General features: G+C 35.0%; 14 protein-coding genes and 1 pseudogene across 33 annotated transcripts in view; 2 read left to right on the forward strand and 13 right to left on the reverse strand.

Annotated features, from left to right (window-relative positions):
* LOC125253176 (gastrula zinc finger protein XlCGF7.1-like) overlaps nt 1–3,329 on the reverse strand; it is a 14,474-nt gene extending 11,145 nt beyond the window's left edge. The window contains exons 1-3 of the mRNA XM_048167002.1: nt 3,216–3,329; nt 1,107–1,267; nt 18–137 (exon numbers count right to left, since the gene is read on the reverse strand). Of these exons, the coding sequence (XP_048022959.1) occupies nt 18–75 (58 nt within the window). The 5' untranslated portion in view covers nt 76–137; nt 1,107–1,267; nt 3,216–3,329. The remainder of the gene's footprint in view (nt 1–17; nt 138–1,106; nt 1,268–3,215) is intronic.
* Nucleotides 3,330–6,197: 2,868 nt separating this feature from the next.
* On the reverse strand, nt 6,198–21,985 carry LOC125253148. 5 transcript variants are annotated; one of them, XM_048166952.1, is made up of 9 exons: nt 21,824–21,984; nt 20,284–20,400; nt 19,958–20,092; nt 16,907–17,026; nt 11,599–11,722; nt 8,942–9,894; nt 7,662–7,820; nt 7,439–7,531; nt 6,198–6,770 (listed from the first exon to the last, which is right to left on the reverse strand). In XM_048166952.1, exons 5-9 carry the CDS (start codon nt 11,603–11,605, stop codon nt 6,594–6,596), a joined length of 1,389 nt encoding a protein of 462 aa, XP_048022909.1. In that variant the 5' UTR covers nt 11,606–11,722; nt 16,907–17,026; nt 19,958–20,092; nt 20,284–20,400; nt 21,824–21,984; the 3' UTR covers nt 6,198–6,593. The 5 variants fall into 5 exon arrangements, with proteins under 5 accessions (XP_048022909.1, XP_048022911.1, XP_048022907.1 ...); XM_048166954.1 differs by lacking the exon at nt 19,958–20,092; XM_048166950.1 differs by lacking the exons at nt 19,958–20,092; nt 20,284–20,400 and having other exon boundaries at nt 21,824–21,981.
* A 2,938-nt stretch (nt 21,986–24,923) lies between these two features.
* On the reverse strand, nt 24,924–69,862 carry LOC125253154 (oocyte zinc finger protein XlCOF26-like). 9 transcript variants are annotated; one of them, XM_048166967.1, is made up of 3 exons: nt 52,344–53,153; nt 51,888–51,995; nt 24,924–26,330 (listed from the first exon to the last, which is right to left on the reverse strand). In XM_048166967.1, the coding sequence occupies exons 2-3, from the start codon at nt 51,943–51,945 to the stop codon at nt 25,282–25,284; spliced, it is 1,107 nt and encodes a 368-aa protein (XP_048022924.1). In that variant the 5' UTR covers nt 51,946–51,995; nt 52,344–53,153; the 3' UTR covers nt 24,924–25,281. The 9 variants fall into 9 exon arrangements, with proteins under 9 accessions (XP_048022924.1, XP_048022923.1, XP_048022919.1 ...); XM_048166966.1 differs by lacking the exons at nt 51,888–51,995; nt 52,344–53,153 and adding exons at nt 27,898–28,017; nt 28,501–28,659 and having other exon boundaries at nt 24,926–26,330; XM_048166962.1 differs by lacking the exons at nt 51,888–51,995; nt 52,344–53,153 and adding exons at nt 27,898–28,065; nt 28,501–28,657 and having other exon boundaries at nt 24,927–26,330.
* LOC125253157 (gastrula zinc finger protein XlCGF8.2DB-like) lies at nt 30,583–33,446 on the reverse strand. Its single transcript, XM_048166976.1, has 3 exons — nt 33,181–33,446; nt 32,309–32,425; nt 30,583–31,648 (listed from the first exon to the last, which is right to left on the reverse strand). Exons 2-3 carry the CDS (start codon nt 32,364–32,366, stop codon nt 30,633–30,635), a joined length of 1,074 nt encoding a protein of 357 aa, XP_048022933.1. The 5' UTR covers nt 32,367–32,425; nt 33,181–33,446; the 3' UTR covers nt 30,583–30,632.
* On the reverse strand, nt 35,616–40,033 carry LOC125253158 (gastrula zinc finger protein XlCGF8.2DB-like). 2 transcript variants are annotated; one of them, XM_048166978.1, is made up of 3 exons: nt 39,889–40,033; nt 37,324–37,443; nt 35,616–36,640 (listed from the first exon to the last, which is right to left on the reverse strand). In XM_048166978.1, exons 2-3 carry the CDS (start codon nt 37,379–37,381, stop codon nt 35,634–35,636), a joined length of 1,065 nt encoding a protein of 354 aa, XP_048022935.1. In that variant the 5' UTR covers nt 37,382–37,443; nt 39,889–40,033; the 3' UTR covers nt 35,616–35,633. The 2 variants fall into 2 exon arrangements, with proteins under 2 accessions (XP_048022935.1, XP_048022934.1); XM_048166977.1 differs by having other exon boundaries at nt 39,765–40,030.
* On the reverse strand, nt 54,759–57,690 carry LOC125253155 (gastrula zinc finger protein XlCGF52.1-like). Of its 3 annotated transcripts, none has more exons than XM_048166974.1 (3): nt 57,300–57,678; nt 57,076–57,195; nt 54,759–56,895 (listed from the first exon to the last, which is right to left on the reverse strand). In XM_048166974.1, the coding sequence occupies exons 2-3, from the start codon at nt 57,131–57,133 to the stop codon at nt 55,859–55,861; spliced, it is 1,095 nt and encodes a 364-aa protein (XP_048022931.1). In that variant the 5' UTR covers nt 57,134–57,195; nt 57,300–57,678; the 3' UTR covers nt 54,759–55,858. The 3 variants fall into 3 exon arrangements, with proteins under 3 accessions (XP_048022931.1, XP_048022930.1, XP_048022929.1); XM_048166972.1 differs by having other exon boundaries at nt 54,760–56,895; nt 57,543–57,690; XM_048166973.1 differs by having other exon boundaries at nt 57,076–57,678.
* On the reverse strand, nt 58,465–62,579 carry LOC125253168 (gastrula zinc finger protein XlCGF7.1-like). The gene is made up of 4 exons (XM_048166991.1): nt 62,475–62,579; nt 60,160–62,280; nt 59,688–59,804; nt 58,465–59,511 (listed from the first exon to the last, which is right to left on the reverse strand). The coding sequence occupies exons 1-2, from the start codon at nt 62,530–62,532 to the stop codon at nt 61,403–61,405; spliced, it is 936 nt and encodes a 311-aa protein (XP_048022948.1). The 5' UTR covers nt 62,533–62,579; the 3' UTR covers nt 58,465–59,511; nt 59,688–59,804; nt 60,160–61,402.
* Nucleotides 69,863–70,573: 711 nt separating the features above from the next.
* Nucleotides 70,574–79,821, reverse strand: LOC125253150 (gastrula zinc finger protein XlCGF52.1-like). Of its 3 annotated transcripts, none has more exons than XM_048166958.1 (3): nt 79,699–79,821; nt 74,038–74,151; nt 70,574–72,762 (listed from the first exon to the last, which is right to left on the reverse strand). In XM_048166958.1, the coding sequence occupies exons 2-3, from the start codon at nt 74,093–74,095 to the stop codon at nt 71,630–71,632; spliced, it is 1,191 nt and encodes a 396-aa protein (XP_048022915.1). In that variant the 5' UTR covers nt 74,096–74,151; nt 79,699–79,821; the 3' UTR covers nt 70,574–71,629. The 3 variants fall into 3 exon arrangements, with proteins under 3 accessions (XP_048022915.1, XP_048022916.1, XP_048022914.1); XM_048166959.1 differs by lacking the exon at nt 79,699–79,821 and adding an exon at nt 74,473–74,703; XM_048166957.1 differs by lacking the exon at nt 79,699–79,821 and adding an exon at nt 74,477–74,654.
* On the reverse strand, nt 75,225–79,821 carry LOC125253165 (gastrula zinc finger protein XlCGF8.2DB-like). Of its 2 annotated transcripts, none has more exons than XM_048166985.1 (2): nt 79,699–79,821; nt 75,225–76,734 (listed from the first exon to the last, which is right to left on the reverse strand). In XM_048166985.1, exons 1-2 carry the CDS (start codon nt 79,760–79,762, stop codon nt 75,836–75,838), a joined length of 963 nt encoding a protein of 320 aa, XP_048022942.1. In that variant the 5' UTR covers nt 79,763–79,821; the 3' UTR covers nt 75,225–75,835. The 2 variants fall into 2 exon arrangements, with proteins under 2 accessions (XP_048022942.1, XP_048022943.1); XM_048166986.1 differs by lacking the exon at nt 75,225–76,734 and adding an exon at nt 76,746–79,505.
* Nucleotides 79,822–80,496: 675 nt separating this feature from the next.
* LOC125253175 (gastrula zinc finger protein XlCGF7.1-like) lies at nt 80,497–82,317 on the forward strand. The gene is made up of 2 exons (XM_048167001.1): nt 80,497–80,886; nt 81,134–82,317. Exons 1-2 carry the CDS (start codon nt 80,829–80,831, stop codon nt 81,883–81,885), a joined length of 810 nt encoding a protein of 269 aa, XP_048022958.1. The 5' UTR covers nt 80,497–80,828; the 3' UTR covers nt 81,886–82,317.
* Nucleotides 82,318–88,262: 5,945 nt separating this feature from the next.
* LOC125253169 (gastrula zinc finger protein XlCGF7.1-like) lies at nt 88,263–92,646 on the forward strand. Of its 2 annotated transcripts, none has more exons than XM_048166992.1 (3): nt 88,263–88,377; nt 89,462–89,575; nt 89,735–92,644. In XM_048166992.1, the coding sequence occupies exons 2-3, from the start codon at nt 89,518–89,520 to the stop codon at nt 90,553–90,555; spliced, it is 879 nt and encodes a 292-aa protein (XP_048022949.1). In that variant the 5' UTR covers nt 88,263–88,377; nt 89,462–89,517; the 3' UTR covers nt 90,556–92,644. The 2 variants fall into 2 exon arrangements, with proteins under 2 accessions (XP_048022949.1, XP_048022950.1); XM_048166993.1 differs by having other exon boundaries at nt 88,270–88,377; nt 89,452–89,575; nt 89,735–92,646.
* Nucleotides 92,647–93,306: 660 nt separating this feature from the next.
* LOC125253151 (gastrula zinc finger protein XlCGF52.1-like) lies at nt 93,307–96,916 on the reverse strand. The gene is made up of 3 exons (XM_048166960.1): nt 96,455–96,916; nt 96,018–96,134; nt 93,307–95,029 (listed from the first exon to the last, which is right to left on the reverse strand). The coding sequence occupies exons 2-3, from the start codon at nt 96,073–96,075 to the stop codon at nt 93,903–93,905; spliced, it is 1,185 nt and encodes a 394-aa protein (XP_048022917.1). The 5' UTR covers nt 96,076–96,134; nt 96,455–96,916; the 3' UTR covers nt 93,307–93,902.
* Nucleotides 96,917–97,333: 417 nt separating this feature from the next.
* LOC125253161 lies at nt 97,334–103,389 on the reverse strand (annotated as a pseudogene).
* On the reverse strand, nt 100,741–103,441 carry LOC125253174 (gastrula zinc finger protein XlCGF7.1-like). The gene is made up of 3 exons (XM_048166999.1): nt 103,316–103,441; nt 102,597–102,667; nt 100,741–101,658 (listed from the first exon to the last, which is right to left on the reverse strand). The coding sequence occupies exons 2-3, from the start codon at nt 102,652–102,654 to the stop codon at nt 100,847–100,849; spliced, it is 870 nt and encodes a 289-aa protein (XP_048022956.1). The 5' UTR covers nt 102,655–102,667; nt 103,316–103,441; the 3' UTR covers nt 100,741–100,846.
* A 1,065-nt stretch (nt 103,442–104,506) lies between these two features.
* Nucleotides 104,507–107,344, reverse strand: LOC125253170 (gastrula zinc finger protein XlCGF7.1-like). The gene is made up of 3 exons (XM_048166994.1): nt 107,199–107,344; nt 105,707–105,826; nt 104,507–105,572 (listed from the first exon to the last, which is right to left on the reverse strand). The coding sequence occupies exons 2-3, from the start codon at nt 105,762–105,764 to the stop codon at nt 104,755–104,757; spliced, it is 876 nt and encodes a 291-aa protein (XP_048022951.1). The 5' UTR covers nt 105,765–105,826; nt 107,199–107,344; the 3' UTR covers nt 104,507–104,754.
* Between the last annotated feature and the right edge of the window lie 14,667 nt (nt 107,345–122,011).

The following is a 122,011-nucleotide window of genomic DNA, read 5'->3' on the forward strand; positions in this document are numbered from 1 at the left end:
TGAAGGAAAACACCAACCTATTTGTTCCTCTGTATCTTCATCTTTTATTCTGCAGGGTTCTTCTTTAATCTCCATCTTTACAATAGTATGTCAGTAGTTTCTCCTGGAGTAATTCCTCCTGCTTGCTTCTTCTTCTCCTGTGGGAAGATGGGAATATTCCCCAGCATTTTAACTCATGAATGGCTGTGGGAGCGGCTTCACTGACTGAAGGTGTGAATTGTGGTCACTTTTGATCATTTAGCAGATGATCATCACACTTACAATCACTCTGAATTATAAGACAATCAGTACTCATCCTCCTGGATCCTGAATGTATATATTGTTGACATGCTGAAAAGGGTGTGAATGTCATTGTTTAAAGCGTTAATGAATTTGTAAAGAGTTTTAAAAGTTTGTCCAATATATCACGCTATTCATGCTAATGATGGAGACCATGCGGCTTTACCACAAAATAGCGTGGTAAAGCTAATAAGTGAAATTATGTGTTTCTCCTAAAATAATATAATTATTATGAGTTGTTACTCATGTCATTGTTCTATAAAAAAGTTTTGTTCATTCAAATGTGCTATCAGTTTCAGAAATGCACAGTATATAAGAAAAACTAATCGTAAGTGATATTTGGGCTATGTGTGCATTTTCAATGTTTATTTGAGTTATTTTATTCTCCCATGAATGTTTTATTTTGGTGCAGCTGTATAGAAGTAATCTATTTTCCTATGCAAAATCTGATTGAGTTGTTAAATCTGTCACTCAAGTTTCACTGACTGTGATTCATCTGACATACAAATGAAATATGTTTGAGCTGTTTCACAGACATTACAGAGACTGATGAAGCAGCAGCATCCAGTGTCCTTTGATTATTTAACACAATTATTTCATCCTCATCGGGCGGTGAGGGTAGCCTACTAAAAAACACAACTCATAAGCATCACAAATTGTTCTGTGAAAAGAAAAAAAACAGTAACGAGTTTACGTTTCTCAGCTGTAATGTACAACATCAGTCGCTTCATTTCCATTAATTTCTGAGTGATTCACTAAATGAACTGACTCGTTTAATTGTTTGGATTTAGATTTCTCCTAATAAATAATAAAATTAATGTACTCACAGTCTAAAACAGCAGATTTGGCGCAGAATGAACGGCTGTGTTCCACTTCACATGTTTATGTTCCCTTCCCTCGCTCACTTCTCTTCTTCTCCTAGACTCGGATGTTTGTCATTGCTTCGGTTTCACGAGCGCCCTCTATTGGCGGAAACTTCATGTCTTACCTTCATTAGATACAAGACAACCAAGATAAGATCTGTTATCTAGTTTGAGATATAGACAAACACTATATCTCATCAAATATGTTTGATTTGAGAAAGATTCAAACTTTAATTATCTGCTAAGGAGTTTGCAATTTTATTTCCCTTCTGGACTATAGAATTTGCCAGGTCTATAGAGGTTGTTCCACATTATTAAGCAATCATCTCATGCAATATGGGGAGGAAGAAAGATCTTACTGAAGATGAAAAGCATTAAATGGTGCACTGTTGTGCAAAATCATGAAAACAACTAGGCCTATTGTGTGAAACTAAATGGAGATTATCGAATTATCTTAAGATTTGTGAGTGATTTAGAGCACAGCAGAACTTAGTCAGATAAAGGCTTATTAATGAAAGTTCCTGTCAAAAAACTTCATTGCATTAAAAGGGCAGCTATAAAAAAAAAAAGCCAGTGTTGAGCAGCAAACAGGTATTTGAAGCTGCTGGTGTCTCTGGATTCTCAAGAAGCTCTCCATGCAGGCTGGCAGTTGTGTGTAAAGATGCATTTCAGCCACTCCAAACCAAATCTCACAAAGAGAAACATATAATACTCTGAAGAATTAATGGTGTGAAGATTTTAGATCATCATACCAGTTTAAACTGAACTGCTGCAATATATTAGGATTGTATAATTTGTAAGAAGTGTATTAAAAATACAAAACGGAATTGTGTGTTCATAATGTTATTCCCTGGAGAAATCATTTGATTTTGTTCATTTAATGCTGCGAACAATGAGTACTGTTATAAATCCTCTGTATATTTTTGTATGCAACAGTCTTGTTCTGCAATAAAAAGATGAATGATGACGATGTTTTTTATATGGTAAAAATGCCATGTACATGAGTCAGTTTTTTTTCAACATTAACAGTCTTCATGTAGAAATAGTATTATATTAAACACAATTTTTATTATTATGCATGTCATATTTATCTAAATAAAACTGAAAAAATAGACTATGATACTTTAAAAGAATAAGTTTATGTTGGTCTTCATTGTACATACAGGCACTGAAATAAGTAGTACATTAAGCATTGAATGATTTTTTTTTTTTTTTTTTTTTACTGCATGTAAATGGTGGAAACATGTATTTATTTCACAAATACTGACAAATACATATAAACAGCTTCATCTGCAGTATTCCACTATGCTGACGGAAGTGAGGATGCACTGCTTCGAGTCCAAACGGAAGCTGTGTAACGTCATGTGAAAAGGGTCTACTGGAAACCTGTGATGTCGAAATCCTATTGGATAAACTAGCAGCACACAGTTTCGCACAGACCAAAACAAAGACAGACATTCCGACACGGAACGCACATTTCAAAGTAGAATATCTGGCTGTAGCATTGTTTTTCTGAGAAACAAGTAGGTAAACTTAGCATGTTTCCTAAATATCTGCAAACATATTGGGGTATTTTTTATGCTTTATTAAAGTAAAAATCTTACATATAGCCCCTTTAAATGAAAATGTAAACATATGACTGAGCACCAGACTCTCTCTTTCTCTCTCTCTCTCACACACACACCCAAATTATGCCTGAAGAGTTAATAGTCTAATCATTATCAACTTTATAAATAAGTTCAAAATGACAATTATTTTTGAGCACACTTTTCAGAGCTTCAAAGCTCTAACAGTGGATGAAAAGAATAGGGTGATCATTTCTGAATGTGAAGCATGCTGATGATTGCACGATTGATTGAGCGCTGGTTTGCCAATTGAGAATTTAAATATTAAAATTGCATTAAAAGTTTTACATAATGGCTACTCCACACTTTTAATGGGGATGGTAAGGGGTTGTGGTTTTACAGAGGGATGCTTTTAAAAAACAATTCTGAGTGATTCACTGAACAAACTCTTTAAGTCTTTTTTAGGATTTAGATTTCTCATAATAAATATTAAAATGAATGTACTTACAGTCTAAAACAGTAGAATGAATGGCTGTGTTCCACTTCATGTTTATGTTCCCTTCCCTCGCTCACTTCTCTTCTTCTCCTAGACTCGGATGTGTGTCGTTGCTTCGGTTGCACGAGCGCCCTCTACTGGCGGAACTCCAGTGATGGGAATTCTTTAATTTTAGATACAGGCAGTGGGTTGCGGTAAAGTCAAAATTACTCATTCAGAGATGCCAAAACCGATTTGAAAAGTTAGGAGGAAGCTATATTATTTAAACTCCGGAATTTAACAGATGTTCTTTAACTGTGTGATTTCTGACGTGAACATTAATGTTTCCTTTATGAAACTTTTTTGCATGAAATTATTTTTAATTCCTTCTTCATTTGCGAGGTTTTTGAAACGGACGCGTTTGTCTTCATTCACTTCAATTGGGTCTCAAATCATTAAATTCCCTTAATTCAATTAAAGAAACGCAAGTTAAAATCAAAACGAAAGCCAACTTTTAGCTTCTTTATGGTATTTTAGTCATTATCTTCTCAAAACTGGTGTTATTATTAGAAATGAGCTCTATATTTCCAGCACTGTTAAACTATCAATCCTTCTGTTCATTTCAGAGAAGCTGAAAAAAATATTGATGAGGGTTGATTGCTGTAATCAGACATCATTAAACGAGTGAATGTGTGTAAATTAGAGACAAAGAGTTTGCAAATCAGAGATATACAGTAAACCTACGTGTCAAAAAGATAGCAAAGTTATATACACACGTTTTAAAAAAGTATCTAAAAAAATAGATACATTGTATACCTGGAACTGTTCTTCTTGTAGTTTATAGTCTAATGCATAAACAATGTCATTAGATTAATGGGTTAATAATGGGTATTAAAGTGATAGTTCACCCAAAAATGAAAATCCTGTCATCACTCTCCCTCTTGTCATTTCAAACCTGTATGACTTTCTTTCTTCTGTGGAACATAAAAGAAGAAAATTTGCTAAATTTCTCAGTATTTTGTTTGTTCATACAATTTAAGTCAATGGTAACCAAACAGTTTGGCTATCAACATTCTAAATGTTTTAAACAACACAAGGGAGAGTAAATAATTACAGATTTTTTTTAATTTTTAATGCATTTTTATTAATATGAAAATATGATTTTTTTCCCCTGTCAAGTCGGACACTTTCTGCTTCCCATAGTGACACTCAGACTGCATTTGTGTACTTTATCAAACAAAGTAGATGAAATGCAATTGTCAAATAAACCGATGTTTCAGACGTTTACATAAAGCAACAGAAAATCTTTTTAATAATCAATAAATCAATAAAGTGGGTCTATATCATTTTTTTTTATCAATTATTTTAATAAATATGACAGCATAACATTGTTACATGAACCAAATTTACTGTTATAAAAACAGATTCGTGAGCATTAGCAGAACTGAAGGTGTCACAATAAACACAAAACACACGTCATTATAGTCGGTGAATCCGGCCAATCATGGAACAGCTGTGTCGTCATGAGAGCTCGTGCAGCCGCTCTGGAGAAGATCTCTTTGGTTCTTCCATTTGATTCACTCGAAATGCAGATTCAACTTTAACTTCTTATTAATTGAACTGTTGTATAAAATCAATATCACATTTGCACTTGTGCTATTTGTGACAGAACAGTACTTGTGTAATATTGCTTATTGTTCAAACCTTTTTTTTCATTACTTTTTTTAATAAACAAATGTGCTCATGACTTAAACTACTCAAAAAGTACAAGTTTTGTTCTTTTTTTTTTCTTGAAACAAAATTTTAATACAAAGTATAGATATAATGAATGACATTAATAGTGCAGCACCTCTTAACAGCTAGACTAACAGAATGAATTTGTACAGAATATTGATGGAGATGATTAGTTTCACTATTTACTCCACAACATAAAATAAACATTTACATCTAAAATTGGATAATTTTGACCTCCCCTCAATTTCAAACAATCCTCAACATGCCTCTGTGTAAATTTTACAAATTTCTTTCTCAGATAATTTCGCTATTTTGTCTTCCCACAGTCAAAGCACATTTAACATATTGGATGTGAAACTCTTTCCACACCGAGTGCATGTGAACGGTATTTCTCCAGTGGAATTCTCATGTCTCTCTTAAGATTTGATTTATCTGTGTAAATCTTTCACACTCAGAGCAGGTAAAAGATCCCTTGACTCCAATTTTTTTTCCAGCTTGTTTTTGTGTAAAAATCTTATTCTTTGAAATGACTCCATCTTCGTTTGTGAAATGATGAGGCTTTTGCTGTTTGTCTTTTTTCACTTCTACCGGGTCTAAAATCAACATTAAATTCACATAATTCAATAAAAGAAGGACAAGTGTTTGACATTCATTAAAGTTGAATTATCTCGTTATATATCAATCACGTTTGTGAAAAGAGTAGGGGAATGCTTGACCAAAATGTCAGCAGATTCAAACTTCACTACTAGTTTTAACAAATTACCCTCTTAGATTAAATCATTCTGTTGTAAGTAATGTATCTGAACATGAAGATATGCTAATTAGACAACTTCGAGCAATGTTTTTTTCTTGTGAGTCTGTAGATGAGATAATCAGGTGAAACTCTTTCACATGAAAAACACTTGTACGGCTTCTCTCCACACTGTAAAAAGTAATAAGTTGACTTTACTTAGAAAAGCTGTGGAAACTGATTGCCTCAAAATTTTCAAGCAAATTAGGTCATAATTTTTGACTTAACACTACTAACTACTACTTTGTAGAGTTAACTTGTATATTTGTAGCAGTTACCATAAAACTTGAGTAAAAGTAACTCAATTTCAAAAGTTCAGTCAACCTACAGATTTAAGTTGGGGTTTGTAAGCAGAACTCAAACAAAACAGTTATTATAACATGTCTGCTTGTTCAGTTTACTAGAAGAATGTGTGGAAACTGATTGCCTTACATTTCTCAAGCAAGCTGTACTCAAGATTCTAAGTTGAGAATACAAAGAAAGACAACAGATTTCGCACAACACTTGAATGTTTATTTGGTCTTTAAAACAATATGAAAGACATTACTTAAGGCATGCTCTTCAACATGGCCCACTGACAACATTGTAGATAAAGAAAAAAATAAAACACATACTGCACTTACAATAAAAGGTGCAATGTTTCTTTGTCTTTTACATGTTTACAAAGTGGTCAAAAGCAAATCTTGCAAACACTTAACAGTCTGTTAAGTACAGGTATAGAGTTTAGTATAGAACAAATTTTCTAATACAGTTCTCTTTAAAAGTTCTCTTCTAATAAAACTATTCTAAAACATTTTTTTGGAAAAACAAGTATCTGTAAAACAGTAGCACTGAACAATTTGAGTTCTTAAAAGGCATAGATCTATTCAAACTCAACTCAGTAATGGTTAACCATGAAAAAACATAACATTTTCAAGGTTATCCACAACCACTGTACCTTCCAAAATGATTGCCGTGGTTGTGGCATCAAGATGCAAGGAGTAGGGCACAGTTGGAGAGTCCTCGGGAATCACTGTCATGATACCGATTGCCGTGTCGAGCATGTCTTCATTGCTATCACAGTCCTAAAAACAGGAATAGCATATAACAAAAAAATAGGTCAATGTAAGCCACAAAACGTCTTTTAAAAGCACATACTTGCATTTAAATGTAAAACTAAATTAACAACACTGTTTTATGTCTAAGGCCTTTTCAAACAGGACACATCAGTGGATGCATGGAGGAATGACATTTGAACCACTGCAAGAAAATTAAATTAAATCAAACTGAAGGCCAGCTATAAAAACCTATATAAAAACCTATAAAAATCTGTAATTAAAACCTATTCTAAATCTGATAATTTGATATTTGAAAAGGTATCAAAATACATCACTGATTGAATTTTTAAAATCAATTAAATATTAGATCTTTTATTCTATCTAACCTCCTTTCTGTCATTTATATTTCTTTTCTTACCTCCTTACTGACTTCATCTGTTGTCTTTCCTTTATTCTTCCTACCCGTCTAAATTTCCAACCTCCCGTCTATTGTCTCTTACAATTGTTTCTCTTTCATCTGTCTTTTTTCTTATGAGTTCTTAATTTATCTTTAATTTTCTTTTCTCTATCCCTTTCTTTGTTTCAGTGACCTGACTGTTTTTTCCCCTTCATAACTCTTCTTGCCAGATCTCAAAACAATTTGAAGAACAGTATGCCTGTTAAAAAGAATCACATCACAGAAAAAAATTACTTACAAAGCATGTCTTGTAAAAATCGGTGGGGTCTTCTCCGAGGAGGAGTGGTAGGCCATGAAGAACGGCTGTTCGTCTCGCATTGACGTTGGATTTCTGCAAAGTTATGAACATTAATATTTATTAGCGCTCATGACACAAACAAAACACAGATCAGACAACAACAGCAAAAGCAACAATTGTTTTTACTATCGAAAATTAATTGTGATGTGTCTGAGGAACTTACATCATTGTCAATCTGGTGCAGAATCTTCTTAAGTTTGGAGCCAATGTCTCCTCCTTTAGCCCTGAACATATCGATGAAACGTTGAGTGAATCGGTCCAGTTCTTGAAAGAATTCGGTTTGCAGGTTTTTGCCAGATATACGATTAAATTCGGCAAGAATCTAAAAAAAAAAAAAAAAAAAAGGGACAAACTGACATTAAGCCATCACTTCTCACTGAAATGTGCAAGAATGAATTAAAGGGATAGTTCACCCAAAAATGAAAATTAGCCCATGAGTTACTCACCCTCAAGTCATCCTAGGTGTACATGACATTCTTCTTTCAGACGAATACAATCTGAGTTATATTAAAAAAGTCCAGGCTAGGGCTGGGCGATATATCGCATGTGATTGTCACGCGCATTTCGTCAGTAAAGCCGGTTCCCTGATTACTGCTAAATCGCCATCACCTGCTTTCAAATGGAGCGGCATTTAATAGACAGAGCCGTAGTTCACTGATAAGCTACGCAATATCACGTTCATTATCGCAGATGAATCGCCTTCGATAATGAACATCAAATAATGCGTAGCTTCCTCAGTGAACTACTGGCTCTGTCTATTAAATGCCGCTCCATTCTGAAAGCGAGGTGATGGCGATTTAGCAGTAAGAAGGGATATCCGGCTTTAAAACTTTACGAAATGCGCGTGACAAGTTCGCATGCCGATATATCGCCTTCAGCCCTAGTCCAGAGCTAATCCAAGCATTCCTTATAGCAGTTCAATAGTTGCGTACTGTTTTTATGTCCATAAACGAGTGCACCTGGTCGCATCAAATAATGTGCTTTCGATCGGCAGAGGCACTTTCAACACTTTTTCCCTAAATTGAATACAGAAGGCGGTCGGCCGAGGCTTTACTTAAGTTTTAAATATGGATATTTTTCTTCCACAAACGCATCGATTCTCTTCAGAAGACCTTTATCAACACCCCAGAGCCGCAAGGAGCACGTTATTTGACAGACAGATGCACTTTTTATAGACTTCAGAAACAGAGCAACTATTACTGCCATTACAATGCATGGATTAGCCTGAACTTTTTTAATATAACTCAGATTGTATTCGTCTGAAAGAAGAATGTCATATACACCTAGGATGACTTGAGGGTGAGTAACTCATGGGCTAATTTTCATTTTTGGGTGAACTATCCCTTTAAACATCAATCTGAAAAGTGGTTAATGATCAATTTGCTTAGAAAATGTTCAAGATGAAATGATATATGTAACCAACAAACAAGAATATTTACTCACCTGACCATTTGTGAAGAGGGCTGGCCACCTTTCCACCGTGTTCTTCACTGCAGGCTCCTTCTCTATCAATTCCTTTCTACGCAAGGCAAAAGTAGAATTCATGTTCTGGGCTATCAGTGCAGAATTAAGACGACGTTTCTTCATCTCTTCCACCATCTCTTTCCTTTTGGATTCCATGCTGGCTTCATCTTCACCATCAGGGAAATTCGGTAGGAAATTTATTTCAAACCTCTTGGGTCTTTTGACGTTTCTCTGAGGCTGCTGTCCTCTTCTTTTTCCACCATTTATGGATACCTCCAAACATCCAGCTCGACGCAGTTTTGAGTGGTAATTACCCATTTTCCATCTAAGGCTATCATACCACCCATTCCACCCCTTAGATGAGCCAGGCTGGGTAAGGCAGGGATGTTTTTTTATCAAAGCAGCAGCAACAGCCTCGAAATCTTCCTTATTTGGGTAAGCTTTGTAACTGTATATTGTCTCAGAGAGTTTTTCAAGAATCTCATGCTTAAGCTCTCCTGACAATTGTAGATATGTTTGATCTCGCATGTACTGTAGATTTCCCTGACGTAATCTGTATTCAACATCAACAGGAAAATTATGGATCTCGAAAGTTTCTGGCCATGCAGTACGTAGACTATGACATGGATCATCAGAAGCCACAGACAGGATTTCAGTGTCAGCTGTGCTAGGGGTTGGTGTCGTCACAAGTGAGACAATCTTCAGTGTGGGTTTATCTGGCAAATCAGCAATGTCGGTAAGATTCACAAGGGAATTGTTGAAGTCTGGATCCTCAAACTGAAGTGTGAACTTGTACTGAAGTCCCAGCTTTTCTTCAAGTTGTTCCAACAGTGAGTCAACTGTCTGTGGTTTCAAAGGAAGTACGATTTTTCTGATGTCGTTGTCACAAACTATAACTCGGAGTATGGTCCTTGTCTCCATATTTGGTCTCTCTACAAAGGTTAAAGAATTGAGTTAGTTTTCTTAAATTAAAGTGACATCTCAATCCAAAAATGCAAATATGATTTGGAAAATTTCACTCATCCTAATTTAAATACACTTTACACAAAGGCATTAACAATTTCATGTGACTTGTGCCATACAGTCTAAGAATTTAAAGCATATGAATGGGTTTGTTGAAAAATAAACTTCAATATCTAATCAATTCTACTGTATATAAATCTTGAATAAAAGCATTTAACTGCTGCTCTCTCAATAGTGCATGCAGGATGTGACAGTTTAAAGAAAATGATGAATTACATTTTAGTTTGTTTCTCAACAAACCCATTAATCTACTATTTGAACACCTGAAGTTGAATGACATATGTTTTTGCGTCCTCCTGAAGCTTGAGAAGCAATACCTATCTTCTGACATAGTAAAGACAAGAGCAGTCAGAAATCTTTTCAAAAATAAGCCTTTTTGTCTTCTGAATAAGAATGAGTAAATGATAATTTTTTGAATTTCTGAAGTCCCTTTAAAACCTGAATTGTCATTCATTTAGCAAATGATGTAATGTTTGAGAGTAACATAGGTCCTGCCCCGAAGTGTATAGGCTGGCAAAGGAAACGGGTCATTCAAATCTGAGGGTTTGATAATTGACAGTGATAGCACATGACTGCACAGTTCAAAAGAACGTAGGTGCTCAATGTACCAACATGTCAAATCGTTACACACAAACAGAAAATCACTGCTGATGACAAGAATTTTGAAAATCTGTTTGAAATCAGGTAGGCCTGAACAAGTACCAACAGATACAACCATATCTGGATTATACTTGATTCCATCAATGCTCACAGATGATGCTGTGAGGACAGTGTTCTGAACTGAATATGTTTGTCTCAGGAATTCCTGAATGTTCTCAGGGAAAGCTGAAATCAAAGTACCCATCACCTTCTCTGTCTCTATGGATGGCTTAAGAAAGGAGGGGGAGTCAATGTAGTAAGCCAGCAGTCTTTGATGGCGAACAGCCAAAGTTTGGGGAACATTTTTGAAATTTTTGGTGTCACGGATTACCTGCTTGAAGAATTTATGTTTTCCCTCAAATCGCATCGTCCACATATGTCTTAGTGGTCCATACATTCTTATGAGCTGCGGATAGTGCTCAATGTAGTGGTGTTTAGGGCGCAATGTGAAATGGGGAAAGACTGTTAGAAGTAAATGCCTGTGTTCTGCGATCTTTGCGTCAAGAAAATCAAGAGAATCCTCAGTGAACTTGAAAGCCAATGCCATTTCTAAAATATCTTTCAGAAGCAACACAATTTCCCATGTTTTATCATTTTCAGGGATATCAAAGCCAACCATGAGGGGCAGAAGCCTGATAAGTGCCCAATTCTCATGGGCATTACCCCCAATTGTACGTTTTGAGGCAAATGTACCTGGGATGATTTGAGGCTGATCAACTTTGTCTGAGAATTTGTAAGGAAACTGCTTGATAGCTTGATTCAGGGATTCAAGAGAGATGAATTTCCTTGAGATCAAATCATTAATGCACAACGACATTTCAGTAGGGATGACACCCTCCATAAGGTCGTGCATTATGTCAGGTGGAAAACCACCAACTGTGTGAAAATGTTCTAACCGTTCAGTTAAAACACAGCCACCTTTCACACCATACTGCTTTACCAAAGTTGCATCGTGTAGCACTTCAGCCACTTGCCTGTCATGCTCCTGCTTGGTTCGCAGTTCAAATGCTCCTGACCGGACCTCCTTCTCCTGGATTTCAGATCTGCTTGCAAAGCAGAACCGACATGGGTGTTCAACAGTGAAACTCTCCTGTAGTCCTGCAAAGGAATGAGCACCTAAATTATCAGAAGACACAAAAAGCACACTTCCTTTCACAGAGTCTCCTAACTGTTCAATGTATACACCATGCTTTTCAAGAGTTTCAAGGTCCTGAACAAATGGGCGCAAGATGTCTGTGTAACCATGTTGTTTAACTGCACTAGCTCTGCATAAAATTGCTAGCTGAATTGACTGAAGTGATGAACGATCTTTTGAGGGTAGGTTGGCTAGAACCCAATAGAGAGCGAACATTTTGTGTTTTTTTCGGGAAGTGCCAAGAGGATTGGCAAGCTCAAATTCATCAACATAAAGACCCAGGACAATCCTGAAGGTCTCAGTGTTGAAAAAGTCATTTTCTTGATAGTGAGTGCCATCTCTGTAAGTCTTGAATTCATTAACGGATCGATCATTGCAAAGGACCCTATTAAGAATGTCAGCCCTATTTAGAAGTTTCTGCAACATTTGCAGAACTGGCACATAAGAGACTGACTGTGAATCAAGCTTGTATTCAATTGGCACGACAATCGGAAATTCACTCTGAAAATATGATGCTCTTCTACTTATTGTGGAAAGAGGCTCACCATCTTTAGTCATAGTCAAGATTGGGTTACTGTCTTTTACGGCATTTACTATTTTTCTCACTAGTGAATCACAGCCACTCAGTCCATGTTCAAGAAGAATTTGCTGAACAGCATGATAGACAAGGGGCTCTGAAAAAAGTAAAATTTGATTTATTTGTTGAATTATTTCTTGCGCAGCCAAATCAGAAACATGCAAAATTGCCTGCATTTTGAGAAAAAGAGAGGCTAAATTATGTTCCAATTGATGATGCAATGCATCAAGGTTTTCACTCTCTATATAACTTTCCTCCACATGTTCATCTACAGGATCAGGGCTCAAAGGCTCTTCTTGTTGCACATTATCTACACTGTGAGTAGAAACGTGCAAGAGAATGCCAGATTTCAACTGCCTTTGATCAAGCGCTCCATGCTCTCTACATTTATGGGAATTAAATGTAGAGTAGACATTGGTCTCAAAATTGCAATTGTTGTACGGACACAGCACAGTTTCATGATTTTTGAGATGCTGCCGCAAATGAGAAAAAAAAAATTGACTCTGTGCAGGGCTCCTCAAAACTGCAAAGTGGGCAGTGAAATATCAAAGGGATGTTATCACATGGACTGGATTGGCTACCATGTGCCTGATGTGAATGATTTTTTGTTAAGTGCACCTTTAGTGCATTAAATGATTTGAATGAGCACAGACAATCAGTGTAGAGACATGGAATCGGAGTACTTCGAGTGTAGCTTCCATGTTTTAATCTGTAATGTTTTAAGAGCTGAGCCCTCTTTTCACACGAAAACAAGCAGAACTTGCACTTCCAATGCATGAATTCAAGTCTACAGACGCAAAATAAAAAGACAAAATAGGGTAATAATTGAGTGTTAATGAAGCTATCTTAATTCATGCATTGTGATTGCATGCGATTTCCATGTGAACGACACGTGAGCATCGAACGTTCTAGAATGTTCGTTTAGTATTGGCTACACGGGTTTTTACTTATCAAAAATGATAAACCACGTACTTACAACCGATTAAAATAACTTACAAACTGTACATGAAACCACTGTTCAGTAAAAACCGATGTTTGCAACCTAGCTAATAAGCAACTGATCTCAAACGGTCTCATTCGACATAAAACTATCCTGCATCAGTGTGCCTTTTTGTCTTTTCCTCTTTGCACACAATGAGCAAATTAAAATCTATTTAAGTTAATTTTTTAACGTTGGTTTATAAATAGGCCATCACCATGAGCATACCTAGTTGTGCCGACACATCCAGAGCACGAGGCGAACTGAAGTTTCGTCGTCGTCGTCGTCGTCGTCTTCAAAATCCTGTGTACCGCAACATTGCGCATGCGTGGGCGCCGCTGCATTGCCTGTAAGTCCCTGTAAAGTCAATTCTGAAAATTCTTTCTAAACACTTTATAAATGTTAGAAATGTATTGCTGAAACATATTACAAATACTGTGAATTGTGTAATGCTTAATTGTGAAGTTAGAGCGTTAAACAGTTTTTCACCAAGTCTCTGCTCAGGATTTTTTGGGCGGAGCTAAAACGGGGGTCTGATGACGCACTTGGACCCCCGAGCATAGCCCCTCCCCTAATAACATTGTCGATGACGCACCGAGCATGGCGCCGCCTCTAACTCTATCCGCTCAATATATCAAGCTCTTTTAATACAAATATGATGGATTGTGAAGCAGCAGCAGCTGATTATGGCCTTGCCAATAAGCTTAAATCATAGTGGTTTCCCAGTTATTTTATTTCCGAGAAGGAATAAAAAGAGATTCACAAAGGAAATATATATTATATATATATATATTAGGGGTGTGACGAGACAGGTATCTCACGAGACGAGACGAGACTCGAGATTGAGTTCACGAGACGAGACGAGACAAGATTTTTACACACTATTTTTAAGAAATCCTCAATCCTTTGCTACAGTATTTATTAATCTTTGTTTATGTTAGTTAATAAAAATAGTCATTCATTGTTAGTTCATGATAGTTCAAAGTGCATTAACTAATGTTAACAAATGAAACCTTATTTTTTGTGCTTAATAAGATTAAGAGAAAACTGTTATTCATTTTTTATGGTAACACTTTACAATAAGTGCAACCAAAGTGCAAATAAGTCCAAATTTTTCTTTGATACAGAGCTAAGAGATGGTTACAACTACACTGCCCAGCCTAAAATAGCTTTCATATTGAGAGATATTTGCATGCATCAGGGAGCCGCTTTCAAAATGCGAGGTACTGAAATCGCGTTTGAATGCGCGCTCGCGTTTACTTTCACTTTTAGCGATCGCGCGTAACTCTGTAAATATGGAGTGGTGGCAACCGTTATAAAACTGAATTAAATGTTTTTTATTTAAATACAAAGCAAAACGACAGTGGAGGCGTAATGTAAACGAATCGGTGGCATATTCTTTCCTAATCATCCTAACACTCTGTCATGGCAACAACATCACGAGACTACTTTTTGCCTCGACGAGAAATCTCGTCACATATTAGTCTCGCGAGATCTCGTGCCACGAGATCTCGTCACACCCCTATATATATATATATATATATATATATATATATATATATATATATATATATATATATATATATATATATATAATTATCAGAACGTATATATATATATATATATATATATATATATATATACACACACACACACACACATTTATACATATATAGGCTACATATATACATATATATAAATAATGGCTATTATCAACTTAACATCTGTTTCTAATTGTGGGTAACATTTGTATTAATTTTATTATCATTATCATACAAATTCTTGCTCCACACATTTTCGACAATGAACATGCATTTAGTACAACACACTCAACATTCTTAAGTACTATGTACTAAATTTGCTTAGTTTAACTATTGCATCCACCTAAAAGTTCACACTACACAGCCTAATCAAGTTAAATCAACACATTTTCCAAAATCAGTTAATTTTACAAGTTTTTCTTAAGTAGATTCAGCAATTACTTTTTACAGTGCAGTATGAACTCTCTGGTGTGATTTTAAGTTGCTTGATATAACAAAGCTCTTCCCACAGTCAGCGCAAACATGAGGTCTCACACCAGTATGAATACTCTCATGCTTTTTTAACTTTTGTAGTCGTGTAAAACTCTTTCCACAAAAAGAACAAACATGAGGCTTCACAGCAGCATGAACTTTAAGGTGTGTTCTTAAGCTTGATTCAAAAACAAAAGTTTTATCACACTGATCACAGCTGAATGATCTCATTCCAGAGTGACAGCGCTGATGATCTTCGAGAACGCTTTTGTAACCAAAACTCTTTCCACACTGAGTGCATGTGAACAGTTTTTCTCCAGTGTGAATTCTCATGTGTCTCTTAAGGTTTCCTTTCTGAATGAAACTCTTTCCACACTGAGTGCATGTGAACAGATTTTCTCCGGCGTGAATTCTAATGTGCACATTTAGGTGTCCTTTATGTCTGAAACTCTTTCCACACTGAGTGCATGTATAAGGCCTTTCTCCAGTGTGAGATCTTGTGTGTTTGTTAAGGTTTGTTTTATCTGTGAAACTCTTTCCACATTCAGAGCAGCTGAACGATTTCTCTCCAGTGTGTTCTCTCATGTGTCTATTAAGGGTTGATTTATATGTGTAACTCTTTCCACACTCAGAGCAGGTTAAAGATCCTTTGACTCCAGATTTTCCAGCTTGTGTTAGTGTGAAATTCTCTTCAGTCTTTGAAACAACCACATTTCCATCTTCATTTTTGAAATAATGATATTTTTGAAACTGATGTTGTTGATCTTCATTTTTATATGTCAGTAGTTTTCCATCTTCGTTTGTGAAATGATGCCGCTTGTCTTCATTCACTTCCATCGGGTCTAAAATGAATATTAGATTCCCCAAGTTTCAATAAAAGAAGGCAAATGAGAAACAAAGAAATAAAGTTCATTCTTACTTGAGCATCGAGTTTACTACTGAGTCCACTAGTATCTAGTTTTAGATGTATTTTTTAGATATATTTGTAACACAGAAATAACGATACTTTGTGGTTGAAAAGACTGTTTTTGAAGCTGTTTCATATCTGACTCTGCGTCAGCAGCAGCGCCAAATGTTCCAGTGTGAGTTTGTTAAAGGTTTAATAGACATGCGAGAATCGTGGTCATTCTACAGAAGACATTTATGAAATCAATGCCCTGTTTTTTAACAGAAAGTCATGTTCTGATTTGAAACCCCATAACCTTTTCCTGAGATGTTTATTTACGACAAATTGAAAACAAATGATAATTACAAAATATTATTTTCCATAAGAGTGCAAAATTTAATCATTCAGTCAATGATAGTTATTTTTAAAGACCAAGTAAAGGAAGTTGTCATGGTGAAACCTCCAAATATTTGTTATCTGAAAAGCCCTCAATGTGCTTTTTATAGGACATCCAGACTGTGACATGTATAGGCCTTACATGTTTGTTATCAGACATATAAATTTACTAAATTTACTTAATATAGTGTCCTCTACAGAGGAAAAAAAGTCTATGCCTGGGTCTTAGGAGTATATGTCAGTTTTCATCATAATGTTCCTCATCAGTCATTAAAGAGAATGAAGGAAAACACCAACCTATTTGTTCCTCTGTTTCTTCATCTTTTATTCCGCAGGGTTCTTCTTTAATCTCCATCTTTACAATAGTTTGTCAATTGATTCTCCTGCAGTAATTCCTCCTGCTTGCTCCTTCTTCTCCTGTGGGAAGATATTCCCAATCATTTAAACTCTCATGAACAGCTGTGTGAGCGGCTTCACTGACTGAAGGTGTGAATTGTGGTCGCTGTTGCTCATTTAGAAGATAATCATCACAATTACAATCACTCTCAATTATCCAGCTTTAAAGGTGGGGTATATTTCAAAAACGCTGTTGGACATTGTTGATATTTGAAATCAACCCAAACAAACCCACCCATCTCTTCATTGCATTTGTATTGTTTTGTTCAATTTTTTACTCTTTACAAATTTTAACACTAGTAACAACGATACAGAGTCAAGGCTGAACGTTTAACTTTTTGTCCTAACCTGCCTACTCAAAAACACAACAGCAACAAACAAGCGTACATATAGCCACTTATAGTACACTTGAACCCATAGTGTGCTACAAGTGGTAACTAAATAAATTTTTTAAATACAGAGATAGTATAAAAAAAACACATTTAGTTCATATTTCATGGTGTCTCAAAATAGCGTAGTTGAGTACACTTAGATGTTCTTAAGATGATCTTAAGAAGTACTAAATAAGATTTTTTAGTATATTAAGTACAAAATTAATGTGCGGAAATAGAGCACTTTAAGTACATTATAGAAATGTACTTTTTTTCACCTGGGTTAGACTTGGATGTCAGTTTGAAATTATACAAACACTATCTATGTCCCCAAATATGTTTGATTTGGGATAAAGATTCAAATTTAAAAAAAAGTTCACATGGTTGAAGTGAAAGCAAATGGCACCATCTACAGGAATATCTGTGGCGCTGCCAAACTATTGCCATATAACCTCATGCAAGTTATTCAGAGGATCGAGACGACACAAAATCAGCTTAAAGCAAGAGTTCCATTTATTAATTTTTTAATCAAACTAATATTTTAAACCAAAATACAAAGTATATCCACAGTGTAACTTAGAACTTAATCTTAAACCTTATTTCAAAACTACTAAACAGCAGCTGTAAAACAAGTATGTACACTGCTGAATTGTCAGATACATTCACTTTTCCTGAGCAATTTCATCTTCTCTCAGTGATGTTTGTCAGAGTTCATATTAGAGTTGTTTGAAATATGTAATATAAATTTAATAGACTATTGTTGTCAGTTTTAAACAAATGCATCATATGCACAATTAATGAAAATAATTGAACTGCACAAAGAAACAAAACAACATCCCTTCAGAAATTGTAGAGTTTTAAGGGAACACACTAGTTTTCTAAACTTTTTTTTACCTTCCTCAAAAGGTTCCCCTTGACAAACAAACTTCATTACTAATTTTAGGTCAGTATGAATTACATATCAGTATGAATTTAAGGTGTGTTTTTAAGTGTGATTTAAAAACAAATGTTTTATCACACTGATCACAGCTGAATGATCTCACTCCAGAGTGACAGCGCAGATGCTTTTTCAGAATGCATTTGGATGTGAATCTCTTTCCACACTTAGCGCATGTGAACGGTCTTTCTCCAGTGTGAATTCTCATGTGCACATTTAATTGTCCCTTCTGAATGAAACTTTCCACACTGAGAGCATGTATAAGGCCTCTCTCCAGAGTGAAGTATCATGTGATTCTTAAGGTGTGATTTCTGTGTGAAACTCTTTCCACACTCAAAGCAGGGAAACGTTTTTTCTCCAGTGTGAATTTTTATGTGTCTCTTTAAGTCTTTATTATCTGTGAAACTATTTCCACACTGAGAGCATGTATAAGGCCTCTCTCCAGAGTGAAGTCTCGTGTGATTCTTAAGGTGCGATTTCTGTGTAAAACTCTTTCCACACTCAAAGCAGGGGAATGGTTTTTCTCCAGTGTGAATTCTCATGTGTCTATTTAAGTCTTTATTAACGGTGAAACACTTTCCACACTCAGAGCAAGGGAACGGTTTTTCTCCAGTGTGAATTCTCATGTGTCTATTTAAGTTTTTATTATTGGTGAAACTCTTTCCACACTCAGAGCAAGTTAAAGATCCTTTGACTCCAGATTTTCCAGCTTGTTTTAGGGTGAAATTCTCTTCAGTCTTTATAACAACTGCATTTCCATCTTCATTTTTTAAATGACGAGAATGATGATTTTGAAACAGATGTTTTTTGTCTTCATTTTTATATGTCAGTTTTCCATAATCATTTGTGAAATGGTGTTTGTCTTCATTCACTTCCATCAGGTCTAAAATCAACATATTAAAAATTCAATTAAAAAGGACAAATGAGAAACAAAGAAATTAAGTTAATTCTTAGTTTAGCACAAATCTAGTTTTAGAGGTATTTTTATATGTCAGTTTTCAGCCATATGAGTTGAGCAGTTTATTCCAAATTTTCTGAAAAGACTTGATCACTTGTTATGATTAACAGATTTAATTTAGGCTTTTACTCACATGTAAACATTAATCAGCAAACATTAGCAGCAGCTCAGCCGAACATGAATAACACACAAGAACAAACCTCTTCTGAAAGCTCAAATGTGCTGTGTAACCAACCAGTGATGTTCATTCTTGTGTGTTACGTAGCACATTTGAGCTTTTGGAAGAGGTTTGTTCTCACGTGTGAAGCAGGTTTGGTTGAGCTTCTGTTTATGTTCACTGATCAATGTTTATATGACAGAAAAGGTCTCTAAATTAATTCTTTTCATCATAAAAAGTGATCAAGTCTCTTCCGGAAATTTGGACTAAACCGCTCGATTCATACGAATTAGCTTTCCGATCTCTATGAACTTTCTGAAGCGTCAGTTGCAAAGGCAGTCTATGGTGGAACAGACATCTCTCAAATTTCATCAAAAAGAACTTCATTTCTGTTCTGAAGATGAACTAAGCCTTATGAATTTGGAAAGACATGAGGGTGAGTAATTAATGACAGAATTTTTATTTTGGGGTGAACTAACCCTTTAAAGTTCCTTGGTAGTATTTAAAGAGAATGAAGAAAAACACCAACCTATTTGTTCCTCTGTATCTTCCTCTTTTTGTGTGAAATTCTCTTCAGTCTTTGAAACAACTGCATTTCTATTTTCATTTTTGAAAAGATGAGGTTTTTGCAACAGATGTTTGTCTTCATTCACTTCCATAATGTCTAAAATCAACATATTAAATTCAATTAAAAAGGACAAATGAGAAACAAAGAAATCAAGTTCATTCTTAATTTAGCACAAATCTAGTTTACTACTGAGTCTACTAGTATCTATTTTTAGATGTATTGTTATTTGTCCGTTTTCATCTTAATGTTCCTCAGTAATCTTTGAGAGAATGAAGGAAAACACCAACTGATTTGTTCCTCTGTATCTTCATCTTTTATTCTGCAGGGTTCTTCCTTAAACTCCATCTTTACAATTGTATGTCAGTAGTTTCTCCTGGAGTAATTCCTCCTGTGTGCTGCTTCTCCTGTGGGAAGATGGGAATATTCCCCAGCATTTTAACTCTCATGAAAGTTGTGGGAGTGGCTTCACTGACTGAAAGTGTGAATTGTGGTCACTGTTGCTCATATAGCAGATGATCATCAAACTTACAATCGCTCTGAATTATTCAGGTGCAAATGTTTGCTCAAACAGTCGTTTAACGAGTTTGTTTGCCCATATAATCTTTAGGGTATTAGGTTAGCTAATTTGGCTTGCTGAGACTGAAGAGAGGTAAACAGCTGCTTATATACTCTGGCTGTTGATTGGAAGATTAGATGGGCTCGCTCCTCCCTAAATTACATTTAGGAACTTCACTTAGAGTCAATCAGTACTCATCCTGCTGGATTGGTCTGCTGCTTTTGACACTATTAATCACCAAAACCTTCTGCCAACACTTATGATAAAAGGCATTTCAGGAACTGCAGATTTGCCTTACATAACATTCGGGAAGATCAGGCCCTTCCTATTGAAGCATGCTACACAACTCCTTGTCCAATCTCTTGTTCTATACAGACTGGACTATTGCAATGCTCTTCTGAATGACCTGCCAGACAGCATGTACTGTCAAACCTCAGCAACTGAGCCGAAATACAGCAGCAAAAGTAGTCTTTAACAAGCTGAAGAGAGCGCAACGTAGTCTGGCTATCACCAGACCAAGCTCAATTTAAAATTGAACATTGGTCTGGGGAGTTTGCTATGTATTTCCTACTGCACAAGAGGCGTGATCAACGAGCATTAGTCAGGCAAGTGGATAGTCCTCGCTTCTTTTCCTTGTGTCCTTCCCTCGCATCCTGAAAGGGTGGAGTTAAGACGCGAGGAAAGGAAACGAGGATGCACAAATAAGAATTGAGAAGCACCCATATACAATCCCTGCGTGCCAAACTACCTAAATAATAAGTTAATAGTTAATAGTCAAATCATTGTCAACAGATTTTTATTATTAAATTAAAAATAAAATAACAATGATGTTTAACATTAATGATGAATAACACGATTGAAACGTTTTCTTGCCGTAACAATTGAATCCTGGTTGGACAATTGCTGTTATTTATAGGCTATATGTAGACAATTTTTAATATTTAATTTGCATGGTAAGTTTTAGGCCTACATAATAGCTGTTCTACAATGTTAATGGGGATGGCAAGGGGGTTCGGTTTTACAGAGGGGATGCATTTTGTCAGGGGTCAACTCGAGCCCTGCTTAATTAAAAAAAAATGTATTACAATGTTTTATTTGATAATTAAATAAAATGAAAACAACTCATAAGCTTACGAGTACTGAGCTTACGTTTCACGATCATAATGTACAACATCTGTCGCTTCATTCGATTAATTTCTGAGTGATTTACTGAACAGACTGAATTTTGGATTTAGATTTCTCCTACTAAATGATAAAACGAATGTACTTACAGTCTAAAACAGCAGATTTAGAGCAGAATGAACGGCTGTGTTCCACTTCTCATGTTTATGTTCCCTTCCCTCGCTCACTTCTCTTCTTCTCCTAGACTTGGATTGGATGTGTGTCATTGCTTCAGTTTCACGAGCGCCCTCTACTGAAGGAACGACAGTGATGGGAATTCTTTAATTTTAGATACAGGCAATGCGTTGCAGTAAAGTTAAAGACATGCCAAAATATTCTAGCCGATCTTGAAAAGTTAAGAGGAAGCTATTATTTAACCTCCAGAATGAAACAATAGATGGTCTGTGTAATTTTTCACGTGCACATTAATGGTTCACTTATGAAATTCTTTCCACATTTTTTTTTTTTTTTTGCATGAAATTATTTTTAGTCTGTGAAATTACAACTTAATGAGGTTTTTGAAACGGATGCTGCTTTTCTTCATCATTCACTTCCAATGGGTCACAAATCATTAAATTCCATTAATTCAATTAAAGAAAGGCAAATTAAAAACAAATGACTGTATAGCTTCTTCATGGTATTTTAGTCATTATCTTCTCAAAAACTGGTGTTACTATCAGAAATGAACTCTATATTTCCAGCACTGCTAAATTATCAATCCTTCAGTTCAGTTCAGTTCAGAGAGAAGCTGAAAGAATATTGATGAGGGTTGATTGCTGTAATCAGACATCATTAAACAAGTGAATGTGTGTAAATTAGAGATTAAAAAAATAGTTTGCAAATCAGATATTAAGTAAACCTATGGATCAAAATTATAGCAAAGCTATATGCAAGCATGTTTAAAAAAAACTATCTAAAAAATAGATACATTGTATACCTGGAACTGTTCTTCTTGCAGTGTAGAGTCTAATGCATAAACAATGTCATTAGATTAATGGGTTAATAATGGGTATTAAAGTGATAGTTCACCCAAAAATGAAAATCCTGTCATCATTTACTCTTCCTTGTGTCATTTCAAACCTGTAAGACTTTCTTTCTTCTGTGGAACATAAAAGAAGATAATTTGAGAAATGTCTCAATATTTAGTTTTTTCAATGATAGCCAAACAGTTTGGAAATATGAAAATGTTTTCCATCAAATCTGACATTTTCTGCTTTCCATAGTGACACTCACACTGCGTTTGTGTACTTTATCAGACAAAGTAGATGAGATGTTTGGGGGTCAAATACACCAATGTTTTCATGAAGTAATGGAAACACTTTTCATGTACTGCTTAATACAGCGCCATCATCTGTACAAGAATAAAGTTAAACATAAACCTATATTAAAATAGGGTACCTATAAAGTGGGTCTATATATTTTGTATCAATTATTTTGATAAATATGACAGTAAACACTGTTACATGAAAACAAATTTACTGTTAGATCTGTGAGCATTAGTGGAACTGAAGGTGTCACAATAAACACAAAACACATGACACAAACATTACCTTTTTTATTGAACTGTTGTATAAAATCAATATCACATTTACAAGTTTAGTTCTTTTTTCTAGTAACAAAATCTAAATACAAAGTATAGATATAATGAATGACATTAATAATAGTGGATCACCTCTTAACAGCCAGACTAACAGAATTAATTTGTACAGAATATTGATAGAGATTATTAGTTTCACTATTTACTCCCCAACATAAACAAAATAAACATTTCCATCTAAAATTGGATCATTTTGACCTCCCTCCAATTTCCAACAATCCTCACCATGCTTCTTTCATTTTAACAAATTGGTGATGTTGCTATTTTACAAGAAATTCCATCTTTTGATTTATCAGAATGTCAAACTATTTACTTTAAAAGTGACTGATCTGAAAATGAACTTTGCTTATTAAGTAAACTTCTGCAGATCATTTGGTGAAACTCTTCCCACATGAAGAGCACCAGCTTCTCTCCAGAACAAATTCTTTCATGAGTTTTCAGGTTTCTTGACAGAGTAAAACTCTTTCCACAGTGTGAGCACTTTTTCTCTCCAGTATGAATTTTCTGGTGTCTTTTTAAAGCATGCGATGTAATGAAGGTGTTCCCACAGTCAAAGAACATATAAAGTGTTTGGATGTGAAACTCTTTCCACACTGAGTGCATGTATAAGGCCTCTTTCCATTGTGAATTCTCATGTCTCTTAAGGGCTGATTTATCTGTGCAACTCTTTCTAGACACAGATTATTTGACTCCAGTTTGTGTGTGAAATTCTTTTTCTTTGAAATGACTGTTTCCATCTGCAGTCAGATTTCATGCAGCATAAATGTCAGAATGAAAAGCGGTAGTGGTCGGTAACTCACATCCTTTGACAACAGCGCATCCGTGCTTGAACTTGAAGTGAAAAATACTTTTGCCAGTTCACACAGTTCTCTGCTCTGATCAACCTTGCAAGAAATGTTCTTTGCATCCTGGCCACGAGTGCACCTTCAGAGAGAACATTCAGCCTTTGTGGTCGTATTTTGGAGGAGAAACATTCAGTACCAAAACCATCGTAAGTCAGCAACACTCTGTTCTTGCTTGGATGTTAAAAAAGATTTCATTTTGCAGTATAGCTAGTAAGCCAACAGTTTTCGTCCATTTGTATTTTTGGCTTAACCTTTAGTTTTGAGTGACAGATGTCGCATTTAATTTAGCCTATTTTTTTTATTTTTGACAGTATCATAAGACAAATAACATATAAAAAGTCTTGTATAGCCAACAATTTATATTTGGAGTGTCTATTTACACCAAGTGCAAATAGCATCCCTTGTTGACAAACATTATTTACATTAACTCTGCCCACCAATGTCTGGTTTGGCCACTCAAGTTTTAAAAAAGACGCGTGGAATTTGGCATTATCAATGGCGCAGCAGTGAGTGAGGCTCACAGAACTGGCTTTTAACGCAATCAATGTGGGTTCGAATCTGCCTTTTGCCAAGCTTGCATTTATTTTCAATAAAAATTAAAATGTTCTAAAAGTTGAAATAAACGGGGAACAAGTTAAATCATATTAAAAGTGTTTATTGGGTACGGTTAGGGGAAGGTGTAGGGAGGGTTTTTATTCTTGCAATAAGGCAGCATCCATTTAATAATTTTAATAAAATCAATCAATTTTTAATCAAAAAAAAAATAATTACACTGATATTATTGCACCATGTTAATGTACAAAAATACTGAGGTGCAAATAGTATCTGCCAATATAAAGTATAGACAGCATCTAATTACTACTCATTGCAAAGAACTGATACTTTTACACGGTGTAATTATAATCCATCACTATTTTCACCTAGTGTAAATAGCATATCACTAAGAAAATGCTGCTATTGTCACTTAGTGTAAATAGCATCTATTGCAGATATCGCTGCCATTTTTATTTGTTATCCCCATATTTCAATAAAATAGGGACAAGTGTTTGAAGATCAGTAAAGTTGAATCATATCATTATAAAAAACCTATTACCTGTGATGTGATGTATCTGAACATGAGCATTTGCTAATTAGACAACTTCGGGCATGGTTTGTTCTTATGCGTCTGTAGATGAGATAATCGGCTGAAACTCTTTCCACATGAAGAGCACTTGTACGGTTTCTCTCCAGTATGAACTCTCTGGTGTAATTTTAAGTTGCTTGACATAACGAAGGTCTTCCCACAGTCAGAGCAAACATGAGGTCTCACACCAGTATGAATACTCTCATGCTCTTTTAAATTTTGCAGTCGTGAAAAACTCTTTCCACAAAAAGAACAAACGTGAGGCTTTACAGCAGCATGAACATTAAGGTGTGTTTTTAAGCCTGATGCCAAAACAAATGTTTTATCACACTGATCACAGCTGAACGACTTGACTCCAGTGTGAGAGAGCAGATGAGTGTTGAGAACGCTTTTGTAACCGAAACTCTTTCCACACTGAGAGCATGTATATGGCCTCTCTCCAGTGTGAGATCTCATGTGCACATTTAGGTGTCCTTTCTGAATGAAACTCTTTCCACAGTAAGTGCACATGAATAGATTTTCTCCAGTGTGAATTTTCATGTGCTTATTTACATCCTCTTTGCGAATGAAACCCTTTCCACACTCAGAGCAGGTGAACGGTTTTTCTCCAGTGTGAATCCTCATGTGGTCATTTAGGTGTCCTTTATGTCTGAAACCCTTTCCACACTCAGAGCAGGTATAAGGCCTCTCTCCAGTGTGAGATCTCATGTGTCTGTTAAGGGCTGATTTATCTGTGAAACACTTAAAACACTCAGAGCAGTAGGACAGTTTCTCTCCAGTGTGTTCTCTTATGTGTTTGTTAAGGGTTGATTTATATGTGTAAGTCTTTCCACACTCTGAGCAGGTGAAAAATCCTTTGATTCTCCGAGATTTTCCAGCTTGTTTTTGTGTGAAATTCTCTTCAGTATTTGAAACAACTGCATTTCCATCTTCATTTTTGAAATGATGAAGTTTTTGAAACAGATGTTGTTCGTCTTCATTTTTATATGTCAGTAGTTTTCCATCTTCATTTGTGAAATGATGGTGTTTGTCTTCATTCACTTCCATTGGGTCTAAAATCAACATTAAATTCCCCAAATTCAATTAAAGAAGGCAAATGAGAAACAAACAAATAAAGTTAATTTTTACTTGAGAATCTAGTTTACTATATAATCCACTAGTCTCTAGCTTAGATGTATTGTTATATCCTCCTAAGAACCAGAAATATAAGATTTTTTTCATGTGAATTTAGTTTATGTCCTTACATTGTTAGGAACATAAGAAACTAGAGCTGCACGATTCAGAGTAAATTATCAGGAAAAATTTTTTTGAAAGTGAACTAATTCTTTAAGCCTTTGCTCAAACAAAGTTGCTGTATGTCCTCCATTGTTGTTTTACGGTGACTTTCTTCTTCTTAATACACCACGTAAAAGAATGATTTGATACACTATTTTACTTTATGCAATATGTGTGTAAAACTGCCATAAATTCTATACAACGTAATTATTTGCATATTAATGTGTTCTTGTTGAAATATATAATGAAAAATATAGGGTGATAATGGGAGTAAAACCTTGACAAAATTTTTATATGAATATCTCATATTTCATAGGAATGTTGCTGCTATATAATTTCTTTCCCCATTAACTTCTTGTGTCTCCCCAAAATGCTTGACAAACGCCATAACGTTTCTGTTTGTTTACATCAATTTCAAAATTACTCGGATCTAAATGATACAAAAAGTTATATTTCCATAAGTGTGCTAAATTTGTACGGAAGAGGATTAGGGCCAAACAATAATAAAAAAAATAAAACCATCTCGAGATTAAAGTTGTTAAATTGAGAAAAAAGTCGAGATAAAATGTTGAGAATAAACTCGTTAAATTACGAGAAAAAACTCGTTACATTTCGAGAAAAATTCGAGATAAAATGTTGAGATAAACTCGTTAAATTACGAGAAAAAAATTGTTAAATTTCGAGAAAAAAGTCGAGATAAAATGTTGAGAATAAACTCATTAAATTATGAGAAAAAACTTGTTAAATTGAGAAAAAAGTCTAGATAAAATGTTGAGAATAAAATCATTAAATTACAAGAAAAAAGTCATTAAATTACGAGAACAAATTCGTTAAATTATGAGAAAAATATCGTTAAATTTCGAGAAAATAGTCGAGATAAAATGTTGAGAATAAACTCATTAAATTATGAGAATAAAGATATTAAATTACGAGAAAAAATTCGTAACAACTTTTTTCCTCATCATTTAATGAGTTTATTCTCAACATTTTATCTCGACTTTTTTCTAGAAATTTAACAACTTTAATCTCGAGATGGTTTTATTTTTTTTATTATTGCTTGGCCCTAACCCACTTCCGTAAAATTTGATCATTCAGTCAATGTCAGTCATTTTTTAAAGACCAAATAGAGGGAGTTGAAACCTCCAAATATTTCAGTATCTCTGAAAAGCCCTAAATGTGCTCTTTACAGGACACTCAAACCTAAAACGTGTGACATGTATGTTCTCAGAGAAATTTACTAAAATACAGAGGAGAAAAGGCTATGCCTGGCACTCAGGAAGATATGTCAGTTTCCATCTTAATGTTCCTCATCAGTCATTAAAGAGAACGAAGGAAAACACTAACCTATTTGTTCCTCTGTATCTTCTTCTTTTATCCTGCAGGGTTCTTCTTTAATCTCCATCTTTACAATAGTATGTCAGTAGTTTCTCCTGGAGTAATTCCTCCTGCTTGATTCTTCTTCTCCTGTGGGAAGATGGGAATATTCCCCAGCATTTAATCTCTCATGAACGGCTGTGGGAGGAAATAAAAATGAGTGAATTGTGGTCGTTGTTGCTCATTTAGCAGATGATCATCACACTTACAATCACTCTGGATTATTCAGGTTTAAGTGTTTTCCTCAAACAACTGTTAAGAAACAATTCAACTCCTCTAGCTAATATTTATGTTGTTGCAGTTGTTCTTACTTTATGATTTACTTACATTGAAAAATTTGTGTACCGGGCGTCTTTACATAAAATGAAAACACAGCTCATAATCCCCACAAATTGTAATTTGAAAAAAAAAAAAAAAAAAGTAAAAATAGCGAGTTTACGTTTCACAAGCGTAATGTACAACATCCGTCGGTTAATTTCGAATAATTTCTTTGTGATTCACTAAGTGAACTGACTCCTTTCATCATTTAGATTTAGATTTATCCTAATAAAATGATAAAATGAATATACTCACGTTGAAAAACAGCAGATTTAGAGCAGAATGAACGGCTGTGTTCCACTTCTCGTGTTTACGTTCCCTTCCCTCGCTCACTTCTCTTCTTCTACTAGACTCGGATGTGTGTCATTGCTTCGGTTGCACGAGCGCCCTCTACTGGCGGAAACCAATTCCTATTAAACTACTGGACCTGTTATTAATAAAATGTGTTAAAAATGAGGTTAAAGATATAGAAATATTTACCTTAAAAACTCCAGAACTCAGTTCTCTCCGAGCAGCTCAATGCAAGTTGTCTGAATTAGATTTCTCGTAACAAAAATAAAATCACAGTCAAAGGTACACTGTGTAGCTTTTGGAGCTTAATAAACAAAACTTAATTAGTCTTGCAGAAGAACATTGTAGCCAGAGCTACTTCTCTCTGTTTATGTCTGAGGAGTCACACAGGTACTCGATTGGTTACTCCGCGGCAGTTGGCATCCTGCTGTCTAAAATAGTCAGAGGATGTTCAGAGGATCGAGACAACACAAAATCAGCTTGAAACAAGAGTTCCTTTTTTATTTATTTATTTTAAAAACAAATTGCTTGTAAAAATACAATTGCAAACTGTTTAGATTTATATCAAAATCAAAAACATGCAACAGCTGAATGAGTCCAGAAGGTATACAATTGCAAACTTTTTAACCAAATTTCTTGTCAAAATAGAAGGTATAACCACAGTGTAAGAACTTAAATAATATGAACCTTATTTCATAACTACTAAACAGCAGCTGTAAAACAAGTATGTCACTGCTAAATTGCTACAGACACATTCACTTTTCCTGAGCAATTTTATCTTCTCTCAGTGATGTATTTGTCAGAGTCCATATTATGAGAGGAATCACCTCTTCAAATCAGAATGAGCTGTTACCATAGACTGTAAAAAGGCTGTTACTGCTATTGGTTCATTAGCAATGCTGAATACAATGTTAAACCCTTTGATTGAATTTGATTTAATGTAAACTACTAATATATACAGTTGCATGCAAAAGTATGGGAACCACTTGCAGAATCTATGAAAATGTAAAAATTTAAAATAAAAGAGAAATCATACAAAATGCATGTTATTTTTTTTATTTAGTACTGTCTCAAGTAAGATATTTTACATAAAAGATGTTTACATATAGTCCACAGCACAAAAAAAAAAAAATTCAAAAATTCAAAAGTTTGGGAACCATTGGTTCTTAATACTGGTGTGATTACCTGGATAATCTACAATGGGTTCAAACATTCACTGATGCTCCAGAAGGAAACATGATGCATTAACAGCCGGGGGTGAAAGCTTTTGAACAGGATGAAGATGTCCAAATTTTTCTTATTTTGTTGAAATATCTTTTTTTCATTTAGTACCCTTCGGAAGCAACAGAAGATACTTGCATGTTTCCCGGAAGACTAATTTCCAACTGTCCTTAGTGTGAAAAGATGGATCTCAAAATAAAAGTCACTGCTGGAAAGGGTTCAAATATGCAGAAGATGCTGCATAACTGAATTGGATTTTTCTGAAGAACAGAGCTCAGTTTAACTGTTCATAACAAACAAGAGAATCACAAACAACCATCACAAAACAAAACAACAGTCGTAGATCATCCAGGTAACCACACACAGTATTAAGATCTAAGGGTTCCCAAACTTTTGAACTGGGTCATTTTAATAAATTCAGCTATTTTTTTGTCTTGTGGACTATATGTAAACATCTTTTATGTAAAATATCTTACTGAGAACAGTACTAAATAAAAACATGCATTTTGTATGAACTCTTATTTTGATAAAATAATTCACGTTTTCACAGATTCTGCAAATGGTTCCCATACTTTTGCATGCAAACTATATACACAGCTCTTGAAATTAGGAAACCACTCCAAGTTCAAAAAAAATTTATGTTAAGTGGTCTCTCATTATTTAGTTCATTCTTATTTCTCATAATTTCACTGTGCAGTAATTTCAATGCAAAAACGTCTTCAATATCTTAATGCATCACACCTAAACAGCTAAAAGAAGTTGTTTAAAATATGGATTATGATTTGATGGACTATTGTTGCCACTTTTACACAAATGACTCATATGCACAATTAATGAATATAATTGAACTTCACAAAGAAACAAAACACATTCCTTCACAAATCAGTTTTAAGGCAATGCACTAGTTTTAAGAAATGGATCTTCTGATGAACTTTGCTCATTGACATCTTTGGGCAACATTTTCTCATATGAGTCTGTAGATGAGAAAATTGGGTGAAACTCTTCCCACAGTGTGAGCACTTGTGCGGTTTCTCTCCAGTATGAATTCTCTGGTGCTTTATTAAGTTGCCCATTGATGTAAAGCTCTTCCCACAGTCAGAGCACATATGAGGGCTCACACCAGTATGAAGACTTTCATGCTCTTTTAAATACTGCGATCGTGTAAAACACTTTCCACAAAAGGAACAAATGTGAGGATTTAGAGCAGTATGAATTTTAAGGTGTGTTCTAAAGTTTGATTCATGTACAAATGTTTTATCACACTGATCACAGCTGAATGGTCTCACATCAGAGTGACGGCTCAGATGATCTTTGAGAGAGCTTTTGGATGTGAAACTCTTTCCACACTGAGTGCATGTGAACGGTTTTTCTCCAGTGTGAATTCTCATGTGCACATTTAAGTCCTCTATGTGACTGAAACTCTCTCCACACTGAGTGCATGTATAAGGCCTCTCTCCAGTGTGAGATGTTATGTGTCTTATAAAGTTTGATTTGTGTCTGTAACTCTTTTCACACTGAGAGCAGGTGAACGGTTTTTCTCCATTGTGAATCCTCATGTGCACATTTAAGTCCTCTTTGCGACTGAAACTCTTGCCACATTGAGTGCATGTGAAAGGTTTTACTCCAGTGTGAATTCTCATGTGTCTCTTAAGGGCTGATTTATGTTTTAAACTCTTTCCACACTCAGAGCAGGTGAAAAATCCTTCAACTCCAGATTCTCCAGCTTGTTTTTGTGTGAAATTCTCTTCAGTTTTTGAAATGACTGCATTTCCATCTTCATTTTTTAAATGATGAGGTTTTTGAAACAGATGTTGGTCTTCACTTTTATATGTCAGTTTTCCATCTTCATTTGTGAAATGATGGTGTTTGTCTTCAATCACTTCAATCAGGTCTAAAAGTCAACATATTAAATTCAATTTAAAAAAAGGGCAAACGAGAAACAAAGAAATAAAGTTCATTCTTAATTTTATCTAGTTCACTACCGAGTTTACTAGTAGATGTATTATTTGCCAGTTTTCATCTTAAAGTTTTAGTTCCCCCAAAAATGAAGTTTCTGTCATTCCACCCTATTGTGTCGCTCCACATCCGCAAGACCTTCGTTCATCTTCAGAACACAAATTGATATATTTTTGCTGAAATCTGAGAGGTTTTTTAATCTTCCATTGAAAGCAACGAAATTACCACACTCAGGTCCAGAACATCGTTAAAATTGTCAATGTGATTACGGTGGTTCAACCTTAATATTTTGAAGCAATGAGAATACTTTTTTGTGCGCAAAAACAAAACAAATATGTCTCTCCCCTTCATTCTGCTATGCTGTTTATGTTGCAGCGCTTCCAGGTTCTGCGTCAGAACTATACTGATGTAGCCAGCCAATACTGAGTCAGTGTTTTTCTTTCTATTGGGGATTAGAAACCTCTTGGATTTCATTAAAAATATCTGTGTTCCAGGTGTGGAACAACATGAGGGTGAGTAATTAATGACAGAAATTTCATTTTTGGGTCAACTAACCCTTCAATGTTCCTCATCAGTTTTAAAGGAAAACACCAACCTATTTGTTCCTCCGTATCTTCATCTTTTATTCTGCAGGGTTCTTCTTTAATCTCCATCTTTACAATAGTATGTCAGTAGTTTCTTCTGCAGTAATTCCTCCTGCTTGCTGCTTCTCCTGTGGGAAGATGGGAATATCACCATCATTTAATCTCCCATGAACGGCTGTGGGAGCGGCTTCACTGACTGAAGGTGTTTTCATGTTATTAGATTTTTACCAAAATTAAATTTGTACCAAGGAGGCATTTTGCCCAACAGGTGTCTGACAAAGCAAGTCAATAAATAATAATTACAATTAATGGGAAATATAATTATATTTTCCTTAAATAACACATACTCCCTAATCTACAGGCCAATCTCAAATCATATATAACTGTGATGTTCTACAAAACAACAAGCTTTAAAACACTTTTTTTCTTACTGCTGAAAAATTGATCATTTACAGTGAAATCCGTTTTCTTTTAGGTACGTCACCAGTGAGCTTCACTCTAAATTGTTTATAAATCACTCTTTTGTCACTGTAGTCCATAGTTGTAACAAAAATGTGTATTATTGACTTTATCTAGTGGTTATTTTGGGGAAAACAGTAGGGGGGCGTTTTATCTCACTCTATCCTGATTTATAATTAAAAACGCTTTCATTGATTTATACTCGTTTCATTTATTACATAAAATGAAAACTCAACTCATAATCTTCACAAATTGTAATGTGAAAAAAATCAGTAACGAGTTTACGTTTCACGAGCATAATGAACAACATCAGTCGCTTAATTTTGATGAATCTGTGAGTAATTCACTAACGTTAAATGGACCGATTCGTTTAGTCCTTTAGATTTAGATTTCTCCTACTAAATGATAAAATGAATGTACTTACAGTCTAAAACAGCAGATTTAGATCAGAATGAACGGCTGTGTTCCACTTCACATGATTATGTTCCCTTCCCTCGCTCACTTCTCTTCTTCTACTAGTCTCGGATGTGTTTCATTGCCTCAGTTGCACGAGCGCCCTCTACTGGCGGAACTCCCGGGATGGGAATTCTTTAATTTTAAATACAGGCAAAGTTATAAAGTGAAAATGAAAGTTGCTCATTCAAAGAGATGCCAAGATATAACCGATCAAAAAAGTTAGGAGGAAGCATTGTAATTAAAATCTGGAATGAAACTCTTTATCTGTGATTTCTCACATGGAGATTATTCCTTTATGAAAATTTTTACACATTTTTTTCATGAAATTCTTTGTTTCATGAAAGTCTGTTCATTACATTAAATAGCCCATTCCTCAGCTGTTTTCTAAAAGGTGTTATTACACATGTTCAGGTTGTGCTGCCGTTGCATTTACACTCTTTCAACCAGCAGGTGTGAATCATTCAAAAAAGCTCATTTTTTAATTAGCTCATTAATTTAAATTACACAAATTTTTAGGCTACAACAACCATGATTTTTTTATTTAGATACATTAATAGACCGTTTGTTGCAGCTCAAACGTGGCATGAATGCAGTTACACTGCAATTACAATTACATAAATAATGCCATTAGAATAATTAGTTAATAATGGGTATTAAAGTGATAGTTCACCCATACATGAAACTTTTGTCATGATTTTCTCTCCCTCGTGTCGTTTCAATCCTGTATGACTTTCTTCTGTGGAACATTAAAGAAGATAATTTTGAGAAATGTATTTTTTGTTCAATGGAAGTAGATGGTAACCAAAAAGTTTGGCAATCAACATTCTTCAAAATATCTTCTTTTATATTCTGCAAAAGAAAGTAAGTCATGCAGGCTTGAAATGTGATAAAGGTCTTCTGAGGTGAAGAGATTTTTTTTTTTTTTAAATCCATATTTAACAAGTTATGAAGTAAAATATCTAGCTTCTGCCAGACCGCTGTAAGACTGATGCCGGAGTGCCTGGACCAAGAAAGGGCTACTCTTTGAGAAAACAAAGGAAATTAACATTTGAACTCTCTCTTGCAAAATTTGCATCCCCATCCGAGACTCAATCACACTGAGTTAATCACACCTCACATCTGCCTTAATCTACATTTCCTTTCCTTCACCCCCTCTCTTCTCTCTACATGCAGAGATGACCTGAAATTCACCCAAAATCTATATGGTTTAATGTGAACAATCATCACAGAATGTTATAGATGTTTGGTATTGTTTGAAGTGTCTCAGTGCACCAGTGGTCTCATCTACATGGAAGTAAACCAAAGGTATTAAAGGTTTTAAGAGTTTAGAGATACTTTGGTTGCAACTGCCCCTTTCCCAGGGTCCTTCATCCAAACCTCCTCCTGTTCCACAGCAAGGTGCGAACTCCCTGGGTCTGTGACCCTAGTCAATGCAAATTCTGATGCAAATTGTAAGTTCATTCCCCACATTGGGGGATGTTTTGTCTTGGTCTGAGTATTTAAAGAAATGTTGCAAAAGGCTCGGGGCGACTCTGTATTCAGATGAGCCTGCATTGCTGAGTGTCCAGGACACTCAGCAATGTGTATTTTTCTCCATTTCTGAGCATTTGATGTTTTGTATTGATCATCTTTGAATTGATTATGTAATTTGCATGATACATTTACCTGACTATTAAATTGTCACATTTGATTTTATTCTTACTCTGAAATTATTGACTTCAATAGATTACGATGTATCCATTGTTACCGCAAATCTGCGTCAGGTTAGTAACGGACAGGGTTAAAAATGTGAAAGAATGGTTCAGAGAGCATGAAGAATCATTTTCACATATGAATTGGCACCTCTGGGTCCTTAATTTCATTGAAAATCTTTGGGATGTGCTGGAGTAGACTTTACAGAGTGCTCAACTCTTGCATTATCAATACAAGATCTTGACCAAAAACTGATGCACCTCTTGATGGAAATAACATCACAACATTTATTTCTATCGAGAGGTGCATCATTTTTTAGTCAAGATCTTGTATTGACAATGCAAGAGGTGAGCACTCTGTAAAGTCTCCTCCAGCACATCGCAAAAATTTACACTGAGGTACACATCTTGACATTGTCATCCTGGAATATGGTCATGATACATCTAAATACATGGTTGTTTAAGAAATGAAAAGCTAAACACTCCATCTTTTAGGGTTAAAAGTACTGTTGCCAAACATATAACATGCTAGAAAAATAATAATCCCTATAATAATGATCCATCCATAGATCATCTTAAGTATTTACCTATTAAAATCCTTTTTTTTTGGCCGGGCAGTGTATGTATTATGATTTAATAGACTATTGTTGCCACTTTTACACAAATGCACAATTAATGAAAATAACTGAACTCCACAAAGAAACAAAACACATTCCTTCACAAATCAGTTTTAATGCAACACACTAGTTTTAAATGATGGATCTGAACATGAACTTTGCTCAATAGACATCTTTGGGCAACATTTTTTCTTATGAGTCTGTAGATGAGATAATCGGGTGAAACTCTTTCCACAGTGTGAGCACTTGTGCGGTTTCTCTCCAGTATGAATTCTCTGGTGCTCTTGTAAGTTGCCCATTGATGTAAAACTCTTCCCACAGTCAAAGCACATATAAGGTTTCACACCAGTATGAATACGCTCATGCTCTTTTAAATACTGCAGTAGTGAAAAACTCTTTCCACAAAAAGAACAAACGTGTGGCTTCACAGCAGTATGAATTTTAAGGTGTCTTCTTAAGTTTGATTCAAAAACAAATGTTTTATCACACTGATCACAGCTGAATGATCTCACTCCAGAGTGAACGTGCATATGCTTTTTCAGAATGCTTTTGGATGAGAAACTCTTTCCACACTGAGTGCATGTGAACGGTTTTTCTCCAGTGTGAACTCTCATGTGATCATTAAATTGTCCGTCCTGAATGAAACTCTTTCCACACTGAATGCATGTATAAGGCCTCTCTACAGTGTGAGATGTCATGTGTTTTATAAGGTTTGGTTTGTGTCTGTAACACTTTTCACACTGAGAGCAGGTGAATGGTTTAACTCCATCGTGAATTCTCATGTGCACATTTAAGTCCTCTTTGCGACTGAAACTCTTTCCACACTCAGAGCAGGTAAATGGTTTTTCTCCAGTGTGAATTCTCAAGTGTCTGTTAAGGGCTGATTTATGTTTTAAAGTCTTTCCACACTCAGAGCAGGTGAAAAATCCTTTGACTCCAATTTTTCCGGCTTGTTTTTGTGTGAAATTCTCTTCAGTCTTTGAAACGACTGCATTTTCACCTTCATTTTTGAAATGGTGAGAATTTTGAAACAGATGTTGTTTATCTTCATTTTTATATTTCAGTTTTCCATCTTCATTTGTGAATTGATGGTGTTTGTCTTCATTCACTTCCATCAGGTCTAAAATCAACATATTAAATTCAATTAAAAAGGACAAATGAGCAACAGAGAAACAAAGATAATTATTTTAGCGACATCTAGCGGCCCTTTCGAAACAAACAGAGAAGCTACGGTGGCCGTCTGACTGACACAAGACAAAGATGTCGTCGTCTGAAACAGCAGAGTAGGCAGTCAATCAATGAGGTTTCTAATTACTTCTCACAAAGAACGGTCTCTACTTCTAATAAACCACATGACTGCTTCTGCTACTACTACTACTTCTTTGTGCGTGCGTGTTCAACATAGTGACGATGCAACACAAATGATTTAGAAGAACAACATAGTGACTAAAAATGCTCTGTAGACTTTTTGTCCATTTAGGGCTGCTGTAAAAACATGTTGCATAAACCCCACCTTACATGTTAGGGGACCCGCGGTGTATGTAGATAGATAGAGCTCATTCTAAGGTAATAAAACAATTTTTTTGTAAGATGTTTATACACCACTGAAAACATAGTTATGTATATTATATTGCATTTCTGTCAATAGATCCTCCCAAATTGTACACATTGCACCTTTAATTTAGCACAACTCTACTTTGCTACAGAGTCTACTCGTATTTAGTTTTAGATGTATTGTTATTTATCAGTTTTCATATTAATGTTCCTCATCAGTCATTAAACAGAATGAAGGAAAACACCAACCTATTTGTTCCTCAGTGTCTTCATCTTTTATTCCACAGGGTTCTTCCTCAAACTCCATCTTTACAATAGTGTGTCAGTAGTTTCTCCTGGAGTAATTCCTCCTGCTTGCTCCTTCTTCTCCTGTGGGAAGATGGGAATATCACCATCATTTGATCTCTCATGAACGGCAGTGTGAGCGGCTTCACTGACTGAAGGTGTGAATTGTGGTCACTGTTGCTCATTTAGCAGATGCTCATCACACTTGCAATCACTCTCAATTATTCAGGTGCACATGTTTGCTCAAACAGTCGTTCAGAGACAATCAGTACACATCTCGCTGGACCTGTCTGCTGTTTTTGACACCATTAAACACCAAAACCTCCTGCCAACCCTCATGACAAAAGGCATCTTAGGAATGGCACTTCAGTGATTCAAGTCTTACCTCTTTTTTTATGGTCGTGGAGGGGTGAGGTGTCACATTTGATTCGATTGCCTGATCCGAACCTGAGTTTGATTGCTCTCCCCCCACCCCACCCCTGCTGGACTGTGTTAAAAATATAATATTTTTTTTTGAACCACAGTGCATTTAAATCATCAAAGCAGCACCTTTTTCACCCTTTGCTAGGTAACAACGGTGCAGGAGAAGGTGACAAAATGCAAAGTGTTTGTTTCTAAAGCTTCAGAACATAATGGCACTTGCATCTATCTGCCGCAAATGTACTGCAAATGCTCTAAAGAACATGGGAGTTCAGCAAAAATTAGATATACATTCTTTCCTTGCAGTGCATCGGTCATGCTCGTCAGGAATGTGAGTCAAACACACACACATATTTATCAAAACATATGTCAGTAATATCAGTTCACTTCCGCGATTTAGTATGATTGCATTCATATCAGCAGTGAACCGTACCGGTTCACGTCATCCAAACGAACCAAACTCTTACGTTAATTGACCCTGGGTGTGCACCAAAAGTGCTAGTGTGAAAGCACCCTAGGTTGCAACATCTAGCTACTGGGGTGCCTCTGGGCTCAGTGCTTGGACCACTTTTCTTCTCCATCTACATCCCAGTTGAAAAAAAAGTAAATTTCTATAATGTACTAAAAGTGCTTTATTTTCACGCACCAATTTTTTACTTAAAATACTAAAAATTCTTTAGTTCTTCTTAAGATAATCTTAAGAACATCTAAATGTGCTCAACTGTGCTATTTTGAGACATCATGAAATATGAACTAAAATATGCTTTTAATATACTACCTCTATATTTAAAAAATGTATTTAGACACCACTTATAGTACATTTGAACCCATAGTGTACTACAAGTCGTAACTAAATATATTTTTTAAATACAGAGATAGTTTATTAAAAGCACATTTTAGTTCATATTTTATGGTGTCTCAAAATAGCACAGTTGAGTACACTTAGATGTTCTTAAGATGATCTTAAGTAGTACTAAAGAAGAATTTTTAGTATATTAAGTACAAAATTAGTGTGTGAAAAAAGAGCACTTTAAGTACATTATAGAAGTGTACTTTTTTTCACCTGGGCTGTCATGCTTGTGGTCTCAGCCAGCCCAACACTTCATCACAACCTCTATGTTCAGATAGGTTTGTCAACCATAACTCCATCCAGGACAGCCAGGAACCTTGGATTTATGATCGATGAGCAGTTAAACTTTATAGACCACATTGATAGAACTGCTTGGACCTGCAGATGTGCCTTGTACAACATCGGAAGTTCAGGCTCTTCCTATTGGAGGAACACAACTCCTTGCTTAACCATATTGCTTAACCTGATATTGCGGAGTTCAACATGTTCCTGGGTCATTTTTTTAGTTGATCCTGGAACAACATTCAAATCAACCAATCAGATTTCAGGGACAAGTTTACAGATTATGTCAAGTTTAGGCTTCAAATCATGAATTGGTGCTTCTACATCAGTGTTATTCATCTATCATTTCCCTCTGGTTTTTGGGATAACTTTTGGGTAGGGTTAGGTTTAGGGGTAGGAATAGGGTTAAGATTAAATTTTCAGACTAGGATGTTGTTCCAGGATCAACAAAATATGTTGACCAAGGAACGCATCTAACTCAGCAATATCAGGATGCCTTACATATTGTTGTTGCCCTAATGCTAAAAGATGAGCTTGAACTGTTCTCCTGGCTTTACACTTGAGTTATGATTAGTCAATTGCTGTTATTTATAGCTTGTAGAGAATTTTAATATTTAATTTGCATGATAAGTTTTACATAATAGCTTCTCAACACTGTTAATGGGGATGGGAAGGGGGGTTGTGGTTTTACAGAGGGGATGTTTTTTGTCATTTTATCAACAAGGGTGCCAAATTTTAGCCCTGCTTATATATTATTCATAATTAAAGACTCTGTTTACCAGGTTTCATTTGTTCATTGCATAAAATGAAAACACAACTCATAATCTTTACAGAAGAAACAGTCAGTACTTACGTTTCACAAGCGTAATGTACATCAGTCAATTAATTTCTGAGTGATTCACTAAATTAACCGACTCGGTAGTCTTTTGGATTTAGATTTCCCCTAGTAAATGATAAAATAAATGTAGGCTACTCACAGAATGAAATACGACAGAATTAGAGCAAAATTAACTGTTGTGTTCCACTTCACATGTTTAAACGCCCGTCCAATCCCTCGCTCACTTCTCTTCTTCTCATAGACTTGGATGTGTGTCATTGCTTCGGTTGCACGAGCGCCCTGCACTGGCGAAACCCCAATGATGGGAATTCTTTAAATTCCTAACAGGCAATGCGTCGCGGTATAAATAGAAAATGAAAGTTGCTCATTCAAAGAGATGTCAAGATATAACCGATCTTGAAAAGTTTGGAGGAAGCAATATAATTAAATTCTGGAATAAAATAGATCTTTATCTGTGTGATTTCTCACGTGCACATAATTCCTTTCTGAAAATGTTTACACATTTTTGCATGAAATTCTTCCTCAGAGAAATGCTGAGGTTTTTGAAACGGATGCTGCTTGTCTTCATTTGCTTCAATTGGGTCTCAAAACATTAAATTCCCACAATTAAAAACCCCGAAAAGAGCCGACTGTATTTTATGGTATTTTAGTAATGGATTAATCATGGGTGTGAATGTGAACTTGCTCAATTCAATTCACATTTATTTGCATAGCACTTTTCACAATACATATTGTTTCAAAGCAGCTTTACAGAAAATGCATGTGTCTACATTACAATTTAGAGTGATCTGTTATCAGAGGTGATTGTGTCCAAGTTATGCATTTATGTACATATACAAATCACACAGTTAGATAACAATGTATTCATTTAAACAATGTATTAATTTAAGGCAGAAACTATGAGCTCATGAATGCATGTTGTTAAATTATTAGGATACATAGAAAAATTTTGCATTGGTGCATGCTGATTCAAAGTTTGTGTCAGGAGTTGGCACCATCTCTACACAGGTCTTAGTGTATCTGAAGCCTCCCTAAGAAGCTGGATCCAAACTGGAGCTGACATACTCTCTAGTTACCTCGGGCTTCCCGAGATAAAACAGATACAATGGAAAATACTTAGCTTTGGGCATAGACACTATTACGATGCAACAATTAGAAGAGCAATAAATGATTGCTCCCCTTTAATAAAAATATTTATTAATGCTTATAATACAAATGACTAAAAAAAGATTAATATCTGGTATATATACAGATCACTCAAGATATTAAAGGTCACTCAACTAATTATATTAATGAAAAGTGGGAAAAGGAATTGCAGATTTTTATCCCAGAAGAAGAATGGCTAAATTTGTGGCATTCACAGTGTGTGACTAGTCATTCTAGGGCTTTAAAAGAATTTTGTTGGAAAAAATTCTCGCCCAAAGTAAAAGCCAAACAAAAAGGAGTAGCAAATCTAAGCTCCTGCTGGAGGCAGTGCGGTACACAAGTGGTTGATTATGTACATATTTCTGCTCGCTTTTAAATCTTTGCATGGCTTGGCTCCCCCTTATCTCTGTAATATGCTCGTCTCCTACACTCCGACTCGCTCACTACGTTCCTCCGACTCTGGCCATCGCCTCTCTTCAATGGGGGGCAGATCATTCAGTGTTATTGCACCCAAACTCTGGAATTCTCTCCCCTACTCACTCTGTTGTGTTAATAATATATCTGAATTTAAATCAATACTCAAAACTCACTTGTTTTCTAAATGTTATACCTTTGATGAATTGATTGTTCTGCATAATTACTAATAGTTCTCTGAATGTTATGTTATGTCTCTTAAGTCCTGTTTTGTATTTTATTGTACTTGACGCTATTCTTCTGTATGCTTCCCTGTCCATTGTTGTTTTTCATCATTGTCTACTTGTATTATCTTTTCCTTGATAAATGTACATTGTAAAGCATCCTTGATCCCTGGAAAGGCGCTATATAAATAAAACTTATCTGGGCCTGCCCAGTTTTGAAACTGTATTGATCAGAAATACACTCAAGTATAGAAGAAATCTTAGAGATTGAGAGTGGGGAAACAGGTTATATTCTATTTCTTGGTAATATAATTAATAATAGGAATGAATATTTACTGAAGATACTAGTAGCAGCATTCAAAAAAAAAACAATTACTTATGGCTCCAACGTCTTCCCCCAACGAGAACCCACTGGGAACAAATTGTCAGAGAAATTCATAAAGCTGACATTTAAGTTGAGATTACAAGAAGAGACCTTTGAAAAACACTGGGGAAAATGGACTAAACATATATAAAAACAGAGAGAAAGAAGATAACTGTATAATAGGAATACTTAAGGAATAATAAGTTTTATAAAACAATAAAATAATAATAAAAACTTTGGGCAATGGGCAACTTTGGGCTTATTTAGATAACTTTGGGCAATGCTTTTTCTCGTGAGTCCGTAGATGAGATGATCGGGTGAATCTATTCCCACATGAAGAGCACTGGTACGGCTTCTCTCCAGTATGAACTCTCTCATGATCTTTCATGTCTCCTGACCGAGCGAAACTCTTTCCACAGTGTGAGCACTTGTACGGTTTCTCTCCCGTATGACTTCTCTGGTGTAATTGTAGATGTGTGTTTGTATTAAAGCTTTTCCCACAGTCAGAGCACACATAAGGTCTCACACCAGTATGAATACGCTCATGCACTTTTAAATACTTAAGTAGTGAAAAACTCTTTCCACAAAAAGAACAAAAGTGAGGCTTGACACCAGCATGAATTGTAAGGTGTCTTCTTAAGCATGATGCAACAACAAATTTTTTATCACACTGATCACAGCTGAATGATCTCACTCCAGTGTGAATGCGCAGATGATTGTTGAGAACTCTTTTGCAATTAAAACTCTTTCCACACTGAGTGCATGTGAACGGTTTTTCTCCTGTGTGAATCATCATGTGTCTGTTAAGTACTGATTTATCTGAGAAACTCTTTCCACACTGAGTGCATGTGAACAGATTTTCTCCAGTGTGGATTCTCATGTGTCTGATAAATTGTGGTTTATTTGTGAAACTCTTTCCACACTCAGAGCAGGTGAACAGTTTTTCTCCAGTGTGAGATTTCAGATGTCTGTTAAAGTGTGATTTATATGTGTAACTCTTTCCACACTCCAAGCAGGTTAAAGATCCTTTGACTACAGATTGTCCAGCTTGTTTTTGGGTGAAATTATCTTCAGTCTTTAAAATGACTGCATTTCCATCTTCATTTTTGAAATGATGAGTGTTTTGAAGCAGATGTTGTTTGTCTTCATTTTTATATGCCAGTTTTCCATCTTCATTTGTGAAATGATGCTGTTTGTCTTCACTCACTTCCATCAGGTCTAAAATCAATATTAGATTCCCAAAATTCAATTAAGGAAAGACAAATGAGAACCAAAGAATTAAAGTTCATTCTTAATTTTCCACAAATCTAGTTTACAACTGATTCTACAAGTATCTAGTTTTAGATGTATTGTTATATCCTCCTGAGAACCAGAGCTTTTTTGGGTGTGAATTTACTTTTTTAAATGTCATTACTGTAAATGAGCCCGAGTTATTTGTTAATTGATTCCATTTTGTGTATATATCTTGTGTAAATATTCAGATATATTATTTTTGCCAAATTAATTTTAAGCCAAATTGTAGGGGGTTTGACACTTTTATTTTGCATATATCTTTTCACACTGTTTTTGCTTTAGGGAGGTATTGTAAGTTTAAATTGTATTTTGTTTTAGGAAATGTAGAGGTTAAAAAAAGATTGTTTTTTATTTTTTTTATTTTGTTGAAAAAATAAAACTTATTATTATTATTTGTCATCTCTCTGGTAGTGAGACTGTTACAGCTGACCACTGGCGGACATTACATTTACACTGTTTGGAGCATAAGAATAAAATTAAGATATTTTATGCTATGTCCTCTGTAGAGAACACCAGGACTCGGTTATTAAGAAAATACAATGGTATTATAAGACAAAAATGTTTTAAAACTAAATAAAACAAATATTTTTTTCATTTATCAATGAACATGAAATAAACATGATTCTCACTAATGTTATTAAAACAGAATGATTTGATATACTATTTTACTTATAAATGGATAGTCCTATTATATGCAGTGTATTTAAGTTGCATATTAACGTTACTGTGGCAACATGCAAAGAACAAAAGTGTAATAATGGGAGTAATAACATGGCAACATTTTCATTAGAATATCTCATATTACATAAGAATATTGATCTATAATTTCTTTCCCTGTTCCCTGTGTCTCCCCGAAATGCCTGATAAACATGCTGTAAGTCCTGGTGTCTTCTACAGAGGACATGTATGAAATCAATGCCGTTCCGTATATTCTCAGAGAAATTCACTAAAATATAATGTCCTCCACAGAGGAAAAAGTCTGGCACTCAGGAAGTTTATGTCAGTTTTCATCTTAATGTTCCTCATGAGTCATTAAAGAGAATGAAGGAAAACACCAACCTATTTGTTCCTCTGTATCTTCATCTTTTATTCTGCAGGGTTCTTCCTTAAACTCCATCTTTACAATAGTATGTCAGTAGTTTCTCCTGGAGTAATTCCTCCTGCTTACTTCTTCATCTCCTGTGGGAAGATGGGAATATTCCCCAGCATTTAAACTCTAATTGCTAAGAATCAATTCAACTCCTCCGATTTTTATGTTGGTCTTACTTTGGATATGATTTACATCCATTAAAAACTCTTTTTTACCAGGTTTCATTGCATAAAATAAAAACACAACTCTTATTCTTTACAAACTGTAATGTGAAAAACCAATCAGTAGCGAGTTTATGTTTCACGAACGTAATGTACAATATCAGTCGATTAATTTCTGAGTGATTCGGTAAATAATCTGACTCGTTTAATCGTTTGGGTTTAGATTTCTCCTAATAAATTCTAAAAATGAATGTACTTACAGTCTATTAATGAGCAGATTCAGCGCAGAATGAACGGCTGTGTTCCATTTCACATGTTTATGTTCCCTTCCCTTCTTCTCCTAGACTCGGATGTGTGTCATTGCTTCGGTTACACGAGCGCCCTCTACTGGCAGAAACCAATCTCCGTTAAACTAACCTTCATAGATTAGATACAAGGCAACCAAAATCTCTTTTCTACGCTAAGATTTTACAAACACTATTTATCTAGGCTATGTTTGATTTAGGATGAAGATTCAAACTTCATATATCTGCTAAAGACTTTGCAACTGTATACCACCTGGATGCCTGCAACTGTGTGTTAGCCTACTGATGTTGTTGATTTTCAAGTCTTGACTTCATTTTTAATTTAGACAGTACAAGTATTATTTAAAAAATGTGAGTCATTAGTGTTTAATAAAAATCAAGTTTTTAATATCGTTTATGTCTTTGTGGTGTTTTAATGCATCAATGGAAGAACATTGTTGCCGAAGCTATTTCTCTCAATGAGTCACGCAAGTACTCGGTTACTCTCGGCGGTTGGCGTCCCACTCTGTCTAAAATATTCTGAATATTTTAACCAAACAGTGTGCCAAATTACAAGGCACACCAAACCTCATTGCTATGGATGTGACATCCTGGAGGAGCTGGACTGCCTGTGCAACCTGCCCAGGTGAAAAAAAAGTAAATTTCTATAATATAGGCTTACTTAAAGTGCTCTATTTTCGTGCACTACTTTTGTACTAAATATACTAAAAATTGTTCTTCTTTAGTACTTCTTAAGATCATCTTAAGAACATCTAAGTGTACTCAACTGTGCTATTTTGAGACAGCATGATATATGAAATAAAATGTGCTTTTAATATACTATCTCTGTATTTAAAAAGTGTATTTAGATACCACTTATAGTACATTTGAACCCAAAGTGTACCAGAAGTGGTAGCTAAATATATTTTTTAAATACAGAGATAGTATATGAAAAGCACATTTTAGTTCATATTTCATGATGTATCAAAATAGCACAGTTGAGTACACTTAGATGTTCTTAAGATGATCTTAAGAAGTACTAAGAAACTTAAGAGTACATAGAAACTCTTTCACCTAGATATTATCACATAGAGACTGTGTCTGTACCTCGAACTAGTAAATACAAAAAACTTCCGAAACCTTTTAAGGGTAAAAATTTAATTGATGTTCAAAAAATGAAAATCACAGATAAATCAGATAAACAAATGATAAAGCTTGGGTTACTGAATATTAGATCTATTTCTTCAAAAGCACTTATTGTAAATGAAATTATCACAGACAATAAACTAGACTTGCTGTGTTTGACAGAAACCTGGCTAAAACCAGACGATTACATTACTTTAAATGAATCTAGTCCTCAAGGTTATGATTATCGACACAATCCTCGACAGAAAGGCAAAGGGGGAGGTGTTGCTGTAATTTATAGTAATATATTCAGAATCATTCAAAAGAATTTCAAATATAACTCCTTTGAAGTGATGGTGCTTTATGTAACATTATGTAAGTTGACATTTGTGCTGGCTACTGTATACAGGCCACCAGGACACCATACTGACTTTATCAAAGAATTTGCTGATTTTCTATCAGAGTTAGTACTGGCTGCGGATAAAGTCCTTGTTGTTGGTGATTTTAATATCCATGTAGATAATAATAAAGACGCATTTGGATTGGCATTTGCAGACATTTTAAACTCTATTGGAGTTAGACAACACGTGTCAGGACCCACTCATTGTCGTAATCATACCTTAGATCTAATACTGTCGCATGGAATTGATATTGATGCTGTTGAAATTCTACAGCAGAGCGATGATATATCAGATCATTATTTAGTGTCGTGTATAATACAATTAGCCAAGGCTACAAAACCACCACCCAGCCATAAATATTGTAGAACCATCACGTCTACCACTAAAGATTGCTTTATAAATAATCTCCCCGAGCAGTTTCATCGCCTTAGTATACCTGACAACTTAGAAGAACTCGATGCTGCAACAGAAACTATTGGCTCTCTCTTTTCCAGCACATTAGATGCAGTCGCTCCTTTACGTCTAAAGAAGATTAAGGAAACTAATCCAACGCCGTGGTATGATGAGCACACTCGGGCTCTAAAACGAGCTGTTAGAAAAACTGAACGTAGTTGGAAGAAAACAAAACTAGAAGTTTTTCGCCTTTCGTGGAAAGAAAAAATGATTGAGTACAGAACGGCTATAAGAAATGCTAGATCTACTTATTTTTCAAATCTCTTAATAGAAAACAAACATAATCCTAGGTATTTATTTGACACAGTGGCTAAATTAACTAGAAACAGAGATTCAACTGCTGACGTTTCCATAGAGCACAGCAGTAATGACTTTATGAACTTCTTTACTTGCAAGATTGATAATATTAGAGAGAAAATTAAAAATATGCAACCGTCCACAGTTTCGCTTCAGACAGTGCACTGTAGTGTCCCTGAGGTAAAACTAGAATCATTCGCCGCTATAGGAGAGGAAGAATTATCTAAACTTATCAAATCATCAAAATCAACGACATGTATGTTAGACCCAATGCCGACTAAACTACTGAAAGAAATGCTTCCAGAGGTCGTAGGTCCACTTCTTGATATAATTAATTCATCCTTAACACTAGGATACGTGCCAAAAACCTTTAAGCAGGCTATTATTAAACCTCTTATTAAAAAACCTCAACTAGATCCGAGAGATTTAGTAAATTACAGGCCAATCTCGAATCTACCTTTTCTGTCAAAGATACTAGAAAAGGCAGTTTCAACACAACTGTGCTCCTTTTTAGAAAGAAATGGAATCTGTGAGGATTTCCAGTCAGGATTTAGACCATACCATAGTACTGAGACTGCTCTCGTTAGAGTTACAAATGATCTACTCTTATCATCCGATCGTGGCTGTATTTCTCTATTAGTGTTATTAGATCTCAGTGCTGCTTTTGACACTATCGATCACAACATTCTTTTAAAAAGACTTGAAAACTATATTGGCATTAGTGGAATTGCTTTGGCATGGTTCAAATCGTACTTATCTGACCGTTATCAGTCTGTAGTAGTTAATGAAGAGATGTCGTATCGCTCACAAGTTCAATATGGAGTACCACAAGGCTCAGTACTAGGACCGTTGCTTTTCACTCTGTACATGCTGCCCTTAGGAGAGATAATTAGGAAGCATGGTGTTAGTTTTCACTGCTACGCTGATGATACTCAGCTCTATATTTCCTCGCGCCCTGACGAAACCTACAAATTCACAAAACTAACAGAATGCATAGCTGACATTAAAAACTGGATGACAAGAAATTTCTTATTATTAAATTCAGAAAAAACTGATATCCTAATCTTTGGACCAAAAACTTCCTCACGAAAAAACCTTGAATACTCCCTAACGCTTGACGGGTGCTCCATTAAACCTTCGTCCTCAGTTAGGAACCTGGGTGTGCTCTTCGATACCAATCTTTCATTTGAAAGTCATGTTTCTAGTATCTGTAAAACCGCCTTCTTCCATCTAAAAAATATATCTAAATTACGACATATGCTCTCAATGACAAATGCGGAACAGTTGGTTCATGCATTCATGACCTCAAGACTAGATTACTGTAACGCTCTACTGGGTGGTTGTTCTGCTCGGCTTTTAAACAGACTACAGTTGGTCCAAAATGCGGCAGCTAGAGTTCTTACTAGAACCAGAAAGTATGACCATATTAGTCCAGTTCTGTCAACATTACATTGGCTCCCTATTAAACATCGTATAGATTTTAAAATCTTGCTACTTACTTATAAAGCTCTAAATGGTTTAGCTCCCCAGTACCTAAGTGAGCTCTTAATGCATTATAGTCCTTCACGTTTATTGCGATCTCAGAATTCAGGCCAGTTGATAATACCCAGAATATCAAAATCAACTGAAGGCGGCAGATCCTTTTCCTATTTAGCACCTAAACTCTGGAACAATATTCCTAGCATTGTTCGGGAAGCAGACACACTCTGTCAGTTTAAATCTAGACTAAAAACACATCTCTTTGCTCTTGCATACACATAACACATTATCAATACATTAACATTTTTCAAATCCGTTAAAGGATTGTTACGCTGCAATAATTAGGTCGGCCGGAACCGAGAACATTTCCTATAACACTAGATATACCTGTACATCAGAATAAGAATGGCATCTACGCTAATATCTGTCTCTCTGCTTATCCTGAGGTTTGCCGGGTGCTGGATCCAGGCCGTATCCAGATCAGATGGAGAACCTGTGTCTGGACCTGACTACAACGTAGCCCAGGAGACAATGGGCCTACAGATCCAGTTCTGGCTGCATCTATAATTCAGATTTTTAATCCCCGTATCCGCTTACATATATTTATATATAATCTATTTTTAATCTCTATAATAAAAATGTATAATTCAGATTTTGATCTCCATATCCATTTACATATATTATATATATCTTCCAAGGGGTTTTTTCCCTCCTAGGACTTTTTTCCCAGTGTTAGCACGCTGGGTTTTTCTCCTAGGGGGTTTTTTCCACCCCTGGGAGTCAGCCGACATTGGCTTAATGTAGCACCATCTTGTATATGTTACATATTACCACGCTTGTTTGTACAGCTTACTTTTAACCACTTCCCTTTTTTCTGTGCTTCTAATATGTAAAGCTGCTTTGAAACAATTACCAATTGTAAAAGCGCTATATAAATAAATTTGACTTGACTTGACTTGACTAAAGAAGAATTGTTAGTATATTAAGTACAAAATTAGTGCGTGAAAATAGAGCACTTTAAGTAGGCCTACATTATAGAAGTGTACTTTTTTCACCTGGGTGATTGGGTTGCTGGTACTGTCTCATGCTACAGGCAGTGACAAGGACCCTAACAAAACCCAAAACTAAAGACAAATCAGTCAGGAAGAATAAAGAGAGAACAAGGGTCTATGGCCACCACCTGCAAAATCATTCACTTTTTGGTCTTGCTGTTGCCTCTCCAGTGCACCTGATATTACTTTCATTTGAACCAAAGAGGTTGAAACTGATTCACAAACACTTAATCGGACAGATTGATATCCCTGAAGTTTAATTGACTTGTTTTATACTGTAATGATTAAGTGTTACCTTATTTTTTTTGAGCAGTGTACATAGAAAAACATTTGGTGCAGCGCAGAGAGATTTCAATGCAGAAAAGTCTTCAGTATCTTAATGCATCACATCTAAACAGCTCTACGGAAAACTAGTAGTTTTTGTGATATGGATGATGATTTAATAGACCATCTTGTATGACAAATTTATTTTTCAAATTTTTCAATTTCATGTTTTAGAAAACAGAATGGGGCAATAGTGTAGAAAACAAATATTTTTCCATACGTATCCACAGGATACAATCAATTTCCACACTTGTCTATATAGGCAAGGCAATTTTATTTGTATAGCACATTTCATACACAATGGTAATTCAAAGTGCTTTACACAAAGAAGAAGAATAAAAATTGAACGTAAGGAATAGAAATAACAGTAAAAACAGAAAATTTTGCTATCTGGATGGAAGAGCTAGGAAGTCTTAGGGAGTTTTTTTTTTGTTGTTGTTGTTGTCCGTCAGAGTGGATCTAAACGGATCTATCCATCAGAGCAGATCTAAATGGATCTTCCTCACACGACAGGACCGCTGTCTAGCTACCTGTTAAGGCACTTCAAACTGATAAACAAAGTTTCAATCTCCCCTTTTGCCAAGACACCTCAAACTGCACCACACAGCCCTAATCCCCCTTCCGGAGATATCTTATCTATGCAACGCAGTTCAAATTTCCCCTTTGGAAAGTGTCCTGACTGTAATTCAGAGATATCTTAACCATGCACTACAGCTCAAATTTCCCCATGGTTTGTCCCCTTATCCAAATTTACCAAAATTTAACCTAATCACTTTCTTCCTAATTCTCCCAGCTCTTTCAACCAGACAGCAATATTTAAAATGCATTAAAAGTCAGAATAACAAGATGATACATAAAAGATATAAAATACATTAAAAATGAAATAAAAACAGGAAAAGGAATTAAAGGAATAAAAATATACAGCGCAGGAATGTAAAATATCAAACTATTTTCATGTAAGTGATGGATCTGAACATGAAAGTTTGCTCAATTAGACACATTCAGGCAATTCTTTTTCTTATGACTCTGTAAATGAGATATTTGGATGAAACTCTTCCCACATGAAGAGCACTGATACGGCCTCTCTCCAGTATGAATTCTCTCATGAGCTTTCAAGGATGATGAATGAGTGAAACTCTTTTCACAGTGTGAGCACTTGTGCGGTTTCTCTCCAGTATGACTTCTCTGGTGATGTTTCAGGGTCCCTAAATGAGCGAAAACCTTTCCACAGTGTGAGCACTTGTACGGTTTCTCTCCAGTATGAATTCTCTGGTGTATTTTTAATTTGTCTAATGTAGTGAAGCTCTTCCCACAGTCGAAGCACACATAAGGTCTCACACCAGTATGAATAGTTTGGTGAACTTGTAAATGTTGCGGTTGTGAAAACCTCTTTTCACAAATAGAACAAAAGTGAGGCTTCACACCAGCATGAACTTTAAGGTGTCTTCTTAAGTCTTGTTTAAAAACAAATGTTTTATCACACTGATCACAGCTGAACGATCTCACTCCAGAGTGAGAGCGCAGATGATCTTTGAGAGAGGTTTTGCGACTGAAACTCTTTCCACACTGAGTGCATGTGAACGGTTTTTCTCCAGTGTGAATTCTCATGTGCACATTTAAGTGTCCTTTTTGAATGAAACTATTTCCACACTCAGAGCAAGTGAAAGATCTTATGACTCCAGATTTTCCAGTTTGTTTTTGTGTGAAATTCTCTTCAGTCTTTGAAACAACTGCATTTCCATCTTCATTTTTTAAATGAGGTTTTTGAAAAAGATGTTGTTTGCCATTTTTATATGTCAGTTTCCCATCATCATTTGTGAAATGATGAGGTTTATCTTCATTCACTTCCATCAGGTCTAAAATCAACATCAATAAATCAGCAACAAAGAAATAGAAGTTCATTTTTAATTTTGCACAAATCTATTTTACTGCTGAGTCTACTAGTATCTAGTTTTAGATGTATTGTTGTATATCAGTTTTCATCTTAATGTTCCTCATCAGTCATTAAAGAGAATGAAGGAAAACACCAACCTATTTGTTCCTCTGTATCTTCATCTTTTATTCTGCAGGGTTCTTCCTTAATCTCCATCTTTACAATAGTATTTCTCCTGGAGTAATTCCTCCTGCTTACTACTTCTCCTGTGGGAAGATGGGAATATTCCCCAGCATTTAATCTCTCACGACGAACTCTCATTATTAAGAATCAGTTAAACTCCTCTAACTGATTTTTATGTTGGTCTTACTTTAGATATGATTTACCTACATTAAAAACTCTGTTTACCACGTTTCATTACATAAAATGAAAACACAACTCATAATCTTTACAAACTGTAATGTGAAAAAAGTCAGAAACGAGTTCATGTTTCACGAACGTAATGTACAATATCAGTCGATTAATTTCTGAGTGATTCACTAAATAAACTGACTCGTTTAATCGTTTGGATTTAGCTTTCTCCTAATAAATGATAAAAAAAATAATCTACTTACAGTCTGAAAAACAGATTCAGCGCAGAATGAACGGCTGTGTTCCACTTCACATGTTTATGTTCCCTTCCCTCGCTCACTTCTCTTCTTCTCCTAGACTCGGATGTGTCATTGCTTCAGTTGCACGAGCGCCCTCTACTGGCAGAACCCAATCTCCGTTAAACTAACCTTCATAGATTAGATACAAGACAACCAAGATCTGTTATCTACGCTAAGATTGTACAAACACTATTTATCTGACCAAGTAGGTTTGATTTGGGATAAAGATCCAAACTTCAAATAAGGAGTTTGCATTTGTAAACCATCTGGATTCTTGCAACTGTGTGTTACTGATGCTGTTGATTTTTATATAAATCTTGACTTTATTTTTAATTTAGAGTGTACAAGTATTATTTTAAAAAATGTGAGAGTTATTAATGACCCCCTGTGGTGAAAATCAAGTCTTTAAAGTTGTTTATTCACAAATTCACAAGTCAACACCATTGCTGATATTTTCTCCGTAAAAGTTCAGTGAACCAAAGACAGTCTCAAAGGTTTGAAATCGCTGGTGTTTCTGACATCACAAACTACCTTTTAACCAATTATGTCAAAGTGGGTTTAGCAGAGGAGTCTCAAAAGAAGCCATAGGTACATTTTTCTGTTGACATGAAAAATTGTGTACTTTTAGTATTATTGCGGGAGAATTGAAAATTGAATTGATATATTATGATGTCATGATGAAAATGCCTTTCTCCATGACGTTCTATGACGTTCAAAGCGTTTGTAAGGATGCTGATTTTTAGAAGGCAGACTGAGATGGTGAACAGTAACATGGTTTGTGTAACATTAGAAACACATTAGCTGTTTGATAACATACAGGTGCTGGTCATATAATTAGAATATCGTGAAAAAGTTCATTTTTTTATTGTAAATTATTTTTTAAAATGAAACTTTCATATATTCTAGATTCCCTACATGTAAAGTAAAACATTTCAAAACTTTTTTTTTTTTTTAATTTTGATGATTAGAGTGTACAGCTCATGAAAGTCCAAAATCCAGTATCTCAAAATATTAGAATATTTCCTAAGATCAATCAAAAAATGGATTTTCAAAACAGAAAAGTTCAAGTTCTTTAAAGTTTGTTCATTTGTGCACTCAATACTTGGTCGGCAGCACATATTACAGCAAATGACTTGCTCCTAGCACAAATTACAACATCAGTGAAGTGAGGCATGGAAGTGATCAGCCTGTGGCACTGCTGAGGCACTATTGAGCCTTCAGATCATCTATATATTGTTGGATCGACTGTTTCTCATCTTTCTCTTGAAAATATCCCATAGATCCAGGGGTCAGGCATGTTGGCTGGCCAATAAAACACAGTAATATCATGGTCAGCAAACCACTTGGAAGTGGTTTTTGCACTGTGGGCAGATGCTAAAGTCCTGCTGGAAAAGGAAATCAGCATCTCCATAAAGCTTGTCAGCATATGGAAGCATAAAGTGCTCCAAAATCTCCTGCATTGACTTTGCACTTGATAAAACACAATGGACCAACACCAGCAGATGACACGGCCCCCCAAATCATTACTAACTTCAGAAACTTCACACTAGACTTTAAGCAGCTTGGATTCTGTGCCTCTCCAGTATTCCTTCAGACTCTGGGACCATGATTTCAACATGAAATGCAAAATTTACTTTTATCTGAAAAGAGGACTTTCGACCACTGTTCACTGTCCAGTTCTTTTTCTCCTTAGCCCAGGTAAGATGCTTCTGACGTTGTTTCTGTTTCAGAAGTGGCTTGGTAGTCCTTTTCCTGAAGATGTCTGAGTGTGGTGACTCTTGATGCGCTGACTCCGGCTTCATTTGACTCACTGTGAAGCTCTCCCAAGTGTTTGACTCGGCTTTACTTGACAGTATTCTCAAGCTTGTGGTCATCCCTGTTGCTTGTCCACCTTTGCCTACCCAATTTCTTCCTTCTAGTCAACTTTGCATTTAATATGCTTTGATACATCACTCTGTAAACAGCCACCACATTCAGTAATGACCATCTGTGACTTACTCTCTTTGTGGAGGGTGTCAATGATTGTCTCCTGGACCATTGCCAAGTCAGCAGTCTTCCCCATTAGTGTGGTTTCAAAGAACAAGAGATACCCAGAATTTATACTGTAGGGATGGTCATTTAATGAAACTCAAATGTAAATATTCTAATATTTTGAGATACTGGATTTTGGACTTTCATTAGCTGTACGCTCTAATCAACAAATTAAAAAAAAAAAAAAAAAAAAAAAAAAAACTTTTGAAATGTTTTACTTTACATGTAGGGAATCTAGTATAAATGAAAGTTTCATTTTTTAAATAATTTACAATAAAAAAATTAAATTTTTCACAATATTCTAATTATATGACCAGCACCTGTATAGTCAAGCAAAAGGCTAATCATATTAATTACCGTTATGTGTCCAATGTTGTAGACAGCGATACCATTGTGCAGCGATAACTATTGTAAAGTTGACCTAGTGGATCTCTGAGCTGCTGTGATTGAGATTTAAAAGTTATGAAGAATTACCTTAAAAAGTCCAGAACTCCAGAAGTTCAGTCCAAGCAGCTCAAATCAAAGTCCTCACAATCTATTTAGCTTTTGGCACTTAATTATCCAAACTTAATGCATCCATAGAAGAACATTGTAACCAAAGCTACTTCTCTCTATGTCTACGTTTACAAATACTCGGTTACTCTGCGGCGGTTGGCGTCCCACTCTGTCTAAAATAGTCTGAATATTTTAACCAAACAGTGTGTCAAATTACAAGGTAAAACCACAGTGTAAGAACTTAAACCTTATTTCATAACTACTAGATAGCAGCTATAAAGACAGCTGTAGAGACACACCAAATCTCATTGCAACGGCACGTATGGATGTGCCATCCTGGAGGAGATGGACTGTCTGTGCAACCTAATTGGGTTGCAGGTACTGCCTCATGCTACAGGCAGTGACAAGAACCCTAACAAAACCCAAAACTAAAGACAAATCAGTCAGGAAGAATAAAGAGAGAACAAGGGTCTATGGCCACCACCTGCAAAATCATTCACTTTTTGGGGGTTGTCTTGCTGTTGCCTCTACAGTGCACCTGTTGTAACTTTAATTTGCACCAAAGAGGTTGAAACTGATTCACAAACACTTAATTGGACAGATTGATATCCCTGAAGTGTAATTGACTTGTTATACTGTGATGACAGATTTCAATGCAGAAAAGTCTTCAATATCTTAAAGCATCACATCTAAACAGCTCTACGAAAGACTAGTAGTTTTTGTGATATGGATAATGATTTAATAGACCATCTTGTATGACAAATTTACTTTTCAAATTTTTCAATTTCATGTTTTAGAAAACAGAATGGGGCAACAGTGTAGAAAAACAAATATTTTTCCATACGTATCCACAGGCACTACAATCAATTTCCACACTTGTCTATATACAGCGCAGTAATGTAGAATATCAAACTATTTTCATGTAAGTGATGGATCTGATCATGAAAGTTTGCTCAATTAGACACCTTCGGGCAATTCTTTTTCTTATGAGTCCGTAAATGAGATATTTGGATGAAACTCTTCCCACACGAAGAGCACTGGTACGGCTTCTCTCCAGTATGAATTCTCTCATGAGCTTTCATTTTTTCTGACCGAGAGAAACTCCTTCCACAGTGTGAGCACTTGTACGGTTTCTCTCCAGTATGACTTCTCTGGTGATATTTCAGGGTAGCTAAATGAGCGAAAACCTTTCCACAGTTTGAGCACTTGTACGGTTTCTCTCCAGTATGAACTCTCTTATGATCTTTCAAGGATGATGAATGAGTGAAACTCTTTTCACAGTGTGAGCACTTGTGTGGTTTCTCTCCAGTATGACTTCTCTGGTGATGTTTCAGGGTAGCTAAATGAGCGAAAACCTTTCCACAGTGTGAGCACTTGTACGGTTTCTCTCCAGTATGAATTCTCTGGTGTATTTTTAATTTGTCTAATGTAGTGAAGCTCTTCCCACAGTCGAAGCACACATAAGGTCTCACACCAGTATGAATAGTTTGGTGAACTTGTAAATGTTGCGGTTGTGAAAACCTCTTTTCACAAATAGAACAAAAGTGAGGCTTCACACCAGCATGAACTTTAAGGTGTCTTCTTAAGTCTTGTTTAAAAACAAATGTTTTATCACACTGATCACAGCTGAACGATCTCACTCCAGAGTGACAGCGCAGATGATTATTGAGAGAGGTTTTGCGACTGAAACTCTTTCCACACTGAGTGCATGTGAACGGTTTTTCTCCAGTGTGAATTCTCATGTGCACATTTAAGTGTCCTTTTTGAATGAAACTATTTCCACACTCAGAGCAGGTGAAAGATCCTTTGACTCCAGATTTTTCAGCTTGTTTTTGCATGAAATTCTCTTCAGTCTTTGAAACAACTGCATTTCCATCTTCATTTTTTAAATGAGGTTTTTGAAACAGATGTTGTTTGCCAATTTTATATGTCAGTTTCCCATCTTCATTTGTGAAATGATGAGGTTTATCTTCATTCACTTCCAACGGGTCTAAAATCAACGTCGATAAATCAGCAACAAAGAAACAAAAGTTTATTTTTAATTTTGCACAAATCTAGTTTACTGCTGTGCTGAGTCTACTAGTATCTAGTTTTAGATGTATTGTTGTTTATCAGTTTTCATCTTAATGTTCCTCATCAGTCATTAAAGAGAATAAAGGAAAACACCAACCTATTTGTTCCTCTGTATCTTCATCTTTTATTCTGCAGGGTTCTTCCTCAAACTCCATATTTACAATAGTATGTCAGGAGTTTCTCCTGGAGTAATTCCTCCTGCTTGTTTTCTCTTCTCCTGTGGGAAAATGGGAATATCCCCCAGCATTTAATCTCTCACGACGAACTCTCTTTGCTAAGAATCAATTTAACTCCTCTAACTGAATTTTATGTTGGTCTTACTTTAAATATGATTTACATGCATTAAAAACTCTGTTTACCACGTTTCATTACATAAAATGAAAACACAACTCATAATCTTTAAAAACTGTAATGTGAAAAACTAGTCAAAAACGAGTTTATGTTTCACGAACGTAATGTACAATATCAGTCGATTAATTTCTGAGCGATTCACTAAATAAACTGACTCGTTTAATCGTTTGGATTTAGATTTCTCCTAATAAATTATAAAAAAAAATAATCTACTTAGTCTGAAAAACATCAGATTCAGCGCAGATTGAACGGCTGTGTTCCACTTCACATGTTTATGTTCCCTTCCCTCGCTCACTTCTCTTCTTCTCCTAGACTCGGATGTGTGTCATTGCTTCAGTTGCACGAGCGCCCTCTACTGGCAGAACCCAATCTTCGTTAAACTAACCTTCATAGAGTAGATACAAGACAACCAAGATCTGTTATCTACGCTAAGATTGTACAAACACTATTTATCTGACCAAGTAGGTTTGATTTGGGATAAAGATCCAAACTTCAAATAAGGAGTTTGCATTTGTAAACCATCTGGATTCCTGCAACTGTGTGTTACTGATGCTGTTGATTTTTATATAAATCTTTACTTTATTTTTAATTTAGAGTGTACAAGTATTATAAAAAAAATGTGAGAGTTATTAATGACCCCCTGTGGTGAAAATCAAGTCTTTAATGTTGTTTATATGTCTATGTGGTGTTTTAATATGCTTTCAGACAAATTCACCAGTCAACACCATTGCTGAGTATTTTCTCCTTAAAAGTTCAGTGAACCAAAGACAGTCTCGGAGGTTTGAAATCGCTGGTGTTTCTGACATCACAAATTACCTTGTAACCAATCACGTCAAAGTGGGCTTAGCAGGGCGTCTCAAGAGAAGCCATACTGGTACATTTTTCAGTTGATATGAAAAAGGCTAATCATATTAATTACCGTTATGTATCTGATGTTGAAGAGAGCGATACCATTGTGCAGCGTTTACTATTGTAAAATTGACCCAGTGGATCTCTATATATTATTATATTATATTATTTATACTGTGATGACATAGATTTCAATGCAGAAAAGTCTTCAATATCTTAATGCATCACATCTAAACAGCTCTACGAAAAAGTAGTTTTTATGATATGGATGATTTAATAGACCATCTTGTATGACAAATTTATTTTTCAAAATTTTCAATTTCATGTTTTAGAAAACAGAATGGGGCAACAGTGTAGAAAACAAATATTTTTCCATACATATTCACAGGATACAACCAATTTCCACACTTGTCTATATACAGCGTAGGAATGTAGAATATCAAATTATTTTCACGTAAGTGATGGATCTGATCATGAAAGTTTGCTCAATTAGACACCTTCGGGCAATTCTTTTTCTTATGAGTCCGTAAATGAGATATTTGGATGAAACTCTTCCCACACGAAGAGCACTGGTACGGCTTCTCTCCAGTATGAACTCTCTCATGAGCTTTCATTTTTTCTGACCGAGAGAAACTCCTTCCACAGTGTGAGCACTTGTACGGTTTCTCTCCAGTATGACTTCTCTGGTGATGTTTCAGGGTCCCTAAATGAGCGAAAACCTTTTTACAGTGTGAGCACTTGTACGGTTTCTCTCCAGTATGAATTCTCTGGTGTATTTTTAATGTGTCTAATGTAGTGAAGCTCTTCCCACAGTCAAAGCACACATAAGGTCTCACACCAGTATGAATAGTTTGGTGAACTTGTAAATGTTGTGGTCTTGAAAACCTCTTTCCACAATTAGAACAAAAGTGAGGCTTCACACCAGCATGAACTTTAAGGTGTCTTCTTAAATTTTGTTTAAAAACAAATGATTTAGCACAATGATCACAGCTGAATGATCTCACTCCAGAGTGAGAGCGCATATGCTCTTTGAGAACGTTTTTCTGAGTGAAACCTTTTCCACACTGAGTGCATGTGAACGGTTTTTCTCCAGTGTGAATTCTCATGTGTCTCTTAAGGTTTGATATCTGTGTGTAACTTTTTCCACACTCAGAGCAGGTGAAAGATCTTTTGACTCTAGATTTTCCAGCTTGTTTTTGTGTGAAATTCTCTTCAGTCTTTAAAACAACTGCATTTCCATCTTCATTTTTTAAATGAGGTTTTTGAAAAAGATGTTGTTTCCCATCTTCATTTGTGAAATGATGAGGTTTGTCTTCATTCACTTCCATCAGGTCTAAAATCAACATATTAAATTCAATTTAAAAAAAGATAAATCAGCAACAAAGAAATTAAAGTTCATTTTTAATTTTGCAAAAATCTAGTTTACTGCTGAGTCTACTATAGTTTTAGATGTATTGTTGTATATCAGTTTTCATCAAGTCTTTAAAGAGAATGAAGGAAAACACAAACCTATTTGTTCCTCTGTATCTTCATCTTTTATTCTGCAGGGTTCTTCCTTAAACTCCATCTTTACAATAGTATGTCAGGAGTTTCTCCTGGAGTAATTCCTCCTGTTTGTTTCTTCTCCTGTGGGAAAATGGGAATATCCCCCAGCATTTAATCTCTCATGATGAACTCTCATTATTAAGAATCAATTCAACTCCTCTAACTGATTTTTATGTTGGTCCTACTTTAGATATGATTTACATACATTAAAAACTCTGTTTACCAGGTTTCATTACATAAAAATTAAAACAACTCATAATCTTTACAAACTGTAATGTGAAAAACTAGTCAGAAACGAGTTTATATTTCACGAACGTAATGTACAATATCAGTCGATTAATTTCGAATTTCTGAGTGATTCACTAAATAAACTGACTCGTTTAGTCGTTTGAATTTAGATTTCTCCTAATAAATGATAAAAAAATAATAATCTTACAGTCTGAAAAACAGCAGATTCAGCGCAGAATGAACGGCTGTGTTCCACTTCTCATGTTTATGTTCCCTTCCCTCGCGCACTTCTCTTCTTCTCCTAGACTCGGATGTGTGTCATTGTTTCGGTTACACGAGCGCCCTCTACTGGCAGAAACCAATCTCCGTTAAACTAATCGGCATAGAGATACAAGAATGTTGTCTGTTATCTACGCTAAGATTTTACAAACACTATTTATCTCACCAAGTAGGTTTGATTTAGGATAAAGATTAAAACTTCAAATATCTGCTAAGCAAAATATCTGTTTGCAATTGTAAACCACCCGGACCATCAACCAACCAACCTGAAACTGTTACTGATGTTGTTGATTTTAATATAAATCTTGACTTTATTTTTTAATTTAGACTGTACAAGTATTATTTAAAAAATGTGAGTTTTTAATGACCCCCTGTAATGAAAATTAAGTTTTTAATGTTGTTTATATGTCTATGTGGTGTTTTAATATGCTTTCAGACATGAGCAAATTCACAAGACCATTGCTGAGTATTTTCTTCTTAAAAGTTCAGTGAACCAAAGACAGTCTTAAAAACATGATTTTAAATCGCTGGTGTTTCTGACATCACAAACTACCTTGTAACCAATCACGTTGAATTGTGGATGCGGCTTTAGCTTATCATTAATGCTAACAAAGCAGGAGAGTCTCAAGAGAAGCCATATTGGTACATTTTTCTGTTGATATGAAAAATCATGTACTTTTAGCAATACAGTGTAAGAAATTATATGTATGGTGTTTATTATGATGTTATGATGAATATGCCTTTCTCCACTGAGGTTCTGTGATGTTCAAAGCTTTTTTAAGGATGCTAATTTTTAGAAGGCAGATTGAGATGGCAAGTTTGTGTGAATAAAGGCAAAACGCACAAGTTATGGTACCTTCAATGACTTTAGATGGCAATATCGCTTCTTTATAGCAGAAACAATCTGCTGCAGAAAAACTTAAGTACCATGCAAAATATAATGTGTATTTGCATTACTCATCACAAATGTATTGGAGTAAAAAGTACATTTACTTCAAGTAGAGAGTAAAAGTTGCTACTATCTTTGATAATCGGTACAACTACAAAGTAATTAGTTACTGTACTTAAGTACAGTAACTAATTACATTTACTGAAATACTTTACATGTGTAGGAACCCTGAGAATATCAAACTATTTAAATGTAAGTGATGGATCTGAACATGAAAGTTTGCTCAATTAGACACATTCAGGCAATTCTTTTTCTTATGAGTCCGTAGATGAGATATTTGGATGAAACTCTTCCCACATGAAAAACACTGATACGGCTTCTCTCCAGTATGAACTCTCTCATGAGCTTTCATGTCTTCTGACCGAGAGAAACTCCTTCCACAGTGTGAGCACTTGTACGGTTTCTCTCCAGTATGAACTCTCTGATGTCTTTTTAAGTAGCTGGATGTAATGAAGCTCTTCCCACAGTCAGAGCACAAATGAGGTCTCACACCAGTATGAATACGCTGGTGCACTTTTAAATGTTCCAGTAGTGTAAAACTCATTCCACAAAAAGAACAAATGTGAGGCTTCACACCAGAATGAATTTTAAGGTGTTTTCTTAAGCCTGATGCCAAAACAAATGTTTTATCACACTGATCACAGCTGAATGATCTCACTCCAGAGTGAGAGCGCAGGTGATCATTGAGAAAGCTTTTCTGAGTGAAACTCTTTCCACACTGAGTGCATGTGAACGGTTTTTCTCCAGTGTGAATTCTCATGTGAACAATAAGGTTTTCTTTCTGAATGAAACTCTTTCCACACTGAGTGCATGTGAACGGTTTTTCTCCAGTGTGAATTCTCATGTGCACATTTAAGTGTCCTCTACGTATGAAACTCTTCCCACACTCAGAGCAAGTGAAAGATCTTTTGACTCCAGATTTTCCAGCTTGTTTTTGTGTGAAATTCTCTTCAGTCTTTGAAACAACTGCATTTCCATCTTCATTTTTGAAATTATGAGATTTTTGAAACAGATGTTGTTTGTCTTCATTTTTATATGTCAGTAGTTTTCGATCTTCATTCGTGAAATGATTGTGTTTGTCTTCATTCACTTCCATTGGGTCTAAAATCAACATAGTAATTTCAATTAAAAAAAGACAAATGAGCAATCAAGAAAATAAAGTTCATTCTTAATTTAGCACAAATATAGTTTACTACTGAGTCTACTAGTGTCTAGTTTCAGATATATTGTTATATGTAATTTTACATCTTAACTTTCCTCATCAGTCATTAAAGAGAATGAAGGAAAACACCAACCTATTTGTTCCTCTGTATCTTCATCTTTTATTCTGCAGGGTTCTTCTTTAAACTCCATCTTTAGAAGTAAGTAGTTTCTCCTGGAGTAATTCCTCCTGCTTGCTTCTTCTCCTGTGGAAAGATGGGAATATTCCCCAACATTTAAACTCTCATGAACAGCTGTGGGAGCGGCTTCACTGACTGAAAGTGTAAATTGTGGTCACTGTTGCTCATTTAGCAGATGATCATCACACTTACAATCGCTCTCAGTTATTCACAGTTTAAGATGGTAGGCAAGGATAGTTTTCAGTTTGAAATTTTCTGATGGTTCAAGTCATTAGATAAATTAGCTTGAACACTGGTCACCTAATCAGGTCACACTAGGTTCAAACAGACTGTAGTGATTCATGAAATCTTTCACAGTACAAATTTGGTCAGTTAATTCTCCACTGAGTCCTTAAAGGGATATTTCACCCAAAAATGTAAATTATCCCACATATCACAAATCACGAATAACGTGAAAATATTTACATATCAGTGACATCACAGAGAGGAACCATAGCCAAAAGAAATTAATTTCAAATGATTTCAGTAATCACTACACTAGATTGTTTTTTGTTCACTAGGCTACAATAAGGCTAAAGGCACACCTTAAGAAAATTGTTGATTTTCACTACGCCCATGTTGTATGATTGCAGAAAAAAAATCTGCATTGAACATTTATAGGTCAACAGATTTTGTGTGAAAATAAATCATAAAAGTGGTTTATTTTATTTAAAAATCTATGTATGAGGTGGATTTAGCTAAAGTTATTGTTTTTACTTCAAATGTTAGTAATGTTTTTCTTTACTTTTACTAGGTCAATACTTGTTCAAAATCACTTTAGCAAAGTTGGTAGTATTTTCTGTTTATTTTGATAAATAAAATAATTCATTTTTGCTCAATAAATACACTCTCATTAAAATAATGCTAATATGAAAATATATTTTAAAACTACAAACAAATTTTTTAAAAAGTAAATATTCTGAAAGCGCTGAAGGAGATCCCGTTATAATTTAATATAGATTTACAATAGTAACAATAAATTATGTTTTATTATACATTTTGACTAATATAATTTCTAAATATGATAATTTGAATATAAATATGTTGATTATGTCTAAGGTGGACACCCAACTTAATATATTTACCATCTGAATCTAATCATGTCAACCAATGGGAAAGCAAGACAGCTGTTTACTATCATGTTAATGATTGTTCCTTTATTATTGTTTCCCAACAGCAGTGGCGCTTTTTACCCCAAATATATTTACATATTCTTCCTTTATTGAAAAACTGTTCATTTAAATACCTTGAACAAAAATAAAAATCGTTAAAAGACCATTGTCTAATATGTTCAATAATTTCAGCGATTCTCATTTGATACTTAAATCTACAACATTTTAAAAAACATAAAAAATTAGCACAGAATCAACTTTGAGCTGCTGTCCGTGATCTTTTTCAAAGATCAGACAAATGTTCAAATTGCATCTTGAAAAGCAGATGTATAGAAAAGTGCTGCTCCAAGTTTTTTTTTTTTGTTTTGTTTTTTTGTGGCATCTAGTCGTTTAAAGGAAAACAAAATCAAAGGTGCCTTTAAGCCCTATTGTATGAACAGATTTAAGAGCGATTTGTTCAGGAATCAAACACTGGTCGAGCTCACTGTATAAATTGTCAGATTAAATTTCTCTTAATAACAATTAAATGCACTCACGGTCTGAAACAGCACAGTGCAGTAAGATGACTTCAACAAACGTATGTGGTTGAAATGAAAACAAATGCCGCCATCCCTGCTGAAAAAAACAGCAAGCTGGTTAGGTATGTTTGAAGCATACAAGCTGGTTTGAGTTGGTTTATGCTGTTCCTTAGCTGGTCATGAGGATAAATCCGCAATAAAACCAGTTATTTATATGTTTTGAACACTTTTATCTGATAATTCTAGCACTGCTCAAAACGTGCAATTACCCACAGCATGTCTCTTTATCTCTGCTGTGGGCGGTCCCTATTTCACACGCTAAATAACATCACGCACCAGACAGATGGCGCTGTCCCCATTTCTGCATTAATTTAACTTTTTTTTTTTTTTTTTTTTGCGCTCCATTACAATGGCATGTTCGTCGAAAACATTTAACATCCTTGAATCTGTAAAGAACCTTTAAATGCATTATTATTATTTACACTGACAAAATGTAATACTGTATTGATTCAATTATTTTAACCTCTTGTGATGTCTGTATGCCCCTATTTTATTTTATTGTATTTTTTGTCTTCTTCACACTGTTAATATGTAACCTTAATTTGCACACACACACAAAAAAAGGCATGTTCACAAGAACAATGTTATGGAAATTGTTACTTTTAGGTTTTCTCAATATATACAAACCCTTTGATTATTTGACTTAAGAAAATTGGTTCATAAATAAAGTCAATAAGTAGCCTATAAGATTTTATTTTTTCTTTTTGTATTGAAAATTATATACAAGATATAAATACAATAATATATATCAGTAATAATAATGCATCACCTCTTAACATCCAGACTAGCAAACTGAATTTGTCAGCACACAGATGGAGAAGTAATAGACTGATTGATGTAATTCAATTAGATTTACTATATTTACTCCCAACATAAACAACCTCATTCTTAAATTTGATGGCATTTTGACCTTCCCACAATCTCCAGTTTTGAACAAACTATGGTTATGAGTGTTTAATTTCCCCATTAATGTCAAACAAAGATGGAAAAACTCTCTGTAAATAGAACAAACTTTAAAAAACCTTTGACTTTTCAGGGGACTAACATACTGAAGTCTATGCATTAATATTGCTGGTCTGCTGTTTCTTTGTTTTCTTGTGTTACATGTATGTGTATATGCCATGATGTCTTCATAACCGGTACCCCAAGAGCAGGGGTGAGGAACATTGATCCTGGAGGGCCATTGTCCTGCAGAGTTTAGCTCCAACCCTGAAAAAAACACTCATCGGCCTGTAACTTTAGTAATCGTGAACACCTTGATTAGCTTCAGGTGTGTTTAATTAGGGTTGGAGCTAAACTCTGCAGGACAATTGCCCTCCAGGATCAACGATCCCCACCCCTGCCCTAGAGCATCACCTCAGACATCCACAAATGAGGACAAAGAGAAATTTGAGTGACTCTATATGGGAAATGGACTCTACAGGAAAGAGACTTCACAGCTATTCAGGCATCATAGACTTTCATGCTCAGGGGTGGATTAAGGTCTACACGCACACCCAATACAAACACTTAAGAATGACTCAAATGTTGTATCACTAATTATCATAAATAATATGAAATAATTATCACCAATAATGGCTATTCGAGTGAGGTGATTCAATCTCTGCTGGATTTTTTTAAATGGGGGGGCAAGAACCAGGAAGAGACCAGGAAAACAGAAATAAATACTGGCTCTATAAAAGTATTTTATGGTACTAAATATTTACCTATAAATTATGCACCCATTTCTTATCTGTAATACCATGGTGTAACCACTCGATGACTGTTTAGCCCTATATATAAATATAGAGCAAACAGAGAAACAAAACCCATAACACAGGAACAGAACATACATGCACTTAGATCACACCTGAACAGAACATGAAACAAATCAGACTTGCTGCAATATAAACATACCTGTGTATTCCCTAGTTGCTTGGATTCAGACACAATTAGTCTAGGTTCTTGCATTTGGATATGTATATTTAGACATTTTTAAACTGTACTTTTTTCTCAGATCACAATCACTGCATTATTTAAAGAAAAAATAATAGAAATGCTCAGAAATGTGACATTAACATATATTTTTTATCAATATTTTTCTAAATGTGTAAGCCTTTGGACTTAAAAGTCTTAATGGACTTGTTTTGTGTAACATTTTTTATTGTAAAACATTGGTTAAATATAGATGCTGGAATCTTAAGTCTTTAAGTCATTTTTTTTTTTTTTAAATCTCACTCCAGAGTGAGAGCGCAGATGATTTCTGAGAACACTTTTGTACCTGAAACTCTTTCCACACTGAGTGCATGTGAACGGTTTTTCTCCAGTGTGAATTCTGTATGTCGCCTGTCTCTGTACTGTACTGTAAAGACGCTTGTGGGCGTTCCTAGTGCTGTCACTCTAATGTTATTGGTAGACTGCACATCTGGCCATATCTTTAGGAAATGCAATCACAAGTGATCTATAAAACTAAGATATCATTCTAATTTGACCAGAAATTAGACTTAAAAGAATTAAAAGTAGTGTTGTTGGAGAGTGTTGTGATAAACTACAGCAGTGCTCGCTGCATTAAATCATGAACCAGAATAACGATTGATCAATCAACGAATTAAACTCACTCATCCTGTTCAAAATTACTAAAACCTCATTTGAAGTTGACAAATAATCAATTTTCATCTCTAATAATCAAAATAATGCAGGGGAAACTGTAAAATGAACAGTGCTAAACTGTTCACTCCATCATGTAATTAACAACACAAACTATCAATGTCTGAATCAAACTTACTAAGACTGCTTAAAGACTTTTATTACATCCATAAGTGGTTTTAGTCATTTACATTTCAAACGTTTACCATTTTCAAACAATCAAACTTTACTACTAATTTTTAGCAAATTATCCAGCTTTTGCTAATATGAAGGTCAAATGTTTTACTTGTAAGTGAATTATTTGCAACTGATGGATCTGAACATTAACTTTGCTCAATAGACACCTTTATGCAATGTTTTTTCTTATGAGTATATAGATTAGATAACTGGGTGAAACTCTTCCCACATGAAGAGCACTGGTGCGGCTTCTCTCCAGTATGAACTCTCTCATGATCTCTCAGGTTTCCTGTCCGAGCAAAACTCATTCCACAGTGTGAGCACTTGTACGGTCTCTCTCCAGTGTGAATTCTCTCATGATCTTTCAAACATTTTGAGTAAGAGAAACTCTTTTCACAGTGTGAGCACTTGTATGGTTTCTCTCCAGTATGAATTCTCTGGTGCGATTTTAAGGCACTGGATGTATGGTAGCTCTTTCCACAGTCAGAGCACACATGAAGTCTCACACCAGTATGAATATTCTCATGCTGCTTTAAATTGTGCAGTTCTAAAAAACTCTTTCCACATAAAGAACAAAAGTGAGGCTTCAAACCAGTATGAATTTTAAGGTGTGCTCTTAAGTTTGATGCCAAAACAAATGTTTTATCACACTGATCACAGCTGAATGATCTCACTCCCGAGTGAGAGCGCAAATGATTTTTGAGAACGCTTTTGTACCTGAAACTCTTTCCACACTGAGAGCAGGTGAACGGTTTTTCTCCGGTGTGAATTCTCATGTGATCATTTAGGTGTCTTTGATGTAGGAAACTCTTTCCACACTGAGAGCATATGAACGGTTTTTCTCCAGTGTGAATTTTCATGTGATCATTTAGGTGTCTTTGATGTAGGAAACTCTTTCCACACTGAGTGCATGTGAAAAGTCTTTCTCCAGTGTGAACTCTCATGTGTCTATTAAGGTTTGATTTCTGTGTGAAACTCTTTCCACACTCAGAGCAGGTGAAAGATCCTTCGACTCCAGATTTTCCAGCTTGTTTTTGTGTGAAATTCTCTTCAATCTTTGAACAGACTGCATTTCCATCTTCAGTTTTGAAATGATGAGGTTTTTGAAACAGATGTTGTTTGTCTTCATTTTTATAAGTCAGTTTTCCATCTTCATTTGTAAAATGGTGTTTGTCTTCATTCACTTCAATCGGGTCTAAAATCAACATTAAATTCCCAAAATGAAAGAAGGAAAAATGAGAAATAAAGTTCATACTTAATCTAGCTTACTACTGAGTCTACTAGTATCTAGTTTTAGATGCATTGTTATATCCTCCTGAGAACCAGAGCATTTTTGTGTTTGTGAATTTAGTTTTTTTTATGTCATTACATTGTTGGGAGCATAAAAAATGAGAAAAAAATATATTTTATTCATATTTCATGCTATGTCCTCTGTAGAGGACACCAGGAATCAATTAAGAAAATAAAATGGCATGATAAGACATGTACAGGCAAAAACAATGTTTCTTTTTTCATTTACCAATCAATTTTTAGGTTTCAGGCCATTTCCAAACAAACTTTGAATAAAGATGATTCTAAAATATGTTATGAAAGATTTGATGTACTGTTTTACTTTATGTTTGTGTAAAATTGCCATAAATGGGTAGTGAATTTATTTAATTTGCATATTAATGTGTTCTTGTGGCAACGTGTAATGAAAAAAAATAATAATGGGAGTAAAAACTTGGCAACACTTTCATAAGAATATCTCATATTTCATATATTGATATATAATTTCTTTCCCTATTAACTTGTGTCTCCCCAAAATGCCTGATAAAATGTTGTAAGTCCTAGTGTCTTCTACAGAGGACATATATGAAATCAATGCCCTGTTTAGTAACAGAAAGTCATATTTTGATCCCCATAATGTTTTCTTGAGATGCTTATTTATGACAAATTTGAAAATTAATCAGATTTAAATGATAATTATAAAATATTATCATATTTCCATAAGAAATCTAAATTTGATCATTCAGTCAATGAGATATCTCTGAAAAGCCCCGAATGTGCTCTTTACAGGACATCCAGACTTAAAACTGTGAGATGTATGTTCTCAGAGGAATTCAATAAAATATAATGTCCTCTACAGAGGAAAAAAGTCTATGCCTTGGTCTCAGGAGGATATGTCAGTCTTCATCTTAATGTTCCTCATCAGTCATTAAAGAGAATGAAGGAAAACACCAACCTATTAGTTCCTCTGTATCTTCATCTTTTATTCTGCAGGGTTCTTCCTTAAACTCCATCTTTACAATAGTATGTCAGTAGTTTCTCCTGGAGTAATTCCTCCTGATTGCTTCTTCTCCTGTGGGAAGATGGGAATATTCCCCAGCATTTAAACTCTCACTGTTTAGTAACAAGTCTACTCATCTAGCTGATGTTTATGTTGCTCTTGCTTTGGATCTGATAAAACTGTGTTTACCAGGTTTCACTACATAAAATGAAAACACAACTCGTAATCTTCACAAATTGTAAAAAAAAAAAAAAAACAGTAACGAGTTTACGTTTCACGGCCGAAATGTACATCAGTCAGCTCATTTTGATTGATTTCTGAGTGACTCACTAAACGAACTGACTCGTTTAGTCGTTTGGATTTAGATTTCTCCAAATAAACATTAAAATAAATGTAACGTTACTCACAGTCTAAAACAGCAGATTTAGCGCAGAATGAACGGCTGTGTTCCACTTGACATGTTTATGTTCCCTTCCCTCGCTCACTTCTCTTCTTCTCCTAGACTCGGATGAGTGTCATTGCTTCGGTTGCACGAGCGCCCTCTACTGGCAGAACTCCAGTGATGGGATTTATTTTTTAATTTAGATAACGATGTCACGGTAAAGTGAAAATGAAAGTTGTAAAGTGAAATAATCAATTATAGAGGGGCAAATTAAAAACAAAACGAAAGAACTAAATGTTAACCTATACTATACAGTATGCTACTATTATTTCTTTATAGTATTTTAGCCATTATGTTCTCAAGTGATGTTATTATCAGAAATATTTACAGTACTGTTGAACTATCAATTCTTCAATTCAGTTCAGAGAGAAGCTGAAAGAATATTGATGAGGTTGTAATTTCATTAGACATTTTCATTTAATTAACATTTTTATTAAGCATGGACCTTAAAGGCTTATTTCTACTATACGCTTATTTTGTAAATGTAAGTATTTAAATAAAATTTTAGCCAAGCACAAACTGGGCACTTCATGCAGTTAAACTGGTCACATTTACCAAATCAGGTGATTATGTTTGCCCATTTATGCAAATGTATAGTGACAAAATAATAATGAGTTGTAAATGGTAAATGTAAGTATTTCATTACAATTTTACACAATCTGGGCACTTAATGCAGATATAACTGGTCACATTTACCAAAACAGGTAATTATGTTTACCTGTAGTGACAAAATAATAATGAGGTTGGCTGTCACCGTCAGTTTAGTGCAGTGATTGTATTTGTGAAGACACTGATGACACCATAAAAAAGCTTCAGCTTTTGGTTTTATTTTTCATCAAACAATATATACAAAACAAATGTAAGCAAGTAGTGTTAAATCCTATCTAAATAAATTCTCATTTTAACTAACAAAATTCACATCAATGTTCTTGGATTCGCTGGATAGATGGCTAAAAAACATTGTTTTTGTTCTTTATACACTCTGATCTCCTTTGTTAGTCTGTTTCTGGTTATACAAGATTTTATCCCCACTTCTGCAAGCATCCTCTTTGTGTGACGACGCTGCTTGAGTTTCCCAGTAAACCATGGTTATCATTAGTGAATGAAAAGGATGTCTGGTAGGAATGCATATATCCTCACAGAAACTGATGTATGATGTTACAGTCTCTGTAAGCTCAACCAGATCATTGGCAGCAGCTTCAAAAACACTCCAGTCAGTGCAGTCAAAGCAGGCTTGTAAATCCCGCTCTGCTTCATTAGGTCATCTTTTTGCAGCCCATATTTCTGCCTGTTGTAAGATGAAGACAGCGATCAAAGAGCCACAAAGATGCACGTGGGACAGAGTCAGGCCATATCTTTAGGAAATGCAATCACAAGAATTAGACTTAAAAGAATTAAAAGTAGTGCTGTTGGAGAGTGTTGTGATAAATGACAGCAGTGCTCAATGCATTAAATCATTAACCAGATTAACGATCAATCAATCAACGAATTAAACTCACTCATACTGTTCAAAATTACTAAAACCTCATTTGAAGTTGACAAATAATCAATTTTCATCTCTAATAATCAAAATAATGCAGGAAACTGTAAAATGAACTGCAGCAGTGCTAAACTGTTCACTCCATCATGTAATTAACAACACAAACTATCAATGTCTGAATCAAACTCACTACTAAGACTGCTTACAGTTTCTTTTCCATGCATCATTTTATTACATCCATAAGTGGTTTTAGTCATGTACGTTTCAAACATTTACCGTAATCAAACTTTACTAATAATGTTTTAGCCAATTATCCAAGCTTTTGCTTAATATGAATGTCAAATGTTTTACTTGTAAGATAATTATTTACGACTGATGGCTCTGAACATTAACTTTGCTCAATAGACACCTTTATGCAATGTTTTTTCTTATGAGTCTGAAGATTAGATAATTGGCTGAAACTCTTCCCACATGAAGAGCACTGGTGCGGCTTCTCTCCAGTATGAACTCTCTCATGATCTCTCAGGTTTCCTGTCCAAGCAAAGCTCATTCCACAGTGTGAGCACTTGTACGGTCTCTCTCCAGTATGAATTCTCTCGTGAACTTTCAAGCATTTTGAGAGAGAGAAACTCTTTTCACAGTGCGAGCACTTGTACGGTCTCTCTCCAGTATGAATTCTCTCATGATCTTTCAAACATTTTGAGAGAGAGAAACTCTTTTCACAGTGTGAGCACTTGTATGGTTTCTCTCCAGTATGAATTCTCTGGTGCGATTTTAATGCACTGGATGTATGGTAGCTCTTCCCACAGTCAGAGCACACATGAGGTCTCACACCAGTATGAATATTCTCATGCTTTTTTAAATTGTGCAGTTCTGTAAAACCCTTCCCACATAAAGAACAAAAGTGAAGCTTCAAACCAGTATGAATTTTAAGGTGTGTTCTTAATTTTGATGCCAAAACAAATGTTTTATCACACTGATCACAGCTAAATGATCTCACTCCAGAGTGAGAGCTCAGATGATTTTTGAGAACGCTTTTGTACCTGAAACTCTTTCCACACTCAGAGCAGGTGAACGGTTTTTCTTCAGTGTGAATTCTCATGTGATCATTTAGGTGTCTTTTATGTAAGAAACTCTTTCCACAGTCAAAGCATGTGAATGTTTTTTCTCCAGTGTGAATTTTCATGTGGTCATTTAGGTGTCTTTTACGTAGGAAACTCTTTCCACACTGAGTGCATGTGAACGGTCTTTCTCCAGTGTGAACTCTCATGTGTATCTTCAGGTTTGATTTCTGTGTGAAACTCTTTCCACACTCAGAGCAGGTGAAAGATCCTTCGACTCCAGATTTTCCAGCTTGTTTTTGTGTGAAATTCTCTTCAGTCTTTGAACGGTCTGCATTTCCATCTTCACTTTTGAAATGAAGAGGTTTTTGAAACAGATGTTTGTCTTCATTTTTATATGTCAGTTTTCCATCTTCATTAGTGAAATGATGGTGTTTGACATCATTTACTTCTACTGGGTCTAAAATCAACATTAAATTCCCAAAATTAATGAAGGAAAAATGAGAAACAAAGAAATAAAGTTGATTCTTAATTTAGCACAAATATAGCTTACTAGATAGTCTACAAGTATCTAGTTTTAGATGTTATATGTATTGTGTGTGAATTTTTTTTTTTATGTCATTATATTGTTGGGAGCATAAAAATTGAGGGGGGAAAAAAAGATATTTTATTAATATTTCATGCTATGTCCTCTGTAGAGGATACCAGTAATAAAATGGCATGATAAGACATGTACAGGCAAAAACAATGTTTATTTTTTCATTTACCAATCAATATTTAGGTTTCAGGCCATTTCCAACCAAACTTTGAATAAAGATGATTCTAAAATATGTTATGAAAGATTTGATGTACTGTTTTACTTTATGTTTGTGTAAAATATAAATGGGTAGTCAATTTTTTTAATTTGCATATCAATGTGTTCTTGTGGCAACAAGTAATGAAAAAATTAATAATGGGAGTAAAAACTTGGCAACATTTTCATAAGAATATCTCATATTTCATAAGAATATTTATTATATAACTTCTTTCCCTACTGACTTGTGTTTCCCCGAAATGCCTGATAAAATGTTGTAAGTCCTTGTGTCTTCTACAGAGGACATATATAAAATCAATGCCCTGTTTAGTAACAATGTGTCATATTTTGCTTTGAAACCCCGTAATGTTTTCTTGAGATGCTTATTTATGACAAATTCGAAAATTACTCAGAATAAATCATAATTCCAAAATATTATAATTTTCCATAAGAAATCGAAATTTGATCATTCAGTCAATGAGATATCAAATGTCATTTGATATCTCTGGAAGCCTCGAATGTGCTCTTTACAGGACATCCAGACTTAAAACTGAGATATAGGCCTGGTTTCACAAACAGGGCTTAGCCTAAACCAGGATCAGGCCTTGGTTCAATTAGGGCATTTAAGTGGCTTTTATACATGTTCACTTGAAAAAAAACATTACTGGTGTGCATCTTAAGACAAAACAATGGCACTGACATGTTTTAAGATGCGTCAGTACAAGTTGCGTTTAGTTAAAACAGCTTAAAGTTGCATTTTAGTCCAGCACAAGCTTAAGACTTGTCTGTGAAACCAGGGGATATGGTCTCAGAGAAATTCAATAAAATATAATGTCCTCTACATAGAAAAAAAATGTATATGCCTGGGTCTCAGGAGGATATATCGGTTTTCATCTTAATGTTCCTCATCAGTCATTAAAGAGAATGAAGGAAAACACCAACCTATTAGTTCTTCTGTATCTTCATCTTTTATTCTGCAGGTTTCTTCCTTAAACTCCATCTTTACAATAGTATGTCAGTAGTTTCTCCTGGAGTAATTCCTCCTGATTGCTTCTCCTGTGGGAAGATGGGAATATTCCCCAGCATTTAAACTCTCATTGTTTAGTATCAAGTCTACTCATCTAGCTGATTTTTATGTTGCTCTTACTTTGGATCTGATTTTGAAACTCTGTTTACCAGGTTTCACTACATAAAATGAAAACAAAACTCGTAATCTTCACAAATTGTAATGTACAATACAGTAACGAGTTTCACGGCCGTAATGAACAACATCAGTCAGTTCATTTTTATTTATTTCTGAGTGATTCACTAAAATGAACGGATTTGTTTAGTCGTTTGGATTTAGATTTATCATAATAAATGATAAAATGAACGTACTCACAGTCACAGTCTAAAACAGCAGATTTAGAGCAGAATGAACGGCTGTGTTCCACTTCTCATGTTTAGACTATGTTAATTTTCCTCGCTCACTTCTCTTCTCCTAGACTCGGATGAGTGTCATTACTTCGGTTGCATGAGCGCCCTCTACTGGAGGAACTCCAATGATGGGAATTTTTTAAAATTTATTTAGATAACGGACAATGTGTCGCACTAAAGTGAAAATTAAAGTTGTAAAGTGAAATAATCAATTAAAGAAAGGCAAATTAAAAACACAACGAAAGAACTGAATGTTAGCCTATACTATACAGTAGCTACTGTTATTTCTTTATAGTATTTTAGTCATTATCTTCTCAAAAGTGGTGTTATTATCAGAAATGAGCTCTATATTTCCAGTACCGTTAAACTATCAATTCTTCACTTCAGTTCAGAGAGAAGCTGAAACAATATTGATAAGGTTTGTAATTTCATTAGACATTTTCATGTAACATGTTTATTAAACATAGACCTTAACTTTCATTACGAAGGCTTATTTGTAGTATTGTACGCTTATTTTGTAAATGTAAATGTTAAATGTAAGTATTTAATTACAATTTTACACAAACTGGGCATTTAATGCAGATATAACTGGTCACATTTACCAAAACAGGTAATTATGTTTACCTGTAGTGACAAAATAATAATGAGGTTGGCTGTCACCATCAGTTTAGTGTAGCAATTGTATTTGTGAAGACATTGATGACACCATAAAAAAAGCTTGAACTTTTGGTTGTATTTTTCATCAAACAATATATACAAAACACTTTTTATATAAATACGTTTATTCTGCCTGATCTGCTGAACTGTCATAATTGTGTTTCACCACAGAATACACAAAGACATTGCACAATGTGCTCACTGATTCTTGAGATAAGACACAAGATATGTTTTAGAAGTTAATTTTTTATTATTTAATACAATTATTTTTAAACTGACATATTTGTAGACAAAGGTCTCAGCTAATGAACCATGTAAGGGAACAGGTTTTTTCTGAAAATGTTTTTTTTTTTTTTTTTTTTTTTTTTTAAATGTACATTTATCCACTTTGGAACTTAATTTGTGTCAACTCCGTCAGACACAATAAAAAGCATGATATTTTAATTTGATCAATCCAACAACAGTGTAAAGTTTCAATTATGTAATAATGGTGTTCAGTAAAGGAGCTAACTGAAACAATAAATTCTCTAATAAAATTTATTGCATCAGGGTTATTGTGAACAATCCAGTTAATAAATTCCTTAATTCCTTTTTAATATTAACATAACCAATGTTCTTAAGTAAATCAGACATGATATCACGTAGTTCAAAATTGATGATCAGTTTTTCACTTAGTCACCTTCGGGCAATGCTTTTTTATATGAGTCCGTAGATTAGATAATTGGGTGAAACTCTTTCCACAGTGTGAGCACTTGTAGGGTTTCTCTCCAGTATGAATTCTCTGGTGTGATTTTAAGTCACTTGATGTCGTAAAGCTCTTCCCACAGTCAGAGCACACAAAAGGTCTCACACCAGTATGAATACGCTGGTGAACTAGAAAAGTTTGCAGTAGTGAAAAACTCTTTCCACAAACAGAACACACGTGAGGCTTCACACCAGCATGCATTTTAAGGTGTGTTATTAAGCTTGATTCCACAACAAATGTTTTATCACACTGATCACAGTTGAATGATCTCACTCCAGAGTGACGGCGCAGATGATTGTCGAGAGTGCTTTTGTGAGTGAAACTCTTTCCACACCGAGTGCATGTGAACGGTTTTTCTCCAGTGTGAATTCTCATGTGTGTCTTAAGGTTTCCTTTCAGAATGAAACCCTTTCCACATTCAGAGCAGGTGAATGTTTTTTCTCCTGTGTGAATTCTCACGTGTCTCTTAAAGTTTCCTTTCAGAACGAAACTCTTTCCACACTCAGAGCAAGTGAACTGTTTTTCTCCAGTGTGAATTCTCATGTGTGTCTTAAGGTCTCCTTTCAGAATGAAACCTTTTCCACATTCAGAGCAGGTGAATGTTTTTTCTCCAGTGTGAATTTTCATGTGTCTCTTAAGATTTGATTTTTGTGTGAAACTCTTTCCACACTCAGAGCAGGTGAAAGATACTTTGACTCCAGATTTTCCAGCTCGATTTTGTCTAAAATTCTCTTCAATCTGTGAAACAACTGTGTTTCCATCTTCATTTTCCATCTTTTTTTGTAACCGTTGCCATTTGTCTTCATTTACGTCCATTGAGTCTAGAAAAATTAGAAATGAAAAATAATTCAGGGAGCCTCAAATTTTTCAACTTAAATTTTCCTCATCAGTCAATAAAGGGAAAGAAGGAAAACGCATAAAACGGATTTATACATTCAATATTGAAGCACATTAAGTACAAATACAATGAATATGCAATCGCATAGTGCATATATTTAGCAAAATGATCCTTTCCAAGTTAATTTTTGTAGCTGACTAATAAGTTTTTGGACATTGAATGGCTTTTCTAAGGTAAAAGTGATGGTAAATGTGACATTTTTACATTTTAGTGAGGGGAGATGGTTGCAGCACAACTTGCAAGACCAATTTAAAGCCTGCAGTGTGCAATGCTCTTTCAGTGAAACTGCAGCAAGCAGTAGGAAAAGGCTTTTAATCGCGACCACCGCTGACGTGCCTTCACACCAACACTCTCTGAAGAGCTTCCTTTTATACCCGCTTCGTAGGGGCATGGTTCGCGATGCAAATCTCGCTTGCCAATGTCCATTGGCTCCTTTAGTTTACACTCGAAGGTGACTGGACTCTCAGGAGAGATCCTAATTTGTCAGTCGAGTTTGACACTCCCACTGGTTTAGAAGTGTTTTTATTCAGTAAAATTAACCAGCTCTTAATAGTCATTCATTTGCATTGGACACTGTTCGAGCTTAATGCATGTATAAGTTGTCAGATTTAGATTTCTCATAGTAAAAAAATTAATGCACTAACAGTCTGATAAAGTCTCTTCAACAGTCATTTTGTGAACCATGATGAACTCAACATCATGTGGTTGAAATTAAAACAAATGTCGCCATCTAGAGGAAATTGACAAACTATTCTCCTAACTTCATATAGAAACTCATGCGAGTTGTTCTGAGGATCAAAACCACACAAAATCTGCTTAAAGTATGATAAAGGCAATAAAATAATAGTTTAATTAATTTGAATTTTATCAAATAGTTTCTCAAAGATATATGAAAGATAAGCCAAAAGATAAAAGATAAGCTTAAGTGCTCTTAAAAGTCAGTTCATTTTGACCTCTAGATGATATTCCCTTTTATAAGTCCTCTTGTAAGAACCACAGTTTGTTCAGTAACAATCTTATTAGAAAGATTTAATAAAATTATTATTTTTTATGTTATTTTTTTCCCCCCACAATTGTACTGAAAACATCCCAAAGTTAACCTTGACTTGAAAACTGATATCATTACACCCCTTAAATGTATTCATCAAACTGGGCAGTGGTATTAATACAAATATGACATCAGTCCAAATGATGAACAGTCCTTTAATACAGTGAATATAAGAGATCAGTGTCTGTGAGCAAAGAAAAAACAGGCAAACTGAACAAATGACACCGTCTTATACAGTAATCAACATTTGAATTGGATCAAAAAATTTCAAAGTTGTCCTAAGAAGAAGGTTTTAGGACAACTTTTATGAAAGTTTTTGATCCACTTCAAATGTTGACTAGTGTAGTAAACCAATGAAAGCAGAGTATCTTTCAGTAAATCAGTGTAAAACACTGTACAGTGTGAAGATTGCAACTGCAAATGTAAAGTGTTATTTATTAGTACACCCTTGCTCGATATTGAGTACAATGTTTACCCTTGAAGAAAAAACACATGAATTTTGGGTTTCACCATGAGAATGTTCCAAAACCACATTTCACATATTTGAAATGTGATTTTAACATGATTGCATGTGTGAAGTTGATGTGGTTTCCCTCCATTTCATGTAAACAAGTTTATTCATTAAGTCACATTAGCTCTGCTCATTTTTATTTCTCTTAGTGTCCAAATGTACAGAGCATTTCTTTCAAAGGATCAAAACATCTCTTCATAAATCACATTTTACAGCAACAATAGTTTTATATGAACTATTACTGACCCTGCCAAAATGTTCTTTTACAAATTAACAATTTTTTAGCAAATTACACTCTTAAATCACTATGGAAACAAATTCCAGTTTTTGCTGAATGTGAATGTCAAATTATTTACTTGTATGTGTATTATTTGTGAGTAATGGATCTAAATATGAACATTTGCTCATTTAGACACCTTCGTGCAGAGCTTTTTCTTATGATAATTTAAACTATTTAATTGGATGAAACACTGTCCACAGTGTGAGCACTTATACGGTTTCTCTCCAGTATGAATTCTCTGGTGTCTTTTTAGGTTGCTAGATGTAGTGAAGCTCTTCCCACAGTCAGAGCAAATATAAGGTCTCTCACCAGTATGAGTACTCTCATGCTCTTTTAAATGTTGCAGTCGTGAAATACTCTTTCCACAAAAAGAACAAACGTGAGGCTTCACAGCAGCATGAACTATAAGGTGTTGTCTCAAGTTTGATTCCACAACAAATGTTTTATCACACTGATCACAGCTGAATGACTTCACTCCTGAGTGACGGCGCAGATGCTCTTTGAGAACTTTTTTGCGAACAAAACTCTTTCCACACTGAGTGCATGTGAACGGTTTTTCACCAGTGTGAACTTTCATGTGCTCATTTAAGTGTCCATTATGTCTGTAGCTCTTTCCACATTGAGTGCATGTGAACTTTTTTTCTCCAATATGAATTCTCATATGCTTCTTAAGGTTTGATTTATGTTTTAAAGTCTTTCCACATTCAGAGCAGGTGAAAGATCCTTTGACAGTTTTTCGAGTTTGTTTTTGTGTGAAATTCTTTTTCTTTGAAACGACTGCATTTCCATCTTCATTTGTGAAATTATGAGGTTTATGAGTCTGATGCTGTTTGTCTTCATTCACTTCCATCGGGTCTAAAATCAACATTAAATTCCCATGGTTCAATTGACGATGGACAAATAAGAAACAAATCAGGGAGCCCCAAATTAGCAAAATATAGTTTACTACTGAGTCTACTAGTATCTAGTTTTAGATGTATTGTTATATGTCAGTTTTCATCTTAATGTTCCTCATCAGTCGTTAAAGAGAATGAAGGAAAACACCAACCTATTAGTTCCTCTGTAACTTCTTCTTTTATTGTGCAGGGTTCTTCTTTAATCTCCATCTCCATCTTTACAATAGTATGTCAGTAGTTTCTCCTGCAGTAATTCCTCCTGCTTCCTTCTTCTCCTGTGGGAAGATGGGAATATTCCCCAGCATTTAAACTCTCATGAACGGCTGGTTTTATTTGTTAATTAAACACAACATATAACCCGCAAATTGTAATGTGAAAAAATAGAGAGTAAAGAGCTTACGTTTCATGAGCGTAATGAACAACATCAGTCGGTTCATTTAAATTAATTACTGAGTGATTCGTGTGGTTTGCATTGAAATTTCTTCTAATACATAATAAAATTAATGTACTCACAGTCTGTAAAATAGCAGATTTAGAGCAGAATGAACGCACTTGACATGTTTATGCTCACTTCCCTCGCTCACTTCTCTTCTTCTCCTAGACTCGGATGTGTGTCATTACTTCAGTTACACAAGCGCCCTCTACTGGCGGAAACCAATCTCCGTTAAACTATCTTACAATTTAGATTACATACAAGCAACCAAGATAACAGCTCTTATCTTGGTTGAGATTATAAATATTATCTATATCCCCAAATATGTTTGATTTGGGATAAAGATTCAAACTTCAAAAATCATAAAGTTTTGCTTTTATCAATAGGCCTAATACTTGTACCACGTAATGTTAAAATGAAGTCGAGATTTATATTCAAATCAACTACATCAGTAACATGCAACTGTTGAAGGAGTATTCATCTATCACCTATTTTCATTTAAACTTAAAAGTCGTGATTTTGTTCGTTGTTTCATATGTTTTGCTCTCTCTCTCTCTCTCTCTCTCTCTCTCAAAAAAAAAAAAAAAAAAAAATCAATTCATGTATATTTTTTCTAAACTATTAGAGTGAATCATTTGCACCTGAATAATTGAGAGTGATTGTAAGTGTGATGATCATCTGCTAAATGATCAACAGTGACCACAATTCACACCTTCAGTCAGTGAAGCCACTCCCACAGTCGTTCACAAGAGATTAAATGCTGGGGAATATTCCCATCTTCCCACAGGAGAAGAAGAAGAAAGCAGGAGAAATTACTCCAGGAGAAACTACTGACATACTATTGTAAAGATGGAGATTAAAGAAGAACCCTGCAGAATAAAAGATGAAGATATAGAGGAACAAATAGGTTGGAGTTTTCCTTTTTTAGTTTTCTCTTTAATGACTGATGAGGAACATTAAGAAGAAAACTGCCGTATAACAATACTGAAAATAGATACTAGTATAGATACTAGTATAGTCGTAAACTAGATTTGTGCTAAATTAAGAATGAACTTTTTCTTTGTTTCTCATTTGTGCTTTTTAATTTAATATGTTGATTTTAGACCTCATCAAAGTGAATGAAGACAAACACCTTCATTTTACTAAGATGGAAGATGGAAATGCTATCGTTTCACAGACTGAAAAGAGTTTCACACAGAAACAAGCTGGAAAAACTGGAGTCAAAGGATCTTTCACCTGCTCTGAGTGTGGAAAGAGTTTCAGACGGAAAGGAAACCTAAATCAGCACATGAAATATCACACTGGAGAAAAACCGTTCACATGCAATCATTGTGGAAAGAGTTTCAGTCGCAAAGAGGAATTAAATGTGCACATGAGAATTCACACTGGAGAAAGACCGTTCACATGCACTCAGTGTGGAAAGAGTTTCAGGTGCAAAAGCACTCTCAATGTTCATCTGCGCCGTCATTCTGGAGTGAGATCATTCAGCTGTGATCAGTGCGATAAAACATTTGTTTTGGCATCAGGCTTAAGTAGACACCTTAAAAATCATGCCACTGTAAAGCCTCATGTTTGTTCTTTTTGTGGAAAGAGTTTTTCACAGCTGAACTACTTAAAAGTGCATGAGAGTATTCATACTGGTGTGAAACCATATAAGTGCTTTGACTGTGGGAAGAGCTTTACTTTATCACACAAATTAAAAACACACCAGAGAATTCATACTGGAGAGAAACCGTACAAGTGTTCACACTGTGGAAAGAGTTTCACTCAGTCAAGAAACATGAAAGATCATGAGAGAATTCATACTGGAGAGAAGCTGCACCAGTGCTCTTCATGTGGGAAGAGTTTCACCAGTCTTTCTAATCTTTTGGCTCATAAGAAAAAGTATTGCCCGGAGGTGTCTTAAGTGAGCAAAGTTCAGATCCATGATTTATAAATAATTTGATATTCAGATTAAGCAAAAGATGGAATTACCTTTAAAAGAGTAATTTAAAATTAGTAGTGAACTTTGATTGTTTGACAAGGGGAACCTTTGGGGAAGGTCAAAATTGATGTGTATTGCATTCCAAGTGTTGCTTGTTTTACAAAACCCCTTATTGGTCCTCTCTTGTATTACAGATTGTATACAAGGTGAACTGAGCAGTAATGCAACAATGTGAAAATGCTTGTGTCAGCATCAACATCGTCACAACTGCACCAAATGAACTGTTTTTCTCGGCTGGATTTTTCTACATATGAATGGTGTAAAAGCCTCGGAATTTCTCGTCGCCCTCGTTATATTCATCGGTCTCCTAAGCGCTGGCTGATTCAACACTCCTCTTCTCCGTCTTCAATACCCGTGATACGCTCACATAGAATGATGCGTCTCCATAACGACAAGCGCTTTCGTTGCAATAACATGTCTCGTACTCTCACACCTCTGGCTAGAGATGTGACATACTCCTGTGAAACTCATACGCCCCTTAGACATAAATTTGCTCTACTCAATACTCGTTCCCTGGCCAATAAAGCTACACTTCTGAATGAAATTATCGTCGAAAGAAAGTTGGACATACTACTACTCACTGAAACCTGGCAATCACCTAATGACTTTATGGAGCTTAACCTGCTGACGCCTCCTGGATACTACCATCTTTCTAAACCACGTCTCACTGGCAGAGGCGGTGGCCTGGCAGCTGTGATTAAGAACAAATATAAAACTATCAATATCGACTTCCATGCTGCTGTTAGCTTTGAATATCTGTCGTTTAGAATTGCTGGACCCACACCACTCTTGATTTTGCTGATCTACAGACCGCCTAAACATCATGCTAACTTTCTCTCTGATATCTCTGAGATACTTACTATTGCATGTGCTCAATATAATAACATTATTATGCTTGGTGATTTCAATATTCATGTGGATTCTGACTGTACTTCTGCTAAGGATTTTATGACTGTATTGGACTGCTTTGATTTAACACAGCACATTGATTTTCTTACACACTCCCATTCTCATACCCTTGATTTAATCTGCTCTGTTGGAATTAACAATGTTTGTGTCCAGGGTCTCGAAGTTGGCATATTTGACCATAAACTCATTGACTTTAGTTTCTCTCTCCCCCTTGCCAAATCTAAAATCAAATCTTCAATATCTTATCGAAACCTGAAAAATATAGACGCTGACAACTTCTCTACTGCTATTGCTGCTTCCTCCCTGCCTCTCTCTGTTAATCTCTGCTGTCCTGGTGAGATTCTCTCATCATATAATGAAGACATCAATCTAATGTCTTGGAAGCTCTGGCCCCATTAAAGACAAGAACTGTCCCCTCAGCTTATTCTTCCCCCTGGTTCACCCCAGAGCTCAGATTAATGAAAGCGAAGGCTAGGCGTCTTGAACGTCTCTATAAGAAGACCTGTCTTCCTGTCCATGCTACCCTCTACACTGAATTAATATCACAATATAAAAAAGCCCTTAACACTGCACGTGCTACTTACTTATCTAATATTATAAACAGTGCAAAGTGTAAACCCAGGACCCTTTTTTCTGAGATCAACAAACTTGTTAAACCACCATCTCCACTGCTTAATGGTTCTTCTGACCTTTGTGAAAATTTTCTGTCATTCTTTACACAAAAAAATGGACAATATCTATCAATCTTTCTCTTCTTCAACTTCAGAAACTTCTACTTTCCAGATACCCTACCCAATCTCTAACTTTACTCTCACCAATACATCTGTGGTTGAACAACTGATTATGAGCTCTAACTCCTCCACCTGCCAGTTAGATCCTTTACCAACACATCTACTCAAAAACCTTCTCCCTTCCCTCATTATACCTATCACCCACATGATAAATAGTTCCCTTATGACTGGTTATGTACCACCTGGACTGAAAATAGCCATGATCACCCCTATACTTAAAAAACCTGGCCTTGATGACACAGTACTGAGTAACTTTAGACCAATTTCCAATCTCCCTTTTTTGTCTAAAGTCCTAGAAAAAGTGGTTGCCACACAACTGCAGACTCACTTGGACAAAAATAATCTGCAGGAACCCTTTCAGTCTGGTTTTCGCCCCCTCCACAGTACAGAGACTGCTCTTCTCAAAGTGGTGAATGACCTCCTCCTCGCCTCTGATTCTGGTGTCCTCAGCATTCTGGTCCTTTTGGACCTGAGTTCAGCTTTTGATACCGTCTGCCACTCTGTACTTTTGTTCCGATTGTCTGCAATCGGCATTTCACAAACGGCTTTACAATGGCTAAATTCATATCTCACAGACAGGCAACAGTTCATTAGCATTGACAAATTCAATTCTCATTCTGTCACCTTCTCCCGTGGAGTGCCTCAAGGATCTGTCCTTGGTCCACTTTAATTCTTAATCTACACACTTCCCCTAGGTCAGATCATCCGGCGCCATGGCTTTAATTTTCACAGTTATGCTGACGACACACAAATCTATTTCACTGTACAACCTAACTATTTTTCCTCCCCTTTCCTTAACATCTTGCTTACACGATCTCAAAATATGGATGGCTCAAAACTACTTAATGTTGAATATGGAAAAAACTGAAATTCTGCTGGTAGCCCCTAAATCCCTTGATCTCACCCAACATGATTTTTCTGTTAACATTGACGGTGTCCTGGTTCAACCCTCTTCCACTATTCGAAACCTTGGAGTGTTGTTCGATTCTAGGCTAAGTTTTGAACCCCACATCAATCAGCTTGTCAAGTCCTGTTTCTTCCATCTTCGCAACATTGTCCGTTTAAGGCCCTCACTAAATCTCAAAGATGCAGAAACTGTTGTTCACGCTTTTATAACTTCGCGTCTTGATTATTGTAACTCCTTGCTTTATGGTCTACCCAAAAAAGTCATAAATCGCTTGCAGTTCATTCAGAATTCAGCTGCTCGGGTCTCACTTTTACCAAAAAATCAGCTCACATCACCCCTGTCTTACAGCAACTACATTGGCTACCTGTTAGTTACCGCATCCAGTTTAAGATTCTTACTCTAGTTTTTAAGGCTTGTCATGGTTTAGCACCTTCCTACCTTTGTGAAATGATTATCCCCTATGTCCCTGTCCGTACTCTGAGATCGAGCACTGAAAACTTGCTTGCAGTACCCAAGTACCGTCTATCCAGTGTGGGTGGTAGGGCTTTCAGCATATCAGCTTCTAAGCTCTGGAACAAGCTACCACAAGACCTTCGTGATATCTCTTCTCTTCAGACCTATAAAACTGCCCTCAAAACACATTTATTCACTTTATGTTTTGTTAATTGATTGTCTGTCTCAATTTTCCAGCACTGTGCTTGTTTTTTGTAAGTTTAATGTAGATTAACCTTCTTTGTCTGTTCTATCTGGTTGATTACATGTTGTATACTGACTGTATACTTATATGTATTCATATTATATAGCAACTTACTGTAAAGCGTCCTTGGGTTCCTGAAAGGCGCTAAATAAATAAAACATATTATTATTATTATTATTATTATTATCATCGCTAAAGCAGTGCATGGCCATCTCAGTTCAGAAAACTAGTGTGTTGCCATAAACACTATGATTTATGAAGGAATGTGTTTTGTTTCTTTGTGGAGTTTAATTATTTTCATTGTACATATGAGGCATTTGTGAAACAGTTTTAATCAGCTCATCAGCAGCGACACCCACACTGCGTTCCATTTGGAAGGGCTCATCCTTATGCCCTTTTTTTAGGGTGTAAGGGTAAAAAAAAAAGGTTTTTTTTTGGAACGCACTTCTGCGTCATCTTAACGAGACAATCAAGGAGGAGTAGATTGTCCAAGTTGCGCATCTCAGTCAGCTCCCTAGTTCAGTAGTCAGGGCACTGATCAGGGAGTTTAACATTAGTTTATTTATTTATTTATTTTTGGTTTATCTCTCCATATTGTAAAGAATATTGTGTCTATGCATTTTAAACATTTGAATGGACTGATAAAGGTAGCTGTGAGATATTTTTGTTGAAGTACAATGTCGTTTTGACCATAATAATATACCAAATCTAACTCAATAAATATTACAGTAGTATAGAACAATACTACACATACATTTATAGGTCAAATCGAACTTCCCTGTGCAAAGGATCATGAGGGCCCGAAGTGGATCATGAGGGCCCGAAGTGTCCACCTTTGAAATCCTTCATTCCGAAGGGCCCTTTGAAGTTGACAGTTTTGAGCACTTCGGTTTGGAACGACCCATCAATATGGCGGCCATGATTGTTTTCACTCCGAAGTGCCCTTCGGAGGGTGATATATCCATTTGGAATGCACCGATTCTCACAGAGAGACAAAGTGTACATCTCAATCAGCTCCCTAGTTCAGTAGTCAGGGCACTGATCAGGGAGTCGGTCACATTTATTTACACAATATACTGATTAACGACTGAAGCTAGGGAGCTTATTGAGATGCAGGGAAAGTGAACCAGTGAACCCATGAACTGTGACAAGTACAATCAAGTACACTATTAGTATGTCATTAGTAGCCTTTTTTTATCACATTAAAATATAGCACTTTAAGTACTTTATGCTAAAAGTATACTTACTATTAAATTGTGAAATTTAGGACACATTTAACCATGTTTTATTTTTCATTAAAATCCATTAAAATAGAACTTGTAGTATTCTGTATATAAAAATCCACTAAAATTTTATGTAAAGCGTTCATAGCAAACTTTTAAGTAATGCACTTATAAAACACTTCTGTATCTTTGGTTTACTTTATCTGACTACACTTAAAATCAATTTAAGTGTTAGTGCTAATTAGTGTATTTACATTAAGTGTACTTAAGTACCACAATTGGGAAAATGTACTTATAATAACTAGTACATTAGTAATATATTTTTAATAAAATCTATTTAATTTAAATTTAGGATTACTATATAAAAGTCTACTTAGATTGAACTAATTTTTAAAGCATGCAAAGCACACTTATAAAAAAAATACACTAAGAAAACGCCTCTGTATAACTTTAACAATTTTATTTAGCACAAAAGATAAGAATGTACTACAAATGTACTTGCTTGTATTTAAGTATTTTTTTAATGCATTCAAGTACACTTTTTTCACCTGTGAAGCACCAGGGCTCCGGCCCTGGCCGAATTTAAACCCTGGTGATATGACAATGTAAAACTCCTGTCCGAGCAGCTCAATGCATGAATAATTCCTCTATAGATTTCTCCAAATAAAAAGAACATTGATGTCCTCACACTGATAAACACAGCAAATTGAATCAGTTGACTTGTTTATAAATCACGATGGATTCAACAAATTCATGTAGCTGAAATGAAATCATTTTCAAAACTATTTGAGAAGCTCATACAAGTTATTCAGAGAATCGAGACGAGCCAAAATCAGATTAAAGCATGACAAGATCTATTTTATCACTTTTTTTTTTAAGCAAAAAGTTTGTCAAAATACAAGATAAAACCACAGTGTAAGAACTATATTAAATTACATTTTGTTTATTATGTATCAAAAGCAACATACCCACATGAAAAAATACTATAGTAGGCTAATTTATAGTAAATACTACAGTGTTTTTGAGCCATACTACAGTAAAGTATTTGAATTAATTTGTTGTGGTAATTCTATAGTTGCTGTGGTAATATAATAACTGCAATATAAACAAATTACTTTACCCAATACTGTACTACGTTTTCTACAAAAATAGTGTATTATACTACAATACACAACTTTACTGTTGTAAATATTTAAGTATACTACAGTATTTATTACAGTTTATCAGTTCACTATAGACAAAATACTACAGTATGCTGCATTTATTAACAAAGTGTTGTAAATACAATGATATATACAGTACAATTTACTATAGTATGGTTCAAAAACACTATAGCCTTTACTATAAATTACTATAGCTTTTTTATAGTGTACCTTTAATTGATTTAATTCACTCTGTTTATTAAACTGTAAGGACTGTGGTTTTATTTTTATTGGAAGAGATCTAAATCAGACAACTTGCATTGAGCTGCTCAGACAGAACTGAGTTCTGGAGTTTTTAAGGTAAATCTTAAAATCTCTTAATAACTTTTTATTAATAATACTTGTATCATCTAAGTCAACATCAGTAACAGTTGAAGGACTCCAGAAGGTAAATACAATTGCAAACTCCTTAGGAGGTATTTACGTTTGAATCTTTATCCCAAATCAAACATATTTGGAAAAATAAATAGTGTTTATAATCTCAACCAAGATAACAGATCTTATCTTGGTTGTCATGTCATCTTTGAAGGTTAGATAGTTTAATAGGGATTGGTTTCCGCCAGTAGAGGGCGCTCGTGCAACCAAAGCAATGATCCGAGTCTAGGAGAAGAAGAGAAGTGAGCGAAGGAAGGGAACATAAACATGTGAATTGAACACAGCCGTTCATTCTGCTGTTTTTCATATTGTGAGTATATTCATTTTATTATTTATTAGGAGAAATCTAAATCAAAAACACTAAACCAGTCAGTTCATTTAGTGAATCACTCAGAAATTAACCGACTTAAGTTGTACATCACGGTCGTGAAACGTAAACTCGGTACTATTTTTTAGTAAACAAACAAAAATTTAAGTCCAAACATTTAAGGCATATTTCAACAATCATAGATCTTTTTTCCGTGTACAATAATTGCACAAGTTTTATCAAAGTCCAAAACAATTATACTTCTGACTGTATAGTTCTACTCTGAGACCTTTCAAATGACATATTACACATGACTATCTGAGCTCGCTGTATGATGTTTTTGGCACACTGCAGTATATAGTTTTTAAAAAAAAAAAAAAGTATTTCATAAATTATGTTTTTCTGTTTACCAGCAAATAACTCAGCACTAGAGGTTAATCAAATTGTAAAATTCAGACTCTAAGCTTTCAAGTGACACCTATTTTTTGTTTATCAAGGTACCATTTTTGGAAAACACGATTATTATTTCACTCAGTTTTAGAGGAAGCACTCGTTAAGAGTTGATCAAAATGGTATTAAAAAGCCGAGTTTCTAAGCTTAAAAATGATACCTGTTATTACATTCAGTGGTTACTTAGTAATTGATTATGAATTTGTTTTTTTCATGTGAAGGGGTTAAATGTTGTATTAAACTGTATTGTAATATATTAAACTATGTGCAAACTAGTTACAGGCTGAAATATAATATAGTCACAATCTATTCTATTTTCTTTTCTAACTGAGCTTATTTCTGTCATTGGTATGCATTATGTATGCTTGTGAATTCATGTATGTTATTATTAGTTTAATTGGTTTTATTTTTATCTATTTATCTATTTTTTCATTTAAACATAAAGGATGTGATTTTGTTTGTTGTTTCATATACTGTCTCATGTATTCTCAAAAAAATTAAATTCATGGAATTTTATAAATTACTTTAAGAGCAAATCATTTGCACCTGAATAAGTGATTGCAAGTGTGGTGAACATCTGCTCTCACAGCCGTTCATGAGAGATTAAATGCTGGACAATATTCCCATCTTCCCACAGGAGAAGAAGGAAGCAGGAGAAATTACTTCAGGAGAAACTAACATACTATTGCAAAGATGGAGATTAAGGAAGAACCCTGCAGAATAAAAGATGAAGATACAGAGGAACAAATAGGTTGGTGTTTTACTTCATTCTCTTTGAGGAACATTAAGATGAAACTATAGTAGTATTAAACTATATTTACGCAAAATTGAGATTTTGAACAACATTTATTTTTGTTTTCCATTTATCCTTCTTTTATTGAATTATGGGGATTTAATATGTTAATTTTAGGCCTGATGGAAGTGAATGAAGACAAACAGCATAAGTTTCAGAAACCTCATCATTTCCTAAAGATGGAAGATGGAAATGTAGTCGTGTCACAGACTGAAAAGAGTTTCACACAGAAACAAGCTGGAAAAACTGGAGTTAAACGGTTCACCTGCTCTGAGTGTGGAAAGAGTTTTAGACATAAAGGACACTTAAATGAACACACGAAATGCCACACTGGAGAAAAACCGTTCACATGCATTCATTGTGGAAAGAGTTTCGGTCGCAAAGATGACTTAAACGTGCATATGAGAGTTCACACCGGAGAAAAACCGTTCACATGCACTCAGTGTGAAAAGAGTTTCACTCACAAAAGCTCTCTCAATGTTCATCTGCGCCGTCACTCTGGAGTGAGATCATTCAGCTGTGATCAGTGTGACAAAACATTTGTTGTTTCATCAGGCTTAAGAAGACATGTTAAAGTTCATGCTGCTGTTAAGCCTCATGTTTGTTCTTTTTGTGGAAAGAGTTTTTCAGAACTGTACTCTTTAAAACAGCATGAAAGTATTCATACTGGTGTGAGACCTCATGTGTGCTTTGACTGTGGGAAGATCTTTATTACATCACACAAATTAAAAATACACCATAGAGTTCATACTGGGGAGAAACCGTACAAGTGCTCACACTGTGGAAAGAGTTTCTCTGAGTCAAGAAACCTGAAAGATCATGAGAGAGTTCATACTGGAGAGAAGCTGCACCAGTGCTCATCATGTGGGAAGAGTTTTACCAATCTATCTAATCTTTTGACTCACAAGAAAAAGTATTGCCCAGAGGTGTCTAAGTGAGTAAGTTCAGATCCATGACTTGTAAATAATTAATTTCATAAATAATTTGTTATTCAGATTATGCAAAGATGAAAGTATCTTTAATACAGTAATCTAATCTGAAATTAGTAGTAAAGTTTGATTGTTTGACAAGGGTACTATGATATTGAAAGTTAAAATGAACTGGTTTGTATTCAAACAATTAACCTTTAAACAGGCAAGAGTGGAAAATGATCATCAAAAAAATTAATAATAATAATAATAATAATTTCATGTCACTTTTTATATCATCTGGATTTAAGTAAAAAATCCAAAGCCATTTTTTAAATATTTCATATAGTTTGGATTTTATGAGTTGTATCTCCTAGAATATGTTGCCCTATTTAGGTATAAAAAAGGTCAAAGTCATCAAAGTTTCTGTGATTTATTTGATGCAAAAAAAAAAAAAAAAAAAAAAATGTAATATGCAAAATATACTGCATGTATGATATGTCTAAGTATCCTAAATTTGAGCCATATGCATTATATGTATAATGTTTTGTCTTCAAGCTCAGGGTCCATAGTCCTGCAGGGTTTAACTCCATCCCTAAACAATCATATAATGTAATTTATGATATAACTTATAATTTTCTAAGTAATCCTGAAGACTTTGGTTAGATTTTTCAGGTCTGTCAGAGTTTAACTCTGCAGGATGGTATCCCTCCAGGAGCAGGGTTGGACACCCCTGTTCATGCCACATTAAAAGGCACGGAAATGGTATTAATTTTTTTAATCTAATCAAATGGATATCATTTGAAATATGAGACTTTGTTCAATATCAAAAGTAACAAAGCACAAAGCTTATTTTCGATTTATTGGATGGGAGGTGCATTTCAATGTTCAGTTCATTCATCAACTGAAAACAGGATAGACTAATCAATTCTTGGGATTTAAGAAATGATACTGGTTCGTAAAAATGTGAATTGATTAAAATCAAGATATTTTTAAGCCCTAGTAACAACTCATTCTGTTGGTGCAGTTGTGGCCTAATGGTTAGAGAATCAAACATATAGGGTAAAGTGGGGGAGAAGGTCTTAAGGGCCCCCTTTAAGGACTGTAATTTTTTTTTCTGTTAAATAAAAGTTAAATGTGTCCAGTTATAGTTATCATAGTTTTAGTGACAATGACATACATTTTAAAACAAGTATGAAAAATGTCCAGAATTTTCATGTTATGTATGGTCTTTAGTGGCTGTTCAAACACATTTGACCACATGAGCGTTTCCACTACGAAAGCAATACAGTCAAATTAGTTTTCGACTACCTCTGGAAGTGGTCGAAAGTGGACAAGCTCAAAACGTTTTACACCCCATTTTAGCATTGTCCATTTGTTATCCGATCAACCAAAACACATCTTAATACCAGGTGGAAACGGCCTATACTGTATATAGTTATGGCAATAGTTTGGCAGCACCACAGATGTTCTTCAAGACGGCGCCATTTGCATTCATTTCATTTAATCTTGTTGGATCCGTCGGGATTCGTAAACGTATACTATCTAATGAATAAAGTTTTTAAAGATAGCTTAAGCTTTAAACAGGGGGAGGAGACTGATTGCCTTTTAAACTCCTCTACTTACTAGTCACTTTCACAACATGGAGTGTAAAAAAGATGGACAGAAAATCAAGCCAAAGTATTCCGGTCTGTAGTTTCACAGCCTCGTTTTGTTTATAATTGCGCTCTTGCTAACAATTCTGACATAAACTTACAGTGAAAATGTTTTTAAATTAAGTCTGAAAGAGTTGTCAAAGATTTATGGTGGTAATATGAGAAATATTGAGATGTATGCTGTTTGTCTTCATTCACTTCCATCAGGTCTAAAATCAACATATAAATTTCTCAAAATTAAAATAAAGGAGAAATGAGAACAACAATAAATATACCAGGTGAGTCACAATTAAACAAAACTGGAAAAAAGACTCAATTTTTCATCTTAATGTTCTGTAGTAATCTTTAAAGAGAATGAAGAAAAACACCAACCTATTTGTTCCTCAGTATCTTCATCTTTTATTCTGCAGGGTTCTTCTTTAACTCATCTTTACAATAGTATGTCAGTAGTTTCTCCTGGAGTAATTCTCCAGCATTTAAACTCTCATGAAGGTCTGTGGGAGCAGCTTCACTGACTGAAGGTGTGAATTGTGTTCACTGTTGCTCATTTAGCAGATGATGCAGCTAATGTGAATGACTGATGAAACAGTCATAAAGTTTTGTATAAAAAAACTTGCTCGATCCTTTATCACTACTCAAAGTAGTTAGAAGAACAACAGACAAACCTGCATTAATAGAGACATTTTTAGGTAATAGTGGACCCACAGGTAATTAGCAGAAGTATTTCAGTAAGACAGTAATAATGTGAGTTAGGCATTTAGCTGGACACCTACACAATATAAAACACAAAACTACATATTTTTAACACCCAGTAGAAAATATATACATCAACAATTAATCATACTTTCAGGTTGTGATTCTGAGGAGCAACCTCTGTGACTCTTCACATCTGTGACTCTTCACATCCTTATCCTTTGAAAGGGTTTTCAAAGAGAATTTGCATTTGCAGAGCAGAAAACAGCATCTCCTCGGCATGTACACAGCATGAACCAGCTACAGCATTTGAGGGCGGGTCAAAGTAGATGTTTGTGGGCAGCCAATGAAAACCACAGGAGGGCATTATGCAAATGTGTTACTCGGTGACGTGTATCCATAACGAAGTGGAATTTGAATTACTGATTCTTTCTTTTTAGAAACAATAACTTTATTTATTGTGCACTTTCATCTTCACAACTTTGCTCACAAAATTGTTCACATTCACAGACAGCTACATTACACACTGCATGAAAGGGAATATTCGAAAAAAGCTAAATTTACTTTAATGCAAAACAAGTGTTTGAAGTTCGGTAAAGTTGAATAATATCTTTATACATCATATTACAGGGGTTGTTCCCAGGTGAAAAAAAGTACACATCTATAATGTACTTAAAATGCTTAAATATACAAAGATAGTATATTAAAAGCACATTTTAGTTCATATTTCCTGGCGTCTCAAAATAGCCCATTTAAGATTATCTCAAGAAGTACTAAAGAAGAATTTTTAGTATATTAAGTACAATATTAGTGCGTGAAAATAGAGCACTTTAAGTACATTATAGAATTTTTTTCTCACCTGGGTGAAAAGAAAAGGGCAATGCTTGAGCAAACTGTACCAGATTTAAACTTCACTACTATTTTAGCAAATTACCCTCTTAGATTAAATCACTCTGTTGAAACAATCTGAATGTCAAATAATTTGTCAGTGCAATATTTGTAAATCATGGATGTGAATGTGAACTTTGCTCACTTAGACAACTTCAAGCAATGCTTTTTCTCATGAGTCCGTAGAAAAAATAATTTGTTGTAACTTTTCCCACATGAAGAGCACTGGTACGGCTTCTCTCCAGTATGAACTCTCTCATGATCTTTCATGTCTCCTGACCGAGCAAAACTCTTTCCACAGTGTGAGCACTTGTACGGTTTCTCTCCAGTATGACTTCTCAGGTGTGTTTTTAACTGTGTTTGTGTAGTAAAGCTCTTCCCACAGTCAGAGCACACATAAGGTCTCACACCAGTATGAACACGCTCATGGACTTTTAAATACTTCAGTAGTGAAAAACTCTTTCCACAAAAAGAACAAAAGTGCAACTTCACACCAGTATGAATGTTAAGGTGTCTTTTTAAGTTTGTTTCCACAACAAATGTTTTGTCACACTGATCGCAGCTGAACGACTTCACTCCGGAGTGACGGCGCAGATGATCATTGAGAGAGCTTTTGCGCTTGAAACTCTTTCCACACTGAGTGCATGTAAACGGTTTTTCTCCAGTGTGAATTCTCATGTGCACATTTAGGTTTTTTTTATGTCTGAAACTCTTTCCACATTGAGAGCATGAGAACGGTTTTTCTCCAGTGTGAATTCTCTTGTGGTTATTTAAGGTTCCTTTACGTATGAAACTTCTTCCACACTGAGTGCATGTATAAGGCCTTTCTCCAGTGTGAATTCTTATGTGCTCATTTAGGTTTTTTTTGTGTGTGTAACTCTTTCCACACTGAGGGCATGTGAACAGATTTTCGCCAGTGTGAGTTCTTATGTGATCATTTAGGTTTTTTTTATGTGTGTAACTCTTTCCACACTGAGGGCACGTGAACAGATTTTCTCCAGTGTGAGATTCCACGTGTTTCTTAAGGTCTGATTCATGCAAGTAAAACATTCCACACTCAGAGCTGGTGAAAAATCCTTTGACTCCAGATTTTCCAGCTTGTTTTTGTGTGAAATTCTCTTCAGTCTGTGAAATGACTGCATTTCCATCTTCATTTTTGAAATAATGAGATTTTTGAAACAGATGTTGTTTGTCTTCATTGGTATGTGTCAGTTTTCCATCTTCATTTGTAAAATGATGCTGTTTGTCTTCATTCACTTTCATTGGGTCTAAAATCAACATTACATTACAAATTAATTTAAAAAATGAAATAAAGTTCATTCTTAATTTAGCACAAATCTAGTTTACTACGGAGTCTACAAGTATCTAGTTTTAGATGTATTGTTATATCCTCCTGAGAACCAGAACTTTTTAATGTGAAATTAGTTTTTTTTTTTTTCATTACTGTAATGAGCCAGAGTTATTTGTTCATTCTGTGCTCCAATGTATGTTGTCTCTTTGTATGTGAATATGCATGTTTGTGTTACAGGTAGGCAGTTGACCCATGCCTGATTGACTATGATTTAGATTCTGATTTTGGATTGTTTGCTACGAACCTTTGTAAATATTCTGATATATAATTTTTTCTAACGGTCATAACAATTACATTGTTTGGAGCACAAGAAACAAATTAAGAATCCTTTTTCAACTTTTTTCTTTTATCCATATTTTATGCTATGTCCTCTATAGAGGGAACCAAAATAAGTTATTAAGAAAATATTGTTTTTTCTTCTTTTCTTTTTTTTCCTAAAATGCCTGATAAACATGCAGTAATCCCGGTTACTTCTACAGTGGATATGTATGAAATCAATGCCCTGTTTCGTAAAAGAAATTTATATTCTGATTGGAAACCCCATAACATTTTCCTGATATGTTTATTTACGTCAAACAATTTGAAAATTACTCATTTTAATGATAATTACAAAATATTATCATATTTCCATGAGAGTGCTAAATTTTATCATTCAGTCAACGAAATGGTTATTTTAAAGACCAAGTAGAGGGAGTTTTCATGGTGAAACCTCCAAACATTTGGTATCTCTGAAATTCCCAGAATGTGCTCTTTACAGAACATGTATGTTCTCTGAGACATTCGGTAAATATAAAGTCCTCTACAGAGGAAAAAGTCTATGCTCGGGTCTCAAGAGGATAGGCTATATCAGTTTCCATCTTAATGTTCCTCATCAGTCACTAAAGAGAAGGAAGGAAAACACCAACCTATTTGTTCCTCTGTATCTTCATCTTTTATTCTGCAGGGTTCTTCTTTAATCTCCATCTTTACAACAGTATGTCAGTAGTTTTTCCCAGAGTAATTCCTCCTGCTTGCTGCTTCTCCTGTGGGAAGATGGGAATATTCCCCAGCATTTAAACTTCCATTGTTAAGAATCTATTCAAATCCTAAAGCGGATTTTTACGTTGCTCTCACATTAGATATGATAAATTTTACATACATTAAACTCTGTTTACCAGGTTTCATTACATAAAATGAAAACGCAACTCAATCTTGACAAATTGTAATGTTACAGTCAGTAACGAGTTTACGTTTCTCAGCCGTAATGTACAACATCGGTAGGTAGTAGTGAATAAATAAACTGACTCGTTCAGTCGTTTAGATTACATTTCTCCTAATAAATGATAAAAAATAATGTACTCACAGTTTGAAATATGCATCAGATTTAGCGCAGAATGAACGGCTGTGTTCCACTTCTCATGTTTATGTTCCCTTCCCTCGCTCACTTCTCTTCTTCTCCTAGACTCGGATGTGTGTCATTGCTTCGGTTGCACGAGCGCCCTCTACTGGCGGAAACTAAAAACTGTGAAATGTTAGCCTATGTAGCCTACTGTTTTTCTTTATTGTATTTTGGTCATTGTTTTCTCAAAAATTGTGTTATTATAAGAAATTAGATCTATATTTCCAGTTCTGTCAAACAATCAGTTCTTCAATTCATTTCAGAGAGAAGCTGAAAGAATATTGATAAGGGTTGATAAACATGTGAATGTGTGTCAATTAGAAGCAAAGGGATCATTTGCAAATCAGAGATATGAAAATTTCAGTAAACCTATGTATCACTAGAAATTATAGCAAACTTATAGCATTTGGGGTTCAGTGTTTGTATATGAATAAAACACAAGGAAATTAAATGCATTACTGCATGTTGTTGATGTGTGTCCAGCTTTTTCCTTCTTGGTTGCAAACATTTCTTGAACAAAAATGAACAATTTATATAAAAAATGGTGTGTGTTTTTTCTGTTTGTACATAATTTAGGAATAATCTACTGTGATTTTTTAACTTGTGTGTTGATTATAGTGGCACAAAATGAAGTGTGCTTTTTCTCCCCGTAAACATTCAAGTATGTGTGTGAGTCAGAATCCATATTAATAGAGGAAACACTTGTTGAAATATAAATTAAAAAACTTCTTTTTTAACTTTTTTATTTTAAAGAATGATTTTGCTAGTTGATCAGCAGTGTTGAATACAATGTTTAACTGCTTGATTTCATGCAAACTAAAGAACATTTATTCTTGAATTGAGTCAGGTAATTAATTTTGATCCTTTTTATTTCACATAGTTTTAAAATGTGCAATCATTACATTACACAAAACATTTAATGCCATAGATACAACAAATGTTAATAAACTCCATTCAACCATAAACTAGCATGCCCCATAACCAAACTTGACTGAGTTTGATATATTTTCTTCACAGATTAAGTCTCACCATAAAACAGCTCATGAACATTCAACAGCTTTCCAATTTGAAAAAAATAAAAAAATAAAAATAAAGCTGTTAGTCTGTTCATAAATTGTGGCATTTCACAGCAACACATTAGTTTTCTAAACTACTTTAACATTCCTAAAATTTCCTCAAACTTCACTTGTAAATTTTAACAAATTACATTCTCAGATAAAATTACATTCCAGCTTTTGCTTAATCTGAACATCACATTTACTTGTGTTTAATGTGAAACTTCTCATTTTGAAGATTTTGGGCAACGCTTCTTCATATGAAACAGGAGATTAGGTAAGTGGGTGAAACTCTTCCCACATGAAGAGCACTGGTGTGGCTTTTCTCCAGTATGAATTCTCTCATGAGATTTCAAATATGTTGAGTAAGAGAAACCCTTTCCACAGTGTGAGCACCTGTACGGTTTCTCACCAGTATGAATTTGCTGGTGGATTTTTAAGGCGTTGGATGTAATGTAGGTCTTCCCACAGTCAGAGCACATATAAGGTCTCACACCAGTATGTACACGCTCATGCTCTTTTAACTTTTGCAGAAATATAAAACTCTTTTCACAAAAAGAACATATGTGAGGCTTCACACCAGTATGAATTTTAAGGTGCCTTTCTAAGTATGTTGCCAAAACAAATGTTTTATCACACTGATCACAGCTGAATGATCTCACTCCAGCGTGAGAGCGGAGATGATTGATGAGAAAGCTTTTGGATGTGAAACTCTTTCCACACTGAGTGCATGTGCACGGTTTTTCTCCTGTGTGAACTCTCATGTGCATTTTTAAGCATGTTTTATCAATGAAACTTTTCCCACACTGAGTGCATGTGAATGGTTTTTCTCCAGTGTGAATTCTCATGTGTCTCTTAAGGTCTGGTTCATGTACGTAAGTCTTTTCACACTGAGTGCATGCGAACGGTCTTTCTCCAGTGTGAACTCTCATGTGTGCATCCAACTTTCCTTTTCTGTGAAATCCTTTCCACATTGAGTGCACGTTAACAGATTCTCTCCAGTGTGAAATCTCATGTGTCTGTTAAGGTCTGGTTTACGTGTGTAACTCTTTCCACACTCAGAGCAGGTGAAAGGTCCTTTGACTCCACATTTTCCAGCTTTTTTGTGTGTGAATTTCTTTTTAGTCTGTGAAATGGCTGTGTTTCCATCTGCAATTGTGAAATGATGATGTTTGTCTTCATTCACTTCCAGCTGGTCTAAAATCAACATATTCAATTATAAATGTTAATTTAAAAAAGGACATATGTAAACCAAGAAAGAATGTAAGTGAACCTCAATTTAGCAAAAATCTAGCTAGTATCTGGTTTTAGATGCATTGTTATAAATTCAGTCATTAAAGAGAATGAAGGAAAACACCAACCTGTTTGTTCCTCTGTATCTTCCCCCTTCACTCTTCCTGGTTCTTCCTGAAACTCCATCTGTACAATAGTTTGTCAGTAGTTTCTCCTGGAGTAATTCCTCCTGCTTGCTGCTTCTTCTCCTGTGGGAAGAAGGGAATATTCCCCAGCATTTAAACTCTCATGAACAGCTATGGGAGCGGCTTCACTGAATGAAGGTGTGAATTGTGGTCACTGTTGATCATTTAGAAGATGATCATCACACTTACAATCACTCTGGATTAACACTTCTTTCAATTCTTAAATTCCCACAGCAGTTCAGAAAGAACCTGAAAATACTGATGAGGGTTGATTGCTGTAATCAGACGTCAATTAAAATTGTGAATGTATGCAAAATAGAGACAAGGGAATAGTTTGCAAATCACAGAAATTAGCATAAAAACTTTAGTCTGGCAGATTAAAAAGTTAAAATCACTGTTAGAAAATAATGTTTTAAAATAGTCTAAAAAAGTTAGTTACTGATACTGTATAGTTAGTAGTTATACCATATGTCTGAAATGAACTATTCTTTGGTTGTTCATATTGTCCCTATAGTGAAAAATAAACATACTTAATTGTAATTAAAATACATTTATTTCATGTCAAGGATACTAAAAATACATTGACACGTCTATGTACTAACTGAAAATACACTGTAAAAGTATTTATTTTATCCTTCCATCAAGCACAAACTTAGTACACTACAAGTTAATTTGTAAAGTAGAATACCTGTTACAAATGCAAATTTTTCAAATTATGCAAATTTTACAAATTGTGGAATTATGAAATATATATTTCTTTTTAAGAAAACACACTGGCTAGGTTCTTAATTTCATCTACAACATGATTGAAATGTTGAAAAATTATTATCATCGTAGAGAACAGCACATTCTAGAGCCTGGCCATAAACTGGGCACTGGAATGTGCTGTTCCCTTCAATGTCAGTAGCATTGGACAAAGGTTTGCTATATTTTGATTGGATCTTGGTAGACTAACACAAACAAACTGTCCAACGCCATCAGATAAAGATGCTACAACAACAGAGGGCAAGAACCTCTTAGAGGGCAAGAAGAAGACCTCTGGTACCAAGCCTGGGACTTCTCCTGGGAGAGGACTTCTCATTGATAGAGACCAATTCCTAAAGTTGGATTGTGACTGCTATAAAAAAAATCATCAGAAGCCTCTAGTCTGTGGGGAAAAAAACATTGACAAACACTACATTCAGAGTTTTCGTCCAGCGAGACAGTAACCACTACAACATGTCCCAAGTCTCCATACCAGAGAGACAAAAGCTGATTGAATAAGTTCTGAGTGTGTGGCCCAGAGAGGCAGAAGATACAGAGAGACATTTGCAACAAGGTTAAACTCAGGAGAGCAAACCTTCAAACCTTCAGCATTCCACAGAGCTTCGTGTTCAAGGCTGTTGAGACAGATTCTGGCTCCTCTCCCCACTGCACTGTCACCCAGCATGTCACAGTCATCAGACTCAACCATGTGGAATGCAAATATCACTTAACCAAACCTCTTTCCAGACACCTTGGCATTGTTGTATATTATCAGTATATGATCTTCTAATTCACATTAGATGTAATATAGCTGATGTCAGTTAATAACAAATAATGTTTCATTTATTTGTTTGATGAATAACAGCCAGACTAACAAAATACATTTGTACAGAATACTGATGGTTAGTTTCTTATTTCATATTTACTACCTTACATAAATAAAATAAACATTTCCACTTAAAATTTGATCATTTTAACTTCCCCACAATTTTCAAATATTTTCCTCATGCCTCTGTCATTTTAATCATTTTCTCTCTCAGATATCTCTCTGTTGCAAGCAATCCCTTTTTTTTTTTTTTTTTTTATCAGAAAATCTAACTATTTACATAAAAAATTATGCATTTGAAAATTAACTTTGCTTATTTAGGAAAATTCAGGCAATGCTTTTTCTTATGTTTCAGTAGATTAGAGGAGCAGGCGAAACTCTTCCCACATGAAGAGCACTGGTGCGGCTTCTCTCCAGTATGGACTCTCTTGTGCGTTTTCAGGTGTCCTGACTGAGAGAAACTCTTTCCACAGTGTGAGCACTTGTACGGTTTCTCTCCAGTATGAATTCTCTGGTGTTTTATTAAGGTGCGCAATGTAGTGAAGGTCTTCCCACAGTTAAAACACATATATGGTTTTACACCAGTATGAATACTCTCATGCTCTTTTAAAGACTTAAATAGTGTAAAACTCTTTCCACATAAAAAACAAAAGTGAGGCTTCACAGCAGCGTGAATTGTAAGGTGTGTTTTTAAGCTTGATTCCAGAACAAATGTTTTATCACACTGATCACAGCTGAATGATCTCACTCCAGAGTGAGAGCGCAGATGATTTTTGAGAATACTTTTGGATGTGAATCTCTTTCCACACTGAGTGCATGTGAACGGTCTTTCTCTAGTGTGAATTCTCATGTGCACATTTAGGTGTTCTTTCCGAACGAAACTGTTTCCACACTGAGTGCATGTATAAGGCCTCTCTCCAGTGTGAATTCGCATGTGTATCTTAAGCTCTGATTTACATGTGCAACTCTTTCCACACTCAGAGCAGGTGAAAGATCCTTTGACTCCAGTTTTTGGAGCTCGTTTTTGTGTGAAATTCTTTTCAGTCTTTGAAACGACTGTGTTTCCATCTTCATTTGTGAAATGATAAGGTTTGTGCTGTTGGTCTTTATTCACTTCCGCTGGGTCTAAAATCAACATATTACATTTCATAATTCAATAAAAGAAGAACTAATGAGAAACATGGCTCAATCTCAATTTAGCACAAGTCTAATAAACTCAGCAAAAAAGAGAAACATCCCTTTTTCAGGATAGTGTATTTTAAAGAATATGTAGTAAAATCCAAATAAGCTTTACAGATCTTTATTTTAGTGATTAACAATGTTTTTCATGCTTGTTCAATGAACCATAAACTATTATTGCACCTCTGGAACAGTTCTTAAGACACTAACCTAGACTCAGTCTCAAACTAAAATACATGTTTGAGCTGTTTTAACAGACATAAATATGTCACTGCCAGTGCTTTGTCTCAAGGTGTACACCAGTAATGTTTTCTTTTTTCTTTTCCTAAGGCATGTTTATAAAAGCTACTTAAGTGTTCTAATTAAACTAAGGCCTAATCCTGTCTTAATCTAAGCCCTGTCTGTGAAACCAAGTCTAACAGTTTACAGGCAGAAGAAAATTAATATTACAGTTCCAATACATTAGGACATTATAGAGACCTTTCTACTGACTCTGAAAAACAGCAAAAGTAAGATGCCCAGGGTCTCTGTGAACCCTTTGTGAACATGCCATAGTCCTGCTGCAGGACGGAAGAGGACTGCAGATGTGAATAGAGCAATAAACAGCAGTGTCTGTAATGTAAGACTCCAAAGACAGTGCTACAGGGAGATGCTGGAAACACCACATAATGACTGTTGCTTTTGATATTGAGATCCGCTCTGATCAGGGACTCATTATTACATTCCTGTTCATCAAATGTATATGAAATTTTCTTCGTTTATGTCTCAGTTGTTGAATCTTTTTATGTTCATACAAATATATACAAACAGTTGAAAGTGGGAGGACGTTTCTCTTTTCTCTCTCTCGTTTGCTGAGTTTAGTATCTAGTTTTAGATACACCAACCTGTTGGTTCTGCTGTCTCTTCATCTTTTATTCTGAAGGGTTCTTCCTCAAACTCCATCTTTGAAATTCATCTTTTAAGTTTAGAAATGACAGAGAAAAGGATTCAAATGCATTGACCATTTTATTAAAAAAAAAACAACAAAAGTAAATCTAGGCAACAAACAGGAGATTCCAACGGTGTGATAAAGAAAACAGAGCACATAACATCCACATAGGACAACACAAATCAAAGAACATGAGAAATATATACAAGGGATGACTGGCAAACAAGTCATAACTGGGAAAAATCAGAGTGTCACATTTTGAGTTCTGTTCATGTCCGAGTTGTTTCCTAGTAATTATCTTCTAATCTGCTAATTGGTTCAGTTCTCCCCTGTCAGTTTGTTTTTATGGTTACATATTGATTTGATCTAATTGTTTCTGAATGTTTGTTTCTTCTATGTTCTTGGAAAATAAAAGTAAAACTGCTGCAATTAGATCCTCACCTCATCATTGCAACCTAGCATGTGACACAGAGAACTAATCAACAACAAAGGACTACAAAACATGGCACTAGGACAGGAAATACAACAAAAGTCCACACAATATAGGGGATCACAGGCTGGTATCATGACATAGGAAATAAATAGCTCCAGTTCTTTTCGAGCAAATTCAATACATGTAGTATTTATGTTGTCAGACTTAGATTTCTCAATAAAAAACAAAATAAATGTACTCACCATCTGATAAAAAGCAGATTTAGAGTAATTTAACGAACCACTATTGAATCACGATAGAAGTTCACGGTTGAAACGAAAGCAAATTATGACATCTGGAGGAATATCTGAGGTGCTGCCAAACTCCCGCCGCGGAAGTGAGGGGCGGGGCTTAGAGTCTTAATAGGGTTGCGCTGCCTAATCCTATAACTTACACATCATTTTCTTTTATATGACCTGTTTTCACATGGATTTTGATTAGATCGATATCTACTATATTTAACAACAATACTTTTAAATAAGGCTATTTTTCAATTAATTCATGCATAGGATTGAATAAAATATGGACCTGAATTTAAATTTATTCATTAAATCCCATTTGTTTTTTTGTTTTTTTAATTATTTCTCATGGTTTAAAAATGTACAGAAGATTTCTGATTGATTCCATGCAAGAAAATGTCTTTTCAATATGTTCTTAATGCATCACCTCTAAACAGCTTGGCAAAAATGCCTCATATATGCACAAGTAAAACACATCCCATCATAAATTATTTTAATTGTCCCTATTTTCTGAACTATTACCTTCCTAAAATGTCCTTTGTTATTTCATGATAGCACTGGTATTCTTCTATCCAGTATGAACTCTGTATGAAAAGGCTCCCGGAGAAGACTTTTATTATAGGACCTCTATTTTGATAATAGTAACTGTAGAGTGCAATTCCGATGCTTCCAGTAGGAGGCCTTTTTTTTTTTTTTTTTTTTTAGTTCGCTGCATAGACATATACTTTCATGCCTTTTATAATTACAATAACTTTGTGTGTATTTGAGAGTTCAAACACAGTAAGACATGAAAGATAAGGTAGTATGATACGAGACTGTGCCGGCTGACAGCCTGCTTTCCGTGCGAGAGCCTCAGATATGAGCTCATAAAAAGAAATTAGAAGTTTAAACTGATATAGCTTTAAAATGCATGCAGAAAAAGAAACTGTAATAACGAAGAAGAACTGCAATGTCCGTGAGCGTGATCGCGATCTAGATGTTAATCGAAACCAAGCAGAAGCTGTTGAAGGAAGCGCTGTTCTGGAAGGGGTGAAGCACACAAGCCCATTTGCATTTAAAGACATGCACTCAAAAATGGGCATTTACAACATGATAAAGGATCTGTGAGGTATTTTGAGCTATATATAAAAATAATCTCTCACCACAGTTCACCTGAAAATTTTAGAAATCTTTTAATGCAGCAAAACAAGTGTTTGAAGTTCAGTAAAGTTGAAACATAATTATAAACCATGTTACATCAGCTGTGAAAAGAAAAGGGCAATATTTGACCAAACTGTCACCAGATTCAAACTTCATTACTAATTTTAAGCAAAATATTAAAATCACTCTAATAAAACAATCTGAATGTCAAATTATTTGTAAGACCAATATTTGTTAATCATGCATGTAAGCGAAAACTTGGCTCACTTGCACAACTTCAGGCAATGCTTTTTCTCATGAGTCCGTAGACTAGATGATCGGGTGAAACTCCTTCCACATGAAGAGCACTGGTACGGCTTCTCTCCAGTATGAACTCTCTCATGATCTTTAAGGTGTACTCGCCGAGCAAAACTCTTTCCACAGTGTGAGCATTTGTACGGTTTCTCTCCAGTATGAACTCTCTGGTGTTTTTTTAAGTCATTGGATGTAAATGTAGTCTTCCCACAGTCAAAGCACATATAAGGTCTCACACCAGTATGAATTGTCTGGTGAACTTGTAAAGAGTGCAGTCGTGTAAAACTCTTTCCACAAAAAGAACAAAAGTGAGGCTTCACAGCAGCATGAACTATAAGGTGTTGTCTCAAGTTTGATTCCACAACAAATGTTTTGTCACACTGATCACAGCTGAATGATCTCACTCCAGAGTGACGGCGCAGATGATTGTTGAGAGAGCTTTTGTGAGCGAAACTCTTTCCACACTCGGAGCAGGTGAACAGTCTTTCTCCAGTGTGAATTCTCATGTGTGTGTTAAGTGCTGATTTATGTGTGAAACTCTTTCCACACTCGGGGCAGGTGAACGGTCTTTCTCCAGTGTGAATTCTCATGTGTCTGTTTAGTGCTGATTTATGAGTGAAACTCTTTCCACACTCAGAGCAGGTGAAAGATCCTTTGACTCCAGTTTTCCGAGCTTGTTTTTGTGTGAAACACTCTTCATTCTGTGAAATGACTGTGCTTTCATCTTCATTTGCCAAGGAATGAGGGTTTTGAAGCTGATATTTGTCTTTGTTCACTTCCATTGGGTCTAAAATTAACATATCACATTTTCAAAATGCAAATAAAGAAATGAGAACCAAAAACATACTAGGTGATTCATAATTAAGCAAAAATTTAGTGCGTATTCAGTTGTCATTAAAGAGAATGAAGGAAAACACCAACCTGTTTGTTCCTCTATATCTTCCTCCTTCACTCTGCAGGGTTCTTCTTTAATCTCCATCTTTACAATAGTATGTCAGTAGTTTCTCCTAGAGTAATTCCTCCTGCTTGCTGCTGCTTCTCCTGTGGGAAAATGGGAATATTCCCCAGCATTTAAACTCTCATGAACGGCTGTGGGAGTGGCTTCACTGAATGAAGGTGTGAATTGTGGTCGCTCATTTAGCAGATGATCATCACACTTACAATAATTCTCAATTATCCAGGTGCAAATGATTAGCTCAAATAGTCATTTAGAAACTAGTAAAGTTCCAACTCACCTGACTCACCTATATGATCAACTAAGGCCCTGTGTAGCTCCAACCCAAATTAAACACACCTAAACCAGTTAATCAAAGTCTTCAGGATTACTAGAGATTTAGGCTGCATCTGAAAACCTAGGTTGCTGCCTCGCTGCCTTATCAAGCAATAACTTATAAGTCAGCGTTTATGCATTAAGTCACCTCATAAAATGGATTTCGGACAGACTTCTGAGGCAGCGTAACAGTTTAATGATCTACAGCAATATAGCGCAAGCTTTGGTGAGAAGTAAACAAATATTTAATTACTACAGTAGTAATTTCTCGCTTGAAATCATATCAAAAGTGGAAAATGTTGGTCAAAAATGTACATTTACTCACAAACTCACAAACACAACTTTCGGACGCCACCTTTATTTTTCTAGCTCAACTGTCACAGAATGGAAAGCACAGGATTCTGGGATATCAAAGGCAGCTAAGGATACATCTATGCTGCCTTGAAAAATGTGCCCTCTGAAGGCAGCATTTTACAGTTTTCGGACGCAGCCTTAGAGTAAGATGGTGCTAAACTCTGCAGGACACTGGCCATTCATGTTAGTGCAATTAATTTCTTGCAACATCATTCAGGCTCTAAATAACAAACATCAAATGAGTGGTTTATAGCCTACTGCATTGGTTATTTATAAAATGTTAAACACCTTAATTTTTAAATGCAAAGTAAAGTACTGTTAATATGACTCATATAATTAGTTTTATTCCTTTTTATTTTTCATATTTTGCAATTTGTGCATTAAAACATTTATGGGGTCAGAAAATATAAAAATAATTAATAAACCCCATTCAATTATGTTGTCATCACCAAACTTGTTGATTTTGAAATATATTCATCCAGACTGTAAGAGTTGTTCACAGACTGTGTTTCCAAAACCATAAAACAGCTCACAAACACTGAGTCTCTGAGTGATTTATGTGTAAGAAAGTTCTTTCAATGTGTTTGCAATGCATCACCTCTAAACATAATAAATTATCAATATTCATTTAAAAAACAACAAATGTAAAACAAAATGAAATATAAGCCTCAATTCAGCAAAAATCTAGTTTATTACTGAGACTATTAGTATCTAGTTTTAGATGTATTGTTATGTCTTTTTCATAATGTTCCTCATCAGTCATTAAAGAGAATGAAGGAAAACACCAACCTATTTGTTCCTCTGTATCTTCCTCTTTCATTTTGCAGGGTTCTTCTTTAAACTCCATCTTTACAATAGTTTCTCCTGGAGTAATTCCTCCTGCTTGCTTCTCCTTCTCCTGTGGGAAAATGGGAATATTCCCCAGCATTTAAACTCTCATGAATGGCTGTGGGAGCGAGACATATCCAGCTGTAGGCCCACAACACCAGCAGTTTCAAAACCACAGCCACAGAACCAGAAGTGGGGCAGGGCTTAAATAGTCATATTTGTGCTACCCATAAGTTACTTTCTTTTGTTAAATATAAGCTGTTTTTACGTGGATTTTCGGATCGATGTCTACAATATTTACCAACAATACATTTAAATAAATATACTTTCTGTTCATATAATATGCATAAGATATTATAGATCCAAGGGGTTTTTTCCCTCCTAGGACTTTTTTCCCACGCTGGGTTTTCTCCTAGGGGGTTTTTTCCACCCCTGGGAGTCAGCCGACATTGGCTTAATGTAGCACCATCTTGTATATGTTACATATTACCACGCTTGTTTGTACAGCTTATTTTTAACCACTTCCCTTTTTTCTGTGCTTCTAATATGTAAAGCTGCTTTGAAACAATTACCAATTGTAAAAGCGCTATATAAATAAATTTGACTTGACTTGACTTGATAAGATATCATGATGTACAAAGAGCAAAATTTTAAAACAGCCTATTGATCATGATTAATGTCAATGAATGGATACAAACACAGTAGGCTAATTTATACTTAAAGGATATAGCCTACAACTACACACTGTTTTTATTTAAAAAATATTAATAAATGTGTGTTGTAAAGTGTTTTTTTCCCATTTGAGAACATCTGTGATAGTATTATTTTTTTCATGTTCATGTTGTTACAAATAATACTTAATGACACAGAGTATGAGAAGATTTAATAATGGATACAAACACTGTAGTTTATTGTTACTTCAATAATAGTACAACTATACAATCTTCTTTTATTATTTTAAACATATATTAATAAATGTGTAACATAAAGTGTTTTCCATTTGACTGTATATTTGATCGTATTATTTCCTTCATGTTCATGTTGGTACAAATAATAGGCCTACTTAGATTATGTAACGTATTTAATGCCAAATAAATATAATACAAAGTTTGCCTTTAATGCAAAGTCTCAATGGCTTAAATGCATATTTCAGGATTTGCAATGATTAAATACATGTAGGCCTATATATTTTGACATTAAATAACCATACCTCCATGTGGGCTACTATTTGTCACAAGTTCACAGCATTAACATACAAGGAAATGATATTATCACATACAGTCTACATTACATGGACACATTATGTGGTTAAAAGTATTTGTTCTCAGTTTATACAAATTAGTTCATGCCATATGAACTAACCAAAAATAGTTTGTATTATCCATTAACATGGTAATTAAAAATCCTCATTGTACATCATGATATCTTATGCATATATGAACAGAAAATTACTTTATTTACAAGTATATGTTTATGTAAAAATAGCTTATATTTTTAACAAAAGAAAATTACCTGTATGGGTAGTGCCAGAGATGGGCAGTATTTATGATACATGTATTTCAAATACGTATTTCAAATACAAAATAGTATTTTGTATTTGATAGGGTTGATGAAAATGGCTTCATATTTTGTATCAAAATACTTTAGTGTTTTGTATTTTTGTATTTTTAAAATACTGTAAAATACTTTGTAAGAAGTCTACATGATGGCATCATAAAATTGAGGCCACTGATTGGTGCCTACTCAGTAGTTTGCAGACACTTGTTGAGATCAGAACAGAAAATTGATCCAAATGGAAGAAGGTGGTCAAGAAACGTGAAGGCTGCCAGCTTTCCATCAATTTTTTGCATAAATTACCATAATTTTTGACAGTTCATGTTAAGTTTTGGTGTTTGTTTTGGTAGCCTAGGATAAATAGTTTACCAATTTACATAATGTTCTTGAAAACTATTATACCGAGCAGCAGTCCCCTATATTTATGATTAACAATCAAATGATTAATTAGTTAGAAAAAAGTTGCTATGAATACAGGAGCCATCAATGACTTGTTTGTCATTGAGTAAGTGTTGCTGATGCAAAGTAGGCCCTTAGTTACCAAACACCAAGTAACTAAATTAGGAAACTGTTGGTTACTTTAAAACTAACCTTCATCTGGGAGATCACAGGGATATGTTAATATTTGATCTGTTAAAGCCACAATATGTAAATTTTCGCCCTAGAGGTCGCTTATTCAAAACTAAAGCTTAGCTTGATGACGCCTTGATTTCACGGAATCATGGGATGTGTTGTCTTCATGTCTACAGCCGGTGGAAAAGAATCGTGATGAGACTCAGGCAGAAATCATGTTCATGAATGAGATTATTAACGTTACTGTAGTATGAAGCAGAGCAGGCCGAGTGCTGTGAGAGCTGAATGAGGCCGCTGGAGTGATTGATAATGAGAGACAAGTGCAACACTCACCTCGAGAGCAGCAGGACTTTTATTATGCCACAGTCACCGCTTCCGCTTCTTCCGGTCAAGCGTATGTGGGGTAATGCAGCGCTGTTTTATCATATTAGATACATTTGTGTGTTGAAAGTTGTTATAGTACTACTCCATGCGTTCGCTCAGTGGCTGCTGTGAGACACTTGTTGCACACTGCAGTAAAATAGATCAATATTAGTCATGGAAAACATGGTACTCACTGTAAATCAAGAAAACAAGATTCAAACAAAAAGACCTCATTTGTTTAGCTATATAACATGAGTAGTTTTCTGTCGATGAATGTATCCAAACAGTTGCTCCCCTGTCTAATAAAATGCATAATATACTAAAGTGTCTTTGTTTCCATGGTTTCCACAAAATAAAACCGGAAATCAAGGGAAGTTATGTAATTGATATGCGACGCACGGACACGGTCCGTGTCCTGGTTAAAATTGCTAATTTCTCTGGATTTAAACATTCTTGGAAACATTTGGGATAATGTAAGTACACAAGTCAACAAAATATATAAAATTGTTCTAGTGGTTTTTGGACATTTTAATCCAAAAATCCTACATATTGTGCCTTTAACTGGTTGCATATGTCAGATTTATTGCATGAAAAGCTGTTGCTATCAAACATTGTTTACTTAATCAACTGAGTCAGTGTAATGGTGAAGGGATCGATCAAACAGGCCAATTGATGAAAGGTTTGTGAATAAATTTCATGCTACCTTGTAAAAGTATTTTTTAGTATTTTTAAAATACAAAAACACAGTAGCTTATTTTGATACATGGTGTGGCTGCTGTATTTTGTAGTTTATTTTGATAAAGATAAAGTTCTACTAGAACTTTGTGACTCGTGGGAACTTTGATGAGGCAGAGAACACTAGCATTGTTAAACATGTTGGGGAATAACAACGTTCAATTAATGTAAACTAGAATTCAGAGTGACTGAATGTGACTGAGCATGTTTCACATATAAGTTATCTCAAAGCATGCTTTCATAAAAAGAAGAACAAATTATTAAGACATAAAGCACACCATCTGTTTTGTGGATCAGACCTAATAGACAGGCACCTAAAAGTCATGAATCATCCCACCTTTTACCTAAAATGACTACTTTTCAACTGTAATTAATTTACTTAATGGATGTTTAGAGACATACACAAAAGAACAGTGAAATGCTCAGCTTGAAGTGTAATAGTAGAAAAACCTGAAGTGTAATAGTTGTATTAGGTAACAGAAAAACGGCAAGACTCACTTTTTTTTTTTTTTTTTGGGGCGTCGTGTCTTGTGATCCCACATCGAAGACATACCAGAAAGATGACTTAAAAGAAATGTCATCTGTTTAGTCTTAAGCAGTGTCATGTAGAAAGGTGGTCATTTAATTCTCTTTATGCTGTATTTATGTTTTCATGAACTCCTGTGAACATGTTTGACCATGCTTAGAGAGCAGTCTTTGCAAACTGTACAAATGTTAAAAAATAGATAAATAAATAAATAAATAAAACAACAACAAAGAAACAAAATGTAAACAACATAAGCGATTAGTGGGGGAAAAAAATTTCATTTACAAATCACCAAACTTTCGCAATAGACCAGGAGAGAGGATTTCTGTATTATTTATAGCTAATTGGCACTTTTCAAAGATTTTGCAGACATATGAAGTCGGAGAATATCTAACTGTATATTGTGTCACTTTGAACATCCCATTACCTGTTTATTTGTGGCCAAATAAGATCCTTAGCTCATACACCTCTTTAATTTGTGCCGTCCTATATGCCTTATACACACTTTTGTAGTAAACTCATCTCTTGAATTGTGTTTGCACAAAACTCAATTTTTTAAATGGTTTTACCAGAGTGTGGAATGCCTTTTAACAGCCTTAGCCTTTTAAGATTAACAGCCTTTTAAGATCCTTAGCTCATACTGTACATCTTGGGCTGGATGTTGAAGTGTTAGTTGAAAAAGTATTAGCAAATAACAAACAAAAATCTTTAAAGCAAAATGAGACCATAATATTCGTATTGAAAATATTGTATAACGTTAAAGTGCACTCACAGTTTAACTTACATAATATTTTCTTTTGTCTAGAACACCTAATACAAAGTTTTGTGTTCTGGGTGAGAGCTCACAAAGATTACACCAAAATGAGCTTTCTTGAGCATTGCATGTTTGAACTATGCCTGTAGTGATCAACATTTTAGGTCTGAAAAGTACAAAATAAAAGGAATAACTATAGGCCTATGGCTAACTGGAAAAAATAACTGTTGGGGGTAAATGAAACATTGTTTTGTCTTGTTTCAGTAAAATAACAGTACTTGATAAACTAAAAGTTGCAGTAATGTTACCGTTTTCATCAATTTCTTGTAGAGAAAACCTACGCAATATGAATTCGGGATGATTGGGACACATTTTGCCATTGAGATGACTTGGAAAAAATGTCCTAATCGACCTGTATTAATCCTAGGTTTACAAAGCCAAACAAAGTTCACAATGCCAGAGTTCACAATGTCAGACTCTCCCAGATTCATCAGAGATGTTGTAAAACACCCTGAAACATCCTTAGATGTTTTACAGCCTTTAGGAGCTAATATCCACGCGTTACTGATTCTACGTCCCGACCAGACATCCTTTCTCATTATCTAACAGCATGATACAATCACTCGTGATGTCGTAAAAAAGTTTAGACGTTCAACTGTGTGTGCGTGTGCGTGTGTGTGTGTGTGTGTGTGTGTTGTTGTGGAGGGGGGAGAGCCTTGAAAATATTAGGCCTGAAAAGATCTAAGAGTAAATATAACTAAATTAACTAAAATGAACAAAAATCATATTTTTAAATGTTATTTTGTATATTTCATTAGGCTATTTTGTTTGTTGTGGGCTATGTCTTTCCTTTGGATGTACGTGCAGCTTTACACAAAATCCTCTTTCAAATGTTTGTCATTTGCGAGTGATGACGTCTGAAACGGGACAGATTAAGCCACTGTTAAATGTTAAAAATGGGAAAACTTCTTATTGGACATATTTTAACCACTGTTGTGTGTTATGTTTAATGCTTTACGCATTGTAACGGTCACTTTCATTCATAATTTGAGTTGGAATGACAACTGCGCATGTGCATAGAGGGACATAGCTCAGGTGAGCAGCACAAGAGATACCCGCATCTCTTTGTTTAATTTTCCTCTTTTATTTGTGACCCGACTTGAATGTTTATTTGTATATTTTTTCTCACTTCATGTATGCGGACGTTTAAGTTTAGCTATATTAGCCTATTAAACCCTGGGGCGTGGGGAAATTATGACAGCTCTCTCTCTCGTGCATCTTTTCGTCCGGTACAACACTGTTTTTCTCTTTGGACTACGCAACATTTTAACATTGCGTTACAGCGTGTTTGAGACATTGTTTTAGAAGCACTTTTGACCTCTTCTGAGATTGTTGAACATCATGTGAAAAAACTTTTTGTTTTGGCTTTTGTTGTTGTTGTTGTTGTTTTTAACATTTGTAATGTTGTTTGTGGGGGGGGGGGGAGACACCCTTCAAATGTATATATGAAAAGAGTTTTAATAAAACAACCCTTGATTGCATTGTTTAACCTCAAAACCTTGTTTCATATTTTTACATTTTAAAGCATAATGTTTTACATGGTTTTCAGAAACCTTTTCTGATAACATTTTACTGTATCTGAATACTACGTTTTAGTTTTCAACAATCCGCATCACTTTAAAGTTGTATGTGAACGTGTTACATGTGTGTGAAAAAGTGTTTCGTGTTTTATAGTTTAAAGCACTATAGTTTTCAATATACTTTACTCCAAAAACACATTCTCAAACGTTGAAACACATATAAATTCCCCCCAGTGGGAGAGGATGCTATCAAAGAAAGAATAAATCAATAAGTTAATGGATAAAAAAATTGTTAAAACTTTATTCACAAACATTATTTTGTTGAATTATTTTACTACCATTTAAATATACACGTCTATCCTCCAGTGTTGGAGGGCGTGTTAGGGGGCGGAGACTTGGGAGCGGCTTCACATGGCGATCTATTCTCATTCTACTTTTATCGCTGGTGAGTGAAGATGTATTGCATGGAGCAGTGTAAGAGTTATTTTTGTTAAAAACTAAACAAATCCTTAGCAGCAAACTGCAGTGTTAAAATGTTTTGCTTGAAACTATTCATCTTTTTAACAACTGTTGCTTGATAGTTTTAATGCTAATGCACGTGTTTGATATTTTACCCTGTTATTTTTCTGTTATCTTGTGTGAAAGACATTCTCTAACTTGTTTTACATTTTTCTGATAATGCTTAAAAAGGTCTGGAATAGGCCTTTGGGTTTTAACAGTATACATCATTTTAAAAGTTATTAAAGTTGTAGACCCTATGTGAAATGTTTGTTATTGTGAAAGAAGCTTTCTTCAAATGCATGTGAAAAACGTTCTCTAACTTGTTTTACCTTTGTTAAAAGTTCAAAGCACTTTTTCTGATAACGTTTTAAAATGTCTGACTTTTTTGTTTTTACCATTTTTAAAACTGTGTTTGGAAAACTTGTTTTACATTTTTAAATGATTGGACATTGACTTTAAAGTGATGCGGTTTTTCATGTGATGAAAAGGCTTTTTCTGACTTGTTTTACTTTTTTCTGAAAATGTTTTAAATGTTTGAACATTGACTTTTTGGTTTTTAATGTAATTGAAATGCTTTCTCTAACTTGTTTTTACTTTTTCTGGTAACCTCTTTAAAATATCTTTTAAGCCTTTGTGTTTTAAACGGTACACTTTATTTTTATGTCTTCAAAATAAAAACTGTACAAATGTATGTGGAAACAAAACTTTCTTTAATAAAAACATCCCTTGACTCCCTAATGTCTGTCACTGTCACCCAAATACATTCACAAAATTTTCAAATTTTAAAGCATAATGCATATTCATATATATATATATATATATATATATATATATATATGTTAAACACATTTGACCTTTTCTGATAGCATTTTACTATACCTGAATGCTAGCCTACGTTTTTTGTTTTTAACAAACCGCATCACTTTAAAGTTGCATGATGTGAAAGTGTTACATGTGTGTGAAAAAACTGTTTACCTCCCACGTTTCATGTTTTTAAATTTTAAAGCACATAGTTTTAAACAGTTTCAATATACTTTACTCCATATATAAATTTCCCCCAGTGGGAGAGGTGGATGATGCTATCAAAGAGTGAATAAATCAATTAATGAACTCAAATTAATGAACAGTTAATGAGTTAATGAACTAAAGAATGTTAAAACATCATTATTTATAAGTGTTATTTTATTTTATTACCATTTAAATGTGCATCTCTGCTCTCATCTATCCCTCCGGTGTTGGGGGGCGTGTTAGGGGCGGATGACATCGATGTTTGGAGGTGTGTTAGGGGCGGAGACTTGGGACCGATTTCACAGGACGTTCTGACTTCATTCTGTATTTGACAACGAAGAGATAGGATGTCTTTCATGGTGCAGTGTAAGAATTATTTATTGCTAAAACATTAACAGTAAATTGCAGTGTTAGAAATGTTTTTGCTTTTTAAAAAAACATTTGTCTTTTAACACCTATTGTTTAATATACTTAATGCTAATGCGTTTGTTTGATACTTTTTGTTAAAATCTTGTGTTTAATTATTTAACTGGGCTTTTTAAATATACACATTCTATCTTTCGGTGTTGAGGTGGGCCTGTTAGGGGAGGATGACGTCGATGTTTGGAGGCATGTTAGGGGCGGAGACTTGTGAGCGTTTTCACAGGCCGTTCTGACTTTATTCTGAATTTGCCAGTGATGAGAAAGGACATGTTTCACAGAGCAGCGTAAGAATTATTTTTTGCTAAAATGTTAACAGTATATTGCAATGTTAGAAATGTTTTGCTTGAAAACCCCATTTGTCTTTTAACAACTATTGTTTAATACACTTAATGTTAATGCACTTGTTTGATACTTTTGTTTCAGAAAATCTAACAACATTTTAAATTGTCTTTGTGTTTGTACAATTCCTTAATGTCTTTTTAAAAACATTCAAATATGTGAAAAAAACTTTCTTTAATAAAAACATCCCTTAAAAGCACATTTCTGTCACCCCGATACACTGTTTTACATTTTAAAGTTTAAGCACCATTTTTGAATACTTTTTGATCGTTTTCAAACATTTTCACTTCAAAAACACACAAGTCCAAAACACAGTCATAAATTCCTTAGTGGGGGTAGTAGGGAGGGGTAGTCGGGTAGTGGGGGAGGACAAAAACAGGTGGCCAAAACAGGTGTCCGTTTAATATACTTAATGCTAATGTGATTGTTTGTTTGATACTTTTTGTTAAAATCTTGTGTTTAATTATTTAACTGGGCTTTTTAAATATACACATTCTATCTTTCGGTGTTGAGGTGGGCCTGTTAGGGGAGGATGACGTCGATGTTTGGAGGCGTGTTAGGGGCGGAGACTCGGGAGTGTTTTCACGCACCATTCTGACTTTAGTCTGAATTTGACAACGAAGAGAAAGGACGTGTTTCACGGAGTGGCGTAAGAATTATTTATTGTTAAAAAACTTTAAAAGTAAATGTTAGAAATGCTTTTGCTTTTTAAAACCCCATTTGTCTTTTAACAACTATTGTTTAATATACTTAATGTTAATGCGCTTGTTTGATACTTTTGTTTCAGAAAATCTAACAACATTTTAAATTGTCTTTGTGTTTTAATTGTACAATTCATTAATGTCTTTTTAAAAACATTTAAATATGTGAAATAACTTTCTTTAATAAAAACATCCCTTAAAAACCCATACCTGTCACCCCGATACACTGTTTTACATTTTAAAGTTTAAGCATCGTTTTCAAACATTTTCACTTCAAAAACACACAAAGTCCAAAACACAGTCATAAATTCCTTAGTGGGGGTAGTAGGGAGGGGTAGTGGGGTAGTGGGGGAGGACAAAAACAGGTGTCCAAACAGGTGTCCAGTCCGGAGGGAGGGTGGGGGGGGGTATATTTTTATGAGGGGCCATAAATCAATCATTCTGACATATGGTACCCTATAATCCTCTCTCATGATCACTCTATATAATTTAACAGTTTAAATTTAGACTTTTATTCACATTCATATGCACTCACAACAGAACTGGTAAAGGGAAGCTCTCAGATGTCACATGCTTGCTCATAATCATAAGAACCTATGGTTTAGCCACGTGTTACGCATGTTGTTTGTATTTAAACACAAGTAGGATTTTAAGCATATCTTTGGAAAATATATTTATGATACTCTTCAAATGATATGGCGTTGAAATGCTTGTGGGAATTTCCCACAGGTACTGTAGCCTAATTAACATATCATGTTATGGACAACAGCCTTTTAAGTAGGCTAGCCCATTCTTTTTCAAGTATAAACACATAAAACTGAGCAACATATTGATTTGTGCTTATTACAATGCTTAATCATAGTTTACAAAAAATGTTTAGAATACTTTATAAGTTGGTACATTGTAAGAATGCATTTGCATAGGCCTACCTATAATGTATTTATTAATGAACTTTATAAAATATTTTTTGAAAAAAGTACACATAAAATATACTTTAAGTAAGAGTAAAATGAGTATGTTTTCTTTAAATACACTAAAATTTCACTTAAATTATGCTTGTGTTTTAGCATATTTCTTAAAAGCTTAACTAAGCATATTACCAATGCACTTCTAGTATACTAGAAATGCAATACAATATATTTTTAATGTACTTCAAATACAAATGTAAACATGTACAATATACTGGAACTTCAAGTCAAGTCAAGTCAAGTCAAATTTATTTATATAGCGCTTTTACAATTGGTAATTGTTTCAAAGCAGCTTTACATATTAGAAGCACAGAAAAAAGGGAAGTGGTTAAAAATAAGCTGTACAAACAAGCGTGGTAATATGTAACATATACAAGATGGTGCTACATTAAGCCAATGTCGGCTGACTCCCAGGGGTGGAAAAAACCCCCTAGGAGAAAAACCCAGCGTGCTAACACTGGGAAAAAAGTCCTAGGAGGGAAAAACCCCCTTGGAAGATATATATAATATATGTAAATGGATATGGAGATCAAAATCTGAATTATACATTTTTATTATAGAGATTAAAAATAGATTATATATAAATATATGTAAGCGGATACGGGGATTAAAAATCTGAATTATAGATGCAGCCAGAACTGGATCTGTAGGCCCATTGTCTCCTGGGCTACGTTGTAGTCAGGTCCAGACACAGGTTCTCCATTTGATCAGGATACGGCCTGGATCCAGCACCCGGCAAACCTCAGGATAAGCAGAGAGACAGATATTAGCGTAGATGCCATTCTTATTCTGATGTACAGGTATATCTAGTGTTATAGGAAATGTTCTCGGTTCCGGCCGACCTAATTATTGCAGCGTAACAATCCTTTAACGGATTTGAAAAATGTTAATGTATTGATAATGTGTTATGTGTATGCAAGAGCAAAGAGATGTGTTTTTAGTCTAGATTTAAACTGACAGAGTGTGTCTGCTTCCCGAACAATGCTAGGAAGATTGTTCCAGAGTTTAGGTGCTAAGTAGGAAAAGGATCTGCCGCCTTCAGTTGATTTTGATATTCTAGGTATTATCAACTGGCCTGAATTATGAGATCGCAATAGACGTGAAGGACTATAATGCACCAAGAGCTCGCTTAGATATTGGGGAGCTAAACCATTTAGAGCTTTATAAGTAAGTAGCAAGATTTTAAAATCTATCCGATGTTTAATAGGGAGCCAATGTAATGTTGACAGAACTGGGCTAATATGGTCATACTTTCTGATTCTAGTAAGAACTCTAGCTGCCGCATTTTGGACCAGCTGTAGTCTGTTTAAAAGCAGAGCAGAACAACCACCCAGTAGAGCGTTACAATAATCTAGTCTTGAGGTCATGAATGCATGAACCAACTGTTCCGCATTTGTCATTGAGAGCATATGTCGTAATTTAGATATATTTTTTAGATGGAAGAAGGCAGTTTTACAGATACTAGAAACATGACTTTCAAATGAAAGATTGGTATCGAAGAGCACACCCAGGTTTCTAACTGAGGACGAAGGTTTAATGGAGCACCCGTCAAGTGTTAGAGAGTATTCAAGGTTTTTTCGTGAGGAAGTTTTTGGTCCAAAGATTAGGATATCAGTTTTTTCTGAATTTAATAATAAGAAATTTCTTGTCATCCAGTTTTTAATGTCAGCTATGCATTCTGTTAGTTTTGTGAATTTGTAGGTTTCGTCAGGGCGCGAGGAAATAGTCAGCGTAGCAGTGAAAACTAACACCATGCTTCCTAATTATCTCTCCTAAGGGCAGCATGTACAGAGTGAAAAGCAACGGTCCTAGTACTGAGCCTTGTGGTACTCCATATTGAACCTGTGATCGATACGACATCTCTTCATTAACTACTACAGACTGATAACGGTCAGATAAGTATGATTTGAACCATGCCAAAGCAATGCCACTAATGCCAATATAGTTTTCAAGTCTTTTTAAAAGAATGTTGTGATCGATAGTGTCAAAAGCAGCACTGAGATCTAATAACACTAATAGAGAAATACAGCCACGATCGGATGATAGGAGTAGATCGTTTGTAACTCTAACGAGAGCAGTCTCAGTACTATGGTACGGTCTAAATCCTGACTGGAAATCCTCACAGATTCCATTTCTTTCTAAAAAGGAGCACAGTTGTGTTGAAACTGCCTTTTCTAGTATCTTTGACAGAAAAGGTAGATTCGAGATTGGCCTGTAATTTACTAAATCTCTCTGATCTAGTTGAGGTTTTTTAATAAGAGGTTTAATAATAGCCTGCTTAAAGGTTTTTGGCACGTATCCTATTGTTAAAGATTAATTAATTATATCAAGAAGTGGACCTACGACCTCTGGAAGCATTTCTTTCAGTAGTTTAGTCGGCATTGGGTCTAACATACATGTCGTTGATTTTGATGATTTGATAAGTTTAGATAATTCTTCCTCTCCTATAGCGGCGAATGATTCTAGTTTTGCCTCAGGGACACTACAGTGCACTGTCTGAAGCGAAACTGTAGACGGTTGCATGTTTATAATTTTCTCTCTAATATTGTCAATCTTGCAAGTAAAGAAGTTCATAAAGTCATTACTGCTGTGCTCTATGGAAACGTCAGCAGTTGAATCTCTGTTTCTAGTTAATTTAGCCACTGTGTCAAATAAATACCTAGGATTATGTTTGTTTTCTATTAAGAGATTTGAAAAATAAGTAGATCTAGCATTTCTTATAGCCGTTCTGTACTCAATCATTTTTTCTTTCCACGAAAGGCGAAAAACTTCTAGTTTTGTTTTCTTCCAACTACGTTCAGCTTTTCTAACAGCTCGTTTTAGAGCCCGAGTGTGCTCATCATACCACGGCGTTGGATTAGTTTCCTTAATCTTCTTTAGACGTAAAGGAGCGACTGCATCTAATGTGCTGGAAAAGAGAGAGCCAATAGTTTCTGTTGCAGCATCGAGTTCTTCTAAGTTGTCAGGTATACTAAGGCGATGAAACTGCTCGGGGAGATTATTTATAAAGCAATCTTTAGTGGTAGACGTGATGGTTCTACAATATTTATGGCTGGGTGGTGGTTTTGTAGCCTTGGCTAATTGTATTATACACGAGACTAAATAATGATCTGATATATCATCGCTCTGCTGTAGAATTTCAATGGCATCAATATCGATTCCATGCGACAGTATTAGATCTAGGGTATGATTACGACAATGAGTGGGTCCTGACACGTGTTGTTTAACTCCAATAAATGTCTGCAAATGCCAAACCAAATGCGTCTTTATTATTATCTACATGGATATTAAAATCACCAACAACAAGGACTTTATCCGCAGCCAGTACTAACTCTGATAGAAAATCAGCAAATTCTTTGATAAAGTCAGTATGGTGCCCTGGTGGCCTGTATACAGTAGCCAGCACAAATGTCAACTTACATAATGTTACATAAAGCACCATCACTTCGAAGGAATTATATTTGAAATTCTTTTGAATGATTCTGAATATATTACTATAAATTACAGCAACACCTCCCCCTTTGCCTTTCTGTCGAGGATTGTGTCGATAATCATAACCTTGAGGACTAGATTCATTTAAAGTAATGTAATCGTCTGGTTTTAGCCAGGTTTCTGTCAAACACAGCAAGTCTAGTTTATTGTCTGTGATAATTTCATTTACAATAAGTGCTTTTGAAGAAATAGATCTAATATTCAGTAACCCAAGCTTTATCATTTGTTTATCTGATTTATCTGTGATTTTCATTTTTTGAACATCAATTAAATTTTTACCCTTAAAAGGTTTTGGAAGTTTTTTGTATTTACTAGTTCGAGGTACAGACACAGTCTCTATGTGATAATATCTAGGTGAAAGAGTTTCTATGTGCTGTGAATTATTTGAGTTCTGTGACGTGAGGTGGCTAGCAGACGGTCGGTTTAGCCAGTTTGTCTGCGTCCTGATCTGGGCCCTGGTTTGTCATGTTTCAGCTCTAAGACTATTTGCCAAATTTCTAGATAGAAGAGCAGCACCATCCCGGGAGGGATGAATACCATCTCTTTTCAACAGATCAGGTCTACCCCAAAAGCTTTTCCAATTGTCTATGAAACCTATGTTATTCTGCGGACACCACTTAGACAGCCAGCCATTGAGTGATGATAACCTGCTAACTATCTCATCACTCCGACGAACAGGAAGAGGGCCAGAACAAATTACTTCTGCTGACATTGAATTTGCGAGTTCACACACCTCTTTAATGTTAATTTTAGTGATCTCCGACTGGCGAAGTCGAACATCATTTGTGCCGACGTGGATAATGATTTTAGAATCATTATCCACTTCAAGTACATTTTTAATATATTTAATAGTATCTTTTTCACAGGGAAAACAAACATGCAAAGAAAATGCAAATGCTGAAGCCACTATGGAAATACAGTACAGTACAGACTCTCTAGCACATTCAACTTAACATGTTTCCAATTACATCAGCAATGACCAAAATGATATAGATACACACAAAAATTAGGAACAACAATGAAAATTGTTCTTTTGTTTAGAGAAATACAAAAATGATGCAATACATGGAATGAGGGATGAGAGCAGATATAAAAATCACAGAGATTAAAGCTGCATATCAGGCTAAAGACAGAACCACACCTAAAGTAAGAACATGTTCATTAGACTTTGAGATGTTCTTGTCTGAATGATTGTGAATCGTGTTATGCTGCTAAATTATTAATTTTATGTTTAACTTTTATTACATATATGTTCTA

The sequence above is a fragment of the Megalobrama amblycephala genome, linkage group LG18 (genome assembly GCF_018812025.1).
Source record: "Megalobrama amblycephala isolate DHTTF-2021 linkage group LG18, ASM1881202v1, whole genome shotgun sequence".
Lineage (NCBI taxonomy): Eukaryota > Metazoa > Chordata > Actinopteri > Cypriniformes > Xenocyprididae > Megalobrama > Megalobrama amblycephala.

Excerpts from the sequence above, each read along its gene's own strand:
- LOC125253150 (XM_048166958.1), bottom strand. The coding sequence starts at position 74,095 with ATGGAGTTTAAGGAAGAAACCTGCAGAATAAAAGATGAAGATACAGAA. Across the intron at positions 72,763-74,037 it reads AGATACAGAAGAACTAATAG|ACCCAGTAGAAGTAAATGAT; the intron begins GTTGGTGTTTTC and ends TGTTGATTTTAG.
- LOC125253175 (XM_048167001.1), top strand. The coding sequence starts at position 80,829 with ATGGAGATTAAAGAAGAACCCTGCAGAATAAAAGATGAAGATATAGAG. Across the intron at positions 80,887-81,133 it reads AGATATAGAGGAACAAATAG|ATGGAAATGCTATCGTTTCA; the intron begins GTTGGAGTTTTC and ends CTAAGATGGAAG.
- LOC125253169 (XM_048166992.1), top strand. The coding sequence starts at position 89,518 with ATGGAGATTAAGGAAGAACCCTGCAGAATAAAAGATGAAGATACAGAG. Across the intron at positions 89,576-89,734 it reads AGATACAGAGGAACAAATAG|GCCTGATGGAAGTGAATGAA; the intron begins GTTGGTGTTTTA and ends TGTTAATTTTAG.
- LOC125253154 (XM_048166967.1), bottom strand. The coding sequence starts at position 51,945 with ATGGAGATTAAGGAAGAACCCTGCAGAATAAAAGATGAAGATACAGAG. Across the intron at positions 26,331-51,887 it reads AGATACAGAGGAACAAATAG|ACCCAATGGAAGTGAATGAA; the intron begins GTTGGTGTTTTC and ends TGTTGATTTTAG.
- LOC125253155 (XM_048166974.1), bottom strand. The coding sequence starts at position 57,133 with ATGGAGTTTGAGGAAGAACCCTGCAGAATAAAAGATGAAGATACAGAG. Across the intron at positions 56,896-57,075 it reads AGATACAGAGGAACAAATAG|ACCCGTTGGAAGTGAATGAA; the intron begins GTTGGTGTTTTC and ends CGTTGATTTTAG.
- LOC125253158 (XM_048166978.1), bottom strand. The coding sequence starts at position 37,381 with ATGGAGTTTGAGGAAGAACCCTGTGGAATAAAAGATGAAGACACTGAG. Across the intron at positions 36,641-37,323 it reads AGACACTGAGGAACAAATAG|ACCTGATGGAAGTGAATGAA; the intron begins GTTGGTGTTTTC and ends TGTTGATTTTAG.
- LOC125253151 (XM_048166960.1), bottom strand. The coding sequence starts at position 96,075 with ATGGAGATTAAAGAAGAACCCTGCAGAATAAAAGATGAAGATACAGAG. Across the intron at positions 95,030-96,017 it reads AGATACAGAGGAACAAATAG|ACCCAATGAAAGTGAATGAA; the intron begins GTTGGTGTTTTC and ends TGTTGATTTTAG.
- LOC125253168 (XM_048166991.1), bottom strand. The coding sequence starts at position 62,532 with ATGGAGTTTAAAGAAGAACCCTGCAGAATAAAAGATGAAGATACAGAG. Across the intron at positions 62,281-62,474 it reads AGATACAGAGGAACAAATAG|ACCCAATGGAAGTGAATGAA; the intron begins GTTGGTGTTTTC and ends TGTTGATTTTAG.
- LOC125253165 (XM_048166985.1), bottom strand. The coding sequence starts at position 79,762 with ATGGAGATGGAGATTAAAGAAGAACCCTGCACAATAAAAGAAGAAGTT. Across the intron at positions 76,735-79,698 it reads AGTTACAGAGGAACTAATAG|ACTCAATGGACGTAAATGAA; the intron begins GTTGGTGTTTTC and ends TAATTTTTCTAG.
- LOC125253170 (XM_048166994.1), bottom strand. The coding sequence starts at position 105,764 with ATGGAGATTAAAGAAGAACCCTGCAGAGTGAAGGAGGAAGATATAGAG. Across the intron at positions 105,573-105,706 it reads AGATATAGAGGAACAAACAG|ACCCAATGGAAGTGAACAAA; the intron begins GTTGGTGTTTTC and ends TGTTAATTTTAG.
- LOC125253157 (XM_048166976.1), bottom strand. The coding sequence starts at position 32,366 with ATGGAGATTAAAGAAGAACCCTGCAGAATAAAAGATGAAGATACGGAG. Across the intron at positions 31,649-32,308 it reads AGATACGGAGGAACAAATAG|ACCTGATTGAAGTGATTGAA; the intron begins GTTGGTGTTTTC and ends GTTGACTTTTAG.
- LOC125253174 (XM_048166999.1), bottom strand. The coding sequence starts at position 102,654 with ATGGAGTTTGAGGAAGAACCCTTCAGAATAAAAGATGAAGAGACAGCA. Across the intron at positions 101,659-102,596 it reads AGAGACAGCAGAACCAACAG|ACCCAGCGGAAGTGAATAAA; the intron begins GTTGGTGTATCT and ends TGTTGATTTTAG.
- LOC125253148 (XM_048166954.1), bottom strand. Across the intron at positions 7,821-8,941 it reads CCCTCTTCACAAATGGTCAG|ATTCTTGCCGAATTTAATCG; the intron begins GTGAGTAAATAT and ends TTTTTTTTTTAG. Across the intron at positions 6,771-7,438 it reads ATTTTTACAAGACATGCTTT|GACTGTGATAGCAATGAAGA; the intron begins GTAAGTAATTTT and ends TCCTGTTTTTAG.